This window comes from Carya illinoinensis, chromosome 3, assembly GCF_018687715.1.
Source record: "Carya illinoinensis cultivar Pawnee chromosome 3, C.illinoinensisPawnee_v1, whole genome shotgun sequence".
Lineage (NCBI taxonomy): Eukaryota > Viridiplantae > Streptophyta > Magnoliopsida > Fagales > Juglandaceae > Carya > Carya illinoinensis.
In genome coordinates, this window is record NC_056754.1 from 506408 (window position 1) to 643603 (window position 137196).

Here is a 137196-nt window from a genome sequence, read left to right on the forward strand (position 1 = left end):
TTTTTTTTTTCTTTTTTTTATCATATGATAGCTTGCTTTTTTGCAAAGCAAATTCCTTAGAGTGGAGTAGACTAATAGATATCTTGGACATATATGAAAGAGCTTCTAGACAAAGACTCAACAAAGAAAAGACTTTCATTCATCTCAGCACCAACACCAGCAGTGAATCAAAGGAAATCATTATAAGCATAGAAAGAGTTAGATCTTCCTCATCTTATGAAAAGTACCTTGATTTACTAGCCCTCGTTGGAAACTCTCAAACTCAAGCATTCAAAAGTATATTTGATAGGGTGAGAAGCAAAATTAACATTTGGAAAACAAAGTTCTTTTCTCAAGTAAGCAATGAGATTTTATTCAAATCAGTGATTAAGCTTTGCTTGCATACTGTATGGATGTTTTTAAGCTCCCAAGATTCATTCTCAAAGAAATCAATAGTCATGAATAACTATTGGTGGGGACAACACTAGAATGAGAGGAAAATCCACTGGGTATCTTAGAATTACATAGGATAGGCAAAGGCAACTGGAGGTTTAAGCTTTCGAGATTTGAAGAGTTTTAACTTGGCTATACTTGCCAAGCAAGGATGGAGACTAATTCAGAGACATGACTCCCTAACAGCACAAGTTTTTAGATTGAAATATTTCCCCCAGACTTCTTTCTTTCAAGCAAAACTAGGCCTCATACCATCTTTCATATGGAGGAACCACATTGCACCTAGACATCTGATGGAGGAAGGATCTATATGAAGGATTCGTAATGAACAAAAAGTTGGATTACGGAAGGACAAATGGCTACTCCAACCAACCACATATAAAGTACAAAGTCCTGCTCAAATCCTCGATGTGAATTAATCAATTGCTGTTCTTATTAATTCATATACTAAGCAATGGAATGCTCCACTGATAAGAGGTTTTTTTCCAATAATGAAGCTACTATCATCAAGAGAATCCTTACTAGTCTCTCAAATAGCCCAACCAAGTTGACATGGAAATGCATTGTAAATGGTTAGTTTTATATTAAAAGTGCCTATCACTTGCAAGAAGAACTCTTTGATTGAGCTAAAGGCAAGCTTCAAGGTCTAGCTATAAGAAAGAAGAATGGTCAAGAATTTAGCAGCTTAAAATTCTAAATGCTGCTAAAGTGTTTCTGTGGAGAGCTTGTCTTGAAACTATTCCCACAAATCTAAATCTCTTCAAAAAGAAAATAGTTGAGTCACCTCATTGTCCAATTTGGAAAGAGAAATCAACTATACATGCTCTTTGGGATTGTACAGTAGCAAAAGATGTTAAGTGATGAAATATTTCACAATGCAATGAAATATTTCAAAAGACTCCATAAACACAACCTCATCTATTTTCAAAGACTCCATAAATATAAGTTCATCTAATTCCACCAAATATACATATGTATCTCTTTACAAGTCATCAAAATAATAATCTAACAAATAAATCGACAACTCCGTAACACATAATAAAAGTGTCAAAATCCCAATAAACCAAATCAATAGAACAAATCAACCTACTAAATAATAGTCTCCATTAACTTTAGTACTTATTTCTTGCACTCAACATTCTTGTCTCCACTTCCTATTCTTGATCCTCAGCTGAAATGTTCATTTCATCTAAAAATATTGTGGAGATAAATGGATCAGTTATCAACAACTCAATAAATAGAGAACATATACTAGTATGTAAACATGAGCATTTACAGAATTCAGAATGCAGAACAAAACATTTCAATTTTAGAATGCATATCCTAAAAACATGTTATCAGAACATCAGAGCAACAGTTCAAAATGTTCATATTTAAAAACGCAACTAAACATCATCATCTTATCATATCATATTAAATCATATCAGAATAGAAATCATGTTTAACTCTAGTGGTAGGGTTGTGTATTTTGTAGAAAGCTAAGTAGAATATAAATCACCATTACATCAAAGCGATTGCACTCAAAACAAAGACCACTATTATATCTTATGGTGGGGCCAAAGGCCAATATTATGTCTCATGGCATGTCTGGAGGTCACTACTATATCTCGTGACAGAACCAGAGGTCACTATTATGTCTTGTGATGGGGTTAGAGGTCACTATTATGTCATGTGATAGGCCAGAGATCAAAGCAGAATAGAAATGTTGGTACCAACCATATAATAGAATCGATAACAAAATCAGAATGTCATGCCAAAAGTTTTTTTTCATATGCCATATCATATCAATCAGAGTACTGATCAGATTCATATCATTTTCACATATCAAAACAGATTCAGAGCATCTTCATATAATAAGTACAAAGTTTCAAATTTTATATTTGCTCTTTTTGCACAATTCAGAAACAGAATGTTAAACTTTTTGCTCATGTCTATACCAATCATGTTAGAAGATGCTTTACCTTTTATACAAATTTCATGAGTAATGTAGAACACTTAACTGAGGTTGTTTTCATATTTCTTTTCAAAACATATCATGCATATTTTTCACAAATCAAGTTTAGTTCATTTTATTTTTATGCAAAGTTTACTTGACCCTTCAACTTTTCTGAAAAATTCTTTGAATCGTGTTAAGTAAGATGTGTTCGTTACCTAGACATAATTAAATATATTATAAATTAACACAAACCGACACTTCTAAAATACACAACACAATTAAACAACTCCACGATAATAAACCTCATGGTTCCAAATTTTCAATTCTTCTAACCCAGTTACTATGCATCTCAAACTCACAAAATAAATTCCTGAACCTCACCGATTAGAATCATTCACACTTTTCTCATTAGCGTACCCAACATCCAATCACTATATAAACTACAAATTTTATCCTAACGCTTCAAACAACACACCAACCACATCTCCAATTACCTATTTTATCTCAATATTTCACATGGGCCCTCAGCCACTATGCATATTCACAAATAGTGCTACAAAGAAATCCTAACACTTCACATAAGTATTTCGATCATAACCACAATGCCTAATTCTTAGTTTCTCACTTCCCATCATTTCACATAGCACACAAATCAACATCACAATGACACAGTTTCCCCAATCCCCGATTACAACTATTCACATAAGCAACAATTCAACATGGCAATTCATAGTTATTACAACACATAAATTTCTAGAAATCAAGTGTCAGTTATACCTCTATGATTTTGACCAACAAGAGTAACTGTCAGATGCAAAGATGTTGTCAAATTACTGTGAAAACATGGGATGTTGTGTTCAATGGAGGTTAGCAGTGGGTGCAAGGTTTTGTAAGTGATGACATGGGTTTTTCCTGTGGACTAAGGTGGAGCCGAGTGGTTTGGCCGTGAAGGCTGGAGGCAAGGAGCTGGACTATGATGATGCAAAGAGGGGCAACAAGCCTCGACCTTAACAGAGATCGAGAGGGAGATCGACTGAAAATGAGCAAGAAAAAGAGAGACGTAGAAATGAAGAAGTGAGTCTTATCCACTAACAAAGCAAGTGCTGACTGCGTGGAGAGGGTAGCCGTTGCCATGCGACGACACAACAAAAACGGATGGCAACTAGCTATTGGAATCGAAGGAGTGGGATGCAAGGGTGGCACTAGACACAGGGACTCGTGTGAACTGAGAGGGAGTGAATTACCTTCATTCAATACCATTCTGGTGAGGAGACTTGACGGCAATGAGGCTCCGAGAAGGGCCAGTGAAACACAACCCCAAACCACAACGAAGAAAATCGCTTGGGCATAGTGAGATAGAGAGGAGGAGAACGTATAGAGAGTGGTGGCGTGGGGAAAGGGGTGACTAAGTTGTGGATGCGTGAAAACAGGGGAAGATGGCGTATTGGGGGGGTTGGGGAAAGAAAAGGAAGAGGGAGAAGTTGAGGGTTTGAGTGAAACAGTGCGATTTACCTGTTTTTTCTGGGCTGGGTTAGGGTGTTACATTGGTAGCCTATGCTCCATGAATATTCAAAAAAGTAGATTTTTAGCAAAATGTTTTAAGGATCTGTTTTCATCTATGTTTGACTCTTTTGAGCAAGAACAATTGGAAGAAATTGCAGCGATTGTAATGAGGCTTTGGCAGAGAAATGATCTTATGTTTAAAGTCAATTTCACCCATCCAAATTCTATGGTGCAGTACTCAAAACAACTTTTGCTAGACCTCAAGGAAGTGCAAAAAGGAGTTGCTATAATAGGTGGGGACAAGCTAAGATGCAGATGGGAGCCTTCTACTGAAGGTGCTTACAAGGTAAATTGTGATGCAGCTATCAACAAATCATTTGGCAAAGTTGGCATTGGTATGGTAGCTAGAGATTGTGAAGGCAAAGTGTTGGCCACAAAAAGATGCAAAAAGAGTTATTTCCTTACCCTTATTAGCTAAATCTTTTGGGGTTCAAGTAACAATCTTTGTTACTGAAATTGGTTTAACAAAAAATATTTTAGAATATGATGCTCTCCAAGTTGTCAATAGGATTACGTAGTATGAAAATTCTTGGAATAGTGAATGAATGCTAATGAGTGATGTTAAACAACAACTTTCACAATTTGATAGTTGAACTGTCCAACATATTAGAAGGGAAGCTAATTGTAGCTCATTTTTTAATAAAGAATGCTCTCGAGCTATTGAATGATGCCATTGATTTAGAGGATTGTCCCTCTTGTATGCTTTCCCTTCTATGATTAAAGTTATTAATAAAATATATTATTTCTCAACAAAAAAAAAATCATTTTTACAATTTTTTTGACAATTATATTTTAAAATGATGATATTTATATAAATTAATGACACTTTTGTAAGTTAATTTTATTAAAATGTCTATCATTTAAAATACAATTGTATAAAGAATGGTAAAAAATAATTTTGTATCTATCATTCTCCATTGCTATACAAGTGGAAAAAACAACAATTAAAAATATCAATTCCAAGAGCACCATTTGTAATACTCTTTAAATTAAAAAGTTTTCACGTGCATGCATAAATATTGATAAGGTAGCATTACGGTTATCGCTGGAGCTACCGTTAGTCTTATTATATATTTTTATTTTTAATTTTTTTATGTATATAATTTTAATATTTTTAAATATATTTTTTTAAATTCACAATATTATTAAAGATACTTACTTAATCATTAAAAAAAAAGAAAAAAAAGAAGCTAGCAGTTGCCCCAATTGTGACCTAAGCATATCCCATATAGATATAAGTTTTAATCTTTACACATATTTATGCAAATATTTTTTAAAAAAAATGCTAATTGAAATTGTGAGTGAATAAATATTACATAATTATTTTAAAAAATAAATATAAAATTTATATTAAAAAATTAATTTTTAATAATAAATACTTCTATTTTTTTAAATGATTTCACAAGTTTTATACACTTTACTGCCATATATATCATTACTTATTATTTTTAAATATTTTTAAAGAGATGAAATTTGCATTAGAATGCGCAATACCAAACCCTAACCCAGCCCTCCGAGTCCAGAGCTCCCAAAATAAAATCTCATGCCGAGTTCTCCGACAACCTAATTTTGGATGGCGGAGACCAATCACCAACTCGAACCTACAATATTCCCCGCGAAGCGCAAACCCGATCTCGGCTCCGAAGATAACCCACAAAAAACTCCGAAGCTTCAACCACCTCTCGATAACAGCACTATCGTTTCCCAAGAGAAAAGCCCAATCCTAGAAGCTCCTGAACGCGATTCTTCAGTACCCGACGACAAAGACATCAAATTCGAGGCCGATTCACTCGCGGAAGCCGAAGACGACGGCGACGATAATTATGAAGATGACGATGAAGATGCCGAGAATGATCGGGGGGAAACTGAGGTGGACAGAAAAGGGAAGGCAATAGTGAGGGATGACAAGGGCAAAGGCAAATTAATGGTGGAAGAAGAAGATGCTGATGATGACGAAGACGACCAAGACGATGATAGCGATAGCGGGACTGATATATCCAATAGTGAAAGCGATTTATCGGACGATCCGCTAGCGGAGGTCGATTTGGATAACATTCTTCCGTCCAGGACTCGGAGGCGGACCGTTCAGCCTGGTGTTTACGTCGCCAACGATATTGGTAACAACGACGATGACAGCGACGACAGCGATGCGTGAGTTTAAGGAATGGAAGGTTAGTGAAATTTTTTAATTGAAGTCTTGGTTTTAGATTCGGTGGTATTTTTTGGTGCTTCAGTGAGATTTATGTTAAAACTAAAACTTTAAAAGGGAACAGTGGCGGTTTTGTAAGTTGAACTCAATGCTAAATGTGATGATGGTTTTCGTTTTCGTTTCACTTTGATGATATTTTTATTTACCCGATCTCTGAGGAAGCGGACTCGCTTGTCTATGTGCTTATTTCTTCTGCGAGTAACTGAATTATTAGCCACGTGAGTAGCTGAAGAGATGATAGGATTGAGTCACTGACTCCAGTTAAGATCTTGACTAACATCAACATTGTTTGAATTGGTTTTGCCTTTGCGAAAAAACGCTGAGACTGAAGTTACTTTGCTTGTGATATGGCCCATATGGGTGCATCATGGATTAGTACTATCCAAGGCTGTGGCAAAAAGAATAAACTGATAGAGAGGGGAAGACCGTCGAAGCCCTATTTGTGCCAAGCGACCAAATTTTCCAATGTTAAAACACAGAATTCACAACTCAAAAGTTTCCAGCATTAGGTCAGACTAAAGCTTCTTGGGCTAACTGAAACTTATCTACATTAACCCCAATGCTATAGCCAGTTGAGGTAGTCGCTGAGGACAAAACATCCTAACTTCTCAACCAGAGGACCTTGTTCAAGGGAGGAATCCCTGCTTAGTTGACCATGTGCATAAACAAAAGTACTACTTGGTGATGAATTCCTCAATGTAAGTAGAAAGCCCATCCCAAAAGAGGAATATATATGTTGCTTGGGTTCATAGTCACTTAATTGCTCACCTTCATCACATGAAAGGTCATCACTTTATATTTCCTGACCCACAGTTGTTATCTCAGCACGATACTTAGAAGCCACAGCTACACCTTGATGTGCTTTCTGTTACTAGATTGTGTCAACAAGTTATTCTTGATTCTTGCTCTCCAACGTTTCATGAAAGCCTGAGCGTCCAATGCTTATTGGCCATGCAATTAGTGGTTTGTTACTGGCTGCCAGGACAGTAGGGATGTATGGTTGTTTCTCAGAAGCTGACTTGATACAGATAAAGTAGGTGGTTGTTAAGGATTTGGCCTAGGTTGTGTTAGAGTTGCAGGGTATATTGTATACACCTTGCACGATTGAACTCGTACTAGTAGTTTGTTATTGCAAATACTATAGTGAGCTTCCCTTGGTTTTTGTTTTGTAAAATTGAGAAACTAATTTTTTCTCAAAAAAAAAATTGAGAAACTAATTTCTTCGGTATTCACTTTTTAGAATTATGCACCTGGTTTGGAATTTTATGGTACAAGGTCTAAGTTCTACTGATGTAGATTATTGTAAACGGTGTTTTTGAGAGGCCGTTTCTTTATTTTTTATTTTTGGTGATTGTATTTGTAGGGATTATTGCAAAAACAGAGAAGGGGAGGCTATACCTTTGGAATATATGTGCTTACTGGCCAAAAGAAAGGAATTATATATGCTTGGAGAAGCACAACCGACATCAAAGCTGGTGGGTTGTGATAGATATGAATTGCATGGATGCCCATGTCTGAATTATCAGTAACGAGATTTGTATGGCGACCTCGTCAAGAAATAGAAATACTTAGGCTATGTGGGCTCTTTGCTCTAAAGGTGACTCTACTTCAATATTTGCACAATCTGACCATTGATTTTCAACCTTTTCAAAGTTAAAACCCCCGTTTATGACACCCGGTGCTCTCTATGATGAAGTTCAATTAGCATGGCAGTAATTCTTTGTAAATGTTATTAATTGAAGATTGTTGGTGCGTTTGGTCATACCGCGATCTTCATATATAAATATATGTATGTATTTATATATATATATATATATATATATAAAGAACTTCAAGTAATTAACGTTCGAGGATGAAGCACCTAGTAAACCTCTATTGGGCCTAGCCCTCCTCAGGTGCAAACCCTTTGAAATTAACCACTCCTTTGACATCCAATAGGACCAATGTTCGTTGTCTTCCGCAGTCCAAGAATCAGTGCAATCCCGACTATTTCTGTCATTGACGTGGGCAAACATCCGAAACACGAGGAGAGGGATAAACGTTAACCGCAAATAAAAATTAAAAAGGGCCCTTAAATATATACCCCCCACTTGATCTTGATCTTTCTATCTTTCCCCTCCTAATTTCTCATCCCAACTGTGGCCTCACAGTCCCAGAATTAAAACCTTGGAAAAGTACATTTGTCCTAACCGGTTCAGTACCAGAGCAGTATGATGGTTGAAGAGAAATGGTTTGGAACACCAAAAATTCATTAATAAAATAACAGACAGAGGTGGGGAACATGTGGATGTGTTGATTTGTAATCATGGGCAATCCCGAATCTCAACCAGGACCAGCTGACACGAGCACCATGAGATTTTTGGTATTGTGGGATTGCCTGTTTCTTCATCTTCTTTAACAAAGAGAAACGGAAGCTGACATCAATTAACCGACCGACCACTTATGTGGTCCTTTGACCCTTCCTTCTTCAGCGACCACGACCGATTGTCCTTGGTGGTGGTGATGGTGGGACACGATCAATTTTTGGTGGCAGTAAAAGGGAGACTTACGTTTCGTCTGCCTCTAAGCAAAGTTGGGTAACATTGATCAACAATCATCCTCATAATAACACAGGACCACGGTACAGCGTCATGCGTTATCATGTCGCATGCTGCTCATCAAAATTTGGGTTTCATTTCCATTTTGGTTTGGTTCCAAAATTTTCCTTGGATTTCGTCGCATCAAATTGTATCCCCCTTGTCTTTGGACTTTTGCATTATACACGCATTAGTTTTCCATTCAAGCCCATTTCATAATTGGAATAAAAATCCTTGGTTGTTGATAATTGGAGTCGTTTTGGACTTTTGAACCAAAAAGTTACGCATGGTGGGTAGGATAACCTTTCCTATTTTCAAACCTTCGGCTACTTCTTCACATGGTCGCAATTCTAATTAATCATTGAAGGGGCATATGGAGATGGAACGATCATGACTGGCCTCTGTAAAAGTTTTTTTTTTTTTTTTTTTTTTTCCTTCTTCTTTATCGGCCTTTCACTTTCAATTATGTTATCCTCCTTGTAACTATATGCAAGTGGTGCCATGATTATATTTGATTTCCACTCTATTGGCCTAACTAGTAACTACTCCCTTTCAAATATTGTAGATTAGGATCCTCTGATTGGATTGTTTTTAATTAACGTCATCGCATATTACGTATTTATTGTTGTTGATGAGTTGTGCAGATAAGCAGGTCGGTAGCCTAATACCAACAAAAATTGCCAGGCTTGATCAAACGCTTTCGACTCCCTTTAGTTTAATCCAAAAAGCATTCTTGTTGCACATGTAAATCATATTTAAAAAAGTCCACATACAACTCTGTTCTTGCTAATTAAATTAATGCTATGATTTGTTGAACCAGCTAGCTAGCTAGCTTATTGGTATGGTATATATGTAATTAAGAAGTCCAAAATTCACGTCTTGCAGGCTTTCTGTAAGCCTATCGAGCCATGTCTATCTGACATCAAAATTTAAACCATGTTTATTTCGATGAATCGGAGTATTACTCAGCTTGCAGTTTCGTAACTGATAAGCTAGCTAGCCACAGCAACATTAATATATATATATATATATATATATATATATATATATATATAATTGACGTGTATGTGCTAGCTAGCTAAATCTTCTCTAAATCTTCTGGTCATGATTCAGGTCTTGTTCTCAAATTCAGATTCAATGCTCTACTGGGGGTGGCATATATATATATATATATATATATAATAGGATTAAACCCAGCCAGCCAAAGCTCATTCTGTTTGTGAGAGATCGAGAAGCATGCTAAAATTTCTTGGCATGACTTATCTACAGCTAGCTCCCACGAGTCTTGTGATCAACCACTTCATGGCCTTGAATATATAGCATAAGTGTTATATATATATATATATACTAGTACCACTAACAAAGAAAAAACAAATTAACAAGCCATAAGGGTATACCCCACCATCACATGGAGACCGATGCTCGGCCTGATCCTGGATTAATAGTCCACGTTATATATAGATCATCATCGATCAATTTAACAAATCAAAAGATCGAATTACTATATATATATATGAGAGAGAGAGAGAGAGAGAGAGAGAGAGAGAGAGAGAGAGAGAGAGAGAGAGAGAGAGAGAGAGAGAGAGAGAGAGAGAGAGAGATGCAAATAAGAAAATATTCGTTAAATATTTCGCACCAAGCGTTGAAATTAGCTGAAGGAAAATCTTGCGTGTGTGGGCACGCAATTAGGTGAGGCATGCTTTATTAATCTTCATAGATTCAGGATTTTATGGTCCTTATTAGCATGTCATGGCATGCATGCCATATAAAAGCAGCATATATATATATATATGCATACACATATATATATATAAGCTACCACTAGAACAGAATTCAGCAACAAATTGCATGGAGCATATACATATATATATATAGATATATGCGTGCGTGTGCATGCAGTCCTAGATAGCTAGCTAGGGCAGGCATTCCTTCCATATATATACGGCACAGCTTTCATAATTTGTAGAATCATGTATCGTGACAAACATTCTTCAGAGGTGGCAAATCGCGTACCCTGCATGCAATTAAGTAATTTTAATCTGTGGACACAAACCAGCTTTCTCGACGAATATGGGTTTCTGATTCGGCCACAAATTTGTCTACACTACTAACATGAGTACTACGTGTCTAAAACTTGTACAACATTCATTCTATTTCAAATGTACGTACAATGGAATTAGTTACCATAAACCTCATAATTAAATGGAAAAACCTTATATATGTAGCAGCAGTTCATGCGGACGTGCATATATGGTTCTGTAACATTGAAACGGAAATTAAAGCAATAAGCATTAATGTGTATATAATATATATAAGCATTAATGTGTATATGTCGTGTTGCGGGGGTTGGGCAACATTTATGTATAATTCGGTTCCAAACATGAGTACTCATGATATTATATATATATATATATATATATATATTTCGGTCCATTAAAAAGGAAATCCATTACGTCATTTCATTCAACATCATCATCGATCCGCTGTTTAATTAATTAGCAACTTTGGAATACGATCGATGATATATATTGCTAGCATGTATGTGGCCGGTACGTACGTAGCTAATGAAGCAAGCTTTGACATTATAAAGTTTGGCACAATTAGACTCTTTATCCATTCGGAAGTCACACTTCATCATGCATATGTGAATGGGATGTTTTAAGACCAATCAAGAAAAAAAATGCCTCGATCAGGATATTAGTTGTTGAGCGGGTCGACTAATTCCTAACTTTGAAATTGCGACGTTTCAGCCAATTAAACGACTTTTACCATACGCGGTAAACGTACTCCTAGCTATATATATATATATATATATATATTGTCTTAATGTTCCACCCTATATATCTAGCTAGCTAGCTAGCTAGTTCCAAATTTAAATATTAGAACTCCTAATAATTTTCAGAAAACCTTTTCACATAAAAAAAAAGATCCATTAATAATATTAATTAGCGATCATGATCTGTTATTAATGAATGTACAAGTTGATGACACTCTTGCCAAACAATTCGAATGCAATTTAAGCGCCAAGGAACATGAAATCGATCTAATTATGGCCAAAAGATACTATACCCTAGCCCAGCTTTGATCTTCTTATATATTTTTCTTCGCAACCCATTCTTGTTTCCCGGCCATCTTGAAAAAGAAAAACTATAGTCCGCGCGTAAGACTGACAAATTTTACCAGCCAGTACTGCATTAGAATAATTGATTCATATATAACAGCGTAGAAAATGACAAAGTCTTTCATTTAAGTCTAATGCATACGTTGTCAGTGATCAAGGGAATCCCAGAGAACACGCTTAGGTGCGAAAACACCCCCCCTTTTCTTATCTTATCCTCACCAGTGAAAAATGTCCATATTTAACATCTAGCTATTGGTCAATTGTCATTGCTGATCCAATAGGCCACATTAACCTACACCATAATAATAATAATAATAATAATAATAATAATACATTTGCAGTATGCATGCTTAGCTTCTTGTTGTTTCTTTTGACTGATGATCATCATCGATCGTCATAGTTACGTACTATCTTTCATATATATGGGCTAGAAGAGAAAGAATTAATGCTACTTTATCTGTCGCACAGTGAAATATATGTTGAGACTCGATCGTAACCATTGCTGACCATTAATTGTGATATATATATATATATATATATATATATATATATATATTCATCCCACGCACAGCATCGTAGCTTGCAGAGATATTAGATCATCAGAATTAAGGATGGCTAGCTTATTGTAGTTCAATTCAATGCTGCTTCTGCCTACAGCTGGCTCGTATCATAGTTGATCTATATTATAATTTCGATTTAGAAATGGGTCTATCTACTTGAAATTAAATAGACAAAGTGAAATGAAATTAAGAAAGAAAAAGTTGGGTTAAATAGATGATATATTTGACCTGAGACAAGGATGGAGACAGGCATTAATCATAATTACTCATGGGTGTTGAGGCCTGCAGGTGGGGGCACAGGTTAGTACATCCATTCTATAATGGCTAGCTAGTTAAATGAAGAGGCCGGCCGGGGGCACTTACTAATTAAGTGCATGTATAGTTAGCTAGAGATCAAGTAATTAAAGTTAATTAATAGAGCGTAATGCAGTGGGTGTCAGCAGTTGCATGATGGGCAAGTTCAGAAAGCATGAGAACAAATGGCATTATGCAGCAATGATCATCATCAAGGGACGTTCATCCATCCACATGCTGCAAAAGGACATGAACCAAATGCATATATATATATATATATATGTGTGTGTGTCGAGAGAGAGAGAGAGAGAGAGCTAGCTATATACTTATGAATTTCAACACGAAAAGCGATCCCAAACTTATTGTTCATGTTTTGCCATTAATTGTTGACTTTGAAATTAAGAAGCCATATATAGATAGATGTATGTACAATATTGAAACTCAAATGGACTGATGCCGCGGGCCAATGGTTTCAGATATTATTGGAGGAAAAAAGGTGGGTAAATGAACGTATGGCATTTGGTCAAAGTGATGCATGATTAGGAATTACGCAACCGACGGGTAATTTAACACTAAAATCATCAGTACTACTGAGCCGATCTTAGCTACAGTTATCTTGTTGCAAAGTGAACATTTGTTTTCCTTTTTTTTTTTTTTTTTTTTTTTTTCTTTTTTTTCCCTTCTAATTAATGATATTAGGTTTTCGCTGAAAATGGAAGGGCCAACCCTACTTCTATCATTTGCTATATATCTGTGCATGGAGGAAAAGAAAAGAAAAACAAATCAATACTAGAATCGTGTACACGTATAACATCGATCGGGTCAATTAAATACCATGCATCTGAAAAAGAAGGTAATATATATTATTATTAAATTGATAATGATCTACTTCATGCTGTACTTCTTGCTTTAGTTTCATGACGTATTATCTATATATATCACTTATAAAAAAAATAATGTATTATTTACATAAAATCATAATAGAAAGCATTTTAATTTTCTTTTCTTATATATATATTAACTAGAAATTTGAAGCAAATTAAAAGCACTAATTGAAAAATCTAGAAAGTGGAATCTCAAAAGTGCCTTTGATCTTTAGGCATGTGAATTCTTTTTAGTTCGTGGGGCCGACAAGGTAGTCTTCATAAGAATTATACTAGCTAGCTAGGTCAAGTACGTAGGAGCTAACTCCTAAGTTTTATATATTAGTAAATTTTTTTAAGAATGTAATTAAGTAACAATCGTATTAAATTAAAGCGATAAGATCTATATAAGAGGTTTTTCTCTTTCTTTTTTTAATTTTTTTGTTTTTGTCAATATTCAATAATTACAAAAGACAAATACATTATGTTTTGTCAATTAAGTTTGTATATATATATATATGGTGCGTGCATGCATGCATGCGCATAATTAAGATCATGTGTGGATCGTTATAATTAATGAAACTTGGATTAATTATGACATTAATTTACATAATACTGATACTAATACGAAACAAATGGAATTAATGGAAGCATGATTGGTGCATGATTCGATAAGCTTAATCGATCAGACTCTGGCCAATGAGGGAGTCATTCCATCCCATCGTACGGTCATTATTGATTTGAGATGAGGCCATTGGAGGGAAGGAGGACGTGATGCTACCAATTACGTGGGGTTGGGGTACGGCTCAACCCTTAACACTGAATTATTATATCACATCTTGATCTGGACAACAACATCTTTTTCTCTTTTTCTTTTTTAATATTACTAACCTCATTTTATTAACAAATCTGCAGTATTAATAGACTTTATATATAAATTAATAATAGGCATTTTCTTTCCCTAATCACTTCGAAAAAACAGAAAAAAAAAAGACCCATCATCCGCTTATCTATTCGCTCTATTTGCCGGCGTACCGTGAGATATAATTTTTTTCTTTTTTCTTTTTTTAATTTTATTTTAATTTTAAAAAAATATATAATTTTATTAATAATCATTTTCTTAACTAATAAAAAATAAAAATTAATTAAAAAAGTCAAAATACATAAACATAAAATTAAACCATAAATTTGAACACATCCACTAACATTTTCCATTTCTTAAATCAGAAAAACAAAAGAAAACAAAACAGTCTCTGACACACTGTTTATTACAAACAGAAGGTTTAAGCCGAGAGTAGTAAATAGATGCACTCGCTTTTGTCGTCGGACAGATGTCAGAAGAGATAAGATGCTCGCCTCGCGTAAACGCGGAGATGTCGGAGTCAAGTGCCGCGAGTTTTCCGTACTCGCCGGTTGCTTTTTGGGTTGGTATTTTGGGTAATTTCAGTTCAAAAGCAGTGTGATTTATCTGACAGACCATGACTCATCCCTTTAGTAAAAGACTCATACTTTGGCAGAGGACTGGGTGGGGTGGGGTGGGCTGCTCTCTTCCAAACCAACCCAGGTGGTGATAGCGACACATGCATGTTCACCCCCCTCGACGCTCAGATTCCCCTTCATTTCCCCCTCCATCCCCATAAATGACCGTTCGATTGTTACTCCCCCCCTCCCCACCCCACCCCCAAACAGAACCACGGTTGGCTACTCCCGCAGAAACTCTTAACCATGGTTCACTAGCTCAAGCCCTCTCTCGGTGCTTCTTTCCTCCTCCGACCTAGTGTTAAGCCTTTTAACGTCAGGCTCTCCTCCGTGTGTCTGAGGATGATGGTGTTGGGTGTGTGCGTTTCACGGTGCGAGAGATAGATTGAGATTGGGTCTGGGATTGAGATTTTGGATGAGACAGATGGTTTCGACTCTCTCTCTCTTTTCCTAGAATCATGTTGTTGAGAATTTCTATTGAATGATGGGTATATCAGATCCTGATTTCTACGAATTCTGATCTGTTTTACAACTTCTTTTCTTAGATTTTTATTTTCCTTTCCTTTTTTGGTGGTCGTTGCAATCATCACTTGCTTGATTTCAAAGATGATCACTCAGAAAGCATTTTCTTTTCTTTTGTTCTCTCTCCCGCTTTTTTGATCGAGAAAATTTGAGTTCTTGTCTTCTCTTTCCCTCTGTCTCTATATTTTCAGATCTAAGCTATGTGAGAGAGTTTCGGTTTATACACCCCTCTAATCGGCCCTCTTTCACGTAGATCACATCTCATTTGCGATAGGATCTAAGTCCCTCCATTTTTTGTCCCGCAAGTCGTGTTTTATAAAACCCGGGAAGTTTGTATTTTTCCGGGTAGATTGTGGGCCTTGGATTGGATGTTAAATAGGGATGAATTATTTTCCGGACGAGGTTTTAGAGCACGTTTTCGATTTCTTAACGTCACACAGGGACCGGAACGCGGTATCTCTAGTGTGCAGTTTATGGTACAGAGTAGAAAGGTTTAGCAGGCAGAGAGTCTTCATAGGAAACTGTTATGCAATCAGTCCCGAGAAACTGATCAAGAGGTTTCCGGGTCTCAAGTCGCTAACTTTGAAGGGGAAGCATCATTTCGCGGACTTCAACTTGGTGCCGTACGATTGGGGCGGCTATGTGCAGCCTTGGATCGAAGCCTTGGCAAAGAGTAGGATTGGTTTGGAAGAGCTTAGGCTTAAGAGGATGGTGGTCTCGGATGAGAGCCTAGAGCTTCTTTCGAGGTCTTTCGCCAATTTTAAAGCTTTGGTGCTTGTTAGCTGTGAAGGTTTCACCACCGATGGCCTTGCAGCTATAGCTGCTAACTGTAGGTAATACAATTTATTGTTTTTTTATAAATATTTTTGAAGCTGTCTTCGGCGTATTCGGTAGGTATCTGGCTTTGTTTTAGTCATTATCGTTAATTTTTCGACGATGGTTTGTGGATTTTGATTCTTCATATTGGGGTTTCTTAGACCGTCCCTGGTTTATGTACTAAAGAAGTGTACTTTGGTTAGTTTTTGAAGTGCCTTCATTGGACTGAACAAGATTGGCTTATTTTGTGATTTAGGAGGCTGTTTCTTGTTTTAGGTTACTTGGACTTATGTTTTCGCATCATGAAGTTGGCGTATGCTTCTCGAGTTAATGGATAATGTTTTTTGGCTGGGAGCTAAACTAAAGAAGCTAAAGTACTTATCCATTAAATGTTATGGCTGCTGCATGTGATTTTTGTAAGTTTATGTGATCCAGATATGTTTCCTTTTACTGCTAGTACAAATACTCCTCGTGAGTTGGACTCGACTTTGGGTGTACGTGTGTTCGAGTATGCCTCATGCTTCTCAATTCTTGTCTATCAATACGTGTATTTTCTGCAATGATAGGCTGCTCCTTCTAACATCAATAGTTGCTTCTTTGTTTTGGATTATAATTGAGTTTCTGAGACGTGGCTTTTAACTGGGGTATATTTTTTGGTATTGAAAATTTTCCTGCAAGATGTTCTCGTCTGAATGATCATACCCTGCGATCCAGTCGCCTTTTACTTCCTTTTTCTTTTTCTTCTCTGTGGAAGGGATGGACGGATAGGAGGGGAACCGGGTTTTGTGGAAGGGGGCTGGGAATGCCACTGCAAGTAACCTATACTGGTGGTTTAATGGTTAACAATGAATAGACTTGATGCTGATATGATAGAGATTGTAATAAATGGTTATACTGAGTTTATGTTTAGAAATTAATCCCTTTTTGTGCTTTCCATTTCCTTTTGTTTCTCCCATTCAGGTTTCTTAGGGAGTTGGACCTGCAAGAAAATGAAATTGATGACCATAGTGGCCACTGGCTTAGTTGCTTTCCTGACAGCTGCACATCACTCACCTCCCTGAATTTTGCTTGCCTCAAAGGAGAAATTAATTCAGCATCCCTTGAGAGGCTTGTGGCAAGATCTCCTAATCTCAGGAGTTTGAGGTTAAACCGTTCTGTTCCTCTTGAGACGCTCCAAAAGATACTGGTGCAAGCACCTTTACTAGTGGATTTAGGGACGGGTTCATATGTCCATGATCCTGATTCTGAGACCTACAATAAACTAAAGACTACCATTCTGACGTGTAAATCAATCAGAAATTTATCAGGGTTTTTGGAGGTTGATCCTCGCTGCCTGCCAGCCATTTTCCCTATTTGCTTGAACCTGACCTACTTGAACCTGAGCTATGCTGCAGGGATTCACGGTTCTGAGCTTATAAAACTAATTCGCCGTTGTGCAAAACTTCAGCGCCTATGGGTATGATCTTTAAACCTCTGGAAAAAACTCAAAAAGCTTTTTTATTCTTGTTTTAAACTGACTGACACAACTTTTCATAATGGCTGCAGATACTGGATTGTATTGGAGACAAGGGACTAGAAGTTGTGGCTTCCACTTGTAATGAACTGCAGGAATTGAGGGTTTTCCCATCTGATCCCTTAGGGATTGGGCATGATGCCGTAACAGAATATGGCCTGGTTGCTATATCCATTGGTTGCCCAAAGCTTCATTCATTGCTATACTTCTGTCAGCAGATGACAAATGCTGCTCTCATAACCGTAGCAAGGAACTGTCCAAATTTTATTCGCTTTAGGCTGTGCATACTCGATCCTACCAAACCTGACGCTGTGACCATGCAGCCTTTAGATGATGGTTTTGGAGCAATTGTCCAGTCATGCAAGTTTCTTCGGCGGTTATCACTAACTGGCCTTCTAACTGACCAGGTTTTCCGTTACATTGGGATGTATGCTGAGCAGCTTGAAATGCTGTCTGTTGCATTTGCTGGCAATAGCGACAAGGGAATGCTCTACGTGTTGAACGGGTGCAAGAAGCTTCGCAAGCTTGAGATCATGGACTGCCCCTTTGGTAACGGGGCACTTCTATCGGACGCGGGAAAGTATGAAACAATGCGATCCCTTTGGATGTCGTCCTGTGAAATAACTCTTTCGGGCTGCAAGACACTTGCAAAGATGATGCCAAGGCTTAATGTGGAGATAATAAACGAACATGATCAGATGGAAATTTGTCCCGAGGATGATGGGCAAAGGGTAGGAAAGTTGTACCTGTACCGTACACTGGTTGGGCCAAGGAAAGATGCACCGGAATTTGTGTGGAATTTATAGGTGCATCGGGCTCTATATTTTTAGGCAGTGACAATTTTTCCCCTTGTTAGTAAGTTGTTGTACTTCTTATATCAATGAAGTATCTTGCCTTGAGTAGTTGTACTTCTTATAGACCATCTAATTAATGGATTTTAGCCCGATGGCAAGTGTTTAGTTTACTGGAGGTATGCTATTTGTAATCTTAGTTATTATAAATAGAATTGTGCTTAGTATTGCAACTTTTACAATTGCTCTATGTGGTTAGATGAATCATTCAATTGGCTTTGCCGGCAAGGTTTTTGAAAAGAAAATAAGAAGAAATCCTTAATGCAATAAATAGGTCCTATAAATGTACATAGAACACGAAATATTGATAGTGTAGAACGGTGATGGTTAGTGTTAGGCATCGTTCAAAACTCGGGACTGAATTGAAAATTTTAATTGAGTTTAACATTTAAATACTTAATTCTTAAATTTATAAATTTATCTTAATTTAAAATTTCTTTATACATAAGATATACAATATTTTTTAACTCAACATTTCTTTACATGGAGAACTTATAAATTTTTTTAAGTTTCTATAAATATATCTAAAATTATCTTAATATCAAAACATATTTAAATCCATCTTAAGTGAGCTCTATAAAATTCATTTCATCATCTCAATTTACTATTATTTACAAGAAACTCAACTCATTTTAACTTAACTCAACATCCAACTTGGACTTAAATTAGCAAATATAAATGAATGAAAGTGGGCATCACCAACTCGAATGCTCCTCAATTATCTTGAGAGGTCGGAAGTAAGTGGGCTTTTGTTGCCAGCCTCAAATTTGAATGTTGTTGTTTCCCAATATAGAGCAAGTTGAAGTGGGTAATATGGAGGGTAGCTGTCAAGGCCTTAGAGCCCATTTTGTGGAGGGCCCATGGGACTAGAATAAAAAACATTTTCTCTCTTTGGACTTCAAAAAACTTAAAAAGTTACAATATCTTATCAAATTCCTACCCTACATAATGGATATCTAGGTATCGAAATAATTGGCAATGGGAGGTCAATATCTATATAGAATGATAGATGGCTTTCCTAAACCTTGGACTTTTAAGTTTAGACCCTTCCTATAAATTTGTCCATCTCAACAAAAGTTCATAACTTAATTGATGCTAATAATAGGAGGTGACATTCTGATATGATGAGAAAGAACTTTACTGCTAGTGATGTTGAGATTATACTACAAATCCCTCTTGGTATGATGATTAGTGAAGACAAACAGATTGGCAATGTTCTAAATCTGGGAGTTTCTCTATGAAAAGTGTTTATCACTTGCAAAAGATACTGATTGGAAAGAGTTCAGGTGAACCTTCTAACAAATAAACTCGAGACGTGTTTTGGAAATAACCGTGGACTCTATCTATTTCAAAGGTAGTTAAGGTCTTCATTTGGAAGGTATGTCACAATGGCTTACCAACCAGAACAAATTTAGTGAGAAAAATGATGATTGAATATGATATGTGTCCTATTTGTGGATTGTTTCTTGAAAATGTGGTTCATGCTCTTTGGAACTGTGTAGCAACAATAGATGTGTAGAGTTTTGGTTGTCATAAACTATAGAAAATTAGTGGGTGGGGTTTGGACTTTCTATCTCTTATGGAACACGTCTACTGTTTTGGAACCAAATGAATTTGCTAAAATGGCAATTATTTTAAGAAGAATTTGGCTTAGAATGAATACTATGATATATGAGCAATCTTTCCTCCATCCTAAAGTCTTTGTTTGTCAATTTAGGGAGCAGTTATAGTAGTTTCAAAGTGCTCAGATTGAAAGGATATCCCTATATAGTGTCAGACAAGCATATCAGCAAGGGTGGAGACCACCTAAGAGGCCATAGATTAAGGTTAATTGGAATCTTGCAGTTAATAATGTTCATTCACAGATAGGTGTTGGGGTTGTAGTCAAGGATGTACAGCGTTGAGAGAACCAATGATGTTCAGTGCTGATTCCACTTCAGCTAAAGCTAGAGCAACATTGAGAGCTTGTATTTTCTGTTGTGAACTTGGCTTTGATTGAGTGCTATTGGAAAGAGATGCTAAAATTGTGGTTGATGCAGTGAATAACTCACAGAAGAATTTTACACGGTATGGACATATTGTGGAGGAAATTAAGCATCTTTTAAATGGTTTTGATGCTTGGTAGATCTGCTATGTTAAGACGACTGCTATTCAAGTTGCACATGTTCTAGTAAAAAATGCTTTATTATGTTACACGTAGTTTGGAGTGTGTATATCTAGAATTTGTACCGGATTGTATTAATAGGATTGTATTGTTTGATTTAGTTATTCAGTAACGAAAGTGAATGTGTATTTTACTGTAAAAAATAATAAAAAAATAAAAATATCGAAACAATTGAATTAATAAAATTGGTTTGGAAAAAGAAAAACAAACTAACACGGTTAAGCAATCTGTTTTTAAAAATAAGTCAAAAGTTTCCCTTCCTATATTCATTTTCATATCCATAGTCATCTACAACTACTTCTAGAAAGGCTTCTTCAAGCACTTACAAGAAACGCGTGGCAATAGTAGCTGACCCTGGAAGCCCTTGATCTACTCCATCCACTATATAAATTCAACGACGGTCTGATCCAAATGCAATATCAAAACTCCTGCCTTCCTTCTTAAGGATCAATCTGTGTTCCTCTTCTTCAAGTTCAAGGCTTTTTAGCTTTTACCAAGATGAACAATCCCACGCAAGAATCACAGCCTCTGTACCCCTCCTTATCCTCCCCCACGGCTAAGGGATCAACAGAGTCTTCTCATGATCATCAAGCATCATTATCCTCGTCTCCAGCCAAACAAGAAACACAACCTCATGAACCGGCTCCATCATCCTCGTCTCCACCTCTGTGCGAGGACAGCTCTGAGAAATGGCCAGGGACTCGCATCATGGGCCAACCTGCTGTTCCCACATGCCATCCAGACAACAAGAAGGCGGCTTTATGGGGTGCCGGCGATCAAGCTCAGTACCACCATCACCCTTATCTCCAGTTCAATCCTATTGAGAAGTCAAGCAACAGTCCCATGGAATCCATTCTCCACAAGTTCAACTCTTGGAGCAGCAAGGCCGAATCTATGGCCAACAACATCTGGCACAACCGTATGTTCAATTTTCCTATAAGCTTGAGAAATGTTTTTGTTCCGCTTGATAATTAGTTAAACATTCCTGATGTTTACAGTCAAAACCAACTCCTCTGTTTCTGGGGCGGCCTGGGGGAAGATGAATTTGACAGCGAAAGCAATCACAGGAGGTGGCTTTGAGTCGTTATACAAGCAAACATTCACAACTTATCCAAATGAGAAATTGAAGAAGACGTTCGCATCTTATCTATCAACCTCAACCGGACCGGTTGCCGGAACTTTATATCTTTCCGATGTTCATGTAGCTTTCTGCAGTGACCGCCCCTTATCATTCACTGCACCGTCTGGACAAGAGACCTGGAGCTACTACAAGGTAATTAAACTTATTGTTGCAATTAAACAAGCAAAATGTAGGCATGTATTGTATTTATGCATGTATGCGACCTCCTTACAATTGTATTGACGACAGTAAACTCTTGAAACAGGTTATGATACCTTTGGGCAAGATCGGCGCCATCAATCCTGTACTCATGAGAGAAAATCCATCAGAAAAATACATTCAGGTCATTACAATTGATGGGCATGATTTTTGGTTCATGGGTTTTGTCAATTTTGACAAAGCAACCAAGCATCTCTCAGAAAGCATCTCGACTTTTTTAGCATCTGGGATGGCAGTAAAACCAGTGGTTGCATAACAGGAGAAGAGTGGGTGACTATTATTGCTGGGTTCTTCAGTTTCGCTGCATGTGTCTTTGGCTAGAGAGAAGATTTTCCTTCGCTACTAGTAGTACTATTTTTCTGTTTTTCGTTTTTTGTTTTTGTTTTTTTTTTTTTTGGTTTTTTGGCTTGTTTTAATATAATGGCATCGTTTCATTAGGTTGAGTTAATATAAAAAATAAGGATGGGGCTCTATTTCTATGGTTAAAATTCGTATGCCAGACTCTGGTTTATCTGCATTACTAAAGGGAGCACCATGAAGTTGTGCTGCATGGCGAAATTGAGAATGAATTATGAAACCCCAAAGATTAAAAAGACTGAAGGGGTCAATAAGGATCAATAAGCAACTCAATCCATGACCCATTTTCTGAATGCAACAACCATTAGTTTGCATGATTGGAGCTGTCCCTCGCGTATATTTTAGCATAAAATTACAGACAAATGAACTTTTAGTTTTATATGCGATCAAGTCAATGAGAGATCGTGTGCGTATTTTTTTTTTCACAAAAAAGGAACATAAAGAAAAATACCTAGCAGCAAGGCCGGGGGAGAAGAACAAATATGGTCAGGGATACCCGGCACGATTCAAAGCACTAACGGGAAAAAATCACTCGATTCAAAGCACTTGAGATTTGCAATCAATTTTATTGCACCTCTCGCATTTAGTAGTGCACTAAATCATAGTTGCAGAACTATTCCCAACCCACTTTCCTGACCAATTCTTCCGCACAATCGATGCTTGAATTAGTTAGGCTTTCGGGAAAGATTATACCTTGCATCTAAATTATAAGAAAATATTTACAATTATAAAATGTGCAAATACTGCACAATCACAAGGCTCAGTACCAAGAATATTCCGACTTCATTTTGTATATGAATTGAACAAACTAATTTACTTTTATTGTCAATCATTGATGTAGTGGTTGCTTTAACCATGAAAAATTACATGGCCCTGCTTGTGACGTGGCAATCCCTTAGACCCAACCATACTTGCCCAACGGTCCCAAGTTCCCAACATAACTTCTAGCACTGTCAACCCAGCTTACATCATGTCAATACGATTAATCTAAAACAACGCCCAAAAGAACCATGATGGCTATTCGTTTACAGTGTCCAAGATAACTTAACCGCTATTTGTCTGCATAGCTGCTATATGCCTCAAATTCTAGTTCGTTTAGAGAAGAGATTCCCAACAAATGTCCTAACTCCGCGGCAATGCGAATAAGACGGAGAAAAACCAAAACTAAAACGCACAATGGCAAAAGAGGCGCATGCCCTGGCCTCAAAAGCTATCAACCACAATCCAATCAATCATATTTAGCGCTTCTTTTTGCTTCCTTTCGCAGCACTGGATTTAGATGGAGTACTGATCAGGTAAACAAACAGGACCATAATGGAGATCACAGAAACTAGAGACCCGTATTTTGCCAGCAACCTCTGCAAGTAGACAATTACTGAAATTTGTGAGAGTAAAACGAACACTGGTTGTGGCAAATTCTGCAAGACTCAAGAAGAGTATTGAAAATCACGGAAACAGGGATTCAACTTGAAACCTGTAATCATGTGCATGTCCTTTTCCATGGACTCAGCTTGTGTTGATCTCCAGCATTTTCACAGAAATGACACAAGCTGAATCCATAGAAAAAGACATGGCATAGTGCTTTACCACTTAAAATGCACATGAAGAATGATTGTCTATGAAACAATGCATCAATCACCCACAGTTGGATAATAACACACTGATTTATTAACTTCTACAGAGTTTCTTGAAGGTTTGCAAGTGTTGCGTCATCTTCAACATTTAAGGATTTTTTTTTTTTTTTTTTTTAAATTGCTCCAAACTATGTCAGCATGATATCCACCACATGCAAACACATTTTATAAGGAAAAACGCTTTTCAATTTAGAACATCCAGATGCATGTCAAAACAACTTTCAAAATCTAGAGTGTTGAGAGGGTAAAAGACTGATTTGTACCTTAGCCTGTGAAAATGTAGCCCAAATTGAAGAACATTGCATGTCAAAACAAAAGAATGCTCAAGTTAATATACGCAAAAGTTTCCAGAATCAGAAGGATGAATATAAGTGCAACTAGAAAACTTACCCACTCAAACTTCTTCTCGGGAGGTCTATCTGCAAGAACATCTAAAGGCAAGATTGGAGTCGAATATGCCTCCTAAAACAAATAATAGTTAGAAGACAAAAAATCAATCACCAAAAACAGAAATTGAACATGCACATGCAGACCTGCAGGGCAGCCTTGTTGGGGATGCGAAATGTAATGACAGCCGGAGCACCGTAGAACAATCCTTTTGCTTTGGCCTCCAACTCAAAAGAGTGAGTTAGAATACCACCACTGCAAACCACATAATTGAAAGTTAGTAAAGGGAACAACATATGGAACAGGCAGTCATTACCAAACGAGTTACTTACGCATCAAGCCTTTCCCATGACATTGAAGTGTTACCACTGACAACATCAAATACATTTTCAGGCCAGCTACCATCAGTAAGGCTTACATCATATGTAGTCCTGGAAAATAAAAAGTACAAAAACACAAGTTATTGCTGAAGAAGAATAGAAGACAATATGAAAAATATATATAAATAACAAGACAATTAAGAAGTAGACAAATTGTTACTGACTTGATATTAGGTTAACATATGATCTAGCATAAATTACAAAGATTCAACTGGAGTGGTAAAAATTAAGAAATAATTCGGTAATATAAATCAGATCAGTATTCAAACCAAACCCACTGCTCATGTATTTAGGAGCATTCCACCCGGGCCTTCCGATCCAACCACAAGGAGCATGTATTGAACTTTCTATAGGCCCACAGAAACAGAATGGGCACGAATAAATCAACTTTCAAATAATAACGTCAAAAGGAAATAAAAAGTGGCCTCGCATACATCATCAAGGCATCCTTTACCCCCGACTCCCCAGTCCCTCACCAGAAACATTCAACCAGCATATTGAATTTTTTTTCTCAGTTCCCTGCTGCAACATCACCAGTTCAGGTTTCCATTGAAGTAATGTCCCATCCACATTTTTGGTGTTCTTTAGTACTATGACTATTAAACTTTAGTTTCTCCAGTCCACATGCTCATTAGAGTGTGTTATGTTCATTCAAAGGGGGGGATTGTAAACTGCTAGAGTTTTCTCTCCGTACATCCATGGGTGATCTTTTCTAGTGTTTTACACTGGAATCATTATCCCTTTAGCTTGGGCTTGTTACTGTCTTTAGTTTAAGATGGGTTACATTAAACACTTATTCATAGAAACTAAAGTTTTTATTTTAGCATTAGAGGGGGGGAACTTCTTTCGTATTACTGAAAGAGGTAGAAAGGTGATGAAGGAGTTGGATTTCAGTCTTTCTTGTGCTCGTTGGCTGGCCAACATGGTGGAAGAATGCTACCTTTCAGAGGGAAGAACCGATTTTTTCAAGACTTTTCGGGTTGGTTCCTTGGCTTTAGTTTCTCACCGGCAATCTAATGCTTTTGGACACTACTTGGAAGTAACGGAATATGGTGGTAATGGCCGTCAAGGCATGCTGTGTTTCCAGCAGGGAGGGAAGGACATGTGGAAAACTTTAGAAGCAATCCCTGTCAAGCTTCTCCAAGGCTCCAGTGGTAGTTTAGGGTGATGGGAAGGGGAAAGAGGTGGGAGGGCAAGCCAGGACATATGTTAAGGCTACTGGTGGTGGTAGAGTAGGTAGTAGGGTGGCAGTGCAGGGTGGCAAGGGGCAGGTTTTGACTTCACATAATGGAGAAAAAGACAAAAAAAAGTGGGTTGCAGGACAGTGTCATTTGGCAGGGAGGGTTGGTCGAGAAGGAGTTCCTGATTTAGTTGAAGGTGGTCTGTCCAAGACCTGTGTAGGGGAAAGGGAGGGGCATAAGTTACTCTTTGGGATGAAGGAGGAATTGGGTGGCGTGAAGAAGGCAATTGAATCACTTATAGGAAAGGTGGACTGGGATTTAATTCCTAGAATGGGCTTGGGACTGGGCATTAAAGGGGCTAGGGCAAAGCTGAAACCCAGGCTGGACAAAGGCAAAACTAAGATGAGTGTGGGACTGGGCCAATCACGCCAAGCCCAACCCAAGTGGAAATGGAAGCTTAAGGGCCTTCTTTGGAGAAGGGATCCACATCTGCTGAGGTGGCCCCTGGGTTGTTGGCCCGAAAACAGCCCATCTTCAGTGATGGTCTGCGTTCCTCCTCGCCGGTGACGGCACATCAACAGCGGCAGCAGCTCATCATTGATGACTCGTCGTCGGCAACGTCAGAGGTTGTGTCCAGTGGCTGTGTCACTGGCAACCTCGAGTGCATCTGTGATCTGAGGAGGCCTTGCAGCTGGATCCAACATCCTATGGAGGATCTCTGTCCAGCAAGGTGGCACAAAAGGGGGAGATGGACGTGTCTGGGCCGACTCCTTCCATCATGGTGGCGATAGCGACGCCACCAGAGCCAGCACTTTCAGAACCTTTGCTGGTTCGCACAGAGGAGAGGACGGGGGTGCAGCGGGGTGGGCTGGTAATCTGTGAGGAGCCACAGAATAGGCCGGCGGCGCTATCTGGGTTGTCGGAACCCTTCTCTGACGCTCAGAAGTCGGTAAGCTCTCCAGAATCTGTTTTAGTAGCCAAAAAACCCTTCCCGGTTGCTTTCAACTGTGTGGAAATCATGGACAACTCAGAGGAAGCTGTAAAGAAAGGGGCTATGGTAGTATGCAAGCTTCCAAGTGGAGTGGAGATGATGGATGAAATGGGGGAGGATGCAGTGAAGGGCAGCTGCTGTGTTGAGGGGACAGAACCTACTCCATTGAACTCATTCCATCCGAGGGGGTCAGATTGGGTTATTCAAACAGCTATGGAGCTCAAACATGTCGTTGGGATTAAATGCGTGGGTTTTGAAGATGAATTTCTGGCACTTCTCACAGCTATGGAAGCTAGTCATTCACAAGCCACAGATAATCCCTCATTTGGTTTGGGTAAAAAAAAAAAAGAAAGAGAACTCAAGAGGCTTATGTGGGCAATGAACGATGAGGGAGGGGAGCGGAGCTCTAGCCGAGGACGTTATAGGGGAAGGGCAGCAACGGTTCTGATATGAAGCCAAAAATCATTTCTTGGAAGGTAAGGGGGTTGAATGAGCAGGCCAAACGGCTCCAAGTCAGGAACTTACTTCGACAATGGCAAGGCAATATCATTTGCTTACAAGAGACCAAACTAGAATTAATTACACGGCAAATAGTTCGAAATTTGTGGAGAGGGCATCATGTTGGGTGGTCATGTCTACCTTCCAAAGGAGCATCGAGGGGCATTCTCATCATGTTTGACAAAAGGGTGGTGGAAAGATTAGAAGATTGTGTGGGTGATTTCTCTGTGGCCTGCTCCTTTGTGAATATAGAATATGGGTTCCGATGGGCATTTGTAAGGGTTTATGGTCCTAATCTTGATGTGGAAAGAAGATCAATGTGGGAGGAATTGGCGGGAATTCTTAGTTGGTGGGAGCTACCAAGTTGTTTTTAGAGAAGGGGGGAGGGGGGAGGGGGGGGGGAGATTTCAATGTATCATGCTTCCCAAGTGAAAGGTCAGGTACATCCTACATCACACCCGCTATGAGTGATTTTTTTTTACTTCATTTCAGAACAGGCGCTTATGGATATCCCACTAACGGGAGGATCCTTTACCTGGTCCAACACTTGAGAACTCCCATCTTGGTCGAGAATTGATAGATTTTTGCTTACTTCTGACTGGGAGTTACATTTTCCTAATGTAACCCAAAGACGACTACCTAGAGTGTGCTCTGATCATTTCCCTATCCTCTTGGATTGTGAAGGCATCCAAGGAGGCAGAAGGTATTAAAATTTGAAAATATGTGGCTAAAATCTAACGGTTTTGTAGACAGGGTCAGACAATGGTGGTCCTCCTATGAGTTCCAAGGCTCTCCAAGTTTCATATTGGCAAGAAAATTGAAAGCGCTGAAACAAGATTTGAAGCTTTGGAATGAACAAGTGTTTGACAATGTGCTTTCACAGCGACGATCCCTTCTGGAGGAATTACAAGGTTTGGAAGGCGAGAAGGAGGCAAGAACTCTCACTGAATCCAAAAAAACTCGCAAGAGTCAGGTAGTCATAGATCTTGAACGAGCTTTATTGATAGAGGAGATATCTTGGAGACAAAAATCCAGAGCACTATGGCTTAAAGAGGGAGACAGGTGCACGGAGTTCTTTCATAGGGTGGCTAATTCGCATCGGAGGAACACCGCTATCGATACATTGATGGTTGATGGAGTAGTCTCCTCGGATCAAGCAATTATCAAGGACCACATTGCACAGTATTATGAACACTTAGTAGCCGAACAACAACCATGGAGACCTACAGTAGATGGGTTGTCTTTCTCAGCAATAGATCAACAATCTATAGGGCGGCTTGAGAGGTCATTTGATGAAGAAGAAGTACATGAAGTTGTTCGAGGTATGGCTAGTGATAAGGCCCCAAGCCTGATGGCTTTACCATGGGCTTTTTCCAAACCTATTGGGAGGTGATCAAGGGTGACCTTATGTGGGTGTTTCAAGAATTCTATAATTATCCTAGTTTTGAAAAAAGTCTCAATGCCACTTTTATAGCACTAATCCCAAAAAAGGTGGGGTCAACGGATGTTCGTGACTATCGTTCTATTAGCTTGATAACTAGGGTCTACAAGATTATTTCCAAAGTGCTAGCGAACCAATTGAGTACGGTAATGGAGAGTTTAATCTCGAAGCCACAAAATGCATTTGTCAAAGGCAGACAAATTCTAGATCCGATGCAAACAAAGTGCTAGATGGAAGACTCAAATCCCGTGAGCCTAGGCTGATCTGCAAATTAGATATTGAAAAAGCCTATCATCATGTTAACTAGAAATTCTTCCTTTACCTACTTGCAAGATGTGGCTTTGGAGAGAAATGACTGAAATGGGTGGAGTTTTGCATTTCAACAGTCTGCTTCTCTATCTTGGTGAATGGTTCACCGGTGGGTTTCTTTGACTCCTCTCGTGGTTTGAGACAGGGAGATCCGCTCTCTCCGTTACTCTTCCTTTTTGTCATGGAAGCTCTAAGTAATATGATTGAAGGTCTTGTGGAAGCGGGTTTTCTCTATCGTTTCTCAGTGGGGCATGGTTCTCTTAATATTTCTCATTTGTTGTTTGCTAACGACACTCTCATATTCTGTGGAGCACACCTTGGGCACATCCAATCTTTGAGGGCTTTACTTCTTTGTTTTGAAGCGGTTTCGGGTTTGAAAGTAAATCTCTCCAAGTCTAAATTGGTACCGGTGGGGAATGTTCCCGAAGTGGCAATTCTTGCTACTCTTTTGCGATGTAAGGTATCCTCTTTACCTTTGCAGTATCTTGGCTTACCCTTGAAAGCTTCTTTCAAATCAGAGCAGATTTGGAATGTTGTGATTGAAAAGATAGAGCGCAAGTTGGCATCGTGAAAGAGGTTGTATTTATCCAAAGGTGGTAAACTCACATTGATTAAAAGTACTCTCGCTAACCTCCCCACCTATTTTATATCTTTGTTCCCGCTTCTAGCGAAGATTGCCAATCGTCTTGAGAAGTTACAATGTGATTTCTTGTGGAGTGGTCAGGGGGATGAGTTCAAATTCCATCTGATTTTTTTTATAAGTCAAATTCCATCTGGTTAATTGGTCTATGGTGTGTACTCCTTTCTCTGGGGGTGGATTGGGAATTCGAAACTTAACAAAGTTCAACCAATCCCTATTGGGTAAATGGTTGTGGCAGTACCAACATGAAAGTGAGGCCTTGTGGAAGTTTGTCATAGTTGAGTGTGTTGGGGGAGTATGGGGTGGTTGGTGCTCATATGAGGTTCGTGGCTCACATGGGGTGGGTTTGTGGAAAAACATTAGGAACGGTTGACAGACCTTTAGGAGACATACTCATATCGTAGTGGGGGATGACTCACGAGTCAGATTTTGGCATGATAAATGGTGCAGTGAACGGTGTCTCAAAGTTAAGGTTAGATTCCTTTCACGATTTTTGATGAATTATGACATTATGCTTGTATGAATGACTTTGATGTTTGATTGAGTGAATGATTCTAAAATCATATGGAAGCCATGAAATGTTCATGTAGTAAATTAAGTCAAGTATGCCAGGTAATAAAATAGCCAAATTATGTATGTCATGTCCATGTAGTACTTAGATCGAGTATGCCATGTTCATGTAGTGATTAAATCATATATACTATGTAATGTAATGAAGTATTTAGATCAAGTATATTATGTAAAGTCCATATAGAACTCAGATCATGTATGCCATGAAATGTTTATGTTTTTTTCTTTTTGATATCCTTGGGTGTCCGGGCCAGCTTGCGCGCATCTCGACTAATCCCATGGCACCCTGAAGTTAACGGCCAGGTAAACCTCCAGTGGCCTTGAGGGGACTCGAACTGGTAACCACTGGGGAACAAACCCAAAGCCTGACCAACTGAGCTACCCCTTAGGGTTATGTTTATGTTTAGATCATATTATGCCATGTACAAGAATATGCCACGTTATAGCATGCGACCTACAACGGATAGGCCCAACGAGGACGTCGGGAATTTAAGGGGGGTAGATTATGATACTCCCATATGATAAGATTGAGGGTAAGTGATGTATGGGGATCCCACATTGCTTAGGAATGATAAGTTCTTACTCTTTGTAAGGTTCCAATGGGGTTCCAATTGTATCATTGACTAGTCCTTTTAAAGCATAGGCCATGTGGTTTGGGCCTTCCATTGGGGCGTTACAATATTTGAGCTAGCACGAGTCAAAGATGCAGCGATAGCGGACTTGTTAGCTTATTCCGATGGCCTCCCTCAATGGAATGTGGAATTCACCAGGGCAGCCCAAGACTGGGAGTTGGAGGTTACCATAGAATTCTATGCAACATTGTATTCCGTACGTATGACCGAGTGTACTATGGATAGGACATTGTGTAGTCCCTCAAAGAAAGGTAAATTCACAGCTAGATCATTTTACAAAGTTTTATCGAGCTCAGGCATGCCCACTTTCCCATGGAAAAGCATCTGGCAGACGAAAGCTTCTTTAAACACAGCGTTCTTTGTGTGGACAGCAGCATTGAAAAAAATTCTCAACACAGATAACCTAAGAAGACATCGGTTAATGGTAGTGGATTGGTGTTGTATGTGTAAGAAAGATGGGGGATCAGTTGACCATCTGTTTCTACATTGTGAGGTGGCTAGGACCATGTGGGCTGATTCTTTTTATAGGTCTTGGAGTATCATGGGTCGTGTCCCGTAGATTGGTAGATTTTCTAGCATGTTGGAGAGGCCTTCGAGGAGATTCACAAGTTGTAGCAATATGGAAAATGGTTCTCATATGTATGTGTTGGTGTATCTAGTGAGAGCGAAATGATAGAAGTTTTGAAGACCATGAGAGAACAATAGGGGAGCTGAAAGTTTTTTTCCTTAAAACATTGTTTTCTTGGGTGGGGGCTATTGTTTGTAATGGACTAAATGTCCATGACTTTCTTCTTTCAGTTGTAAACTCTAGTTAGGTATTTCTCAAGTATACTCCTTGTGTACTTAGGATTTGTCTATTATTATGAATAAAACTACTTGATTACCGATCAAAATCCCATCCACTAAATTGTACAATGCACATAAAACGAAAATTTGGGGAAGTTTGATTCTACAACCTAAACGTCCTGCATTCAACCCTTTAATATTTCATTGCCTCATCATAACAACCAATTAACACAGACTCTTACCTATTCTTAATTTTACATTAAAGTACTGCATCTCACTAAGGTGCATGCTGAGGACGAAAATTGTGAACCATTTAATTAAAAATAATTGTCTTAAACTCCGTGTGCCCCTCGTTCTAAAAAAATCTAAAAGAACTCAGTCCAAGAACAAGACATAAGGATTCATTCTCTTACTAAATTGTGTACGCTAAATCCTATGCAGAAATCAACATAAATATAAGACCATGAGAAACCTATGGTTCAAGCTTTATTTCCAACGGTCTACTTTGATTTTCTCAGCAAACAAACAAACCAATAATTAAAAAGAAAAAATCAGATCTCCAGTTTTAAAAGACCATTTGTATCATAAAACCAATCAAACAACGCATGCAACCATTTACTTGGATCTACTACATAGGCCCCAAAACATATGAAAAATAAAAAAATAAAGAAACTAGGAGATAGTGAAGTTTAGGGGAAACGTACGAGGATCCTTGGTTGTAGATGTCAATAGAGACGGAGACGCGTTCGGCGCCGGATTTGAGCCTGGTGAGGGAGGCCTTCTTGTGGGCCAAGATGAAGGGCACGTCTACAGAGCTGCCGAGCGCGGAAGAGACCAGCAAGAGAGCCAACAGAGCGAAGATCAGGGCTGGGGGAGCCATCGGTGGGGTTGGTAGGGATGAGAATGAGACGATCGAAATTCTAGGCGTAGAAAAAGATGACTGTAGTTGGGGTGTCTACTATCTAGTGTCATCAGCTGCAAATACCAGTTTAGCAGGCCCAGGCCCAGGCCCGGACCCTCTCAAACTTGGGTTAACAAAATGCTTCCTAACTATGTAGGTTTGTGTACATCTTGCATGCTTAAAGTTCTGTGTCATTTTTTACAACAGCGCTAGTTAGTATAATTTTGTATATAAGATTACATATAATGAGCGTCAGTCTTATTTTATTCATTTTGATAAATTTAAATTTTAAAATTTTCACTATTTTAATGAGTAATATATCATTAAAATTATCAATATAGATAATATTTTTTATTTTTTTGTGAATTCATTTTAAAATGATAAATACGATCTTCCATATCGTAGTGCACTCTATAAATACGTATATACATATAGTATATCTGCATAAATAGATGGTATATATATAGTGCAGTTCTAATTAAAATATGGCCGGTGGAACTAGAAATTAATAAAGATTTTGGAAGGAAATTTTTTTTTATTAATTAAAAAAAAAAAGAAAAATAAAATTTTAGAAAATTTTTCAGCTAGATCGAGCCGCCTAGCTAGCTAGGCTTTTATATGGAATATTGGAAATAAATTAAAGAGAGGCAGTAATAGTCAATTTATAAGCCAAGTCGACCTGCATATATATATGCGTGCTAATTAATTTGGATCATCAGCTAGCTAGCTAGATATGAATTAATGCCAAACTAACAGTACTACTGTGAAACCTCATGCAGCTGCAGGCAATTAGCCATGATCATCAATCATCCTTGGCTAGCTATACCAAATTAAACAAGCTGTATCTATGTATATAATATGAATGTACGTACTATGTGTGTGTATATAAATGTATATTGTATGTTCCTCATGATCGATATATCTTAATTAAGCTTATATATTGTGCATGCATGCTATATATATATATGGATTATTTAACAATCGAAAGCAATGGATCGGAGGAGCTCTTCGACTGGTCCCTATCGAACCCACAGCTGCATGCCACACACACAAATTAAAACTGATATTTAATCTGATCTAATACACGGTGCGAAAAAAGATCGATCAGTACTCTCGAATATAAATGTGATCATGTACGTAAAGATCGAAGAGAAAGCCTAGCTAACACAAGAGAGATCAGAGCTAGCCTGTCTGTTAAGCCAAGTAGCTAGCTAGCTAGTAGGCAAGTCATCCTTGGCTACGTACCTGTTCGTGTTAGACTCTCCCTACCTCTTGAGCTTTTGCTGGGCGCGATCGAGATTAATGATCTCTAGTAGTACTACTATACACACACACACACACACACATCGATCCAATGATATTGCAGTAGTACCGTGCATACGTACGGTGCAATGAATTTTGCAATGCGTGAAAGGCAAGCTCGTTGCTGATGATGAAGAAGACAAGGCCTAGCATGAAAGATAAGAGCCTGTGAGTTTAGCCAAGGAGACCTGCTTGGAAAACCAAACAAGGTTTTAGGACATCCATATCATGTATGCATGTCCAAATGCTTTGATTAACCTGGTGAAAGTAGAATGCAGGCAAGTCATCCTTGGCTATCGAACAAGACTCTTATCTTCGTGTTAGACCTCGCTTCCTCTCAAATAATGTTACTTCGCCTACTTGGCTAGGAGTCGCTTGGAGTTCTTCTATTTATAGCTAGGCATCCAAAATATATAATACAGACCACTAGATGATTCCGATGGTCACACCTCATAAATTCATTGATCGAGTTTTTCTTTTTTCTTGAATAATAATTCCTCTAGCTACTCAAGTGCATGATTTGGTTGCCCATAATTGAATATATTCCTTTCAGTTGAGAGGACCCAAAACAATGTTTATATATCTCTTCATGTCCTTAATTAATTCCAATGAAGCTCAACCGTACGTGAAGAAAGAATTTCAACGCGTGTCCAGACGAAAATAATGACCAGATGATCATGATCATGAAGATCTCAATCTGGCACTAATCACATGGCAGCTCCTTGGTCAACCGGATCATGCCACTTGTAGTAGGGAATAGATATTAATTGTAACTGACTCAGCTGATGGAGCTAGCTAGGTGCAAGCTCTAGCTTGTATTCGGGTCATTCATGCGTTTTCACTCTTCATTCAGTACTCGTGTTGCTCATTCGTGGGCGTCTGATCATCACCTGGCCTCATTAATTTCGTTTATTGGTATTTTATTTCTTCATCTTCTAGTAACTTGATCGACCCTTCTAGATGCCTGGATAAAAACAGGTGCTTAATTTTGACCACAGGAACGAATTTGAATTTTGACTGAAGTTAGAGGTAAAGCTGAATTTGCTGATTGATAGCTCATAATTATAAATTACAACTTTATTTTCTTACCCCGAGCGAAAAGCTTAATTAAGTAAATACAAGCCACGAGATCCAAGCTGTTCTTTCCCGTCTTTAATGTGATCAGGAGAACATGATTCTAATTCTTCTAATGGCAACATGACATTCATACATCCAATTGGAGGCCTCCACCTACGAGATAAAGTCAATGCGTTTGCCTCCAACCATACATAAGGCTTTTGTTCTGATTGCGTTCAGCTTTAATTGTGCTGTTGGCTAGCTAGCTTTCACATCATGTAGTCAATGATCGATGCTTTACGTTTTGAAATTGCCAATTTCGTGTAGTTGGTACGTACTATATATAGATTCCTGATCTTAATTGGAGTACTGTGGTTCAGCTTCTTTTCTTTTTACATAGTATGTATATAGTACTGTAATATATACCACAAATTAAAAGGCCTTCAAATAGTGGTTATAGTAGTGCAAGGTGGGTATAGAGGTTCAAAGACCCGTGTATAGTGTGGCTGAAATCCTCAAAAGAATATTGAGGCTATCGGTTTCATTATATAGAATGTATTTACAATTGGAAAGTCCTATATAATAGGAAACAGATTAACAGAATATATGCAGTTGAGATTATCCTATAAACTAGGAAAGGAAAGATATGTACAAGATAAAATCATCTAAGATCAAAGAAAGAATCCGAAAAGGATTCTTCTTATCAGTGGGCGAACGGGAACAGCCTGATCACGATGCTGTGCCCCGACAGGAGTAGTGTGAATTGGGCTTGCACAGTCATTGCTCTTTCTCCTGAGCAATATAATTAATCCAGGAGGGAGCTAGCTGATCTCTCTCTGATATCTGGCCCAAGGTTTATCGGCTTGTCCCTTGGTAATTGAGCTTGCCTCCTGCCCACCTCTCACCCCTGTGTTTGGGTTGCATGAGCTGTTGGTGGATATAATTGGGCAAAATGGATTTGAATTTGGTGAGAATGGATAAGTAGGCCGTGACGAACTGATGGTCGAAGCAGCCCAAGAAACTGCCGATCGATCAAGTTAATTGGTTTGCTTAATTTGGGATTTTGGATCAAGTTAATATATATATATATATATATATATGTATGTGCCTGATGGAGATCTCTTATGGCATTTTAATCCAACAACATGCCTCCAGCAGCTTGCTGCTCAAAAATAAAAAGTAGAGAGCTGATTTTTCCTTGTTAAAAAGTAGAGTTTCGAAAAAACTTTACAACTTTCATGGCAGATCGAACAGCTAGCATGCAAAGCCACCAATATTATTTTCTAGGATACTGTCATCGGAGTAAAGTTAAAAAACAATCTCTATATACGTACGTGATTGCTTTGCCAAAAGTACTCACCAATATTAATGCTCGCAAACAATTATTTCTTAAAATATTGTCTTGAGTAATCCTGTACGTATTTTAATGCATTATATATAAACGATTTAAATCATCCTATAACTTACATATATATATATAGTTAGTTCCATTAATATCATTCGTGGTTCAATACATATATATATGGTCCAAGATGGATGGGTGTAGTGTTTCCTGAGCCAGAAATGGCATAGAGAAATTAAAGGTGATCAAAACAAAGGATATATAAAGACAGTCTGCAGCTTGATGATTCCCATTTGATCAATACGCGCGGCATGCATCCTCATTTTAACAAAATGATATATATTCCACTTTGAAACTAGAAATAAAAGCAAATAAATATTGGTCCATTTTGAAACTCCAACCAAACGATCGAGCTAGCATGCAAAAAACTATCAAATCATGTTTTTAACAAAATATAAAAGCCAATGACCAATCGCATCGCATCGCAAATATATATACAACTGTTTTGCCACAAATACAACATCACATGAATAGCTCTTTGCAATGTTACTTGACAAAATAAATCATGCAACGTATAATATATGGGTTTAATCATTAAACATATTACACCTAGTAATTTTTTTTATACATTTTAACCTATCATATGTATAAGGCCGGCCGTCTACGTACAGTCCGAATTGAGGACTCCGTGCGCACTCCTAAACAATATTGTCATTTGTCATTTGTGTGAATGACACGAATATACTCTCGTCCCTGATTCAATCTAGTTAAGATTTTTTGAAATCGCACATCTGAAATCTCGTTCAGAATTTCCCTCCCTCCTCTCTTCAATATTTGTCTGGCATCGACTTGATCTTCTCCCCCACCCTATCAGCCGCCGACCATGTGAGGATTCAAAAGATTTTTAGTTTTTAAAGCAAATGTCTGAAAAAAAAAAAAATCAACTCTAGTTTCACATGAGATCATTACAAAATAAACGGACTTTTGTGACCATAATTTAGTGATTAAAATGACTATTTCTTACTATTTTCATAAAAAATAGTCATTTTGATTACTAAATTTTAATCATAAAAATCCGATTCTCTTATAGTGGATATTCTTACTTGCAACTTTGCAATTGGATGTCAAATCTGAAACAACATGAAATTGATTAAACTTGCCTGGATCGAAACCATTACAGAAGAAAGCGCAATAATTTCATTTGTCTGAAAGATTGGTACACAGAGAAAGCAAAACAAAACTACTTGTCATTTCCTTTGTAAGTCAATCTTGTTATACTTTGTGTTGCTTGTACAAAAAATTTAATGGAGAAACTATTGCGATAGCCCACACTTGTGCGTTTATTTTATTTTATAAAGTAAAACAAAATAAAAATTTGTACACAAAGATGGGGAAGAAGGACCTCTGTAAGCATGGGAAGGAGGGGAAGAAGGAGGTGGTGAAGGCTCGGGAAGATGAGGATGGGGCTTAAACGATGCGGTTCATTTGGCTTTTCCGGTTTCCTTTCACTTACGTAAACTGTACGTACGTTTCAATAGAACATTGTCTTTTTCGAGTCTCCACTTAAATGAAACTGTGCGTTTTATAATTGCTACGGATGGCGTGCACGGGACTACGGGAGTCCCCATGCGCAGACTGTAATAAGAATCTCCTACGTATGAAACGTTTTATACGTAGGTCGGCCCACCAAGCAAAAACGCATGCATACGTAGTGTGGGTTCTGCAAAAGAAATCTCGTAGGTGCGCCCACTAAGCAAAGACACCAGTTGTCAAAAGGTCGATTACCCCGGGCCCCACGAAGTGGTCCCCATGCAGCTCCGTAGTCTGAGAGCCACGTGCACACTTTCCCAAAAAACTAAGTTTGAGGACCAAGGTACTCTCGACTTCAACGTCCCCATGTTCCTCCGGTACTTGGAAAGAATAAATATATACAAACTCGTATTTGTTTAGGGTCCTAAAATTTCAACGGGCTCCTTAAACAACGCAGAGATTTCTTCGACTCCGCCATGTGAGAGACATGTCTCGGTCTCTGAGCTTCCTATTCTCAGATTCTCTCTTTCTTTCTCTTATCTCTCTGAGATGCCCATATTAACTTAACATCAACATGTCCATTGGACCCCTGGAAACTTCGTAGCGATCTCGATCGTCACTTCTATCTCCTTTCTGAGACTAGTAAGTCATTTCAGTTTTATCGAATATATATACAATATTTTTTCTCACTTGCTCGGATCTCTCTCTCTCACACTTACTGCTTCTCATTTGCCAACTTGCACTTAGTTGTCCATTAATGGGTTTTTGTTATTGAATATGAATCTACGTGCTTTAATTACCCTGGCCTTCGGTTTCCACCGCTATTAATGAATGATTCTATTGAGTCCTTTACCTTCTTCTTGTTCTTACTAGTTCCTAGCTTCCTTGCCAAAAGAAACCTCTAATATTGTTCATTACGATCCCAACTACTAAATTTTCTTTCTTTATTCAATTCTCTCCATCCCACTAAGCTAGGGTCGATTTTTAGCATAGCTTTGGTTCAAATGCCTGGATGTTGTGCCAATTTGCTATCATCTTTTCCTTCAGCTATCATTGTTTCACGGTTATGTCCCTTTAAATTTTAATGGAGCTAAAATATAGAGTTGGATGGGTATTGGTGTCTGTGTAGGGCGTTATGTTTGAAACCAACCCCTACCAAGAAAAATGGGGTGCACTTCCTCTATGTACGCAGTTGGAAGGAAGAAGAAGAAGTTGATTGTCCCCGAAGTCGTGGTATTCGTCCCTTCAATGCCAATACCTGTACAATCTGATCTTCAAAGGCCGCTAAGAGGGTTAATTCCAAAAGATCTTGCCGATAGATTGTCTTGCATTCGGAATCAGATTGTTTTGGTGGCAGAAGATACTGGTCTGTCCTCACATGCCTAGTATTGCCAACTTATTGTTTATTGAGTACTTTAAGTGCGGTGGACGCAGGTTTTAAGGCCGAACCACCGTCTCCTTTTTCTCTTCTCACTCCATTTTTTTCCTTTTTTCTTATCCGTTTCGTATCTAATTTTATTTTAATTTTTGGAATCCCAAAAGATAGTTGGAAATCTTCAAACGCATATACACTGGTTTTATCGGCAACGAAATGGAGCATCATCAAAAGTACTTTTACTAAGCAGAAATTATGGTTCTTGCAGGTGGATCTGCAATAACTGAACTACGGCGAGCACTTGAGGAATACTTGTCTATTTTGATTGGACTCGTTAAGAAAGGTATCGTGATTCGTGAGTCATCTCTCTCTCTCTCTCTCTCTCTCTCTCTAGCTCTCTCTCTTATATGTGGAATAATTTGCAAATGTAACAGAATATGGTCTCGAGGGACTCATCGAATTCAAATGGAAGAATTTAGTAGATGGGCGACATGTAAGACTGTTGGAAACTCTGTATTGCATTTAATGGTTAAATATTTTGATTGATTGATTTCATTGTTGTAATCCAATTTGAAACTTGATGAGCAGGAAATGTGTGCATCAAACTCCTGGTATGAATTGCTATCTGTCATTCGCCTAATGGCTATGCTGACTTTGTCAGAGGCCGACTCCATATTGATTCCCAAGGACCTTTCTGGTTCTGGTATAAGGGTCGTATCTTCAGGTTTGTGCTCATCCATATGGAAATTAACCCCGCCAGATGGTCTATAATCTATATGTTGAATAATCAATAGTCATCTAATTGTACATGTGACATGTCTACCACCAGATTGCAAGAGGGATGCTGTTGATTTGTTACTCAAGGCGGCAGGATACTTGGAATTTTGTGTCCGGGATGTCCTGGTTCGCATACCCCCAGATATCAGGTATGTAAACAGACTAGAGAACTTTGGAATGCTTTAGCTTTCTTGTATCAACACTTAAGAGGTCTAATTAAGAAATCACGTGCATATATCCAGGAAAAGGTTCCCGAAAGACTTGCACGATGGTGTACTGGAGGCTATTTCCATTCAAGCACTAGGCCAGGTTTTCATGACTCAAAGTCACCAAATTTTTTTCTTATTTGAATGGGAGGAAATTCTTATAAATGATGTTTTTCTATGGTCATCGTTTTGATACCAGATCTTATCCGTTATCATAACCTAATTGCATCAAAAGCACAAATCTAGACTGTAGAAAATGTTTTTTCATATTTCATCCAAGCATATAAAATTTTTCTATGGATTAAAACACCTATTGAAAATGATGCTAGAAATAGTAGAAATTTCCAAGCACAGAATACTGATTGACATGCATTCAGAACACCAATGATGCAACTTAGCCCCCAAAAAGTCATTCTTTTTACCCCAAAAGGCCAAAACAATTGACATGCACACAGAAGTTTCATATATTTGATCCCATTTGCTCCGTTATCTTATTCTGTTCACAGATTCATCAATCAATGATTATTTAACGTACAAACTAATTGCTAAACTCTAACCTGAGTCTAGAGCTGTTAAAGAGATGTTGATCTTAGCAATGCATTCAGGGAACCGAAATTCAGCTCGGTTTAGCTGTTGAATGCCAAAAGGCCACTTTATCAGTCAAGAGGAGGTTGGCATGTGAACAGCTGAGCTATTTTAGCCAGGTGTGTATTTATATTTTGAACCTCTCATAAGCTAAAAGTTGAACTCATCATCAAGTTCTCGCACAATGCTTTATTATATTCTATGAACTGTCTTTCCTGAATTCTGTTTAATACTGTGTTTATTCAAGGTAATGCAACTAATAGAATCTAACATCTTTTCAAGTTATGTTAATTTAGAAGCGTATGCTCCTTATAGTGAAAGACTTGCCTGTTTCCTGAGAGAATTAAAAAAAAAAAAAAAAAAAGACAGAAAAAAAAAGAAAGACTTTTTCTCTAGGTATTAAACTTCAGAACTGCCATGATCTCATGCTTCTTTTGTTTTCCTATGTTTGATCAGGCTTACCAATGCTTGTCAGGATGTGATATGGATGCCGATAATGGATATGGAAAGAAGCATCTCTGGTTCATCAAATGGAAATTCCTCGGGGCAAAGGTTTCTAATGCAATCAATATCAAACTCATTAAACTTCATTCTCCTGGACTTGATCAGTAAATGTTGTGTATCTGAGTCTAGCTACTATATTTATATTTATATCTATCTAAGCAGGCTGCAGCTTACTACTACCATGGTCTGATCCTTGACAAGGGTAATGAACCATCAGGCCATGTTACTGCTGTATGTTGTTTTCTTGCTGCAGAACAGCTTCTGTCAGAGAGCAAGAAAGCTTGCTTGAACTTTTGCCTTGCAGCTCCGGTGACCAGGTTGGTTTTGATCGGTAGACTAAAATTAGTGCATGTCATTATTTATCCTCAAAGGAAATTTTTAGCTTTTCACTGACTCCATACCTTTCTCGCTGCTTCTGTTTTCTGTTCTTCTTCGTCCCCCCCCCCCCCCCCCCCCCCCCCCTTTTTTTTTCCCTTTTTTTTTTCAATGAAAGGGCTCCTCCACTCTGGGGGGCTATGAAGCATTTACATCAAAAAATTCCTGAAGTTGCATCAAGGAAGTCCCAGATGTATGGCTACCTCTTAGAACAAGAGAAGTAAGGGTCTTCCCATGCAGTCCTCTAGTATTATCCAAGTTCATTTAATTCTTTCTATGGGATAAATTGTTACCTAAAAGATAATTAAGTTTATATACCAAATTATTATTGGTGATTATGCAGCGCTCTCCAAGTATTGCCTGACCTACCAGATTTCCAGTTGTCGTTAAGACCAGATGACTATCAATTACCTCAAATCGATCCAGCTTGGGATGGTGAAAAATGGGAAGTTCAAGGACAGCCTCTAAAGGACCACTTAAAGGATAGTGAAGATGAGATTGAAACTGAATGAACACTTTGTATGACCTCGCCTTTTTTTGTCTGTCATCGGATACCAGCTTTGTGGACTAAACTTCACCACACTGTTATTAAAGCTAGCATATTTCTTTTGACTAAACTTCCATATCTTGATCCAGTTAAATGTATCATTCTCGTACCACCATCAATACGACACCTACTGGTGATCTAAAACTTGATGGAACCTTTAATGCAATTATTTCATATAGTTCAGATTATTATACAGCTATTATTTGTGAGGCCCTTGACTAGAACACTCTAGATTGATGACTGAGAGGCAGGACACCCACACTTGATGCTCCTCGATCTGGAAGGGTCTAAAAATCCATGGTCAGAAAAAGGTTTGATGCTAAATACAGGCCATTGAATATGTATAGGAAAGAAAAAAAAAAAAAAAACAAAGCACGAAGCCAACTTCCTTAATTAATTTGCGTCAACAAAGACAATAGAGGCAAAAACTCATTATTTATTGTACGTACGGTCCGTTATAATTATAGAAAAGGTTAAAATATTTACACTTTTTTCGTCAATATATATGGATATATATTGAATACGTACTGGACATGTTAAGATAAACTTCTAAATAGATTTTTTTTTTCCTTTTAATTAGTTCACCATGATCTGTAATTAAAGGCAGGTAAGATCCATTGATCGCATGATCTAAGCATGCATATATGTGGTGTTGACGATGTGTTTCGCAAGCTCTTGGGCTGGCTATCGGACACTTAGGTCTTTGTTTCGGGTTTTACAAACACAAAGCAACTCTTGCGTCCATCAACCAGTGTGGCGATTGGGAAGAATCTCCGATATCCAAGTCAGTAATAATCGAAGAAGGAAATCTTGAGATAGTTATTGTAGGTAAAGTTTAGAGAATCCCGCCCCTATTTTCGATGTTTAGAGGTTGTTTTTATACCTGTGTTTAAGATTAAAGACCCACAATTGAGCAGGGATATTTCTTGCCAAATCTCATTAAATGTGGTGTGGTCTTTTGATGAAATAATTAATACTGTGTGGTTTATTAGTGATGTCGAAATGTGGAGACCCATGAAGATAGCGTGCCTTTCTGTCTTTCTCCGGATGACTTTTGATACTCTTTAAGCCTTGGGCTGTTCAGACTTAGCACCTGTATCCATCCATTAGGATTGAGGGTCCTCGGGTGGGCTACCGAGGCACTCCGCAGGCGCAGGCCTAGAGTATTGGGCTTGGCTCCTCGGGCTTTTATTAGTTTATGGGAAGCATTTCCAGTCACGTGAACAGGGCCTATATTCTAGGACGTGAGGTTTCGGAAAAAATCCCCCTAACATGTGGTTCAACTAATACATCATCATAATTTATTTTCTTTCAACTCATCATGTGTATCAAACTTCATTTCATTTACAGTAATTAGCAGAAACTAGAAAGATCATCGAACTAATCTCGATCATCATATAATTTAGGCGCTTCCTTCGTGGACTAGAAAATAAAATTACCTTTAATTTAGTCGTCGTCGTCGTCATCATCATATATAGACAATACCTTGAATTAACATATAAATATTAATGGAATTAATATACATTCATTTTGTCAAAAAATGTCCTTATCATGCTGATGATGCATCTATATTTTGCTTCTTATTGTTGTTATTATTATACACAAATAAAACTACATTATTGTTGGAGTGGGAACTGTCTGCCGCGATTGTTTACCAGAAACATGCATTTCCATTTTCGCAAAAGACAACAAAGAGTACTAGAAACGACTACATGAATTCAACAACAAATTAAACTTAATTAAATTAAAATTGCAGGAAAACATTAAAAATAAAAAATAAAAATAAAAAAGTATGGACTCTGGAGTAAAGACAACTCACCTCCCTCACTCTCCGCCAAAGTAACGCCGCTAGCTGCTCTCTCTCAGTGCTCACTTCCGGCATTTCCGCTCTCGTTCCATCTGGCCTTCTTTCTTTATTTAGTTATTTAAATTTTATGTTTTTTTTCTTACTGTCTCTGTCTCTCTGTCTCACTTACAGGGCCTATAAAGCACCGGCTGAGAAAAAAATCAATATGCATATATATAAATAACTGACGACTTGGACAGCCAGATGAGCGCCGAGTGCTCTGTTCTGTGCAGAATCAACTGACCATCCATGGCCGCTTCTGGAGCTTCCCTTTATCTCTCCAATTTATCCCCGGCTTTCCGCCGGGATTCGACGTCTTCATCCCTTGGAAACTTGAAATCCACTCGGATTTCGACTTCTTCTTGGAGACTCGCTGTTTCCACCGAACAAAAGCCATCCACTTCAACGAGGAGTGATTTCTCAGAGAGGGGAAGGCTGGATATGGGTAAAGATGAACTTGAGGCCGTAGCTTCTGCAGCAGCGACTTCCGAGGATCCGGCGGTGGAGCGTAGGAGCTTGAAGGAGTACTTTGAGCGGTCGAAGGAATTGATAATCAGATCGGACGGTGGACCGCCTCGGTGGTTCACGCCCTTGGAGTGCGGCTCTCCGTTGGCTAATTCTCCCCTGCTGCTCTTTTTGCCCGGTCAGTCTTTAACGTTGGTTTTGGACCTTCGGTTTAATTAGTTAGCGTGGAAGAGAACAGTAATTTCTTTTCTTTTCTAATTTTCATTCTGGCGGCTCTAGATTTCCAGTTTGAATGGGGTCCTAGTGAACTGTATCACATGTGGAATGTTTTAATTGGTCACAAAATTTTAGTGATAAGTACGGAATCAATCAAATCACTTGTAAAATAATAATTAAGTCATCCCATAAAGATAAAATATAAATGCCATCATTGTATTTAATGAACTAATTTATTTGTAATTACTAATTAAGCCTTAATTTTATTATGGTCATTAAATTTATAACATTTTATTTTTGACGTGGAAACATAACAGGTCTTATCGGTGGTGGACTTGGACTTATTAACCAACATCGTAGACTGGGAAAGTAAGCACTCACTGAAATCTCAATTCTACGACCAATAAGCATACCTCCACCCCTTAATTTCGAAAATCATGGAGGATTTTAAAGTAACTAAATATTTTCATCCGGAGAATTTTCCACTATTTTCTACTGGCAAATGAATGCTGCCTAATTTTTCTATCTCACCATGAATATTGAAGGATTTTTGAGATGTGGTGCTTGCACATTCCAGTTATGGATCGAACTCCATTTACAGGTCCTCTCTCTTACTCGCTTTTATTTATTACACCTCAATTTCATGCATGCCAACGACATATATACTAGATGGTTCGTGTAGCATTAGTTGTTGCTCTATTCGAGGTATATGTTCTTCTTTTGCGGTGAAATTGTAAAAAATTGATAAGTTGCTAGACCTTACTGAAACCTTGTTCTAGCACCACTCTCAAACAAGGACTTGGCAACAGTAATTAGGATTAAAGTGGTAGAAGCAAGTGAATCGATTAAAGTAGCTGAAAACTAAGGAAACCCAACGAATTTACAACAACGTAGGGTACTAAGTTTTTCGTTAAATAGACGAACAAAATAACATTTTCACAACTTAGTTATATTGACAGGTAACTCCACTTATACATCATATTTAATGACTTGGCATTATATTTATACATCATATTTGTACTTCTATTTGAACGAGAAGCTGATCATTAGTCTAGATCTTCATTTTTCAGACTTGGCGAAGCTGGTTGAAAGAACAATTAGGACAGAGAATCACCGTTCACCTAAAAGACCCATATATCTTGTTGGAGAATCCTTTGGAGGATGCCTTGCTCTGGCTGTGGCAGCTCGTACTCCTGATATTGATCTTGTCCTAATTTTGGCAAACCCAGGTAAGGAGTTTGTCTTTTAAAATATTTTCTTTCAAATTTCCTTTTTTCCCCTTGCAAAATCAACAGCGCAAATGCTGATGAAGACCTGTCTAGCTAGTAGCTAGCGATGCTTCTGAGACATAACTCAAATGCCTAGAGTCACTTCAATACCCAACTGAAATTTAAAGATGTTTTTTTTTTTTTTTTCGCTTGCTCTTCTTGATGCCTGCCTATACGTTGTTTTGTTTGCAGCTTCATCCTTTAGTCGGTCTCAACTACAACCTCTGATACCATTATTGGACATTATGCCTGACCAACACAATGTTAGCCTCCCCAACATGTTGAGATTGATGACAGGTTTGCTTTCCTCATTCTTCGAGTTTCCATCTTTTGGAGTACTTTCCAGTTGCTCAAGATACATAATCATTTCCACCTAGAGGCTAGAGCTAACAAAGCTTGCAAACCTGTTCCTTTAACATGTCTTATGCGGGTTTTAAGTTAGGAAAATGAATTTAGTATGAGAATGGTAAAATCTTACGTAAAAGGAATAAAAACCTTAAATACAACACATTTTTTAAAGAAAAATGACAGTAGACTCTGGTTGCTGGTTTGGGACGACATAAAACTGCATGCCATAAGATGGGTTGCTTGGGGTAGGTTTCCTCGTATAGATCAGAATATCTATAGAGTACATTTCAGAAGTCCTAATTATTATGCATGGAGAAATTGAGTATTATTGGAAAAAAAATTCTACTCATCATCATCACACCACACACCACACACCACACATAATTTTTTAGTACCTTTTTCTTACCAAATGTGTAGTGTATGGATGATAAATAGATCAAGAATTTAATTAGTTTAGGAAGAACAAAACAAACAAAAAAAAATTTTAAAATATATAAAAATAATTGTGATGTGTGGGAATAATGAGTAACAAAGCTATGAATAGAATATTCTTAGCTCTTGAATATTTAGACAAAGAAAATAAAGTCAGTCAGTTAAATAAAACATTGCAACGGTCATGAATTACATTGAGTTTCCATGAGCTAATAGGCAAAAGTTCTGTTATTTCAACTGATCTTTCAAATCGGTCAAGAGTCCAAACTTATATTATTGGACTGAGATTGCGGATAACTTGATTATTGTGGAGTCTTTCGGATCAAAGTTGGGATTACAGCTTAATTTAACCAATGGTGACTCTGTGACCCTTAGGCAATCCTCATACAATTTAGTGACCCTAGGGACATGGATTTGGTTTGTTCAATTTGCTGATTCACCTCATGTGGTTTTTGTGATACCAAGATAAAAGAGGCTCACTTCGAAGCAGGATCATTACGTAGTTTGCCCATTTCAAGCATGTAATCTATAAAGGATGGATAATGTAGTTTTCTTTGACTTATCCCTATACTGGGGCACACAGATCTTGAGTTCTTGTTTATTGGGTCTTCTGTTCTGCAGAATATTCTTTACTTTCATTTCTTTTCCTTTTTTGTTTTTCAACTGTTCTCTTTTCTTTGGCGTACAAAAATGGATTTTGAGTTGTAATTGTCAATATTGCCTTAACAAACTGATGGATGGAAAGGGGCTTCTTGGCCTAAGGTGTAGAATTGTTGGACTAAACTTTTTACCTCTTTAAATTGATACCATGTATTAAAAGATTTCAAGCTGTTGTTATTTTTATTTAAAAAACTATTTATTTTAATGAAACTGCTATAAAAAACTGATTATGTATTTCTTATCATTATCCCTTCCATGTTGAAAATGATGAGCACCAAGAAATATGAACTATTTTCAAATGAAGTATCCATGTGCGTGTGTATATATATATTACACATTTATATATGTATGCGAAAATTAAGTATACAATATTTCTGTATATATGCATTAATGGATGTATGTATACTTGCATGTATATCCTCCATTGACACTAGCAAATGTAAAATTCCCATTTAGGTGATCCTTTGAGGATGGCGATGGACAGTGTACTGGAGGGATTTCCTTTACAACAAACAGTTGGGGAGCTATCACAAGATCTTGTTTCAATTTCATCTTATCTCTCGGTAAGCTTCGACTTTAAAACATGAATAGGCCGGATATATGTGCATATAATATATATATATATATATAAGCACATATAATATACTAGAGAGGTGCCATACCATCAATATTGATGGGGCCTCACCCATTTTTGTATATGCAGATGTAATTACTTAGACATCACAACTGCCCAAATTAATTCCTAGACGGCAAAAATAGTTACTTCCAAACTTGGATCCAACTTATAAAGCCAAATGACTTGTTTTTTTAAACTTCAGTCTGTGTGTTGGATGACACTGTATACATGGAAATAAATAGAGTACCTGTGTGCTTATAGAAAGAAGATTTGAACTGTTATTTTTCACTCTGCGGTCAGTTTTTCTTTCTTTTCTTTCTTCTTTTTAACAAGCTAAATTGCCTTGCTATAAATGTAGTATCACATGCCACTTTGTGAAATTTAAAATATCAAGATAGAAGCAGTTCACTATTCCTACACCGATTAAAGAGAGATTGCAATTACATTGATAGCTCTGGACTGCTGTTTGACTTCAAACTGAGATAGTTGGCTTTTCCTTACTCTTTTTATGTTTGTCCTCATGCTAATATTTTCTCCTTATACACCTCTGAATGAGAATGACTGAATTTTTTGAAAAACATCAATGACAAATTTCACAGGTTCTATCCGATGTCTTACCCAGAGAAACACTTCGCTGGAAGCTGCAGATGCTTAAATCAGGTTCAGCTGTTTCCAATTCACGCCTCCATGCTGTAAAAGCTCAAACACTGATACTCTCAAGGTTCCTATTCTTTTCTGTAGCCCCAACCCATTTCAATAATCAACAATTAAATCTCGTTGTAATATTTGGGAAAACTATTCTTTTAAAAAAAAAAAAAAAATAGAGCTACTACAAAAGTGAACGTATTTAAAATTTAGTTTCTTTAGTATTATTTGCTAATTTTAGAAAATTCACACCTGTAAAATCATATATTAACAATAGTTGGTCTTCCTGTTGGCTTCTCCTTCGCCTTTGAGGGCTCATTGTTTATTATCATCAGGTTCATAAATGACAACAATTGTAATCATTCCTTGTGGACTTTTTGATTCAATTTATGTACCCCTTGATCATGATAAAACCTCTGCTTCATCAGGAAAGGGGAAGCTAAAACGATGAAAAGGAATCAAAGCATTAGAGTATTCTAAGTTTTATAAGAAACGTAAGAGAAAAATGTACTTGCTATATTTGGGTTTATTAAATTAAGGATATATTATTGAATGAATGATAGTCTAATTTCTGAGTGGACCAAATGGCGGCCTCTTCTCCTCAATATCTATTCCATTGTTTCATTTTTGGAGCCTATGTAGGTCAAATATTGACCCAATCAAGAATGGCATCTGCACCAATGAAATTACAGGCTTTAAGCTCTGACAAACTTTATATTCCCAGCAAGAGTACGATTATATATACTTCCACTATGAGGACATCATTACAATATTTGTTCTGTATACCTGTAGGGCTTTCCTTGTTTTTTGTGTGGTTCTTTAAAGAATGTTTGGTTTAGTTCACTCTTTGTCTCTTTTAGTGGAAGAGATCTGTTGCTACCTAGTCAAGAGGAAGGTGAAAGGCTGTGTCGTGCTCTGCCAAAATGTGAGATTCGTAAGTTCAGCGACAGCGGTCATTTTCTCTTCTTAGTAAGAATCTATCTTCTGTCTCTGTCTCTCTCTCTGTGTACATGATCCTGTGCTTGGTTTTTCCTGCCTGCAGAGGCTTTAGGATAAACAAAAAGCATGAAGAAAGGTTTTTAACAAACTTTTTAATGAATTTCTTGGAAGATAGATGCTGCTCTAACCATATGAAACCAAAATGGATACATGGGGCTCATATTCTGTTAATACAAGACAAAAAATTATTTCCATGATCTTTCGAAAATATACGTACTATGCATGGATTTTTTTTGTTTATTTGTTACATTCCGAACTGTCACGCATCAGCATTTGTGTGAAACTACTATTTTGAATGGGATTCTTCAGCTTTAGATATATTGCATTTCTATTGAATTTTGCCCCTTTTTCCTTCCCATGTATATCACAAGTTCTGCCCATGTATGGCAGGAAGATGGTATTGATTTGGTAACTATCATTAAGGGTGCTGGTTTCTACCGCCGTAGAAAATACAACGACTATGTTTCAGATTACATGCCACCAACCCCTACTGAGTTTGGAAAAATATATGATGAAAACAGGTGGGTCACACTTTGTTAGAAACATACAGATACTTTCTTTAATATGACATGTCCAAAATCTGAGGTAGCTGACCGATCCATCACTTGCTTACATGTGGAATGGGGCGAAGCTGTTGTCAACCAAGTAAAAGCATCGATTAATAACAGTAGAGCTTATAATAAGATTATATTCACACAACACTAGATAAAAGGTAGCTAATGGGCCACATGCATTTGGTTGTTTCAACTATTTTGTTTCATCTGAGGTGTCAGGTTGGAGAATGTCTTTGTAGATCGACTCTATATCCTGTTGCATACCACATTGATCAGTACATATTCTATAAAGAATGCTTGCAGCTGATCTGGCAGTTACTCGAGACAATTTTTTATGCACTTTTATGATTGACTCTATATGCTATTCCATGCCACATTGATTTAAGTTTAGGATGCTTCCAGATGGATTAATGATGTCACTAGTCCTGTGATGCTGTCAACTTTAGAGGATGGGAAGATTGTGAGGGGCCTTGCCGGAATACCTTCAGCAGGTCCTGTCTTGCTAGTAGGATATCATATGTTACTTGGACTTGAATTGGTTCCCTTGATAACCAATATTTATCGAGAAAGAAATATTCTTGTGCGGGGGATTGCACATCCACTGACGTTTATGAAGATTAAACAAGGAAAGTTACCTGATTTATCACTCTATGATACATACAGAATAATGGGTGCAGTTCCTGTCTCAGGGACTAACTTCTACAAGCTTTTGTCTTCAAAGTCTCATGTCCTGCTGTATCCAGGGGGCATGCGTGAGGCTCTCCATCGGAAGGTAACTTTTTACCTTCCCTTATATAAACATTTGCACTATAGTTAAATCAGATTTTTTTTTTTTTCTTCCTTTTTGGTTGAATAAAAATTCAGTATTTTGGTTTCAAAAGTATCTGAATCTTTCCTTGTGTTGCAACTCAGGCATACTGCACTGGGGTAGAGGTTAAACCTTGCTCAACTATTGGAATATCACCTGTTAGCCCATAATATAGCCTAGCCCCACCATGACCCTGGTCAATGCTGCCTGGGCCTGCTTGCATTAGAACCAGTTGAGGTCGTACCGGGTTGACTACAGACAATATAAATATTCTAAAACAATAATTCAAATGTGATTTTTTCACTTTAAGATGGAAAGTAAAAGCTTTCATAATGACAAGAATAAGGAGTATCCTTAAAACTCCACATATCAATTCCCTACATCTGTGATTACTTGTACTCGGTTGATCAGCACCATAACTACATAAAACATTATGTGTTAAAACTTGACATATATCCCGAGCTCAGCCCCCTACGACTTCTTGGCTAGTGTTCCCAATCAAGGCTCAATCCAAGCCAAGGAAAAGCCTAACTTTCCAATTTATTGTTTGGATCCACTTGGTTTGCTTTTATCTGCTTGAGCTGCAGTGGTATTAATGTGCAATTTTGTCCTCTATACCTTCAGCATGCTTTACGTGCTTATTCGCTTTGGTGTTACAGACGTGACCACAAAAATGAGATATAATTATTAGAACATACAAATTTTAATACTTTTGAAATCCTTGGCTCTTTCTACTTTATAGGGTGAAGAATACAAGCTAATCTGGCCAGAACAAGCTGAGTTTGTCAGGATGGCAATAAGATTTGGAGCCAAAATCATACCTTTTGGTACTGTTGGAGAAGATGATATTGGCAAAGTAAGCTAAAAAAATTCTCTGTTTTTATCAATTATTAGCTCCAACATATAGTTATATTGATATTTGCATTAAGCACAAAAGCGTGATTTCTAGTCTGCCAGTTGAATACATACATGTATAGCACGGGTCATCACTTTGGACATTGAAACCTAGATCTATATGCATATGCATTTTAATTTATCATAATTTCCGTATCTATCATTGCTTGAAAATATTAGTTTGTCATGTGGACACAACCATACGCTGAAGTGTCGTAACAAAACAGTTCCTTGCCATAACTTATTCAATGTAAATTAAGGTGAGCTTTGTTAGAAAATTTCCAACTGGTGCTGAACAGATGCTGATGTGAATATTGTTTTGAGAAGAGTATGACATTCTAGTTTCTTTGAAGGAAGGTTTGTACTTGGAAAAAATCTATATATTTGCAAGCCTCATTTTTTACACACCCAACATACTGCTAACGTGGAAGTGTTCCATATCATCTATTTTAAAAAATTTGGTATTTTTTTTCAAAGTTGAATGGGTACCACAACAAGTAGTATGTTAACACACCAGCTTGTGTGGAGCAAAGCTTTTGTACTTGACATATATATGTCCCTTACGGATACTTGTTTTTTGAGGCTAGCTTATGTTTGGATTCATATTTTTGTCACTGGACTTGACTGGTCTCTGCTCTCTAATGGATGATCAATTTCATATTAATTGATAGGTGGTTTTCGATTATGATGACCTAATGAAGATTCCTTACTTTAAGGGTGAGATAGAAGAATTAACGAATGAAGCGGTAAAGTTAAGGTATGTTAAGCTCCTCTTGTCATTTTGACTTGCATTATATATTTTCTTCCCAATTATACATGGTCTCAAATTGATTTTTCCCTTACCTTTCTTTGCCTGTTCTTTCTTTAATATTACCATCATCTTGTATTGTAGAACTGATGCTAATGGGGACGTGGCAAACCAAGATGTTCACCTCCCTGGAATTTTACCCAAACTTCCTGGTCGGTTTTATTTCTACTTCGGGAAACCAATTGAAACGGAAGGTATGGCCCTTCAAAATTGAGGGGTATTGGTTAAAAAATATTAAAATACAAGTGGCTACTTTGAAAAAAATGGTTTTTTTTTAAATAAATAAATAAAATTGGCACATCTATTTGTCACAGGTAGCCATCACTGCATTTCATTCATCTTAGAGATATATTTCCTAGATTGGAGACTTTAAAGTCAGTGGATGTTTATCCAAAGTACTTAATTCACTGAGTTGGCTAGAAGAAGCTTAAGAAGAACTATTGCAACTAACAATCATATGATCTGTCCATGCCATTGATCTGATATTCTCTACACTTACGGAGCGTTTGTCAACCCTCCAGGTTGCACCATTATGACATTCCTGTGCCATTTATGTCATTATAGTCTATTATCCCAATTCCAAAACATTAAATATTATATTGTTTTAGAAACTACTAGATCATCATGATACACTTATCTTAAAAGTGTAAATTAGTAAGATTTATGGAATAGTAGTGGAGGGTGTTTGGTTTGCAGATTCAATGGGCTTAGGGTATTTTTAAGTACTGTAGTCAACCCACTTCAAGTCCACCATATCTTAGCTAGCTAATCTAAAAACAGTTATAAACTGTGCCTCTACTTGAGCAACATTCAGTTGACTTCTGGATTCAAGTTTTCTTTTCTTTTCTGTGTGAGGTGCAAGTTGATTAATATATATGATTTTGCTAATTTTCTGAAGGGAGGAAGCTGGAACTAAAAGACAGGGAAAAATCTCATGAATTATATTTACAAGTCAAGTCTGAGGTCCAGAAATGCATTGCCTATTTGAAGGAAAGAAGAGAAAATGATCCTTATAGAAATCTGATTCCTCGCTTAATTTACCAGACCATACATGGCTTTACAGCTGAAGTCCCTACATTTGAACTCTAATTGTTTCGTGTATTGAAGATCATCATGAATCCCACCATTTTATTCCATTCTCAAAGATGCCTGTCTGACTTATCCTGCTGGAGTGTAGGATATAATCGCCAGGCATGGGAAGAGTTTTAAGGGTGTCTTTAATTTTTAATTGGCCTGCAGATTAAGCAAGCTAGATCATATATATATATATATATATATATATAGAGAGAGAGAGAGAGAGAGAGAGAGAGAGAGAGAGAGAGAGAGAGAGAGAGAGAGAGAGATCAAACTAGTGGTCCATCTCATGGTCGTTCCATCTATATACAAAGATCAGGCATGCATGCATCTGATCATAATTAATCTAAACTGATTATTTGGGACTATATATGATGAAATATAATAATGGAAAAACATGGCATTAATTGTGAAGATTCTCTAATTGGTTTTTCATTTATTTTTCTATTACTTGAACTCTATTAAATCTGCTAATTGCTAGCTTTAACAAGTAGTTCCAGTTAAAGGCTTGGAGTTATATGAGTGAGGAATATTTGTCTGTCGTCAATGTGATCTCCCTGATCGGTCAATGATCAGGTTGTCATTCCAGTGAGAAAAATGACATATTGGCTCAAAAGGAATTTAGAAAAAAATAAAAATGATGTCTTGCGCAGTTCTTATATGAGTTTTACTACACTTATTTTTATTTATTTTTTATTTTTTGGTTTTATTCTTCTTAAACTAATTGAATTTTTCGACTCATCATCCATACACAGGACATTTGGTAAAAGAAAAAAATAAAAAAAAAATGTGGTGTGTGGTGTGTGGGGATGATGAGTAGAATTTTTCTTCTTATATATATATATATATATATATATATATATATACTCCTTCCTGCTTAAATCATTGAAATCAAAAGTTACTTTAGCACAACTAAAGTTGATCATCATCTGTTAGACTTCAATAATATATTGAATGCAATTGAGGTGGGATACATTTTTCTTTTATTCCCTCTATTAATGTAAATTTCCATTTCTTCTAATTTGGTTGTGAACGGAATGTTAATTTTGCATGACCTTTTATTGATTAAATCATGTGTCAGCCTCCAAATTTATTCCTAAACTCCATATTTAGTTTCTGAACCTCATATGATCGATCTGGTGTTCATACTATTGGATGGCGAACAGAAGCTATGGCGAATTGGAAAAATAAAATCTCATTGCTTTTATACAATTACAGTAATTCTCTTCAATCTTCATCTCAATCCCTATCATCCTCAGTCTCACTTGATGATGTGGCATGTCACCGTGTGTAACTGAAGACGACAAGATTTAGGATGAAAAGTAACATTGTTCATATTATTAAAACTAGGTATTTTTTTCTCTTACAAGAATTCTTTAAGCCTGCTTTTAGGGGCATCACAGTCACACAGAAGGCTGGTATGTAAAATTTATTATGACCTTGCTGATCTGGCCTCTGTGCAAAGCAGTCCATTGTGATTATGGTCCATAAAAACTGTCTATTTTCCCATAAAGAAAAGATCACCTGCACACCAATTTTTGATTTGAGAAATGTCATTTGTAGGGAGAATATCCTTTCCAGAATTATATGGTATGGTCCAAGCTGTATAGAAATCGGTTTCTTTCTAAACAATCACTTGGAAATGGCAGTGTTGCCAGAAGAGTAAAAGCATCTAGTGAAGGAGCTTCTGAGTTTGAGGGAAGTGATGGAGAAGAAGATTGATTTCCCGAGAGATGGAGCGATTGCATTAGATGTTGAGAGGATGAGCAAAAACTCTTTAGAATCTATCATTTACCATTAACCTCTTAAAACCGACACTTGCAATAAGCATGAAAATGGTACTTTCAACGGGCACTTGCACGTAACATCCTTACTAGTATATATATTAAAAGTCCGTGGCCGGGGCTCAAACATGATCCATCTCTCACATAGATAAGATGATGGTTTATGTACGAAACGGGTGTTGCATCATCAGCCGAGCGCAGAAAGACAAATTCTCCCGCGCGCCTTTGAGTATGTCGACTCCACAGATTATATATATATATATATATACTATTCAATCACCTATCTATCTATCTAATATATCTATGTTGGGCATGCATGCATGCATGAAGGGCCAGGCGACCATTTCGACTCACTACTCTTTACTGATTATCAAATCAACATCACACCCGTACGTACGTCCATCCATTTTATCATTGTCATGAATCACTTGGATATCATGTTAGCCGTCCACTCCTGCTTTAATGATCACTCGTAATCCATGATGATCATGAACATGCACATACACATGCATATTATATATATATATATATATATATATATAATGTACACAAATATTTTGAAGATTCTTTCCACTTTATTCTTTTTTCCACGGCCTGGTTTGGTTACCATCTTATATAATTATTATAATTTTTTTAAACTCCCTTACAAAATATTATAAATAATTTAATTTATTTAAATATTAAAATAAAAATTATATTTTAACAATATTTTATTCACTTTTTAATTTTTATCTATCTCATCTCATCTATGTAATGTCTAAATAAAATACTGTTAAAATATTCAATTTTTAAGTCTTTTTCAATTGAAACCTTAAGCCTCAATATGTAATTAGCCTAAAAACATAAAAACTCAAAGAAAAAGGAGAAAAAAAAATCTAGCTAGCTTCTAATTTTTAATCAAACTAATTCGAACTTGCATTAATTGCACTCAAACTACAATCACAGAGGGATTATATATATATAGTAAAAAACACTAGATACAATTATAGAGCATACAAGGTTTACGTTTTTTTTTTTTTTGAAAAAGAATATAATCTATTATTAAAAAATTAATTTCTTTACGTAGATCTTATTCTTGCCTGCATTTTTAAAAAAGAGTAAAGATGACTTGCAAATTCTCAAGACTACAAATATATTTCTCATATATTGCTATATATGCCGCATAGATGACTAGCTAATTTTTGTGGGGGGACAATACATATAATTACATGAATCTAGATGTAACGAAACGAACATTTGTAAAAAAGAAAAATAATAACAATAAATTAATGAAATGATAGGGATGAAATGCTTTTTTTTTTTTTTTTTTTTTGGAATTGAAACGATCGATTGTCGACGAGCAACAAGAACTTTGGCCAGAGTTAGTTTTATCATGTTGGCCGTGGTCACGAAGTTTGATGGGTACGGCCACGCCCACAGCTAGCGCACTGTACGTGTGTGTCTCCGTGTCCCTCTCTCTCTCTCTCTCTCTGTGTATATATATATATATATATATATAGAGAGAGAGAGAGAGAGAGAGAGAGAGAGAGAGAGAGAGAGAGAGAGAGAGAGAGAGAGAGAGAGAGAGAGAGAGAGAGCATGGCCTCTAATACTCATGAGCTTATTAATTACGATCCCGTAGGCATAATTAAGCCCAGGTATGGTGAATATATATATATGTATATTAAAAGGGAACATTGGAATAATAGGTAAAAAAAAAAAAAAGAGAGTATATATATATATGGTATGAAAACTAATTATTTGATATGCATGCATGGCCATCACAATCAACAGATCATCAGAATCTGCATCTTTGAAAACCAGCTCGAACAAAGAGAAAGAAGAGATCAGAGCATAAGATGCATCAACTTCAAAACTTAAAGCCAAATAAACATGTCAATATTCCAGAGTTCCAAAACCCAAACAAACACATCATAAATAGATATGTAAAACTACCAATTCTGAATCAACTTTAAAACTAATCCCCGAAAAAAACCCCTTAAACTGATCATCAATCCCTCCATCACCTTCTTATACGCAAAGCAAAAGCCTCCCCTCCAACTCTTTCTCCCATTAGCTAAAAGCCTCTCTATTTCAACGTACTCTCACTTCTTAATTACTCACTTCAAGGGTTCAAAACCCACCAAACCAGAACTACTCCCAAAAGGTTAGCAACAGGGGGAAAAATAACGAAGAAAACACTTCATTAAGTTTGTTTTGGTTTGTCTTAAAAGCTAGAGACATTTATAAGCGAAGGGTGAGGTCAAGGTTTACGTGGTCATGAGTAGCATCAGAGGAGACTGGAGAGAGAGCTTCTGGAGTTGCATTTCCATGAAGGCCACCAAGAGGAACTGAGGTTGAGGCGCGGTTAAAGTGGTGGGTGGACTGAATGGGGTCGAGCCAAAACTGTTCCACAAAAGGTGGGACCGGGTTTGCAGGCGGTTCGGTCTGGAGGAGAGAGCTAGCCAAGCGGTCAGTGGGGTAGCTTCTGCGAAGGGCAGCTCGCTCGCGCTTGTGGGCATTTTGGTGACCACCGAGAGCTTGGGAGGTGTAGAACTTGCGAGGGCAGTAGAGGCAAGGGAATAAGCGAGACGAGGAAGCTGTCATGGGCTGTCTCTGTGTTGGCTTTCTGGTGGGTTTTGAGGAAGCATTGGTGGGATGGTTTAGGAAGTCGTAGATAGCTGGGTCTGCCATTGAAAGTTTAGAGAATCGCAGAGCAGAAAGAGAGTGAGAGTGAGAGAGAGAGAGAGAGAAACAGAAACAGAAAGAGAGAGAGGGCTTGGATGTGGGGAGGGGGAGCGAGGTTTATAAGAGGTTTTGGGTTTTGTTTTTATCGGTGCAGAAGGTTAGAGGAATATGATTGGTTGCGAGTGAAATGACGGGACTACCCCTAATGATTTGCATGGTTTTGGTTTGTTTCTCCCCCATCTCCCCATGCATCTAACATCCCTTACAATTAATGACAATTAAGCATGCGATAAATCAGTACTACTACTGCTAATTAATTAGTACTGCAATATGCAAGGCTGAAGTCATGTGTGCAATGTTATTTCAGATGGATGTGATCTCATCTAACTCATATAACTACTTAACGATAAGTGTAGCCCATCATCTTCATTTTAACTCATATATATGCTCGATGAAACACATTCCATTCCATTCCATTCCTAGCTTCCTTATATATATATATATATATATAAAATAGCATACAATATTGCATGTCAAATCATGCCAATAATTGAAACATTTGGGCCCTAGCTAGTACACGAGACAGGCAGGTACGTATTAATACAAGTGCAGAAAATTGGACAAGAAGTCCTGATGGCTAATCATATATGTAGTGGTGATGGTGGTTCCCGTGCTCATGATCTTTTGGTAGACGGCTCATATATGTTACATTGTGAACGGAAGAGGGAAAGGTGGCTCCTTTGGGAAGGTAAGGCTAAAAAATCTACAGGTATATGAGCAAAAGTAGCGTACCCACACGATTCTTTTGCTTTGTTGGTGAGACTTGTGGGCATGGGGGCCTCTCCCTGGGCATGAGAGTGAGAGAGAGAGAGAGAGAGAGAGAGAGAGGCCATGAGCTCATCTTGATGGAAGTGGATGAGACGCATGTACGGCCTAGAATTTGATACACAAAGGAAAGGTCCTCATTGTCCCATCACCTACAACAACTGATGGATGATGCAGGGACCAATATATCGTACTATTTTTAAAAAAATCCACCCAAAACATTAGAGAGAGAAGAGGGGGCAAAAGCGTAAAAGAAGAAGAAAAGGGATCAAAGAATGGGGAGAGAGGGGTTGACACGTAAAGGACAGGAAGTGGAAACACCATCCCTCCTTTTTCTAAGCGCAGATACTAGCTAGCGAGTGTTGGTTCTGTGCTCAGAATCATCAATCGGCTGCTCTTCTCTCTCCCTCTCTCTCATCGACAGCACATGAGCACAGCCTAAGGTGACTAAAAGGGCTCGTCCACTTGGATGGGGCCAGCAAATGCAGAGGAGACACGTGTGGTAAAAGGATAGGTGGGGAACCCACAGGAAGGAGGTAATCGTGGGCAAGGCAGGGGGAGCCAGGGATGGTGGGAGAGCAGTGGCCGACTAGGAATTTTTACGAGGGGGCCAAATTTTCGATACGTTTAAATTTAAAAATGATAAAAATATAAATATATATTAAATTAGATTTCGATAATTTATAATTTACACTTAAAAATAAAATTTTAAAAATTAAACATCTTAATATATATTTCAGGTTTTTTATGATAATATTTCGTGAAATAATATTTATTTATTTTTATTTTTAAAATAAAATATTTAGAATGTATTTATTTCATATAAACTATCAAGTATTTTTTAGAATGTCATCTTTCATTCTAGTTTATATATATGCTAATTTATTAAGTTTTATGTAAACTTTGTATATTTTCATGTCACATTAAGTATATATTATTATAATAGAGGCCTTAAATAAGATTTTTCTTGCTCAATGAAATCTAGAAGATAGAACCTCTCAACTATTTTCTATATACATCACTAATCTTAAATGATTTTTCTTGTATTTTTATTTTGAATTCTAAATTAAGAAGCCTAATATTGTATAATAAAAAACTTTGGAATCCATATTAATAAATTTATTATTTCTCTTAAACTTAATTTTGATTTAATTTTAGTGAGACCACTCTTAAAAATAAATAATATATAGAAATTATACAAAATTTTGAGACTATAGGGAAAAAAAATTGAAAACATATTTATAAGCATATTAAAATTTTATAGAATAAATATAGATTATAAATTTTTTTGGAGGGGCCATTTTCCATATTTATAAAATTATGAATAAAAATTATGATATATTTTTATTTTTCAAAAAATTTTGGGGGGCCATGATGCATGTGGTTCCGCCACTGTGGGAGAGAGAGAGAGAGAGAGGTGATTGGTAGGAAGGAATTTGATTGAAAAAAGAAAGTAATAATCCTTAATTCTAAGGAAGAGAATGGAAGCTAAATGTGAGAGATTCATATATATAGAGGATGCATGGGGCATAAGATGCGAGACGTTGGCCGGTTGGATTGGGGTTGGTGAGAGAATATTATGAAGGGGCAAGTCAGAGTAGACCTCTTGAGAGAGAGAGAGAGAGAGAGAGAGAGAGAGAGAGAGAGGTGATGGAAGTGAATGACAGAGTGATGTTTGTTTTTCAGAAGAAGAAAGAGTGTTGGGGAGTTGCAGTCAGTCAGGACCTATAGTTAATACTAAATAGCGAGAGGAGAGGAGAGGAGTCGACTCAGAGCCCCCACTCCACCTAATTATAGTAACAGATCCCAAGTGGGTGTGTCTGAGACTTTGGAGTAATGTTATTGTAGACTCTTATCTATCGGTTAGGCTACTCCCTCGACTCTTATATACATTACAATTTACATACATATATATATCTTCCATCAGGGGCAGGGCATGATAAAGATGGTATTTAAACATCAAATTATATGGAATCTAATTCTTTACAAGCAAATAAATTTGGGTTAGTGTGTTTTTCAGATGAGATAACTATGGACACAGCAAATAGGATTTTCTTGCTTTTGGCGAGGTTTATTTAATATAGAGACATTCAGTTGATGTCGAAGTATCTCGGATCTTCGGGGAAATGATACTCCACGTTCAGCTGCCATAAAAAATAAAAAATAAAAAAATGTCAAAGACTTACAGAAGAGCTAAATTAATGACCAAGATATCAAAAGCTTCCTTGTAATACGTCATGTGAAAATAATAGTCTCCACAAAGAAATGCAAAATCTTTCTTCTTAAAAAAGCCTCTTGGTGAGGCTCACCCCCATCTAGATAACCGAGGGAGAGCATTCTACTACCATTGCTATTTGCTGTTCTTTCAGCCAACATGACCTACTAGACTGCTGGGCTCACATTGTTCCAGCAAACTACTCAAGCTAGACAAAGTCCCGTTGATCTTAAAAATCATATGCGAAGTGACTGATTCTCTATACAGGTTAAATTTAGGATAGAAGTTGGACACATTAGGCTTTGCCACGGAATTCTTACGTTGAGCAACAATTATTTAATGTCATAAGAAAAGAACATTTCATACCACTGTTTTACATTCTTAGATATAAATAAAATGGGAATTAATAAAGATTACCACTTCACAATCTTTCAGGACACATCTGTTCCTCCTATATTAGAAAATATTAGAAAGATGAGAACATTTAATATTACACTTTTACTTGATTAAAAAAGAATAAGAAAGCAGGTCAGCAACTCGACAATGTCTGAACTATTGAAGCAGGAAACAGCTTATAACCCATTATGGTTTTGAAGCAATAAAAATCAAATGATCATTGAGATCTACCAAACATGGTAAACTTATTACATATAACAAAAAGACAAACATGGTGATGGTAAAACAACCAATTAAATAGAGTTTAAGCCCTCCCCATAGTATGCAAGAAAGATGAGTTTAAGCAATCAACCAATGCACTCCTAGCTAGCATTCACACCATGTATCAAAAGAGGATTCTTAGAATGCCTTAGGGTAAAAAGGCACTCTAAAGCCATACTATATGTGAATTCATAAGCACATACCTTGCCCTCATCAGTATCTGAATGGCGTTGAGGAAACACAGCCTTTAAGTCATTGTATAAGTAGAATCTACGCACCCCTTTCACATCCTTATTTTCTTGTACGGATAGAAGATCAGATTTGCATCTATGAACTGACCTTGAACAATCTTTTAGGAAAGGGCAAATAAAACGGAGGTGAAGAGCATAGCGAAGAGCACCGGCACCAGCAGCATTCTCGTTGGCCTTTGAACAACCATGTGATTTCCTGAGAGTCTCATGGCATTTACCTCCACAGCCGCTGTCCTTCCCCTCAATCTTTTGGCATTGATCAGGGTCGCAACGAGGCTCAAACAAGAAGGATGGGTCACTTAGCCCTCCTAAATTAAGGGATTGCTCACACAGCTCCCCTTTATCCATTGAATCAACCAATTTCGAGTCTTCACTTCCACTAATTTCATTTTTTTTATCTATGGATCTCACTGCATGTACAGTGTCAACTCCTGTATTCCTTACTTCATTGCTAAACCATATGGGATGGCTTTTCTGCAAGGCCGGAGCCCCCTTGTCTATAACTTTACTGTCTATATCTACATTCCCTCGCTTCAACTGTGCAGAATTTGAGCTTGATGAAGCTAGGGTGAGCTTCTGGCGCAAGAATGTCTACTTACATTTAAAGAAAAGGAACTCAGAAGATTCACAGTATATTACCAGGTACATACAAAAGATAGATGCACCATTAAATATTCCCCACCCTCAGCTCATTAAAAAGGGGGTGGTTTTGGTGTTTTTTTTTTTGGGGGGGGGGGGGGGGGGGGGGGGGGGGGGGGGGTGTGAGAGAGAGAGAGATGCACATATAATAAAAAATGATATTTGCATGTACAGTCATAAAATGTAAGTGAAATCTTAAAGGACATACTATCCACCAATTGCAAATTAGAAGACAAAACTTCAAATTTAGAATCTCAAAACCATGAAAATATTATTAATTTAATAAAATTAGGTCAACATGAAAATCTGCAAGCCAAAATTATTTGCTACAGGAAAGGAAGTATAGCCACACTGGAATTTATTTCTTGTATAGAATCTATAGATGCCCAACAATTCTGAAAGTGCATCTGAGACTGCGACTATAACAGCAATTTTATAACCAATGGTCTAGAGTAATAGTTTTTTATATGACCCCGCTGATCCTACAAGCTAACTCAACAGTTTCATTAACACAACCCCGGCCCCATAGTATGTCCATATTGACAACTCAACAATATGGATGTAGCATGTCCAAATCTATGTAATAAAACTGGTGATGTCTTGATATTCAAAAGAAAAGCCACATCTTTCGGAACGTTTGGGAGCCAAAAAGATAAATAAGAGAACAAATCTGCTCTTAAGTTGATGAAACTGGCAATCATCAATACAAGGATAAATTATTTCAAACTTAATATGGTCTTAAGCAACAAAGCACCTGCAATACACAAGCACTAAAGACAGTTTCATGATAACCATGCTTTTTAGTGGGGTTACACAAGCACTAGCAATATCTATTGCACCAGAGTAAGACACAGAGAAAACTAGAAGACACAATAACAAAAGAGCAAAAAAAAAAAAAAAAGAAAAAAAAAAAGAAAAGAAAAAGAAAATATATGTTCAAAGGTAAGAAGAAGGACAGTCTGCGAAGCCATCAGGTCGCTAACCTCAGATGTCAAATTAGAAAAGACTGCATGAAACATTCTAATAATGTTATATTTAAGTAAATTATTGTCATGCAAATGGTGGAAGTTTTCGGGCCACTGCTAAAATTTGATATCATATCTTTGAAATGAGAAATAATAAATCCAAAATCTCAAATGAGTCACAGCACTCATTCAATCCATACTTGGGGATCAGAGCTCATCTTACTTTGGTACCAGCTGGCATGTCACTCAAATCATAGTTGCAAAGGAAAGTGTGAAGAGGTGTCTTCTCTGGATTGCTGAGAACCTGTGGAGAGCAATTCAATTTAGTAGTAAACATCTTCAAACATCATCATATGTTGCAACCATTATAAATAATACTTCTAGAACTCTTCTACAAAACTGAGAAAAAAAAGGACACAATCATTTCATGCAATATCAATCATGAAGAAATATTCCAATAAGAAAAAAAAGGAAGAAAAAGCAAACAATTACTCATCAACTTATTATACAGTACTACATGATTGTTTTACCCATAAAAATAGATCTTGTTAACAAAAAAGATAGACCAATGCAAACATACCACTTAAAAATTCACGCAAAACCCCTAGGGGATGGCTCAAGTGGTAAAAACCTTGAGCTTGGGGGTATGCTCCCCCCCCCCCCCCCAAAAAAAAAAAAAGCAAAGAAAGGTCTAAGGTTCAAATCCCCTTGAGTGCAAACAACCTCTAGGGGCCATTGGCTGAGGGATTTTTCCCTTGAATTACCTTAGGTGCACTTGCGGGAAACTCCTTGCTGAGGGCCTATGCACCCTCGGGATTAGTCGGGATGCTATTCCCGAACACTGGTGCCAATAAAAAAAAAAAATCGCACAAATTTGATTGCTCTATGATAAAAACAGACATGTTCTTGGAAGCATGAAAGCAACAAAAAAATAACACAATATTCCCACATACTTCCACGAATTGCCAACAACTCCATATTTGGGGTACTTTTTTACCTAAAAGTTTATGGCAATGCAACCACTTGTAACTAAAAGATCAATATTTGTTTAAATATGCAATATGTAGGTATTTCCTCTTGTATACTTCCTGTGTACTTGGGCTATGCCTATTTATGGTAATAAAACTCCTATTAACTATCAAAAGAAAAATACGCAGTACTACATTCTATCAATTGATTCACTGAAGTATTCCTAACAAATATGCAGAAATGTTAGATTACTTTGTAACTACCAGTTAAATAAATAAGAATTATATGTCATAAGCCATGAGAATAGCCAAATCTTCAATGGATGCAAATTATGCAATGAAATTAAGAAAGATAATCTCATCAACTTGGCTATTCAAGGCTCTATGACTTAAATTTGGCTAGGTGAAAGAAGGTTGTACTGCAATACCTTGTCTATAAACCAGACAATCATTAGAAGGTGCAGCAATAATTCGGACAGAAACTACAATTGTTGTCATGTTTAATACAAAAGTCATATTGGTGATACAAGAGTTCATAAATCATTTTCAAGACATAAGTGAAGTACCAGTTGTATGCGCCCTTTCATAGGAATGCGCAGGCGTCTCTTCACAGTTTGTGAATCATCATTGTTAAGTCTTTGTTTCAGTTTTTGGCCTCTGCACTTGTTCAATGATGAATTACCCGTGAGATCTATGGATGCATAATACAGCAGGTAGCAGTCTCCATCTACACTGGTTACCGAAAATGGAAGCTTCCTTGATTGCGGTGAAAAATTCCCTCCAGTGATGCTTAGCACAGCTAGAAAACCATCAATTCTCTACATAAATAAGATGCCAACAATAAGCAGCGGACTCTGATGTCTGCGAAGAATAAATTCCAAAAACTCAATATAGGATACAAACAAAATCACTTGCGCAATATTTAATCATTGCTAACCTGACAGAGTTTTCCAGATAAGAACCGACCAGACAATAGAGATTCCTCAAATGAACCAACCAGGGACCTCCTAACAGGAAGTCCACTTAGACTTCTAACGAGTCTCACGCATTGGGAGGTTGGAGCTGACTCTTGGGGAAAAGGCCAACTTACATCGGTATTACTTTCCAAGGAAGATGGACGTAACTCTTTTTGCAAAATGCAAATCTCTTCAAATGATTTACTGCCAAGCCTATAATCCTCTTCTTCACGGGCAAGGATAATACCTTTGTCAGATCTCCCAAATGATTGTTCTATATTTTTTAATGTTAAATGACTGTTCTCCCTCTTGTTCTCGGTAGTCCTGCATCCTCCTGCAGTTTTCATTCTTTCAGAAAACTTAGGACCAAGAGGTGACAAAGAAAGTGAAGGGGAGACGACCATTTTGGGAGATATCGATATTGCCCCACTTTGAGACCTTATCTTACTTGATTCTTTGAAGTGATCAAGACTAGGTGAAGGAAAAAAACTACTACAATCAGGTGGTTCTTTGTTTTCCAGCAAGGGGCCATCAGTGAATAACGTGGACTCCTTTCTGCCATTATTGTTCAGCGTGTTCTTCTGTTCCAAGAAACTTGTCAAGGTGAGATGGTTTTGGCTACCCACATTTGCTTTCTTATTATCTTTTGCAAAAGAAATGCTAAAACTATCATTCAAGGCAGGTGAGTTTGCCTGAATGTTTCTGCACCCAATGTCTAAATGATCGCCATTAAATTGATCTGGAGAAAGCATGCTACTCAATGGAGACAACAATCGCTTCCTGACTAGCGATCCACTACACTCGGTTTCATTAAGTGTGACATTATTCTTCACGGAAGAATGAACATGGCCATTAGTCAGAGAACTTGTTCCACCTGATCTAAAACCCACGACCCTAGAAACAGGGTTCTGAATATTCCGTCCGCTTTTAGTAGTGAACCAACCACCTTTATCCACTGAACCAATTCTCATACCATGAATATTGGAAGTAACTTCCATTGCCCCTCTAAACTTAGACGAGTCTTCATTAACTTTTGCAAGCTCCAAGCAGGTATTACTGCAGAAATCTATCTTAGAAGAGAAAGGTGGATTCCCAGTAGATGGGCTCATGCTTTCACTGTGCATTCCATCCATATCAGAGGTGCTCACATCAGTAAATCGAGGTGGATTCTTCAAAAATGTACCTGACGAGGCTGCTTCAACTTCCTCACCAGTTTCACTTGAGGGAACTTGAGGCAAGCCCATGAGTAGTATTTGCAAAAACTAATGCGTATCCTATCTAAAAGAAGAGCTTAATGACTTGCCTTTCTCTTTTTCCCTTCTAAGGTGCAGTTTTAGTTTTCATTCACCCCCCACCACTTGTATGAATTCACCATTCTCCAGTGAGTTTTCTAATCAACAAAAATGCGTTAATATAATCTAATGAACACATGCATGGCACAGTTACTTGATAAAAAGATAAGCTCCACCAATTCTGCTACATTCACGCCAACAGCATTGATCCTCAAATCTAGAGAGAAGCAAAATACTATGTATCTACCACTGGCATCCACATTCCCAACATTTCTACTCCCATTCCCTTAAAAGGATGCAAAGAGAGACCCAAGCACATAATAACTATCCAAAAATCGCGAGCGGCACAGATCTTCCGACCACCACACCAGTATACAGAGCTCATGGCTGCTGAAAGAATCAATGCATAAGCCTGAAACACATCGGCATCAAGATTTTGGCTTATTGCCACATGCGTATCTGAATTGCCATCTTTCTGTATTGACACAGCCAGAGCAAAAAATTGATCCGTTTCAGCTCCTTTTTCATTGATCAAATGCAAATAAATCATAGAATTCTAAAAGTGATCGACATAGGAAATCATAAAAAACTTGCTAGACATGTTTTTGATTCACACCAGAATTTTAAAGATAATAAAATCGAAGTAAGGAAATTAAAAGACAAAAGCAGACTCTCAATGGACGACGAAAACAACCCATAAAAGGGAGGGGGGATCACATATGAGATGCTTCCAATGTAGCCTATTCATGCCTCTAGAACTGATTTGAAATTTGTGGCATTCTCTTGCAATTAGATGCAAGGAAAAGAAAAGGACAGCAACACATCAGAAACCAAAACAAGCTGCATGTTAATTAAATCGATCAAAGCAGAATTCTCAAGCGAACCGCGGAATATTGAATAACCCAGAAACGTTCCCTCTAAACAATCAGCCAATGACTACGTCAAGAACTCACGAGGGGTTACTCATACTATTCACCATGAAACTACCAACCTTAAGCTCCTAATTCATAATCTACTAAAACTAGAAGCATTTGTTTCTTCCTTTTCTTTTGTTTATTTTGAATTTTATTAAAAGTAATAATATATTCCAGTTTTCACAGACCTATATAATCACAATTCCTCCAAAAACGATCAAATCAAGGCAGAATCAAACTAACCACAGCATTACCCCATCTTGATCACCAAAATCACCAACTAAGACAAACAAACAAAAAAATAAGGGTTGGTTTCACATATTTAATTCAATTAAGAGACCCACCAATGAAGGCCTATGATCAAAGACAAACCCAGTAACCAAATCATTTCAGTGATCTCCCATGTCAAATTAAATCCAATCCTCAGATCAGATAACCATTTAAAATAATATAAAATCAGATCAAAGTTAGGTAAGAGAAATGGGAAAGAGCAAAAATGAAAGGGGTGTTGAATGATTCGATGAAATTTTCTTCTTACTGGGTCTAGACGAATGAGGCGAAAGATAAAGAGGTAGCAAGGGAAGAAAAGGTGAAGGTGAAGGCGAGGGTTTGGTATGGCTTTGTAAGACTGATAGGCAGACCCATCTCTCTTCCCCATGTTTATAATCCCAAAACAAAACACCATCGTCATCATGTTCATAATTCCCACAAACTATTTATTTTCTGAAACTTTTTACAAATACACGCTTATTCTACTTTTACCCGATTATAACTCATCAATGCTGAATCAATGGATTTTTTTTAATATAAAAAGAAATATTGTTCAAATTTTAATTTAGACATAAATTGAACCTGAAAATATTTTTTATAATTTAGGTAGAGATCTATTGAACTTTACAAGATTACATACTACTGTAAATAGTGAAGATCTCAATATTAATACATTAAATTCTACGTGTTGTTTTTAAATGTATTCAATTTATAAAATAAAAAAAAAAAATCGTAAAAATTCTAAGGATATCAAGTTGCATTTCCACAAAATATTGTTAGTAAACCACACTAATATAAATAGACTTATAATACACATAAATAAATCTGTCGTATGAAAGAATTTTATGTAGAAGGTTGTCACTTATTTTTGGTATTTTTTATCAATTATATTGTCAGAAAATAACATGAAATATTTACTTTGTTTTTCCATTGTGATCTATTGTATCTATCTATTTCTTTATAAGACGCATTCAATTCAATAAAATATATATATATATATATATATTGTGTGCCTCTGTATTCATACAAGTTAGTAAAAAATGAAATATATTGTTTTTTGAGTAAAGTGAATCTGTTGGAAAAGAGGGCGGAAAAAGAACTTTTCAAACTTAAAAAAAAAAAAAAAATACACTAAGAATCATTATTATTTTGGTGCGAGCCACATGAACATTTAGGCTACATTTCAACGTTGAGATGATTTTAAATTATCCAAATTAATATATAAATAATAATATTTTGTAAATCCGATTAAGATATATCTAAATGTATTAAATAGGTTAAAATATATTTAACATTTTATAAAAACTTAAAAATGTAGTTGGTCTCACTTTGAGATAAATTTGACACCCAAACATAGCCCTCATATTAATAGTAGTATTATTTTGATTTAAATATTTTGCCAATAATACGACCTTTCCCAAACCCCAGTTGCTTAATGATTTGAAGAGTGGCATTGGTGATACGAAATTGTTTGAGAAAGGAGGGTTTGAATGTTGAATATCATTAATAGGTTCAGATTGGAAGATGTTGAGTCTAATTAGCGTCCTTCACGGCCTTACAAACCGAGCAATAAATGTCTCATATGGACTGCTGCAGTCGGTATTGACGGATTTGAATAAGGGCTTGTTTTCTGTACACATAAATATTACACGTTACTCAAACACAGAAAAAAACTTAGGTGCTGACTGACCAAGACAAGCAGAAAAAACTCTCTACTCTCTAGCATGGTTATCCCATAACATCCGGTTGAAATGTTGATTGTCACCCCAATTGATTTACATACAGGAGCAGAGCCGTGGCTGTCTAAAAGGGTCTCGCTGCTGATTCCATCATCTTCTTAACTCTTGTCAGTTTTTCAATCTCCTTGAGAACCTGAAATTTTTGCAAATACGGTGCAAGAAAGGACACGGCTTAGTCCTATAATCTAGTTCGCAAACCGAAGCAAGTTCTCATTGTAACGATATCTCCTCACCTCTAAAGTCATGTTTTCCGTGGTTACAGCATCAAGATCATCATAACCTAATTGGCAAGCAACCTCTGCAAAGAATCAGAAGCTCTTAGTACCAACAAGAACATATAGTTGAATGCGTGATGGCATGAGTGTGAGAAATTATGCATGGGGATATACTTTGTAGTGAAACAGTTGCATCTGCAGTAGCATATCCACCTCTCGTTTCCTCATATAAAGTTGTTAACTGAGTCAAGACCTGGCTATCAAGTGTCAAATTTGTGAATGATTGAGAGGGCCAAGAGCATCAAAACTACTGCCTTCATTTTTAAAGATTAACAACTGTGATAAACAATAGGCCAGATATATGACTAATCAATATATAGGAAGTCGAGACCTCTGAATAAGCTTCAGAAGCAAATAATTCCAAATCAGAAAGTTGAGACTGGTTTTCAAACACCCCTCTGGCCACCATGTCTAAGGGTACATCAATCCATATTGAGATTCCATGTCTCAAAAACGCCCTATATATGTATATATGTCAAAAGGAAGTCAGAATAAGTAGGAAACTAACATTAATGGTGATAGTTTCCCGTGCAAAAGACTAATTGTGGGGAATTCAGAACTGGTGGTAGCATAATTCTTACAGATTAGCAGAACTCTGAACTGCGCCATCTCCAGCACAAACCACCAATCGTCCCATGGATGACAGCTGTTTCAATACTTCAGTCTGCAGAAGCATGGCAGTTCAATTACAAGCCAACTTATTACTGTGCAATTTGTATGTTAGATATTTTGAAAAATCTAGTAAATGTACTTTTAGAGCCTCGGCCAGCCTTAATAAGTAGATTGATCATATGTGTTCTTTCTATTGTTGAACTCCACTTCTATTTGGAATTGTCTTAGAACACAACTAACTTTACAGGCCTTAGAGGTTCATTACAAAGACAACAGAAAGCAACTACAAGTACACTTGAAAGTTCAAACAAATACCTCAGACTCACGAAATCCCTTTTCATCGCTCTCCTTAAAAGATTTAACAGCAGATGCACCTCCAGCAGCTTCCTCAACCAAACTGTCACTGGGTATATTACAACCCAAAACACAAGTTTAGCTGGTAGGAGTTACTTGATTTCCTGCCTTTTCAATTTAAAATGAATGATACCTGTCGAAATAATAATATCGTAATGCATCCGCTAGAAGCTTCCCCAAACTTGTTTTTATGGAGCTTTTCATTCCTTGACACCATTGCAATCACCACACCAAAAGTACATATGCCAGAATGAGCATGAGATTTAAGAATCAAAAGGTATTGCTATGTCTCCAGTAATTCTTACCCACAAGAAATATTGAAGTTCCTTTCAGTTCTGTGGACATATCCATTGCTTTGTTCTGAATTAAAACTGAACAGTTAAAATGAGAACTTCAAACCACAAGACGTTAACAGGAGTAAATTCTTCTCACCCCGCGGTTGTCACAGAAACAATTAAAAAATAAATTTCCCAGCTTTCCCCCTTACTTGCAAAGCATTTTCTTTTCTTAGATTGGGTCATTTTTGTTTTCCTTTTTCCAAAAGAACAAAAAACATTGTAAGATTGGGCAGCAGGGAATGACATCTCACCTTCACTGCAAAAGAGGGATCAATCACAGCATCCTTTGTCGTTGAAACTTTAATTTGGGCAAAAGTGAAGAGAAGAGAAAGGGTAAAACAAAAGGAAGGGAGTTAGAACTTGATAATATGTTACTTCACAACCCTTGAATGGTGAAAACACAAAATCAAGTTGACTAAAATTTCCCCATCCAATCCAATTATATGCAAACGGTTACTCATGTCGCTAGTTCTTTTTTCCTGTAAATTGCCATAATGGAGACAACGTGATTATGGTAACTTACTTTGGCACACATAAGGCGGACAAACGCTATGGCTCACCAACGAGAAAACCAAAATCAAACAAGTGAGATAAATTTCAGAGAAGATACAAATATTGATAACGTGTACTTAGGTAAATTACTGAGAAACAAAACTCATTCCACCAAAATCCAAACAACACTTCAATCAGGAAAACGAGCCTATATGTATAGAATAAAGAATTATAATCGTCTTGAACAATTCAAGTAGTTCTGTAACTAAAAAACAACGGTTGATAAAGCAAAAACAACTCAAAATAATAATAATAATAATAATAATTTTTTGTTTCTATCTATCACTCTCCCCGCCTACAAAAAAAAACGCAATAATGACAATATTATTCAAAGGAATCGGGAAAAAAAGAGGGGAGAGAGAGAGAGAGAAAGCCCCCGCCCGGGGGGGGGGGGGGGGGGGGGAGAGAGAGAGAGAGAGAGAGAGAGAGAGAGAGAGAGAGAGAGAAAAAAGAACTTATTGGGTGTAGAAAGCGACTCACGGAGAGTGCCATCGTTGGCCACAGAGCAACTCGAGGAGAGAGAATTTGGGAAGGGAGCGCGAGACGGAAGGGATGCAGAAAGAGGTAGGTGGAAGCGGAAGAAGCTGGGATTGTGACGAGTGGATATGGAGTGTGGGAAGCTGGGGAGGCGGAAACTCCGAGGTACTGCTTGAAAATGGAGCGACGGAGTACGAAATTGGGGGCCACCGCAGGAGGAGTGCAAGGTTAGAAGCTCCATCTAGGGTTGCGAATGTTATCGGTTTCCCACTTTGGCTCGCTCAGCTTTTGCAACTACCACTGGACTGATGATTGACACCACCTCATAACCGTATAAACTGTATCAACTCTAGTTTTTTTTTTTTTTTTTTTTTTTTCGCTCTTCGTACAAAAACAAATGTAAATATATATTTACAAATAAAATTGGCTGACATTTTGACATTCTTAATTAAAGATTTCTTTTACTCAATTCAAATAAAAGTTTCAAAAACTCAAATAAAAACTTTTGGTTTTGTTGGACTTTAATTTCCAGGCCCTAGGTTGCAAGCCTGGGCCTGTATGTGAACTCAAAATGATAGCCATAGGCCGATTGATTCAATTATAAACGACTGTGCGTATGATCCAAAGTAGAATACGAGTAGAAGGATGACGGCGAACACAATCGATTTTAGATTCTCTCTTTTTTAAATCATTAATTATCTCAAAATTTAAATTGATTAAAAAATATAAATTTAATCAATTAAATTATATTATCTAATACTCTCCTCGTATGTACGCCAACCCCCACCTATTTTAAGAAAGAACTGAACATCTAAATTGACAACTATAGTATATTCAGGTTTAAATTAAGAACAATTAAATTTTTTTTACTGATACCAAGTGTTCGAAAATAAAATTTCAACTAATCCAGAAAGTGCACATATCCTTGATAAGAAATTTTTCACAAATATACCTCAAATAATTCAAGAGAAAATTCTAGTTTCAATGGCTCGTAGAAATTGTTTGCACTTAAGAACAGATTTGACCCTTAGATTTTGACAGAACATACCACCAAAATCAAAGCCTTTTACCATTTGAGCCTGCCAACCCATAGGGGTTTACGAATGCAAGTGTAGCTCATATAAGAATGACTATTCTGATACCGCGTTGAATCATCAATTATTTAAAAAAATGTAATTTGATTGGAGAAGACTCATTAAATTAACAATGTTGAGACACATGTTTATGAATGCAGAAAGTGAGAAACCTCAAATAGTCGTTGCTCTGCTCCCTCTATTTGGAACTCCTTGGTATAAATGAACAAAAATTCTTCATTTGAAGATAATCGTGAGATGTTAAAATGTCACAACTGACTTTAGAGTTTAGTTCTCATCCTTATCAATAAAACAAGCAATGGACAAAAGACTCGGACGAGAAACTAAACCATACATAAAACGTCATATTTACAGACCTGTTCCCAACAATAAGACAATGACCCAAAAACAATCTTCCGCCAGGCCAACCCACGGGGAAAAATATTAGCTCTCACCTGCATGTGCTGCAGATATTAAGAAAAAATAACGATGTGCCCAATGACTAATGCAAGAAAATAAATTCTTATTATTGTGCAAGAATTTGAAATATAACATCAATATAAAAGATCAAAATGTTACCACACCAAGCTTGGGTTTGACCAGAGTGAGAGGCTGCTTCATAAACAGTTTGATGCAGGCTTAACGTTTTGACAGGGAAATGGGTGTTAATGGAGGTGAAGCAACTTCTTCAGCCTTGCCTGAAACTTGGGGAGAATCCAAAAGCTTTGTGACTTGTATTGCCATCGCTCTCTGACCACTTGAGGGTATAGAGAAACTCCGAGGGACAATTAATGGTGGGACTGGAAGTGGAGAAGCCGCAATTGACGCCTCCAAAGGAATTTTATTTATTCCAAATGGCTCCTGATTTCTGAAGGACAATGGAGCAGAGTGCCCCAGTAAACCATGAGATTTTGCCGGCTTGGAGGCTAGATTACCTGGGGGTCTAGGAAGCTCGTGAAGTTCACTTATCTTGGGCGAAGACACAAGGGGTGGTGAAGCACTTGGGGATACTTTTGGAGATAAAGGCTGAGGAATTGGCAACCGAGAAAGCATTCCAGAAACTACTTGGGGCAATTCAGCAGATGCAATGGGACCACTAGAAGATAAAACAGGCTTTGTTGACCCCGGCTTACCAATTAATGGGCCAGAAAAAGCTTGTCGCTTGATTTTGCTACTGTCAGAAGCATTAACTGTCTCGAGCTGAGAAAGTGAAATTCCCTGCGCCAAAGGAGGGGGTAGCACAATGGGGGTATTATTAATGTTGCTCTCTTTGAGGACAGACACACCATCACCAGAATCCTTCTCATGCTTCTTATCTTCCAATGGGGAAGAATGCCACAAATTGTGGGTGCGTCCACTTGGCATCAACTGGGGAACTGAAGTACTTGTTCTTGATGAACTTGAAGCCTTTGCATCAACTGGTGTGGGCAACACATATGTGTTAGGCCTCCGAGTAGATGAAGGTTGCATATTTATTACTTTTTCAACTGGATCAAACTTTTCTGTAGATATTGGGGCCGAATGGCTACCCACTCTAGGTTCTCTACTTGAGATTCTGAGATCATCTTGGCTTTTGTCAAGATTCATCTACACAAGGAAAGTGTAAGACGTAAATTTAAAATTTGTGGTTTTGGTTATGTGATTTATATTTGTTACTTTAGTCTTTTGCAAGCTCAAAGTTAAATGACGGTACTTTTACACCAGAAATATATACCAAGTAAAGGCATGTAGCGTACCTCTGCATTTTCCTTAGTCAAAGCTTGGGGAAACGTAAGGCCGGCTTCATCTACCTGTGTAATCAGCTATCAAATCATAGGCACACGAAAAAGGCATAATGGAAGTGAAAACAAGTCCAGACTGACATATGATTATCACAATGCCAAAAATGTTTACATTTTTATCATTTATGGCATCACACCAATGGTGAATCTACAGGGAGGAAGGTGCCATACAGCCATGGTGTCCATGACTTTTAAACTTCCTGCATCCCTTGAGATATTTTCTACATATACAGCCCAATTTTTACTACCAAACATTCAATTATAATAAAAAATAAAAAAACTAATATAGCCCCCATTTTGTTGGCATATCAAGGGGCCACATATAATCTCCCACCCTCGCTCTCAAAATACGAAAAGAAAAGAAAGAAACAAGTCCTGAGTCAGTTTTGGGCTCTAAATAGTATCATCAACAAAAACAGATTATCCAATTGATACTCACCTCAATTGAACTCCTGGAAACACCATCAAGCCCCTGCCTATTTCGTCTATAGTCAAAACTCAATTCCCCAGCACTATAGCTATTCTCGCCATCATCCTCACCATCTTCACCATCTTCCACATCATCATCTTCAAGTCCACTGAACTGGTAATCAATATGTTGCTGTTCTGTAACCCATCTAACATGTGGCTCAACAGCCTCAAGTGATTTGAGTCCCCTCCGAAAGAAATTCAACTAAACTCAAAGTAGAACAAAAAAAGGGAAAAGAGACACATCATCCTCAAACTCATAAAAACAACTGTAAGTTATTGAAATTTGAGAATTTTAGAGATATAAAGACAACCTGAGCCGCATGGTGACGAGCTGCTTGTGTTAGAAGACTTCGAGATTGCCCTTGCTTAAGAGATTTCAACCGGAAAACACATAGATTGGCCTCCTCGGTATATTCCTCATGAGCTGCGTGCAGTTGCTGTACAGTAAAGTTTTCACCTTTCCCACTCTTCGATCTTCCTTTTTCTCTCTGCTGTGCCATCATGTATTCATATACATCTCTGCACACAATGTATTACATTTAGAAGAAATTTTGCTTTCAAATCCAACACAATTGATCATTTTAGAATCATCATGACCTCTTTTCATCGCATTGTATCTTCATCTCCTGCACCGGAAAACAAAACGACAGTCAATCTAGATAATACAAGGTGAAGGGGAACTTCCTGGGCTAGTGATGCAGAAGCATTTAATTGGTTTGACAGATAGTATCCTATTTGTAAACAAAAGATTACTGGGTTTTCAGACCAACTAAGTTGAAGGTAAAAGGCTCTGAGAAAGCCTATGGCTGTTGCCCAACCCTCCCATAGATGTGCAGTGTTACAATTATCATCACCATAACCCCTAGGGATTGGCTCAAGTAGTAAAGGTCTTGGCCTTGGGGGTATGCTCCCCCCAGGTCTAAGGTTTAAATCCTCTTGGGTGCAAACAATCTCTAGGGGCCATTGGACTGGAGGATTTTCTCCTTGAATTACCCAAGGTGCATTTGCAAGAAACTCCTTGCCAAGGGCCTGTGCACCCCCAGGATTAATCGGGACGTTGTTCCTAACACCCGGTGCCTAAAAAAAAAACAATTATCATCACCATAATCATCATTTCAACTATAAATGCTTCATTTTGGACCTTTTTTTACAGCCAAGTAAGAAAAGTATAGGTATCTCAAACAATAATTGAGAGAGAGAGAGAGATGCACACGAACAAACCTCAACAGTTCGAAGTTCATTAAGAAGAGACTCCGAAGGGTTTGTGATTGTTGAGATTATATGAGAGCGCTGAAGCAAGGAAAGAAAGGTCAATATGAGTCTGAAGGTGCTAGCTAAAAGATAGGTCAATAAGTACTTACATAGCTATCAACAAGTTTTTGAAGTTCAAACTGCACTTTCCCCAACATTAGCAAAACTTCACCTGTTGGTAAATGTGCAGCAATTACAACACCAGCCATAAATGATTTAAAACACCTCAAATTCAATCTGATGAATAAAACACTAAAAGAATTCTCCATCCACCCCCACCCCTCACAAAAGAGAAGGAAAACAAAGTAACAAATTTTGGTTCTCTTACCACTTTCTTTGTTATCATGTAATACAGTCTTCTCCAGCAGACAAGCACCCATTTCTCGCAGTGATTCTGAGAATTCTGAAAGTATAGATGGAGTCAAATGAAAGAGTCGATGATGTTTAGTTAAACAATTAATATATGACAATATGGTCTGCAGCTGTCAAGCATATCCAAAAATACTCGATAGCTTATAGATGTTCTTATCATGCTGCTACATTATAGCTCATACAGAACATCTAAATTGGTTTATACCTCACATCCCGCTAGTTTGTCAGAAAAGCAACCGGAAAAATTGTTGGCAGAATAAGGTTATCAAGGAAGATACTGGATTTTACAAGATATAATAAGTAAGTTTTCATGGAAGATAGTAAAATAGTTACCATATGCACTATTTGTTGTAGCAGCTGCTGCAGAGAGTATGCTATCATAGCAATTTCTCATCTCTTGCATGTCCTGCAAAGTAAAAAATAAGAATAACATAAAACTGATGAGAATAATAATTTCACAAAGGACCTAGATAGCACATCAAAATCCATCCATAGGAATTGGTGGGCATAATAGATGGAGTACATAGAAATAAACGCTGTCAATAAAGTTCCTTTCCTGACGAGAACCATGACATTATCTGCAGTGTGGGTGACTGTCAATAGCTGGGCATTATGTTTAACCCTGCAAGCTAAATAAATCGAAGAGGGAATCACAGTCACCCACACTGCAGATAATACTAAGTTGAAAATGTGGAAGATATTACTCCGCAACAACAATTCACAATTTAGAGATGATAATGGAAAGCAAATATTATCCACATTGAATGAAATATTCACACGTGAAGGGCACAAGGCAAGTAATTATTAACTTATTTTGTCTGCTAAATATTATCTCCTCAATTTACCATAACGAATGCATAGCCACTCTGAAACAAAATCTGACCATTCTATTATGAGAAACTACTTAGTTTCAGCGTTGGCTCCACCTAGATTTCTATTAATATAATTTTTACTTAATAAAAAACCTTAATTTCGCTGAATGAATGTTTTTTAAAAGAATAATGCTATACACCATACTCCCATCCTACCTTCATCCTACAAAGTAAGATGTGGTACATTCATCACCATTGAATAATGAAGCAATATCATTCAATGGTGATACTTGTGCCACATCTTACTAAGTGAGATAGTAGTACGATGTATAGAATCTTTTCAAAATAATATAAATTAAACTGAATCTTCATGTATAATTGTCCCAAAATTTTCACACAGCTAACAGAATCAATATTTTACCGAGATTTAGGCAAAGATGTTTAATTATTTACTGCCGAATCTATTTCCCCAGGTAAACCCGGAGCTATCTTCAAGAAGCCTTCGATTAGAGTAAAGCATTGAATTGAAGAAATATGAAAATCATAATCAATTACAGTTAACTGAGTTTTATCAGAGAGGGAGAGATTAAGAGGGCAGTTTGGGGGAGTACCTTTGCAGCCTGAGCGAGCTCATCCAAGTGTGCAGACGGTAGAAATCCCGTCTTCTCCTTGGCATCGTTCTTGTGCAGTGCCAATCTGCGAAGCTTCCCCAACGAGGACTTCATTTCCCCCGAACCCTAAGAACAATGACCGCAAACAACAGGTACAGAGAGAGCCACCGCAGACGCCCTTAGAAATTAAATATTAATAATAATAAATACGCTTTCCCCTGTCCCTGGGAATTAAAATCGAGAGAAACAAACATACAGATTTCACCTCCAAAAGCCACGGGTGGAGTGGTATGGGCCTTTTAAATTCGATAACTTCTACCACATTGAAGAAGAATATGGAGGAAAGAAAGAAGAAGAAGAAAAAAGCTCGCTCTTTGTGGGTCAAAACGACTCGTAACAGATCACAGAGAGAGAGAGAGAGAGAGAGGAAAATCATAACGTCATTCACCGAAGTGAAAATAAAAAATAAAAAATACTCACTTCTAGGACGACACGTGTTCGGAAAGGCCAATTTTGGTAATCCGTAAAATGAGAGAGAATATTCTCTCTGTATCCGAGAGTGTAGGGATTGACAAGTGGACGTTGAAGAAAGTGAGTTGTGTGTTTTAAGTAGATCAGAGAGTATGCGATTTTTAGAGGAAGAAACTGGTTCTAGTACGCATCATCTCATCCAGTTGCTGTTCCTCCGGGCCGCCCTTTTACTTTGAACAACCGTGCTCGCCAGGCGCGCGTGGATCAATTCGTGTACACTCGCGGTGAATTAATTCAAATGGAAAATGCTTCTCCCACATAAAAAGCTGCCACCGAATTTTTTTTTTAATAATTAAGAAAATATTTATAAATAATGTTATAAATTTAAAAAAAATGTATTAAAAAAAAGTTCAAAACAAAAAATATATATAGATACCATTTAGTCAACAGTACCTTTGATGGAGTTTATCTATGAATGTAGCAATTCCAATTCAAATATGACTCGGATCTAATATCATTTTTTTTCCATGATTTACGGTAAGACAGGCATTTTATTTTGCACCATACGCACCATCACTAACGTATACTCAAAAAGTCCTTTTCAAGAGTATTGAATATAAGATCCCATATTCACGGAGAAAGATCTTCAAAACCCTAATTGTAAAGGAGGAGTGACACTCGTAACCTTCAAAAGTTGGAATATCTTTCACAAAAGAAGATTACAGGGAAGCAAGGGTCGGTAGTACGTTTCACTGAGCCATTGAAGAATTACAAAGAGAGCAAAAAGAGGAGTTGAAATGAGAAAGTAGCAGAGAGAGTAAGGGGCCGCGATAGTGAAGTTCAATAAGGTAAAGATAGGGGGAAGAAAAAGAAAGTAAAAAAGGACAGGAAAATGAAGAGGGAAGAGATAATAGCAAATCTCATCATTACCTGATTGGGTAATGCAATTGAAACGGAACGTGGCGACGGTTACTTAGTAACATATGCACGTCTCTCGAAGTTTAAAATTCATACTTCTTGGTTCTTGATAAGTGAAAACGGCAAAGCAAGCCAATGAATGGGCTATTGGTAGCCCATAGGTCCAAGACCCCAACAAGGTAATAGGCCTGCAACCCGGCTGGAATAGCTGGGTTTTTATCCAATCCGACCCAAATCATGCTCAGTTAAGTTGACGATTCGATCCGATCAAAATGAAACAAGGTCGAACCCGTATAACCCAACATAAAAACCAGATGAAGAAAGAAACAGGCACCGTCTTCCTTCTTCCCACCGAGCACCCCCGTGGAGATTGGCTCCCACTCTTCATTAGACAACAACCTTTCTTGCACAAAATCTAAAACCAAACTTGGTGTCAAATCTTGGTCTTCCACCTAGGACCCTCTCACCGACGCATCCTTCACATTTTTTCCCAGAAAATTCCATCAACTTTCCTCTCAATTTCTTTGCATCTAACTCTGTCTCTCTCCCTCCCTTCAGTTAATTATTCACTTCGCTGTCGCATTGTAAGAAATTGAGTTTGGTTTAGGAGTGATGGAGAGAGCGAACAAAATAAGTCCTGATCGTTGACCTCTGATTTGTGTATTCCTCTCACTTTACTGACTCTGATCGTTCACCTTGATTATTCACTTCACTGACTTCTATATCCCTCAAGTTTGAGAAATCCACAGCCCTTCCCACACCTTCACCAAGACCAAGATTTGTGATCGTTTGATTCCACACAGAGAGTGAGAGAGGGAGATGTTGGAGCTATTATCGCCTTGCACATCAGAAAAAAGAAAAAAATAAATAAAGAACAAAAAATAAAGCCAACCATCTTAGCGAAACTTGCTCTTTTTTTCTTTTATAACTATTTCTTATCTATCAAACAAAAACTGAAACAGAAAGTGATCGACTATGCATATAACCGAGCATATTTGGACTTTCTTACATTTGTGTGTGCTTTCATCGATGGTGAGAAATCAGAAGAATGGTCTTCAGTAGTTGAAGAAGAAGTTCTGTGAAGAAGGGTAGAGATCTCGAGAGAAGGGTTGGAGTCTAGGGTTTGAGAGAACTAAAGGGAACCTGGGTAAAGAGTAATTTATATGTCAGTCGGTATAAGATGAGAAATCCAAACCCGTCGTTTATCGGGTTGGTAAACCGATTGTCTAGTAACCAGGCATTTGTCGGTTTGGGTCAGATCGAATCTCACGGGTCACTCGGTTTGACGGGTTATTTGCGCAGGCCTACAAGGTAACTCATAATTTGAAATACCTTTAGGAAAACAAACCAATACATGTGCATGCCCTATATTATTAAATTCTCCATGCTTACATGCAAGAAGAATTAGTGAGGTAACTAGAGGGATCAATATTTGTGACGCCCCCAAATTCCGTTTGGGATCGGACGGACATTTGAAGCGTCGAGACATGCAACACAAGGTTACCTGCCCCCGTTCATGACATATAAGATGCAATAATCCTAACATGCATCTAACATTATGCAATATTCGCAGCGGATAATTTTTTTCTTTAGCAATACTATGCACCAAACTGAAAATATCCCAATACTTAAAACATACTTCATACATAAAGATCCATTGAATAACTAAGATCACAACACTATTCCAAAATAGTTATGATCCAAAAGTACTGGAGATGCAACTCCATCGTACAAGTAGTAATTTAACTACTATATTAACATTAACGACGCACCGTCGTTCAGTCGACTGTGTCTAGTTGGTCAGCTCCTGGTCCTCCTTCAGGTCCTGTAACAAGATCTACCATTCGGGAGGAATGGTAGTTGGGACTACCACAGTGAGATTTGATTACAAATCTCAGCAAGTTAACAAAAAAACTTCCACACAGACTAATGATGCATGGATGACAGTAAAAGCATAAATGCATAATCAAATTCATAAGTAATTAAAGAATAACTTAGCGTACAACATAGCATAATTGACATAACTTAAATTGAAACATGAACTTGATCTGAAACTTGACTTGACATGAACTTGCTCTGAAACTTGAATTAACATGAAAAATACATACTCCACAGTTGTTGTGGCCCCATGTATTCTACGTGTAAATACATACTCCACAGTTGTTGTGGCCCCATGTATTCTATACAAACTTGACTTAACATTAAAAATACATACTCCACAGTTGTTGTGGCCCCATGTATTCTACACAAACTTGACTTAACATGAAAAATACATACTCCACAGTTGTTGTGGCCCCATGTATTTTACGCATCATAATTGTAGTTAAATACATACTCCACAGTTGTTGTGGCCCCATGTATTCTACACAAACTTGACTTAACATGAAAAATACATACTCCACAGTTGTTGTGGCCCCATGTATTTTACGCATCACAATTGTAGTTAAATACATACTCCACAGTTGTTGTGGCCCCATGTACTCTACACAAACTTGACTTAACATTAAAAATACATACTCCACAGTTGTTGTGGCCCCATGTATTCTACACATCATAATGTACTCAAGATGAAATGTGACTGGAATACGAAAGGACTGAAGCCCTGACGTAACATAACGTGACTTGAACATAATTTGAAATACATAACCAACTTGAGATAGTAATATTTCGTAACATGGCATAACATATAACAGACAACATATTTAACATGACATATTTGTAATGTATAGTAATACATGACAGAATATATTGTGTAACAGATAAAAATTGATGACAGAATAAATTCTGTATAATAGACAATTACATGATAACTTGGCATGGCATGACATATGTGATAACATACATACATACACTGTAATTCTTTTACTTAGCACACATACACAGTAGACTGCTAGTAAGTTAAAAGCTAACTTACCTCGATCTCCGCGTTTCTTATAAAACTTTAAGTGCGATCACGAGAACTGTAATTAGTGATTCTAAAAGTTAGAACTAAATCACTAATAATTTGAAATATGGAAAATACTAACTTAAAGAGTAAAATTTTCATTTTACTCTCTACATGTGGGAAAATGACCGTTTTACCCATAACTTAAGGATTTTGCATACTAACTCCAAAAGTTTCCAAAATTTACATTCCTCATGTAAATTTTGTCCTAAACTTAAATATCAATTCAGAAAAATTTAAAACAAAACACAACTATGAAGAACACATTATGGCCGAAACATCCATAGGCCATTTCCCTTGATTTTTGTTGCAATTCCTTCCAATTTCAAAACTCATGCTTAAACCAAAATTTTGCAACAAACATCTTCCAATCCTAAGTTCAAAATCATACTTAAAACATCCATTTAGAAAAAGCTAATAATTAACACCAAACTTTTTTGTAAAAAGATCCAAGTACTTGAATCACAAGTTTTGACCTTAAATCAAAACATCTCCAAGAATTTCAAAAATCAAATCTTACTTCTAACATATTAATAATATCATCCTAACATCAACCATGATTTAAATCATCGAACTAAAGTCACCAAAATCACAAAATAACATTTGGAGTTTTTGGTTTTACACTTAGTCCAAAAACATAAACTTTTTCCTCAACTAGTTTTGATAAATCTCTTGATCTATGACTTATATTTATATGATCTTCAAACCAAACCATCACATGGTTTAAAAAGATGTCCTAAAACATATATAAGCTTCTAATTCAAGATCACATGGTTAGAAATTAATCAAAACATAAATTTAGCCAAAAATATCCACACTTTGGCTTATCTGAATATCTCTTTGCATAAAATTTCATATCTTTGAAACTAACATCAAATATCTTCAAAATAATAATATAACATGTATATAAGATTTTTAGGATCCTCCAATAAAATTATTAAAGTCATTAGAATAGGTTTAGACCACCAAAGAGTTAAACTTTCTCAAAACAGAAACTGTTTTTCCTCTTCCAGTTTCTAAGTTTCTAAATCTAAGAAAATCTTTCATCAAAACCTTTAATCATGCAAAAATCCTCAACCAATAGTCATATATACATGTTAAAAATACTCCATAAAAATTTCGGACCAATATCTATCCATTAGCTTGGTCAAAAACTCCAAACTATAACATACTCTCCAGATTCACGCCCAGAAGGACCTTTCTATGGTTAAAAATACTTTTGACCGACCAAATGACCATGGAATGATACGAAAAATATATATACGGAAACTAGACTCAAAGAGGAACAACTTATATGAAGGAGACTTTATGATAAAACACTTACAAAAGCTTCGAAATGGGTGTGCAAAAGAACTCCTAAAAGCTGTCCGAGAGAGAGTGTTTGGTATTCTTTCAATGGAAAGCATAAATGAAGATAATTTCGTGGGGAGGGATGGCTGGAGATATTTGTGGATAAGATATGGAAGAGATGAGGCTAGAGTGAGAGTTAAGTGTAGGACTCTCTTACCCGAAGTGAGAGTTAAGTGTAGGACTCTCTTACCGGAGTGAGAGTGGAGTGTAGGACTCTCTTACCTAATAATATCTACAAAAATCAACTCAAGATATTTTTACCCAATAATATCCACGAAAATTACCTCAAGATATTTCTTTTTATCCAATAATATCTACAGTTTTAAAAAGACGTTTTGACCGAAAATATGAAAAAATGTTATTGCGCCATAAGACTTTAAATAACCCTCCGAGTCTAATGGCACAAACCATAATACATTTTGACACTTCTAACTATCTCCAATAATCAAAAACACACTTCTGATACCATAGTAAATAATAACACTAACTATGTAATTAGACAAAAACCTATATGATTAATGGATTCGTGAAAACTTATGGGATTTTCACTAGATTCTTAAAGTTAATAGAAATTTCACAATTGAATTTCTAGCGGGCTGTTACAATATTGGTCTGGCCCAAACTAGAGCTCAAGGCCTATTACCACTTAAGGATAATTATCTAAGGAAGTCATGTGATTTAAGATAGACTTAGCCACCTTGATTATTAGTATGGATGAATCTTTAGCCTATAAATATTCAAATATCTTTGATACCTTAGGGATAAGCCTCCTTATAATTAAGTATTAGGCAAACTTAATCAACTTATGTCATTTGTCCATTTGATCTTTGTGCCTATATATAAGAGTAACATGTAACTCTTAAACGATCTGATTACATATATTTAAATTATTATTTATTACTTATAATTGACTTAAACATCGAAATTATTACAATAGTGATACTTACATAGGAACTAGCAAATTTACAATCGCGTTCGGCGGCAGGAGACATCTTTTACAGTTCTCCTCATCCGGTTATGAATCATGATTAATCGTTGATACATTTTCTTTTATTTAAAAAACTTCTCCCCACATCTCTTTTTTATTATTTTTATCTCCTTTATGGTGTACTAAAAAGTGGTTGATTCCAGTAAAAAAAAAAAAAAAGTGGTTGATTAAAATAAAAGACTTTTGTTAGTTATTTTTACATATAATATAGATTAAATCAATTATAAAATTATAATTTATAACATTTAGAATTTGATTCGAAGAGGTGAAGAGAATAAAATCTACAGGAAAAATTGATTTATGAAGAATTTAATTTATTTAAATTAAATATTGTCCGTATTAAATAATAGTACAAGGAAATCAAGGTTGGATGTAGAATAGAGTGTTGGTGGCAGATGAGAAAAAGCCTGAGTAGAGGTCACGAGAGTCTGACGTGGGAGGACAGAATGGGTGGAGAGCAGGGACACGTGGGACGAGATGGTCTCTCTCTCCGAGACTGCCGAGTTGAACTGTATAATTAGGCACGAAAATGCTGAGGATCCGCTGCAGCTTTTCACTCCATTTTTTTTGTTTCTAATTTGTTTTTATTTTTGTTTTTGTCTTAGTAATTAAGAAAATATTATTTAATATTATTATAATTTTTTATTTTAAAAATTGTTGTTAAAAAAATAAAAATAAAAAACGCCTAGTGTGAAGCTGGAATCGCGTAGCACGTCCCAGTTAGGAAACGGTCAAAAAGTCAGACAGAGGAAAGAGTCGAGCGGCTCTATCTATCATTTCGAAAACTACCATCTTTCCTACTGAATTTGACAGCCGGTAGGCAGTAGGCCATTTTCAAGTTTCAACAGCCGCCTTTTGAAGTATAGGCCAAGCTTACCAAATCATGTCGACATCGATCGATTAAATCTTTTAAAATATATTAAGATGAGTTAAAATTAAATAAAATATATATTTATTTTAAAAATAAAATAAAATTAGTTTAATTTTGTTATAATTAATAATATGATGGACTCATAAATACTTGTAATATTTTTTATAATATTTTATTTACTTATTTATTTACCAATGCTACAATTATGTTTATTTCTCTGCTTTTTTTTTTTACTTCATTTGTTTATGTATTTATCAATAGTGCATTTTTTTCACTGTTTTTTTAATTAAGAGAAATTATTTGGTCGAATTTTTTTTTTTGACTTTTGTTTTGGCTATTTTCTTTATTTATTTATTTATTAATTGTGCAATTTTTTTTTTCGTGCTTCTTTTTTTTTTTAACCATTTGGTCAATTTTTTATTTTTTTATTTTTCGCTGCTTCCTTTCTTTTTTTTTTAACTATATGATCTCTTTTTTTCCTGCTTCATTTGTTTATTTATTTACCAATGGTATTTTTTTTTTGCTGCTTTTTTATTTTTTGTTTAACCATTTGGTTCTTTTTTTTTTTAACCATTTGGGTTTTTTTTTTTGGCTACTTCTTTTGTTTATTTCTTTACCAATAGTGCAATTTTTTTTACTGCTTCTTTTGTTTATTTATTTACAAATGGTATTTTTTTTTGCTACTTCCTTTTTTTTAACCCTTTGGTCCTTTTTTTTTGTTACTTCCTTTGTTTATTTATTTACTAATGGTATTTTTTTTTTTGCTGCTTCCTTTCTTTTTAATCATTTGGTTTTTTTTTTTTCTACTTCCTTCGTTTATTGAAAAAAAACTTGAGATTTTTTGATATGAAAACTAGTAGATCAAAATGTGTATTTGTTTTTATAAAACTTCTGACAGTACGAAAAATTTGAGAAGTTTTCAAAATTTTGCTTTTCAATTGCGAAAACAAAAGAGATAAAAATCAAATAATTTTATCCCATTTTATTTGATATAATTATTATAATTATTTTAAATTTTTATATAAAATATAATAAAAATTTTAATGTTTTCAAATATTAATATAAAAATTATATTATAATAATATTTTATTTATTATTATTCAAAATATTTTATTTCATCTCATCTGAATTACGTAATCAAACGGGATGATATATACATGGACCTACTAGATAGCAACTGAAGATAGCTACCAAAGTTTAAACTTAAAAAAAAAAAAATACACATGTTTTTTTAATATTTTTAAAAAATATAATATTATTTAAAAATACTTTTCTAATTAATAAATAATAAAAAAATCAGTAGCTTCCCTCGATAAGTTTATATATATATAAGCAAGTTTTGTTTCTTTAATGCTGCTTTTATCACTCGGTTAATGCATGTAGTAATGACGTCGTGAAGAAGAAGAAGAAGAGGATTATTTTTTTAATGAAGAAGAAGAAGAAGAAGAAGATTGTTTCTTTAATGCTGCTTTTATCCCTCGGTTAATGCATGTAGTACTAACGTCGTGATGAAGAAGAAGAAGAAGAAAATTCATATTTGTATAGTGGCTTTTTTGCTACCAAATTCATGTTGTTAGAAAAAAGTTCGTCGAAACTATTTATATTAGACCATTTTATTTGTCATTGCTACCAAATTCATGTTGTTAGAAAAAGTTTGCCGAAACTATTTATATTTGACCATTTTATTTGTCACGAGTTATAACTTATAAGAACTAATTAAGGACTTTTTTCTGCAAAACTCATATCACCAAAAAAAAGTTTGAAAATAATCTTTTTATGGTGATATGAATTCATTTGCGATAGAAATTGGTTGGTGACAACAAACTTACATCACCGGCCCACAACTGAAATTTGTGAAGGAAATGCAATTTTCAATTTTCATCCCAATGCAAATCACATTTACAAAAGCCTATGCTCATTCAGAAAGTTTTCTTCCCCAAATGCTCATTGATGGTGATCTGCTAGCCCTAAAGAATGATGCCGAGTGCTTGAAAAGCAAATTTGAGGCTTCCAATAAGACGTGGATGCTATAAATGCCCAATTTTTAAGTATTAAGAAGCAGCTTTTTTCTTGCGTGACGGAATTAGAATCCCATGTAGGCATCACTATATATGTGTGTACTAGATTTTTAACTTTTGAAACTTTTTTTTATTGGCAAGTAAAATCCTTCCAACAAGTAGATATTTTTTTGTTGAGCATATTGGTTGATCTGGTGATGTGAATTAGTGGAGAATAGATGTTTTTGAAAACTACCCACATGGCAGAGGAACATCACCAATAGCTATTTAATGGTGATAATACTTTGAAAAATATCAAGTTTGGAATTTCCTGGTTAGGTTGATAGGGATTGCCAATAGAACAGTTTTATAAAAAGACAATTGGTGAAGAAAGAGTGCCACTACACAACTACAGTAATGAACCAAGCCTCCATGCATATGCAGCACTAAGAAGAATACTTCATCCAGGATAGAGAAAGCTAACTACTAAGAGCATCTATATTGATTTATGCATATGTATATGCAGAGTTATATTTGCATAATATGAGTTTAAATTCATCTATATTGGATTATGCATTTTTAAATATTTGCATAGTTATGAACAATATATTTACATGTTTTAAAATTTACTATTCGCTCTCAAAAATATATTTTACTCATTATTTCTCTCTCCATCCACTCTCTTTCTACATATTTTACCTTTACATATTTTACTACATATTTTACTCATTCACTTTCAAAAAATATTTTATTCAAATATTTTACATATTTGAATATCAAACCCATGCACCTCTCTCTCGCAGGTTTTGAGTACATGTATTAGGTGCTAATGAAATTTCTTTAGGTGCTGATTACATGTATTAACCTAATATATAGAAATTGCAAACTCTTAAAAAAAAGCAAAAAAAATAATAAAATGATAATATTTTATTATTATTTTGTCTCAAATTTGTACGAGTCAATGTGAGAGTTTTGCTTGTACAGTAAATTAGATCTTTAAAAAATGTGATTTTGTATATGCATATACATAAACCAATGTAGATGCTCTAAACTAGATATATAAACTTACAAGTTGTTTTAATTAATCGGGATTCAGGGGAACTCTTGTTGTCCATGTAATTGCTTTACAGTCTGGAATATGAACTTTATGTAAGTATATACATGTTGGTGACTATAATGACTACCATTAATATCAATATATGTATGTTGGTTGTAGTAGACTTATCCAAGAGCATGTGGCTCAGATGACATGAGACTCAGCCTCCATACGAGAGGTCTTGGGTTCGATCCCCCTCCCCAATCCCCAATATAAAAAAAAAACTTTGGGGATATGAAGTGATCGTAGCTGTAAAGCGTTGAAGTTATATAATCAGGCATTGAATGACACAAGGCATAATTAGGAAGAAATTAAAGAAGATGCAAGATTGAAATTATCCATATATTCATCGAGAAATGATATTTACAGTCGTTGAATGCGCAAATGCTGTATAATTTTTTTTTTTAAAAAATGAGTGAATATGAAATTTAGATAAAAATATTAATTAATTTTTTAATAATAAATATTATTTTTTTAAAAATAATTACACAATACTTATAAACTTAATATACTAGAATTACTCATATTTACCATTGCATTCCATTGATGTTGCTGCCACCCACAAGCCGAAGCTAGAGTACTAATTGCTGTCGCTAGCCGGCTGGCTGGACCAATCCATAAATTCAGCAGAAAGAGTTGTCTCGTATTTAGTGGTACTAAAGAAAGGTTTAAAATTTTCTGAGAAACAAATAAACAAATAATGAGTTGGGCCAGGATGGGTATAACACATGATGAGCTAGAGGTAATGGATTTCCATTTAAGTCGAGAGACGTCCAAGGACCAGGATCCATAATATTATCTTAACCATCCGTTTCTAACATTTTCTTAAACATTAATTATTATCAATAATTAATAAACACGATAAAAAACCTATATTTCTTAAATTAAAATAAAAAAAAAATGTCATAAATCTACACGTATGTATATATATATATATAATACAGAAGCCCATATCTATTAAGTTCAAAATTACTACAACCAATAACGTCGTTTTGTAAGTTAATAATAAAAGCATTATCAGAATAGGAATAAATAATTTTTAGGAAGAAAGAATTATCAATTCAATGGATGCATGTCTGATCTCCCCATTCATTGATGGACAAAAAGAATCTTATTCTCAACATATATACCCCATGTTATATCCCATCCCATATGATAAAGATAAAGATAGGTAGTGAATGAGATCTTACACTGCTTAAAAATAAGAGATTCTTACTCTTTATAAAATTTTAATAAGGCTCTAATTGTATCATTAATTAGTCATTATAGAGTGTAAGTAGTGTGATTCGAGCCTTCCATTGGAGCTAGCATTACACCCAATGAGAGTTGAGTTATCCAAGCTAGCTGCTCCTTTGATTCATTGTTATCTAATTCCCCATTAACATGACAACCTACACGTACGTACCATTGTTTTTATTTTTTATGCTAGCTAGCTGCTTATATATAAAACTGATTCATTAAGTGAAAATGTCGTGGAGATTCGTTAAATGGAACTAAGAAATATTTATTATTATTAACAATTGTATATGATCAGATCGATTCTCGATCTATTTTTTAAAAACAATGTATTATAATATATAATAGATCATCGATCGAATAAAAGATAGATATTGTGAATCGATCAATATCGATCGGCCCCGCATGTGCATGAGAGGATGCTCAATTAATGGCAACGTACGGCATCTTAGTAAGTTACATTTGTGTTGTTGACCCATAAGTAATTAAAGCTGGTAATATTGCTTCTTTTGCACAACCTCATGATTAAAGCATACAGAACGTCTTTGGATGCCTATCTATCTATCTATCTTTTGAATTAATGTATTCCCACCTTATTTCTTTTCATTACTTTGTATCATCTTTTGTCTCAAAAATTATATGCCTTTTCAAAGAAAAAGACCTTTAATTCTGAGCAATAATGATCAGTACTGCCACCTCTATCGCTTAAATTTTAGATATAAGTAATTAAATTATATATATAGATAATTAAGGATTTTCTTTCTTGCAGCCAGAGCTAGCTTAAACAGTTAAAGGCATTCTTTGCTTAATTAATTTGTTGCATAACACGATCAAGTACTACTTGAATACCTGACATGACAAGTCTCTCACCACGTTTTAAGGCTCTCTCACAATATGTGAAAATGAAGAAATCCTACTGCGGGAACTTGTTTCTTCCTGATCATCTAACGCATAATTAGAGGAGACCTCATGAGTGATTTCACTCGAACATGACGAGGAATTAGGTACTTCATGAGGACGGCCTAAGTGATGACCAGATCTAGAATTGTCTAATTCCAACATGTAATTCACCTCCAATCTGTCGCTGTTCTCGTTGTTAGATGGCCGAGAAATGATCCCAGCTTGTTTTTCAGGTCTTTTCTTTTTTTGAAATACACGATAGACAACCCAATCTTCCATCTCCAGTTTACACATGACCTAGATATGGATTCAAAAACAAAACCATGGATCATCAGGCTGGCATCAAATTCACATAAAATCTTTAGCACGAAATATTATTATTTGAATTTCACAGAAAATCTTAGCTAGCTCCGAATTTCACTCAAAATTAGTCAAATAATATTCCTTCAAATTATATATTCGTCATGTGATATATATTATAGCCCTAATTCTAATATATATATAAGAACTACTGCTAGCTGGTCGATCCTATATATACCTGGGTGGAGCCGAGGTTTGTTTCAGAGTCAAGAAGACGAAATTCGTGCATGACCCATCTTGTCTTAGTTCCATAAGAACGCTTCCCTTCACAGAAAATCAAAGTTCTCCTTATCCCGAGTGCTTGGTTGCTCTTGGAAGCTAATATCTGTTTATATTTGCCAATAGGTTTCCAGTAACCAGAACGGCCAGCAGCTCTCTTACACTTGCTTTCATGAACAGTACCACTCCTCTTTGTAGTGCCAAAGAAGTACCTCTTTTCCTTCAAATCACCTAAAGCATGAAAGAAAGAGAACACGCGGATAAGCCCTTTTCGTTTTTCGACCATCATTTTTAAGACAACGGTCATGAAATCATACTAATCTACGAGTAAAAATATACAAACATCGATCTAATGATCAAATATATAAGGGTCGTAGAATAAAATGCAGCTAAGCTATGTAAAACATATGCAGGAAGATATTGGAATTTATTTTCGTACGCTTCGGTATTAATTGCTCATGATCAGCTGCGAATACGAAATTGCAACAACAAAAAACAAGACTAAAAGAAAGTCAAATCAATTGAGGAATGAAAAATTCAAACTTAATATATATACAAACACACACACACACACAACTATATATAGAGAGAGAGAGAGAGAGAGAGAGAGAGAGAGAGAGAGAGAGAGAGAGAGAGAGAGAGAGATTTCCATACTAACCTGGCAATCCCCAAGGATCAGTCTGGAAAACATCAAACTCGGGAATGACTGAAGCCGGCAATGGGATAGAGAAGATCTTGCGTTTCAAGTAGTGAACGACGAGCTCTTCGTCGGTGGGACGGAACCGGTACCCGATAGGCAGTCTGATCCCTCCATTGATATGAGAGATTGGTTTTTCCATGATGTCCAATAGCCCTATAAACTAAACTAAATCTAATTATCTCAAACAAGATGCGCGCGCGATACAAAGAGATCAAATGCAACGCCTCATGTTGGAATATATCATGTTATACAACAAATTAATGACAGAGAAACAAGAAGAGAGGGAAGGTGGACTTGTGTCTGGCGTTGAAGGTGGGCTATGCGTCTCTAGGGTGTGGAAGTACTAGACACGGTTCTTTGATATATATATATATATATACCCAGAGAGAGAGAGAGAGAGAGTTAGGGGAAGAAGAAACTCCAACTACTCATGTATGAACTCCTTTCTTGACTTAGGAAATGGAATTGCTTTGGTTTGACGAGGGTTCTTTTTACAAACGTGTATTCCCGAACAATTTGTAGTACCCCCTCCTGCTTTCGGTCAATCTAGCGCGCTAGATGCCGTGTAGTATGAGCTCCCATGTGTGACACGTTGTTTACCGACTTCAAACTTTCTTTTTTATCCCCCCGGCCAATTCAATATGCAATCGAATACGATGTTTCCATTACCTACCTCTGCGTTGTACTGTTGTAGTCCATAGTCAGTATAAGGACAAAAAGAAAGTCATAACGCACCTCTTCTTCCCCCCACCCACATCATACGAGATGTATGAAAGTCATACAAAGAAAAAAAAATAGGGAAAAGAAAAAAAAAAACAGTTGAGAGAGAGTACTTTGTCGCGAAATCCCATTAATTTCTATGGCTATTTGGAGTTTACACCCCCCCGCGAGAAAACGATCGACCAGCTAATGAAGATCAATCTGTTGGTCATATGCAGTGCACACATGAATTCTTCCAGCCTCTAGATATCTTGATTGATTAAGTAATTTAACGGTCAACCGGCCTGATAAATTGATAATGATGGACATGAAAAGTATCATTAATTCATGTATCCCAACATGCATGCATAACGAAGTTGTCATTGGAAAAAGAGGTCTGTAAGAACAATACACGGCCTCTAGATCGATGCGTGTTTGAACACATAAACATATATATATATATATATAGAATTAGAATTTGATTAATCTCATCGATCAAGAAACGTCGACACATTGAATAGTGATATCATTATGCCCCATGTCGCGCTGTCCTTGATTAAAATTGACAACTCATGATCAATACTAGTACTACTGCCAGATTCGTTTTTATCATGGATGCCCATTTTCTATCGCTTCATGAGTTTATTTATATTATCATCTCACTCCTCTTTCATTAGAATATCAGAGAACTTGTTTTTTTCACGGGCTGCCTTTTCAACTCAAATTAAATAGGAGGCAATTAGCAGGTCCTTGGAATTTGGAACCTAGACATGTTATTGATCTCGATGATCTATCTACGTACATGCAAATTCGATCTTCCTAGTCTACAATTAATAATGCCATACTGCTACGAACAATGCCCATAATAAGTTTTAAATTAAGGTATCATATATATAAGTATGATTTTTGGAATTAATTGGTTGAATTACTTGTTTCTAGCTACATAAATCATTATTAATATATATTTCTAACTGATCAAGCTCTTTCTTCGAATTGTTAACAATTTTTTTATTTTTGGTAGTGTGGCCCCTGAAAGGGAATCATGAGTTTGTAAAAATCAAAGTCAATGGACCTATAAATCGGAACCCAACCCATGTACCACATATATATGCCTATGGGCGTACAGTACTTATATATTATATTAATTATAGTGCCAATACCACTGCCCTATGAATTAATCAATACATTGTTTGAAACTCTCGAGATTGTTTTTCCCTATTCCTCCGTCTCTGACGTGATTAAAATGAAAGTTCAGTTGTTTGAATTTCGTATCCTCTAATATTATAATCATGGCTTTCTTGAAAATTTAAATAGTAATGGCAATACCCAGGAATTAATCTTTGTTTTTTCGGTTGAAGTTCAAAACTTTAAACAAAGCTAAACTTGGTCTGGATGGGTTCTTAAAGATGTCAAATCCAAGCCCCGGTCCGTGATCATGTCTTGTAGGACCAAACCCAAGAGATCACGTGCATGTTTATGAAGAAGCTATATATATGGGCCAGCCAGGGCAATTTAACTTGGCCAGAGCATATGCTGTAAACATGATCATCACGATTCACGATTGGGGTTTGAAAAGAAAAAGATATTTTTTTAAAAAATAAAATAAAATAAAATAAAGGAAAGGAAAACATGGTTAAAGTGATTGCATGTGCACATTAAATCTTTGTCCATTTGCGTTTTACCAAAGCTATACAAAATGATATATGATCTTGTCCCTCGCCAGCTAGCTACTGCGTAGATTTCACATTTAAAATATAAATAGGGATAAGAACGCACCCAAATATGCAGTTGCATGCTTTTAGAATATTTAGCTTTCAAACGTTAAAGCAGTGGCCAAAATGAAGGCATATGTATCCAAATAATAATATGCCTTAGGAAGCCACGCAATCAATGCACTTTGCTTTGAAGAATCAAATGCTAATTCTGTTCCATTATCATACTTGTTTTAATCATATTCCTAAACCAGCAGATTCTATATATATATATATCATTATTGTCAGGTACGTATCATTTATACGATATCATCCATCCTCCATGCGTTCCTGTCTTGCTTTCGAAGGATGCTTCTAATTTGCTTCATTTCCTTTCCATCATAAATGACCTTTTGCTTCGCTATTTGGGCCACACTCATAATAGAGTAAGGAATTATACTACATACAGTCATTTTTATGTATTTTTTGTGCACTCCATTGATATGATTGGTTAGATTAATTTTTTTTAATACACAACCAATCATATCACTGGAGTGTACAAAAAAATCTACAAAAATAACTACACATAAAATTTTCCATAGAGTAAGAGCAGTGGCTTTAAGCCGAATGCCCGTATAGCCTACTAATTTAGCTAACATCATCACTATTTGGACCATATTGGATTAGTCAACTTAAAGTCATCCATTATACGAGTTACAGTAAATTTATCCGACAAGTCATATATGGCTTGCACTGTAGCAAAGTTATTTGTTTATTTTAGTACGAGTAATGTTACATATATTTTTATTTATAATATTCATTTTGTTAATTTTTTTTAAATTTAAAATTTAAAATTTAAATTTAAAATTTTAAATTAATTTTAAATTTAAAATTTCATGATTTTCAATATATCAATATCTAACACGTGGAAAATTAAATTTTTTGTAAATTTTTCTTAAATACATTTTGTATTTTCCTTTTATTATTTCCTAGAATCTCTATTTCATCTATTTCTTTCCAACAGCACGTTTGGGTTATCTCCCTCCTTCTGTGTTTTTTCTCTCCAGCACACTACTCAACTCGTCCCCATCGCCAGCTCCTCTCTGGCACTTACTCATACTAAAGCTCCTTCTTATAAGTTTTATTTTCTCCTCCTCTCTTTCTCTAGTGTTTCATGTTCTTGGGTGAAATTCTTGTGTGAGATTTGTGAATCTAGAAATTTGGATGAAATTTGTGCAAACATACTCTGTTTTGCGATTTATCTCTCTGTCTCTCTATCTCTTCAACATGTACAAACGCCATGTGTTTTGTGATTTGTGTCATCAAAAATAGGTTATGCTTCTTACATAATGAGTAATTTTTCTCGTTTTAGATTTTTGTTTGTCCCTCGTTCCTTAATTTGCGTCGTATTCTTTTTTTGTTCTGATGTTGGTTATATTGGGTTACTTTCATTTTTTTTTTTGAGTTTAATGCTCGGCTATATTGATTTGTATTTCGTGAAACTTTTCTCTCTTTCTTATAAGAGGACTGTACCTCAAATTTTATTGAATACACTCATTTATGATGGAGGAAAACTGTAATTATAGTTGGATATTTAGGATTACAGTTAGTCCTAAAATCCAAAATCAGGTACTAAAATGAAATACATTAACACAATTGAAAGAAATCACTAACCATAATGCACAAAACACACGTGCGGTCAAAAAACAAAAAAAACAAAAGTGCATATTTAACAAAAAAAAATAACTGCAGTCAAAGCAAGACAAAGTAATAACCTGCTGTGAAGTTTAGCTTCGCTTTATCATCTTTTGTTATTCTTTTCATGGAATGATTTGAAGACTTAAAATTACTTATTTGGGTTTCGTTTCATTGGCATTATATATAGGAAAATGCTTTTTGCAAGCGTGGGGGAGTCGCCGTGCAGTCGATGCCAACGTGGCAGGAATGAAACGATTTCGTTTCACTTCAAATTTGCATTGCGTTTTACACTTCAATTTCTTTCTTTCTTCCTTTGCATTTTACACTGAGATTTATTTCATTCTTCCCTCTCCCGTCTTCGCTCTCGTGACTCACTCCATGAACGGAATGCTCTAAAGAGAGCGCCCCTTTTGATTCCCATCTTTAACCATTGCTACATTCCTTGCCACCCGTGTTTAGTCGGAAACCTGAATTTCTTCGTCGACGAGAACCGGATCTTCTGCTGTGGTTTGGATCTCTCAGATTTCTTTGATCGGGAATCTCTCTTTCGGAGCTCCGAGGCCAATCCTCAGGTTCTCAAAAGACAAAAATCCGTGAGCGAGAGATCGGCCGGGTCGTCCTCGAATTTCTCACGAAGGAGCCTGGACACGGGCCTTGCATCAGTCGGAGTGAGAACGCCACGATGGGTAGAGTTCTGGAGTGACGCAGCTGTCGATCGTCACCGTCGGAACTCATCTTCATCGTCATCCTCATCTCCGGAACGCTTTTTTTAGATGCCCAGGTCCGAAATCCCGAAATGGGTGGAGGAATACATCAAACAAATAAGATCCGATCGCTGCCACTTTTGCAATATACAAGAAGAGAAAATATAATAACTTTTATAGTGTTATGTTAAGAAGAGAAAATAAGAGAGCATAAAGAAGATGAGTTCTCTATTTTTTTTATATTTAAATATATAAAAATTTGACTGATGTGACATATTTTACTGGACAACTACCCCTAGCAGGACTGTTATATATATTTGCTTCATTTGGTTGTTCGAGTAGTTTGCTGATTTTATGCCATTAATCAATATTCTGATGTTGGATGTGATGGAATTGTACGAAGAGGACCAATTCACAAGTAAAAAAAGAAGCTTTCCTTTGGAAAGATTATATTTTGGATTTTTACTACTATTTATGTCCCTATGAACGCACTTGTGTGGCAATTGTATGGTCAGTAGCTCACCGACAACAAAGAATTTGGCAATTTTTGTCGTTTCCTATTGACAAATTTCGTGATGTGCAATGCCTTTGATGATAACTTGGTGTGACCAATTTATGAAATTCTCAATAAAACCCTATATTTATATATATAATATATATCTGAGTTGAGTTAAATGTGGCCAATTTACGAGATTCAAATATATCTATAAGATTTTTTTAAAGTAGATTTGACTTCTATTGGAAACTGGTTTCTGTCTTTTGGTGCTTTTGAGAGGATTTTATGTACAAATTCGAACCATGACAAAAAATCCATCAGGTTACTAGTTGTTTGTTTTTTACATTTGTAGCCTCTATCACAGTGAATGTTCTAAACGTTAGCATTTATTTAAGTTTTAGACGCTCTGATGATAGGTTATATTTTTTTAATTTGGGGCAAATTAAGTGGAGCAATTGATTTTCTTTTAAAGGGCCTTTTGCCAACTTTCGAACAGATTTTACTCAAGTCTTTTAAAAAATTAACAATTTCTGCACGTTTGACCACTAAACCCAGATCCATATAGAACAAAAACAGAGACTAAAAAAAGGAGGAGGAGGAGAAAAACAGAGACGACAAACACCAAAGTTGTATGGTATAAAATTTGCTGAAACTAATATCATTTAACATCGTTAAGAGCTACAAATGGAGGACCACGAATCGAAATTTTTTGGAGATGGAAGTGAGCTATTTATGTACAATGCAAAGGTAAATGCGGTAACCTCCACGCCTAAGAATTTTAGCTAATACAAAAACAGACAAATTTTGCAAAAACAATTCGGTGTGTAGTAGGGCAAGAGGCAGGGACTAGTGCTGAATCAACTCTGGAATAAGCTTCAGAAGAAATGCAAGCTCCCGCTCCGAGAACTGAGGCTTCGCTGCTGCCTGCAACTTCCCATCCTCTTCTCCAGCCTCGGATGGCTTTATCATCTCGGAAACTGCTTCAGTGATCTCTCTGACTAAATCGACTATCACACCGTCAATTCCCATTAGATGTTGCACGTAAACTGCTTCAGGCACGTTACTGCCACACACAAATTTCGTAATATAAGCAATCTTAAAAACCAATTCCATCTCAAATAAATATTATAGCATAAACCAATTCCATCTTAAAAAGTATTTAAACATGCTTACGCGTGACACACATGACATGGCTATGACATATATTCATACCGAGGCTAATTAGCAAATTCTCCATCCTAAAATTCGTGTTGAAAAGTAAAATGTAATTTTATATATATATATATATATATATATATATATTTAACAAATTGGGTATGAAAAAGGTAATATTCTTTTGTAGAAAAAGAAACCAAAATCCAACAAGGCTGCTTCATTGAAATACCAAGCAATGACCAAATCAAAGTACTCGGAGTAAAATGGACATTGGCAGGTTGAATATGACTTTGCATCACAATAGCTGAATTTTCAAGTAAGAATATGGCCAAGTTCTATCAAATTTCCTAAGCAAGAGCTTCCATGAAGTAATTGAGATATACTTGGAACGCGAAAGCTTACTTCAATTTGCCGTATGTAAGGAATGAAAGATTGGCCTCCTTGGACTGGGTCACTGCCCCTGGATTTCGAAAAACTCCCTTAACCTCTGAGACAATTCCTTGCAAACCACCCTCCAAACACAGCTTTATGGCCTCCTCCAAGGAGTTCCTCCTCACATCGTAGTAAATCTCGGTACCCCCATTTGTCAAAAAGAAGACCTGGTACCATTTATAACGACAATCACCACTTATTTAGTATAAACAAGCTAACTTGGGGAGCCCAGCAAGTCCCCTATAATAAAGAAGAAAATTATAAATAACAAAGAATGCTTACAGGGAAGGTGGTCTGTAATTTTCGAACGAGAAGTGCCGCATCTGGCTGGAAGGTCGAGAACAGAATGGCTCTGTCTTTAGCGTGCTCAAACACCACCTGTTGTTCCACAGAATCCACATAATGTTTTTAGAACCGAAACATTATTAACATTCAGCAAAAAGGTTTGTTTTTGGGGGTGGGGGATATTTATTTGTTCTAAGTAATAGAACCTGCAAAATGGCTTGGATGACATGGATGAGATAATCTGGCTGGTAGACAATGTGATCATCGAATTTCAACTCAATATTGAAGCCCAAAGAGGGTTCCACTTGCTGAAATGCCTGTTGAAGGGTACACAGAGGGTCATCCGTGTCAACATCCCACTTCAGAATTTTTCCATCTTTGGTTTTTCTCAGCAGAGTGTTTCCCTGCTTGCTGGGCTCACTTTGGGGACCATAACAAAGGAATTCTGCGAGAGAGAGTTCTGTAATCCTTCTCTCAAACACAGTACCCTGAAATGAGATTTTTCCAGAACCATATACAAAATATTAAAAAACAGAAAGAGAGAACAAAGTAGCTCCAAAATTAACCATGGAATATTTGTAGTAAAAAAGAGAGACGTTGCAGGAAAGATTAAAGAAAAATTCTAAACATAAGTCCATACACAGCACACTATTTATTTTTTTTAATTTTTTAATTTTTTTATTTTATCAAATTTTTAGTATATAAATAATGAATAGAAAAATTAAATTAATTTTAAAAAAATAAATCTAAAAAAATTTAAAAAAATAAAAAATATATAGTGTGTTGTATACGAAACTTATGATTAACCATGCTCAAGATTAAAATATGCCATAGAGAGGCGAGAGGAGCTTACGTTATTTTCAGAGAGAATTACGTCGTCGTGGAAAATGACTGGGCAGCCATCTTTTGTCACCTACAAAAATCACATTTTGATTTTTTTTTTTTTAAACAAATTCGCCGTCTCAAGCTCTATGCCTCATTCATCTGCAAACTTTTATTTCTCTTTTTTAAATAATTTCTTTTTTTTTAAAAAAAGGGAGAAAAAAAAGCAAACAAACAAGTACACACATCAGCACCACATAAAATAAACCGATTTGTGAATAGTATATATCGGAGTTTTCCAAAAAGAAATAATCTAGATTAACGTAAAAGTAGGAAGAAAATCTCAATATTGCTTTCCTAAATTAAAATTTTCAAGATTAAAATTTCCAAAGCCAAGATCGCATCTTTTATTTAAAAATAAATAAAAAAATTAATCATAAAAGAATTATATAAAAGTAAGTTCACTTAAATTTATAAAATAAATATAAATATTAAAAAATTATTTTTATTATAAATTAAATAATTAAATAAAATAACATCATTTTGTATTTTGTATTTTTTTTTTTTTTGGTAATTTGTGGACAAGACTTTTCTCGCAAAGAAAGAATATAATCCGTACGTAAAAAACTTAAGATTAGAGAAAAAAGTACGTAGAAAATTTCACGTTTAGTGGCATCCTAATTATAGACAGTGACGCGTTTACGCGGCGAGAGTAAAGTACAAAGACCGACGTAACAACGTGCCCTTGAAGTTTCGTATAAATTCCAGAATTAAACAAATAGGCTCGCAGACCTCAATAAGAAAAAGAAAACAAGACTGACCTGGACGTCGAATTCGATGAAATCAATAGGGAAACTGGAGGCAGCGTTGAAGGACGCGATCGAGTTCTCTTTTATGGCTCTCATTCTTTTATCGGAAGACTGCAGGACGTTCATGCCGTGGCCCCTGTGTCCTATCACCAAAAACTTGGGTATCCTGTACGCACCACCCCTCCCCATTTCCACACCTTTTTCATTATTAAAACCACACGGATCAGATAAATACGAAAAGTCTGGCAAAGAAGTACATAGATATTTAAAAAAGAAAAAGAAAAAAGAAAAGCACAAGCGATCAGATAACAAGAATGATGGCGTTGATTACGTACCTCTGGGGAAGCGGGTGGAATAGAGAGACAGAGAGGCATTGTCGGGGACCTGGTCGAGATTTGGGACGTCGGAGACATGAACGGCTTTGAGAGCCATCTGTTTATGCAAAAGAAGCGTAGACGGGGAGAGAGAAACAGGCAGAGATTAGAAAGAGGGTTTTAAGGGAGGAGGGGAGAGGGGATGATTGTATTTATAAGAAGATTGATTCTTGGTGGAATAAGGGGAGGTTCGAGGATGGGTATTTATTTGTGAGTGGTGGCGACGAAACGGGATCTACTCTCAGTATATTCCCACAGCTCCTCATAATATGCCTCGGATATTCTCCAGTCTTTCTGTTTGTCCAACCACAGTTGATTCCAGAAGTTGATCAACGTCCCGTTATGCGGGGGTGATGCTACAGTTACCGCTCATGCATACCGTTTTCTCTTCCCGCTTGATGTGGCATGTGTTTTATTAATTAAAAAAGAAAAACAAAAGCAAAACGTCTCCCGCCCAACGTCTCCCCTCCCCCCCAAACCCCCAATTTCCTCTTTAGAAGTCGAACCCCCAATAAGCTGCTTTCATTTCCTCCGACTCCTCCGTCAGACCTCCACCGGCATCCAGTCCGTGCGGCAAGAGATCCATTTCAATTAGTGAAACGACGATAGTTAAGAAGATAAAATTTCAATTCGTGAAATTCATAGCATCCGCGTTCCTCAAGGTCGCGTTCCTCTGTCAGACCTCCACCGCACGCTGCAGTCGAAGCTATTTCGTTAGCAGGTTGGTATATTTTGTCTTTGTGCAATTGAAAGGATTGCTTTGCTGAGATTTAAGTTGTTTTTCTAGGGCTTTTTATGCTCTGTTTCAGGTTAGCTTTCCACTTCCACGTGTTTCAGGTTAGCAACTTTTTTTTTTTTTAAACTTATGTGTGGAAGATCCGGAGAAGGATTAAAGTGGCAGAGGCCAGCTTCTTGTTCCTCCCTCCCTCTATCATCAGCTGACCAACTCTTTTGTGGCCTTTCCTTTGTAGAATAGGACAAATTGAACTCATACAGCCAGTTCAATGCGTGCAGATGCTTAACTTTTCGATAAAACATCGGATATTTTAAAGCTTGATGTATTGAAAATCATGCGTGCTTTTGCAGTATTTTACGGTATTTATATTAGTGTGTAAGATCGTTAAAAAAATCATTCTAATCATTGTAGTTTTTCTTATTGTTTCCCCAGGGTTGATTATTGTATTTGGTTACTCTCAATGATTTTTCTAGAAAATTCTATATCGTTTATATGCCACTAGTGCCATTTTTTACAGTGAGATGAGGAAAAGAAGTGCATCATGGAAGTTAATTTCTGCATATGTATCTTTATTTTCCTGGGCTGATGCTCGCTTATATCTTGATGGAAGTAAATACCAGAAGAAATACATAGCTTGTGGCCACAGGCTCTAAGCAATCCTTTTTAGGTTTGGTCTGAGAGTCAGAAAAATCATCTTACCATAAAAAGATTTAAGAAGACCTTCAGTCTTATCTGTGAAATAAATTTCTTTCTTATCTGTGAGATTTTCACGGGAATGGGTTTGAAGGTTGAGGCAACGGAGATCCAAGCTTACGGGATAAAATTTTTATGACTTGTAGTTTGAGGCGATGGAGATCAAAGCTTACGGGCTAGGATTTTCTAGGAAGGTTGAGGAAGGTTGAGGGCACGGAAGGACCAACGAGTGGTAGGCGTAGCATCGCTCCGGAATGGGTCTCTCTCTCTCTCTTAAGAGATGCCACGTCAAGCGGTATAGTCAAGCGGGATAAACGAGTGGTGGGCGTAGCATTTTCCGTCCCGTTATACTTGACGGGCCCTCATTTTTTATTTTTTATTTTTTTTAAGGTTTCCTTATTGGCCTAGAGGATTGCTAGAATGCGGACATGGTTCCCGATTGAATTCGTAGGATTCGAACACGTGGCTACATAAGGAAATTTTTAATTTTTTTTTTTTTTTGGGGCGGCGGTTCTGGCCTTCTTGGCGCATATGGTTTGCGGAGCTGGAGATGATGCGAAGCCACGCACGGTAGGCTTATCTTAGGAGGTGGGTTTTCTGACCAAAATTAAAGTCAAAACAAAGGCACAAATCCCAGTCGGTCCTACACCGTGTCACGTGTGATTGGTCTAGAATTTCTGATATAATAATAATAATAATTGTAAAATATACAGGGAACAGTTGGTTCCAGCCACAAAATGTTATGATCTGGTTTGGTTATATATTATTATATAAAGGATGATGAATCGATGATGCTGGTTGGGGTTCCCATCCATGAGAAAGAGACTGAGAGAGGCTAGGAATTGAACCGGCCAGCTCACCTTCAGGTTCAGCCACATCGTAGAGACGAACAAACAAAGATAATATATTTAAAAAAAAAAAAGAATCAAATAATTATGAATAAATAATAAAGAAATGTTGAATTATTAGATAAGATGTCAGTGAATAATGAAATGTAAGAAACAATGATGATATAATATATAGTTGGTATTAATTAATACCAAAGTATTGTGTATATGACGTACGGAAGTAATAATATTATGTAGATAGGAGGGGAGGATAAGTAGAACTGAATTAGAATATAGTTTTGGAAGGGGAGTAGTTAACATATTATATATGGACTTATGAATAAATGGATTGATTATATATAGTGTAGTTGAGACAGATTTGATGAAAATGAAAATTCTGGTGTATTAATTGGAGAAAGATGGAGCATGATCCTAATGGGTATGGACTCAAAGGTGCAGCAAGCAAGCAAGCATGAATTAAGGAAGGCCATGAACAAATTAGTATGAGATCAGCTGACCATGCAGGCCATTGTCCAGACTTACTTAATTTGTCGGTCCTAATTGTCTGCTTAAATGTTAATATAATCACCCGTACTTACTCTTAAAATGATATAAAAAGGATTATATATATTTTTTAATATATATTTATAAGCTGATTTTAAATATCATTTAACAAACTTAATTTTTTTTTTAAAAAAGGTTATCCGATAGAAAGCAAAAGGGAGTGGGTCACACGTACGCATCCAATTATATATTATCTTTCTTTCACGTAAAGGTCACTTTTTTTTTTCTTTTAACACAATTTTTATTGTTAGTAGATCAATTATATCCTTTCTTATCTAAAAGAATAATGCTAAAGTCATCGCTACCAGCTCTTGCTGAGTGTTACTGTCTTTTTTTTTTTTTTTTTTAATTACGTGATTTAAGAAATGTGTTTTTAATGATATTGGAAATTTTTTTAAAAATATATATTTAAAAATGTTAAAAAATACATATAAAAAAAAAACTAAAATGACTAACGGTAACTCTCAGGGAAAGCTGGGAGCGATGGCTATAGTGCCACCCTATCCAAAAATTAATTTACTTTACTTTTCATAAAATTACCATGTAAAGATTTTTTTTAAGATTAGATAAGGTAGAAACATAGGTATGTCAAATCGTGTTAACGAGTCGTGCTCGTATCGTAGCAAAACATGCATATTATATTATATTACTTAATCCTAACTCGACCTATTAACTTTATCGTGTCAAAATCTCAAACTCTAACACAATCCATTAACATAATGGTTCGTGTCAATCCGTTTTGACCCATTAAAGAATATTACGAAATAGGTTAACACGACATAATACGACCCGTTTCAAATTGTTTATGTAAATAGGTTGAATAGGTCCGAAATTAACCAATTTGACCTGATTAAATTTAGTATAATTTTATATAAATTTTAAAATCACAATATTTATAAAAATTATAATACTAACTACAAGTCCAAAATTACAATTTAAACAATAAAAATATTAATTTTACTTTTAGGTATAAGAGTATAATTGTAACTTTAACTTTCTTAACGTATTATAACGGGTTGACCTGTTATCAACTCATTAAGCAATCGTGTCTTAACGAGTCAATTCGTTTTAATCCGAATCCGTTAAAACTAAATCCTAAACCACTATTATTGTGTCGTATTCGTATTAAATTAACGAGTCATATAACATATTATCACCCCTAAGGAACATAATTGAAGTTGAAGTTGGGCTCCCCTCCCAAACTGTATAATTCTACCCAACCAACACTTAAAGGTCCGTCACATACTTAGAGCATTCACATTGGTCTATGTATATGCATATGCAAAGTCATATTTGCATAATATGAGCATAAATCCATCTATATTATATTATACATATTCAAATATTTGCATGGCTATGAACAGTATATTTACATATTTGAAGATCTACTATTCACTCTCCAAAACATATTTTACTCATTTTTTCTCTCTCCTCCCACTCTCTTTCTACATATTTTACATTTACATATTTTACTACATATTTTACTAATTCATTCTCCAAAAAATATTTTACTCAAATGTTTTATATATTTGAAAATCAAATCCGTGCACTTCTCTCTCATATGTTTTGAGTACATATATTGGGTGCTAATGAAATTTATTTGAATGCTAATTACATGTATTAACTTAATATATGGAAATTTTAAATTCTATTAAAAATAAAAGCGAAAAAAAAAAAAATGATAATATTTTATTATTATTTTGTCTCAAATTTATATAAGTTAATGTGAAAATTTTGTTTATATAACAAATTAAATCTTTAAAAAATTTAATTTTACATATGCATATGTATAAACTAATATGAATTCTCTTAACCCTACAAGACGACTTGAGAGCCCAGACCATAACATACAAATGTGAACTTGCATGTTTGTGACTGGGCCCAGTGGCCCAATTAATATATTTTATTTTCCTTTTTTGACATCAGTTTCTTGCTCCTTCGTCAGTCCTATCAAATTAAAAGCCCTTTCCCTCCCCCATATAATTGTATTTGTGGGCCGTCCTCCTCGTTGCATAATTAAAATACCAATGGTTAAAAGAAATAGGCACGTGCCATTAATGAAATGGAGGAGACCCATTGTGAGCTGTCAACATTGGTTAGGTTAGGTAGAGGCAAAAGGTCCACCTACCTAGCTAACTTGATGTTCTAATTACAAAACCGCACAGTACAAAGGGTTAGAGCATTGACAATGGCTCCAAATGTAAATTAAAGAGAAATATGATAAAAATCTGTATTGGCTTAGCAAAAATTGAAAATTTTTACATATCAACTACAGTAAGTTTTAGGTGCTCTCCATCTATGATCAGGAATTGTACCATGATCAAATATTATTTTATCTTAAAAATAGAAATCTTCCTTCAAATAATTTCTTTCTTTATAATGTAAATCTAAAACCACAATTCTAAATATAAATCTTGGGTAGAAGAAATGTTAGTATGATTGTATATGTGATTGTTAGATAAATGATTGGTAAAATATATTTATTGAATAATTAAGTTGAGCGAAAATATAATTGAAAAATAATATTATTATTTTTTAATGAAATTATTAATTAATATATGAAATGTATTTGTAAAATATTAAAAAAATTATTAAAATAATTAATATTATATCATTATTTAAATTTAAGATAACTAGTTTAATGTGAATTAATCTAACTTAAAAATCTATATTATAATAAAAGAGCACGTTAAAGTTTTATTTTAGACTTACAATTCCAATGCCGTCTACACTTTTTCTCTTTCATAAGATGGGCCAGGCCCAACATATAACATTGGACAGCTACGATTGCAGATCCGCCTCATTTGTTCGTCATTAACCATTTCACTTAACGGCTACTTTTCATTCAAATATATAGTTGAAAAACCCCGAGTCCGTAGAGGGAGGGGGGTGGGAGTCGGTTTAATAATGAACCATTAGAGAGGAGAAACTAACCCAACCACCCCAATTTAAAAAAAAAACAAAAAAAAAAAAACAAAAGAGGAGAGGCTAATAAATGAAAGGAAGAAGATGAGAGGGAGGAAAGAGAGGCTCTCTATGTGCGTGTATTTGCAAGAGGAGAGCATTAATGGTGAAGACAGGACCATTAAATATTTCTGAGGGCACCTTAATTTCTTGCCTTTATCGCTGAAATTGTCCGTTCGCCCTCTTCAGACTGCCTTCATTGCTACCCCCATCTGCCCCCCAACTCTACCCTCACTTTTTCTCTCCCTCTCTTATCTCCTGCAACCCATTCCTCCAGATCTCATTTATTGCTCTCTCTCTCTCTCTCTCTCTGGATTTCTTTGTGCAGTAAATACACGTCAAGGTGAAAATTATATTATATCATCATCCTTTACAAAATCTCACCCTAGACCCATGAGACAAAACTATGGTTTCGAAGGGCCAATACCTAAAGTTTAGATAACAACCAATAACGTAAAACAAGTGACAGAAAATGCTTAGGCAGACTGTATAATACGATTATCACTTTGTGTACCTCATAACTGTAGTTTGTTGAACTCAGAACCGAGCTGAGTTTCGCCCAACTGTGGCTTGTTCAACTTCGAGCTAGCTGATGAGAGCCCTTCTCCTGTTGGTGTGGGCAATATTGAAGTAGAAGGACGTAGAGCTGAAGGTGAAGTTTCTTTTACTGTTGGGGGATTTGAAGGTCGGATAATTGGTGGCGGTGCTGCACAAACTGGGATCACTGATCTGATATTAACTGCTGGGGCAATCCTGTGAGGACTGAACCGTCCAGTGTACATAGTCCCGGCCATGTGGGCGCCATTACTGGGTGCCTTGATTGGAGCTGTTGCCAATCTAGATGGATCTTGCGAACCGAAAGGCCTTGTTGTGATGAGGCTTTGTTCATGTTGAGCGGTGTCTCCAAGCATTATAGCCGCCATCGTCCCTGTACTGGACAGAGGAAATTGCCTGTATATTGAACTTGCCCCGTGGGCAGAACTTGAATTTGAATTGCTTGGACCTTCAATTTCTGTAGGTTTCTTAATTACATTTGATTTCCCTCCGAGCCACTCTTCTTCGTCCCTTTGATGCTCTTCAATTGGAGGAGTAATAATTTGTGATCTACCCCTGACTTTTACTGGAATGGGCCTATTTGATGGATAAGGATATGGACTGTCTCTAGGTGAATTTGGTGGTAATATCTTTGAAGCTGTTCTAGGTGGGGGAGGAGGCAGAAGAGATACAAAACTGTTCTGCTTTTTAAGTGGACCTTCTGGGACAGAGTCCATAAACAGATCCATAAGCCTCCATGGCTGTTTCTGCATATGGTTACTAGACGAGGATGAAGAACCCCAACTTATGTCTCTATGAGCCCTGACCATTCTCCTCTTTGTTTGGTTCTGATCCCTCCTCCTTGTATGTTTGCATTCATCTTTGGGACTGAAATTTGACAGAACCCTTGCCACAACTGCCGGATCCTGTTCTTCACTAATATCTGCTTCTCTATTAGCGAAAGAAACCAAGTTTGGCACTGCAGGAAGATGTGCAATGACATGTACTTGATATGGGAAATCTCAATAATTAATAATAATTAAAAAAGCTACAAATGAAATAAGAACTTACTTTTTTTAAGGGCAGACCAAGCTGCAATTGCAGCATTCTTCTCTGCTTGCTTCTTCGTTTTGGCTGGCTCACCAGTAAAATTCATACCAGCAAGCTCAACGGTACAAGTGAATACTGGGACATGACCAGGACCCGATCTTACAGTGGTATATACAGGAAGGTTTAGTCCAGCTCTATGAGCAGTTTCTTGAAGGAGGTTCTTGTAAATCCCAGTTTCATCCTTCATGGGATTTTACAATGGAGGAAATAAAATGAGGAAAACTAAAGAAGAGACGAATGGGTATGCTTGTATCTCAAGCCAACCAACCAAACAGTCAACAAAAGAGCAAAAATAAAAATCAAAGTACATTAGAGAGCTCGTTACCAGAGAAACTTACAAGAACTCTTGCAGTTAGAGACCTTGCAGGGCCTCTCGTGGACAGGACATTGAGAGCTACTTCAGCAGCTGCATGCTCTGCCTGTCTTAATGTGGTGCAATAACTCGGGCTTTCAAAGATCTCGCCGTTGAAATTCACAGAAGCTTTGAATCTTGGTGCATGATCAGGCCCTTGTCTGATGCAGGCATAAGAAGGAAGGTTGAAACAGCTTCTCTGTGCCAGTTCCTGTAGCTGATTTTTATACATATCTGCCATGAAAAACCAATCCACAACAAACCAATCAAACCCGCATGAATCCGTTCCATTCCCATTATCCTAAAAGGGCGAGGAAAGAAAAAAGGAACAGTATAAAGACCTGTTTAAAGAAACAACTAATCATCCCAAAGGGACAAAAGAAAACTAAAATAGCTTAGCAACTGACAACAAAAAAAGAAAAAAAAAAAACAGAAGATACAAACACAAAGAAAGAGTTAAGGAAATGAACTAAACCCCAGGAATCTGAGACAAAATCAAGGAACCCACCTACTTCGCCTGATTTCTCACTCCTACATTGGCATAGGACTCTTGTCTTTCAGGACAGAGCATCTCATGGAGTAATACTTAATGTCATCTGTGAGACTGTGAGGAAGAAATAAAAGTTAAGTAAAAAATGTCAAAATGGAGGTCCAAGCGATTAAAAAAAAAAGGAAGCTTTTAACAGGCTCCTTTTCTTTTTTTATTTTTTTTTATTTTTTAATTTTTAATTTAAGCGACTCTTAACAGTTTTTAATTGTACTAAATATTTTTCTCAATATAGCAGAGTTTTCTAGCAGTGAGAGCCAAATCCAGTTCGGCTCAGGGGAGGGGGTGGTCATGACATTTTGCACCGTTCTAGATTTGATCGGATTACATAAATGGTAACACTCCCTGAGATATAAAAACAAGTTATAAATAAGACAGCATTTTTAACATCATTGAAAAAGGAAAAGAAAAAAAAAGAAAAAAAAAAAGAGAAAAAACGAAGACAGACAAGACAGACAAATGGCAAGGTAACATCCACTTTGACTTTATCGGTGCAGGCGTTGTATTGACATTTGACTGGGCTGTAAGCTCCTCAGTCCGACACACACAGATATTATTACAAAATTTACTGATGACTTGGGATCCACGAGGTCAAACTCATTCCGCACACTCGAAACGCAACAGCTGTTGTGATTTCAATATGTATGAAATGTCGATTTTAACGTTTCGGGGATAGAAGAAATGTCGGGTTTGAAAAAGAATAAAACATGGCAGCATTGTATTGTTTTTATGAACGGTAAATAATTTTCATGGACATTGGACACTGACTGTACTTTGAAACAACCAAAAACTGAAATACTGAGATTCTTACTTGGACCAACCTGCAACCACATACGGCCTGCTAAAGAATTCTTAAAATCTTCAACGAAAAATTATTTTAAATTTTATTTTTAACACGCTCAACACATGATAATATGAAAATCTTTCACATAAATATGCTAAAAATGAATTATTTTTTGATTTTTTTAAAAATTATAATGGATCCGAGAAATTTAAACTACTTGAATGATCAGTTTTTGATTGTCTTGTTTACAAAACTTTAATGAGACAACGGATTTTTCTTTTTCAATAATTGAAATTTTACATTAATTACTTTGTAGGATAAAGATTTTAATAAAAAGTTTTGGAAAAATGAGACCCACCTGTAATTAGATGAAAAATTATTTTGGGATTTAAAACATATTTCTTTTAAAAGTTGAAGAAAACAGAGTTTTTTTTTTTTTTTTCCCTGGTCAGACACATCAAAGTCCATAACAATATACAACCTAGTTTCCACAAATGCAATACGATTAGCTGCTAACTAACTCCACAAATGTATTACAAAATCACGACTGACGGAGAGCTCACTCACACCAACAACACACCATTACTTCCTAAAATCACAAAGGCCAAACCAGAGTTGACCAACCCCCCTCCCCAATCTAGCGAAGTTCCAACCCCCCCCCCCCCCCACAAATATTGCACATAATCTTAACGCGCGAGTTCAGTGACCAATCGCTAAAACCTCAATGAGCGCACTCCATACCAACCAAATCAAATTCAATTTCATTTTTTTAAGTCCAGTTGATCTGTCCCTATTAACTATGAATGTCGGTTCTCAGTTGTCAAGCCACCGCTGCTACTCCCACCATTACGATTTGGTTCCCCAACCCTAGCTGCCAAAGCAAGAACTTCAGGTGACATTTCCCAGCTTCCACTTTTCCTTCCCCAACTGGATCGCCGGGGATGTATAGCGGATCGCTCCCCAGGGTCCTCTACCATCATCCTTACATCTGAAGAGATTTCACCTAATTCGCCATCCTTTATGTTCACGCGTTCATTGTTGCCAAGCTGCCCTTCACAATGATCTACCCCAGCACCCATCTCTCCCCACACAGTTTTCCTGCCCATTTCAATGTCCTCCACAGCTTTCCCCATGTTTGGACTCATAAAACCCCCACCCACTGACCTAGCAGGTAACCCAGGTTCTCTCGGCACCTTTGCTCTGAAATTGTTCTTGGACGGGGCAATGCTGGTATAAAATATTTCCTTGATGTTCTCCACCACACCTTTGTTATAAGGATTACTTCGTAGATCATATCGATATCTGAAATTTTCGTAAGTAGTCTGCAAAAATGACAGATAAATAGAAACATGTCTTTACTAACAAGGCATGCATAAGCTCAACACTAAGGGACTGTGACATGAAGAATTATCGGGTATCTCACCTGATTCGTGCTGATGAGATATAAATGGAAGGCAGTAAGGCCACCAACAAACCACATGCATATGAAAGTGTAAACTATTAGCACAATGGAGGCCGGTGTTTTGACCATTGCTTTCCAGATAGTGGTATGCTCTCCTCCCATGATCCTTCTTATGTAGACCCAGCAGAATGCAAAGACATATACACAAAGAAGGGTTGTTGAGAAGACGAACATGAAGAAGAATCGATAATTTCGCTGCAAGCAGAATCAACAGTCGTCAGATGCAGACAAGTAACCAGATGAGCTTCAGCTCTTGTCAGCCCTACATCATTGAGGTGGTGTTTGGATTCAAATCTGGCTACCTCATAGGATGCATATTGAGCTCATTTAATTTGTGTCCACATAATTATATCCCTTTACTAAGAAGAGAAATTTTGAAAATAAACAAAATACAACCACCTATCTCCCAAACCCTTTTTATGATAAGTAAACCATCTCTATCCCAAACTATTACAAAAAACTACCCATCCATGAACAAATGATGCTATGATTTATTAGAGCAACTCCTATGAAAACAAATGATGCCTGTGCTCTATCAGTGCTACTCCACTGCCCAAAAAAAAATTACTTAATAAAGATAAAATAGATTTTCAGAAAAGGGAAATATAAAAATGACATGACATCAGGGAACAGATTGCTTACCAGCCCAATACACTGCCCAACCCATGGGCAGTGGTGGTCAAATCGCTCCACACAGTTATTGCAAATTGAGCAGTGCGAGCAGCGAGGAGGTCTATAAAGCATGCAGGTGTCACAGTATTTTATCTTTACAACCATCCCATTAACCTCTACTTCCTTAATGCGAGACAAACGCAACTGTGGAGTTTGGCCAGCCCCAACTTCAACACTCCCATCAAAGCCTTCAGGCTCTGGAGGGTGCGCATTGCGTGGAATTATACCAGGATCTCTTCCAGAGGTCAGCAGAAGAAGAACTAATACCTGAAAAATAAAGAATTAAATCAGCTAAGTATTCTGTATGCCAAAAGTCTGTTAGTCCTCGGTATTTAGAGGTTAGTAGTGCCCTGGGAAGCATCTTAAGTTGTTGTGTGCCCTTTGGAGGCCCGGCATACAAAGGAGTGCTAACTATATCCATTATTTATTATTTGTAAGATAGAGGGAGGAGTGTGATTTGCTTGAAAAGTTGAATGTGCGTATAAAAAATATTGTTAAAAGTGTAGCAAATATAAAACTTGCCTGTGCAAGACCAAACCAAAAGATGAAAGAAAATAATTAGTCACTTTCTCTTGTGACAAGGTACCCGCCGGTCCATGGTCAAGCGAACAGACAAAATACTTGCTGCTAAAATGGGAAAATAAATCATATATTGAAAAGTTAACAAAGCTATTCAGTTAGGAGAATTTAAATCTATCTCACGAGTATGAAGAAATCCAAAAGCAGACTGGTCCTTATGATATGTAATAGAACATAAAAAATTTTGGAAGACAACAAAACTGTAAAAGAAGGCAAAAACTGTGTGTGTGTTTGTGAGAGAGAGAGAGAGAGAGATAGCTCACATATGCTGTGTACACAACAGCAACAACCATTATAGATATTCCCAAGTGATGTGAAAAATCATTCATCAGTTTTCTGGCAACAAAGACACAGAAAACTGCGACTGGAGCAACAATAAGGAATATGGTAAATCCCAGCGATCTTACATCAGGTCCAAATATGAACCTTCCCTGAAGGAAAAATATCTGCAAAAGAGAAATGAAACAACAGATACTTCAGTAGAAGCATAGAATTATTTTTATATCACATCTGAAAACAGTTTCAAGAGTCAAAACTAAAATATCGACAGCACTTCGATTAACCCTCACCCACTCCCCCCAAAACAAAAGACCAAAATAGAGAATGGCCCTGGCTGAAAATTTGAATCATTTAATAATGCCAAGAACATGTTTGTTTCACAAATTACGCCCCTAAAATGGAATAGGTATTCCTATTCCATAGTTTGTTTAGGCTTTTTGAAAAATAGCTATTGCAAAGGGAATAGCCATTTCTCAAAATGAGGAATACCTATTCCTCTGAAAAGTGAGAGTGATACCATTCCTTCAGGGCAACAAATGCAATTTTTTTAAAATAAACTCTAGAAGTTTAAAAAAATCTCCAATATTTGGGAGGAGGCCACCCCTACAAAGTGGTGGGTGTGGTCAAACACAATTCAGAATTCAGATCCAAACCAACCTAGAGTGGAAATTGGGGCTAGTGTTTTCCAACCCCAAGGCCCTGGGGTGGTTGCACCAATCTCGGCAAAAAACAGTGATTTGTTTTTTTATCTTATTATTTCCTTTAATTCCCATATAAAACTTATCTATCATCACCAAACAAAAGAATATGAATGCCTATAGAAATGGACATTCCAATTAAAGGAATTGGAATAACCATTTCGTGTACCAAACCTACCTTTTTCTTTTGATAAATGGAAACCCAAGCCTACCCATGCCACTAAACTCTTAAAAAATGCCATGAGATGAACAAAATGGCTTTGTAAAGCTAAATGGAGGTGGAAAACATGATTAGAGACTCTCGAGAACATAATTGAAGTTTCCGGATTCAAGAATTTACAAGGCTCGAAAATTCATATTATTTGAAAGGAACCATTTGAAATGGTTTCAATGAACCAAATAATGGCGAGGATCATGAGTAATGGATATCTTCCTTATCTCCTAAAAGTGTTCTGCGTAGTCTCAACTCAGCATTGCGAGTAAATGGAAAATCAATCAAACCCAAATACCATGTATAGATCAATGTTAGGTACTTACTAATAGATTATCTAAAACATTAATAGGTTCATCAATCTCATACAATATCGTCACAAAAAGACCTTCCTTGCTCTAAGGAACAACTTAAAAGAAATTATGGACGCCCAATAACCTCAAAGGCACAACTGGAGCCACACCTCACCAGCGTGGTCCAACAGCCATATGCTAAAATAGAATCAATCAAGCGCGCATGCACGCTAGCTTTTTCTCTGTTCTCTTTAGTTATCTTTCTGAAAATAAGGCTTTGCTTTCTCGCTATTCATGTACTTGTTGATGTGAAATATATAATTATACACATTGAGGCAAAAAAATTGGTAGTTCAATAACCGCTGACTGAGAGAATAATATGAGATGATCTGTTCAGCATTTGGTAACATCTAAGATAAAGTTCCGTGGTTTTTTATTTGGAAGTGTGGCAGAAATACTTACTAAAAAAAAAAAAAAAAAAGTGCGACTGAAATCAGTCTAAAAGTGCTAAACACACACCCTTAGTTTTCCAAAACAGAAGCACTAAAGCAAAGGGCCTTATGCTCTCAACTCTCAAGGGTAATATTTATTTTTCATTTTAAGAAATAGTGAGGAAATAATTCACTCGGGTTCTAAATTATAAAAAGGAAAGAAAAACGCGCTTTTTGACTAATAACAACGATCAGAAATTTAATCCAAAGATCCTTACAAAAGAAAAAAAAATGATAATATACGAAAACTAAAAATAGTAATAACAATAACAAAAACGATGAACAAAGTAATATACACATTCAAAGTAATAAAAAAAAACTGAAATAAAATCGTAGGGCAATTGAACTGGAAAACTTACATTGCTGCCTTTCCAAGCTTGGTAAATGCGTAAATCAGTGGATCCGGATTCCGGATCGGATCTCTGAGGTGGAGGAACCACGTACATAGTGTGTGTATATATAGGTATATGTATATATCTCTTTCGGCCTCTCAGCTAAGGTTTCTTTTAAAATGCATAAAACTAAGGAGGGGAAGCAACGAACTCCAATTGCTCGCTTCTATGGTTGGGAAGTCGGGGCCATAGACACGTCATAGTCCGGCGAGCAAAACGGCTAGTTTTTGGAGATTCGCCGACAGAACATGAGGGGTAGGCTGGTGGCAGCGAGAGAGGGTTTGGGTAGAGAGAGGGGAGATGCTTCGATGGCGATGATTTGGGTGTAGGGAGCTTTACTTGGGTACTTGCAGCAGGGAAGGTGTGACGTGGGGGAATGCAATTGGGCCGTGAGATAGAAGGACTAGACAGCCTTGTCCTTTTACTTTTTTTCTTTGAAAATATTGCAAATAATTTGGAGATATATAATTATAGTATATAAATTTTAATATATTTAATGTTTTGATTTATGATTAAAAAGAAAAAACCATTTAATAGTGTAAAATTCATAAATTATGTTATTCAAATTTGTAAATGTTAAATAATCCATATGAAATTACAGCCTTTGCTCTCAATATTTGAATTTTTAAATTTTTATTTGACCCCACAGGTTTATCTCACTCCGTTTCCGTCTAGATTGAGATAGTTAACAGAAGATCAGGGTGTTGACAAACATAGTATATATCAAAAGCAACGTCCCAATAATTTGTTGGTTAGTGGATAACAAATTCCCGTGAATTCGAAAAGTGTTTTATTTTATTTTATCTTTTTATTATAATTTTTTAAAATATAATAAATAATTTAATTTTTTTAAATTTTAAAATAATAATAATATTAAAAGATACTTTTTAATAATATTTTATTCAATTTCCATCTTTCATCTAAAACCATCTCATGCTATCTCGACAACTAATTTGATTGCAGTCTTAAATATGTGATTTGTAATATTTTTAAATGTAATTTGTAGGGGTAGCCGACTTCAACATAAACTTTGCCTATTTCATTTGTAATCTTTTAGTTAATACTTTTCTATTACGTCAACATAAACTTGGAAGTTCAATATTAGGTTGCTGTCTATACATGACCACGTACTACTTTTGTTTATATATATATATATATAGAGAGAGAGAGAGAGAGAGAGAGAGAGAGAGAGAGAGAGAGAGAGAGAGAGAGAGGCGGCTAGCTGCATTGAATGGATTGGTGAGTTTTATAAATAAATAAATAAAAGCAGAATATTAATATAGATTAGGTCGTACTCAGGTAGGTGGTAATTGCTACGTCAACCCGACTAGTTTCATGCATGCTGCAGCAGCAGCAGCAGTTTGTAGAATTTTCTGATGTGATTCATATTTTAATTTAGAGGCCATGCATGATACAATATCATGAGTGCCGACATGTCATGCATGTGTTTACGCAATACAAGCGATTATTATCATATAACATCGCAAGTACTGGCTGGCTCTAAACAAGCTGGAAAACTTGTAACGTCATAAAATGGCAGATCAGAACATTCCTAATCTCCACTACTTTGAAACTTTCCCACAAAGAGTGTCGATTAAAAGACATGATGTGCTAAAGGAAGAATCTGATTCCTTTATATATGTTTAAAAGCAATGCATCATTTTGACAGCTTGCAGTTGAAGTACTTAGTTGATTGGGAATTACACAAACATGGCGAAGGGTTAAGAACATCGCCTACATCTACTAGAGATCAGATCGGCAATCATTGTATGAGCTTACTGATAAATCTGACGAAAGATCTATATGTATGTATGTAGAGAGAGAGAGAGAGAGAGAGAGAGAGAGAGAGATCTTTTAAAAAAAGCAATAGTTTCAGCCTTTCAGCAATGCTTTATCATGTTCCTCTACCACTCTAGACCATCAATCTCTCTCCCCCTCTCTGTTTTTTTTTTTTTTTCTTGTTTTTTTCCTCACTAAAATTACATATGGAGGCTCAGGATCAACTGCATTTATAAGCCATCAGGACAAGTCTGTGCATTTTGACGTCGTTTTTCTCTGCAAGTCTCTCCCCAACTCCTGGCCTCTGCAACAGCTTGCTCCCTTTTTATGTCCTTGTCCAACATATGTATTTCATTTGGAGAGTTATCTTCAGTGCCCTTAATATCATCCTTGATAACCTTATTTGTGCTATACTTTTGGGACACCAGGTAATTCAAGGCAGCCACCACATCCTGCATGGAAGGCCGATTATTGGCCTTTTCTTGGAGACACAAGATTGCCACATCTACTGCCTTCTTCAACACAGATTCCGAGAACTGACCTCTCAGCAATGGATCTGCTAATTGCACATATTTATTGCGTTCATTGAATATAGGACGTGCCTAAATACACAAGGAATGCAAATAATTGAGACACCTTATGAGTTTAAAAATAAATATTTTGTGTGTCGTTAGAGAACTGCCCAAAACTAATATGGACATATATATAGAAACTAAATGGATAATACCACAGTAAGCTTTAGGGACGGGAAACTCCAAGATGAATACGGTTAAAGCAGCAGGTTTGCAACTAATGATGCTATACAAATTTTTTTATTATTTATCATGGCCTCTAATTGACAGAATATATAAACTCAGTGGCACAAACCAATTAGACTTCACTCAACAGATGAACATAGGCATCAAGCAGACAAGAAAAGATCAATAGATCATGTAGTCCTCTGGAGAAAGATCAAATATGCGACTGAATGCAATGATACCATCCATATTCACTCATCGTAATCAGTTGGAAATTTTCCATTGCCATGCAATTTTTTTTATAATGGTGATTACTTCCTCAGGCATGCGCATGTAGCTATGCTGATTTTACTGACAGACTGCTCTAAATAGAAAGTGCAATTAACATTTTCCTCTGAGAATCTAAAACAAAATTTAATTCTCTTAGCAAACTGATAGAAATCGAGATGGCCATCAAGGGAATTACCCACTCAACAAGTTGTCGATCACGGCCACGGCTGACATCAAGTGCTTTACGTCCGGTAATCAACTCCAACAAAACTACCCCAAAACTGTAGATGTCAGATTTCATTGTCAATTTTCCACTTGTAGCATATTCAGGGGCACAGTAACCTTGGGTGCCCATCACCCTGGTGGAGACATGCGACTTATCACCACTTGGACCAAACTTTGCAAGCCCAAAATCAGAAAGTTTTGGGTGGAAGCCCTCACCCAATAATATATTAGATGATTTCAAGTCCCTGAATATAACGGGAGGTTGTGCTTGATGGTGCAGAAATTCCAATCCTTTGGCTGCACCAGCAGCAATCATCATCCTCGTGTTCCAGTCTAAAGGCTCCTTATCTGGTGGAAGATCTGCAGAGAATCATAGGATCATCAGTCGAAAAATAGGTAATCAAGAAATGATGAGTGACACAGTTCAGCAGAATACAAGAAATGTTAATTACAATCTTCCCCCACTTATATGCATGTAAGAATTGGACTACATTGGTTTGTAGAAGTGTCACAATGTCTTTACAGCTGCTCTACTGTAAATGTAGCTTAAACTCTCTCGTGTTATCCCAGTGTAAATGTAGCCTAGGTTTTTTTATTCGGTGGACACATAAAAAATTAAAAAAAAAACAATATTTTGATTGATAAAACCAAAACCACAGGCATCTAAAATATTACCATGGAGGTGTTCTTCCAAGGATCCTAAGGGCATGTATTCATATACAAGAAGACGCTGGTTCCCTTCAGCACAGTAACCATACAAAGTAACGAGGTTAGGGTGACGCATAAGAGTGAGCATGAGAACTTCCACCAGAAACTCTGAGTCCCCTTGGAGACCTGAATGGTCAAGCTTCTTAATAGCTACAACCTGCTAATTAACACCACCTTCCTCATGTAAAAGTAATTATAATAATTAAAAAGAATAGATCAACCATGGAACAAGATTGGATATGGAGAAAATAAAAAATTTGCTCACTCTTTAAAGAGAATGTGGTCCAGAACAAGAAGCATATCATCCAAGAAATTTTACCTGACCAATGCTATCTAACTTCCCCTTGTACACAACCCCAAATCCACCTTCTCCAATGAAACTTTCAGCCCTAAAGTTTTTTGTTGCAGTTGCAAGCTCTCGATAGGTGAATGTTGGTGGCTTGGCAGGATTATTTGACTCAACTTTTGTATCGTACAATTGCAGTCTTGATTCATTGTTGGATTTTGAGCCAAGCACATTGACTTCTACAATTTCCATAAACAAGCAGAAGCACATCTTTAAGTACAGGGAAGACTTTATCATGTCAATTTGACTCAACATATTTCCAAAATCTTTTTGGCTCTTTAAAAAATAAATCATGGTCCTACAAGCTAAAATCACAATCAAATCATGTTCTGTGTTCCCCCCCCCCCCCCCCCCCCCCCCCAAAATTTATATCTATAATCAGTATTGTTGATATTTTAGTCACTGATTTTGGAATATAATTCAATAATGCTTTTGTAATTCGCCTGAAAACGAGTGATTGGCTTTTATCCAAACTCATGATCTATGAATGGATTCAAAAGAGAACAGGCCCCAGGCCAGGAAGAGGTATTACTAGAAACAAAGAGGAACAACTTGGGGTTGCAACACGTTGGCACTAGAGGGAAATGGCAAAAGAAAGTGATTGTATCCTCTAAAGAAAGTGTTTCATGTGTAAATATGATTAATGGATGCCTGAGTTTTTAAGTCTGGGTTTTGTCACCTTATAGTTAGTGTGCTTGGAGAAGAGCTTTGTTCGAGATCCAGAATTAAAGCTTCAAGAACCAATCATCTCCACTCTACTGATAAAAAATATGCATATCCAATCAGTGTTTTATTCAGAATTTCCAAAACAACTGAGATGAATAACTACTATCCCTAGGATAAAGTTGCTTTTGATGTCTTTGTTTCGATACTCTTTAATCCCTTGACAACGTAAGAAAAAGCTTCATGATCCTGGAAAGCCTAACTCCAAAGGTGTAATCTTCGAATTAGTGTCAATTATAATGAGTTATACAGATTTCCCATTCTTTTTATCTTGTGGTTTCTTTGAAGTAATCATGCATCCTTATTCATATACAAGCCCAGTAAATCCAAATAAGATCAAGAAAGAAAAGAATGATTAAGGGACCTGACGCTAAACCATTAGAAAGAAACGTGATGGGAAGAAACGAAAAGATTTGCATATTAATCAAAGAGATCACTAACTAGAAGACGATGGAGGAACATTTTCTGCAGGCGGCTTGCGATTATCCTTAACCTCTCTGACCTTCTCGACCTTCAGCTTTGACCCCTCCCCTTTCTTGCACAACCAAAAGCAAGGGCAACCCATTCTTTATTTCCTGAAGATAACAAAACAAAACAGAACGTGAACGTTTTGATAAAAAACAAGATCCACGAATATATATTAGGTAACATTGAAAAAAAAGAGTCACAACAATCACACTTGCTACGTTGAGATAACGGAGAAGAATGACACAGTTTTGCAGGGCTCCAGTTGGATAACGCGAGTGCAAACCTCTCTTGTGTAAACGAATGAATACGGCAATGGTGGTGCTTCCCTCTTCTGAACGCACGTTTTCCTAGATTATTATATATGCACGACGAAGCCACGATGTTTCGATAGAACGTCAATGACTTTAAAAGGTTTTTGACATATAAACCTGACGTTATCACCTGTCCAAGAAAAAATAAAACAAGTCCAACTTTTGTCATTGTCACTGATAATTACGTGCCATTATTTGTATGTTTTTAGTGCTACAAATTGAAAACGCAATCTGCTAAATTTAGTATTGTTGAGTTGTGACATTAATTTGTAGCTATCTTGCGATATTGGGATGATTTATTTCCTTATGAAATGTTTGTGTACTTCGTAACTATATTTAATGTTACTCGCAGCAATAAGATGACCCTACATAATAGGCAATTACATGCATGCGAGTTGTGAGAGGTGAAGATTTCGTAAAGCAAATGATGTCCATTAATATGCAAAGAACGCATTCAGAAAATGTGCCGCCCAGCGTGCCGTCTCAAGCCAAATTCAATTATTTATTTATTTATTATTTATATTTTTTAAATATTTTTAAAAAATAAAAAAATATACCAATACATTAAAAATTACTTGCTTAATCATTAAGTAAAAAAAAAAATTATATATACTGAGTGGTACATTTGAACGGTACCAAGCGGGCGGCATAGTAGTGTTTTGCTATACTCATTACTCAATTCCCATACATGTTTTCTAGTGCTCGTGTGATAAGTTTGAGAAACAAACAAATTTAGGTCCTCAATAGTGAAGTGGAAATTCTATTTCTCATCGTCAAAGTTGCAATGGCTAAACAAAAATAATAATAATTAATAATAATAATAATAAAAGTTACAACTCAACAATTACAGTACGAATGGGATGGTTCTCACGACAGGTTTTCTTGACTTACAGAAAGACAGGAGATAATCTTCATCAATTGTTCCAAAACCCGATAATTGGACACCATATGCAGCCAACCTTCGAATATCCCGTGGAATGGGGGACTGCCATAGTCCATCCCACCAAGCTGGAGGCAGAAGCGGTGTGAAAGCACATTGACTGGGCTGGTGACGACAACTCAACAAACCAGCAAATCTGCTCCAGACATGTCCCCACCCAACCTGAAGCCTCAAACCTTCCGTTAACAAATTACCTTGGAAGCTGCTTAAGAATGAAAAACTTGAACTAGTAGAATTATCGCCTGAAAGATAATGATTAACTGTTTTAATACTTGACAGAAAATAAGATCCGATTGCATGCATATATATATCGATATAAAGATCAACGAATGACGGGCTGAGAAATACCAAGACCGTATGCTGCAGCCAGCGCTGCTGCTAACTGAGCATAGGTAGTCCCAACGCGCCTGTGAGCCCCAGAGATAACAGCATACTTAGCACGTGATGCAAGAAAGAAGTCAACAAATGCAACCCATCTAGGTGCGGGGCCCCAATCCTTCACTCTAAAATCTAAATTATGCAACCCTTTATCATCACTGGATATATTTCCTTTGAAAAGCTCAAAATCAAAATGAAGTACCTGTGAAAAGAACAGATGAAATACAATTATATGAGAATCTTCGAAATTTGCAAGGTGTAACCATGGGTTTAAAGGCAAGTCAAACTAGCTACAAGTGTAAAGAAGTAGGCCTCAACTTGGAGGTGGTGTTGAACAATGTGATGAAAGTTCCAATGCATATTTAAGTTGTGACGGTTACACAAGTAACAAGACATGTATACACTTTACTGGACTTAGTTTTCTTTTTTCTTTTTGGAATGGGGGAAGGGGTCAAGATTGATGTCAAGAGCGATGTGTAGGCTTTATGATTGGTACACAGATCAAATTACCTCCGCAAATACACTCAAATGTGGTGTGATAACTTTTATAAGAGACGGGCTATCTGACACTAAAACCACTTTTGGTCTTGACGTGAGGTGTTGCATGCGCATGGCTTTTCTCACACAATTCAATGCTGCCCATACCGCTCTCACAGACCTGAAATAAAGAATGCAAGAACCTGAATCAATAATCAACTGAAATCTTACATTTGAACAGATTGGACGATACATAGCATTTTAATCATGTCCATTCAAAGAGTGAAAGCATGCCTATGTATGGGCACACACTTTTTCTGGAGCATTTTATATATTATGGGTTTTAAAATGTATGAAGAGAGAAACTTAAGATTTTCATTAATTAGACATTCTTTGATGACTCCAAACTTTTCTTAAACAAGTCTTTTATGACTCCTACCAAGAGAATGCATCTTTTCTTTTCTTTTTTCTTAATGTTTTTCCCCTTCAAGGGAAAGGATTAAAAAAGTTCAAATCCAAGGGAGTTCCACATGCACTCTCACGGAAGCAACACAGGAAAACTAGATGTTGGTGTTTGATAATAGTTAAACTCAATGAAATATCCATTGTCTATTTGAAGCAAATATGTGGACCGCTGTTTAAGGAACTATTCCTTCTAGTAAGGGTTCAATCTCTTACTCAGCTCTAGGTTGTATCCAGTGATGTGAAGTGAATTACACCGGATAACTATGATGTGGAGCTCAGTCGTAAATCATTAAGCATATATGCAAACAGGCACATGCAAATACACTGTAACTGAACCTCAGATTTAAGCCAACCCACCCAACAGGGGCGAAATCTTTAAGCTGTAAGTGGCCCTGGTCAAGGAATTGATTGTAAGTTGCAATACCTATTTGTAAGCATCCGCATGTGCAATGAGATATCAGGATCCACCCCCCTGCCAATTACCCAATTGACTGCTTCCTCAACATCTTTTGTAGGAGATATCAGAGCTCTCATCAGCTCCCCAAACACATTAGCCCGAGATTGGAGAAGTTCTGGCTGTCCAAATAAATTAGAAGCAGCATTCCTCATCTCAGGGTGTATGTTCTTCAAGAAAAATTGAGCTGCCATAGCATCTGTGGTATCTTGGAACCTGCAGCATTGACGTTCATGATCAAGTGATGATAGCAAACCATGAGTGGTAGATTAGTACCAAAAATATTTACCAGATTATTGGTTGTTTCCATTTCCTCCAATTGCTACAGAGGACATTCGTTTCAGATGGCTTCAAAAAATCATCAGTCCTCATTATCAGATGCCTTCTATACATCCTCTCACAACCGTTGCGTCTCCATAAATGCTTGACTTCTTTCAAGGTAAAGGTGAGGTTGGAGTAAGAAATGTAATCCCCAAAAGGATATTTACCCCTGAAAAACGAAGCAAAGAGATGATCAGATCAATGAAATGCATTGATATGACTGCATTTACATATTCTATATATCCAACTTTGTCCTGGGATGTATATGCTATTCCAAATGAAGGCTCAAGAAGAAGAAGAAGAAAAAACCCCAGAAAGTGAACAGAACACAGTAAAACACATCTAAGGCAAATTAAGAGCTTTACCCTCTGTTTGAATACACCATCCCAGTTAACTGGTTAAACTGTACAAAGTTAAAAGCATACATGGTGCCTAAAATGAACACCTTGAGGTACAACACTTGAAGCCATAACACTATATGAAAGTGACAATAAGGGCACAACCCATAGCATTAGCTTTCGAGAATTCATGTGGTAACCAGGGAGGATAATAAAGACAACTCTATAACACAAAACAGAAAGGCTTGAGAAAAGACCAATATGCCTGGTTTGCCCGATGATCAAGGACCGGTTCAACATTATGCTCAATGTTGCAGCAGTTAGGACCTTGTACATTTCATTCCCAAAACCTGCTTCAGATGATTTCCCCAACACAAAACCATGTCTGCAGAACTGCTCTGGAGGAAGAACTCGGACTCTTGAGGCCCCTGAGATAAAAGTAATCATGTGACCGTCTGACTCCCACAAGTGAATCTCAAGAAAGCACCATTTTAGAACATAGAAATGCCATGCCTCTGAACCATTGCACTCAATGAGAAGTAATGAAATTACAAAAAATTGCTGGATTGGTATTTAGGGATTATAATAAATGCAAGAGAATTTTGTATTCAAGTTAAGAAAACGCAAAAAGGGAACCTGATACTATCTGAAGCATAAACATATCGAATTGGATGAAAACAGTTTCTTTTCTGGCAGAAGATGTACAATATGTTATTGAAGAAAATCAAATAAATTTTCTCTTAGAAGAAGCATAGAAATCAATGTGCTCTTGAGGCTTTGTCTGATTTTCACCCACAATTCTTCCGTGCATACTTTTAATGAGATCATTATGCTGAATAAAGTACCCATGGCAGGAGACTATTAATCCGAAGATGATGGCAAAAATGGAATCTAACAAGGTATTACCATTTTGAAGGGAACCATTATTAGATCTTATCCTTAAAAATTCCACATACATGATGATAGCCACAGCTAAAGCAGGATAATTCTATATCGTGATTAGAGATTAATTTAAATGAGATGATTAACTCAGATGTCATGATCTTACTCATTAACTCAGATGTCGTGATCTTACTCTGATTCCTTGTGAAAAAGTAGGAAGCACTCAGATTTATCCACCCATCCATACCTCTTTTGAGTTCCTCTAACCCCTTTATCATAGCATCATACGGGGTCCTTGTAACAGGGCTAGGATTTCTGTAGATTCTTGATGGTAACTAATTCTTAAATTTACAATGTGAATCGTTCAGAAAATCTGTTCTTTATTTATTTATAAGTAAACGATTGTATTAATATAATAGGCACAGCCCCAGTACACAAGATGGTATACAAGAGGAAACACCTATATAGGATGAACTTAAATTTTTAAGTACAAGATCCTTATTTTTATCGTGTCAAACTAATATATATTTTAAGTGGTAAATCTGATTATTTAATTAAAACTTCAAGAACTCCAATGCGGTATCCTCTTCATTTCACGATCTTATTCACAAAATCTGACGTCTCGTCATTCACTTGTAACAATAGAGTGAGTAAAACTTGGACTAGGTAGGCAAATACAAGCTTTTCGAAATATGCTTTTACCAACGTTATACAAATCCGGCAATAAAAGGACAAACTATAATGTTACTGTCAATCAAGTTCAAATGTATGCAAGTATGCAATACGACTCGATATCCGCATATGAACCGCTCAAGATGTCGTTAATATCATTGGTACGGTAATTATAAGTTTCTTGGAAACCAAAAAAAGCGAGAGTCTAGCCATCACATAGAAATGAAAAATAGCAAGGGGTAAAAAGAGGAGGAAGAACAAAGTAAGTACCATTTAAATCGAAGTGTTCCCGGATAATCGTTCTGACTCGGAGACTTTCCTTCCAGAACCCTCCGTGAAAGAGCTCTCCCATCTCTTCAACCGTGGCGCACTTTTTCGGCGACTCCCCAGCTCTGTTTCCTGCACTCCGATCCGGTTTCGGAATATCCGCCTCACCGCCAACGACACGAAGAGAAAGAGAGGGGAAATCAACATCCAGGGGAGGATCACCAACAGGTCTCAGAGCGAGCATCAATAGCAAAAAAGCAATACAAAGGGCACACAGAATCAGACATGAACGTAAGGACACTCGTCTCCTTCTATATCCACCGGAAGAATAGTTAGACCTCATGCTTTGTTATCTGTTCAAGTAATTTGCAAATTGAGCATGAGTATCAGTATGAGTTTGAGCATGAGCTGAGCTCGAGTCCTGGCTGAGTTGATAGATGGGGATCTGGAACTTTGAAGAGAAGAGAGACGCTTAAGTTTTCTGTGAACATCACCCACACAATTCCGATTTGAACGAACGCCGACAAGACAAGACGAGCTCCTCGTGAATGGGCCGGATTTTGAGTCCGTAAACGAAATACACTATTCATAACGGGCCCATTTCAGCAAACAAAGGAAAACAAAAAAAAATATGCGAAAGCGAGTCAGCGACTCTTCCGCTCTCCCTCGTATCCATCATCTCCTACGTGATTTCACGTCCGTACATTCCCACCTCCCTCTCGCCCATCTCTCTGCAACGACGACCATTTCAATCCCCCCGAAAAACTAAAACAAAACCGAAATAGAAACTTAAACATAAAAATGAAAATAAATATTATTCGAATAATTCTCCTCCGTCCCCGCATCTATCTTTCTCCGGCCCAATCCTTTGCCTAACGACTCACATCGTAGTACGTACGTAATCCACAACGATGGAGACCAACCTTCCAGAAAATTCCCCCAGCTGTGGCCGCGAGGACACGGAGGCTGTTTTTGATGCAAATCCATCCTCTGATCAGACCGATCGACTTCCAAAGGAGAACGTCGGAGAGGACGACCGCAATGTAGATGATGAGGAGATTGTCCAAGGAGAAGTGACCGCATCTTCAGGTCCCGTGTCCGATCCCCATCTCGAGTACCTGAAGATTTCCGAGAATATCGATGAGTTTCTCTCGTCTCTCCCCTCTAATACAGATGACGACAATGAAAACGAAAACGTCGTCCCCGTACAAATCCCTCACGAGTTGATCGAGACGTTCTTGGATCATCTCGTGGAAGCCAAGCTTTCAAAGCTTGAGGGAGCAGCCCAGTGGGGTGATCCGGACGAGGACTTGTCGTTTCTTGAAGCTGTGCATCGTATATCCAACCTGACCAAATCCCTCCGTCAATTGAAATTGGACTCTCACGGCTCTCAGATATTCAATCGCATCGGAGGCATTCACCAGCGAGCCATGTCGTTTCTGGAGGAGGAATTCCGGTTTCTCCTAGAAGAATCTCGGACCACCGAGTCCGATACGAAAGGGAGGCAAGATCAGCACCTACAGATGGAATCTGAATCAACCGGAGACATGATCAACTTCCCGGGGTACCCCGACGATGTCGTGTCAAGTATGAACAAAATGGCGAAGGAGATGATATCGGGTGGCTACGAATCTGAGTGTTTCCAGGTTTACATGGCGGCGAGGAGCAACGAGTTGGAAGAGAGCTTGCACAAGCAGCTAGGGTTCGAGAAGCACAGCATCGACGAGGTCCAGAGAATGCAATGGGAGTCGCTAGAGCGAGAGATCGCCACGTGGATCAAAGCCTTCAAGCAATGCGCCACCCTGTACTTCTCCGGAGAGAAGACCCTAGCCGAGGCGGTCTTCTCGGACCATCCCTCCATCTCCGCCAGCCTCTTTGGCAATCTCACTCGCGGCGTGCTCATACAGCTTCTTGACTTCGCCGAAGGCGTGGCAATGACGAAGCAGCGATCGGCGGAGAAGCTGTTCAAGTTCCTCGACATGTACGAGAACTTGCGAGATCTGATGCCGTCTATGGAATCCCTGTTTGAAGGTGAGTGCGGGGATGACCTCAAGACGGAGATAAACTTAGCACGTTGCCGTCTGGGAGAGACGGCGATACTTATGTTCTGCGATCTCGAGAACTCGATCAAGTTCGACACGGGGAAAACTCCGGTACCAGGAGGAGCGGTCCACCCCCTGACTCGCTACTCGATGAATTACCTAAAATACGCATGCGAGTACAAGGACACCTTGGAGCAAGTCTTCAGAGAGCATTCTAAGATCGAACGTGCTGACTCGATTGACAGACCACAGTACTTGGAGGATGAAACGCAGAGTCTAAATAATCAGAACGAAACCCAGTCTCGGTCCCCATTTTCGGCGCAGTTGATGAGAGTGATGGAATTGTTGGACTCCAATCTGGAAGGAAAGGCTAAGCTGTATAAGGACGTGGCTTTGAGCAACATCTTCATGATGAACAACGGGCGGTACATCCTACAGAAGATAAAAGGGTCCGCGGAGATCCACGGGTTAATGGGCGACACCTGGTGCCGCAAGCGGTCGTCGGATATGAGGCAGTACCACAAGAACTACCAAAGAGAGACGTGGAATAAGCTATTGGGCTGTCTGAACCACGAGGGGTTGAACGTAAACGGGAAGGTGGTGAAGCCGGTTCTGAAGGAGAGATTCAAGAGCTTCAACCAGATGTTCGACGAGATACACAAGACGCAGAGTACCTGGGTGGTCAGCGACGAGCAACTTCAGTCGGAGCTTCGGGTGTCGATATCGGCGGTGGTGATTCCGGCGTACCGATCGTTCTTAGGAAGATTCTCGCAATACTTGCAAGCTGGGAGACAAACGGAGAAGTACGTGAAGTTCCAACCTGAAGATATCGAAGACTGCATTGACAAGCTATTCGAAGGGAATCCCGCGTCGACTGCCAGGAAGAGACCATAGAGGTCCACAACCGCAAGCATTGACTGATGTATGAGTTAATATTAATGGGTTGATTAAATTCTTATTTGTTTATTTTTTTTAATATTTTGTTGATGCATTCTTTTAATTATATATATATATATATATATATGAGTTTTGTTAAGTGGAAACAAAATAAGGTATTAATATGTAGATTAATACTGATTTTTTTATATTTAAAATTTAAATTAATATTATTTTTAATAAAATTTATTTTTTAATCAATCACATTAGATTGATATACATATTAGTACGTAATTGTATTTGTAATTAAATTTTTTCTATATATATATGGTGTAGCGCTCTACAATTTTTTTTTTTTTTTGTTTTTGAAAGACTTTGAATGCGATTATAGAATGAAATTATTGATACAAATTTTAAATAGACAAATTCATTAATTTAGTTTCTTTGTAAAATAGTAAATTTTACATTAAAAAATAAAAATACAATCGATACATAAAAGGATTATAACAATGGATACATTTTTTTTTTTTTGAGAAACAACAATGGATACATAAAGAAACGCAAGAGTGCGCCTGATCTCTACTAACTCGACGCCCCTATCTAGCTAGCTAATAAATTTCTTTGTCCCCGGCCAATACATTAGAAGAGCTCGCATAGGTCGCGTACGAAAATGAACGAGAACGCTATAAAAAAAACCACAAATAAGAAATACCTATTACAACACGAAATTTAAATGGTTGATATGAAATCCAACACAAAATTTAAAATCTTTGGACAAAGGTCCACAACATGGCTGTTAAGGCCTGCTTTGTAATAACAGGAGGAGGAAGGGGGAGGAATCATTTCCAATCCTCGATGATGGCTTGGATATTGGTCGGTGCCATTTAAAGCCCACGGGCATCCGGAGTGACGGTATGACGCCCGTACGTATTTCTATTACAATGAATTGAAAGTAAATAAAACAAAAATAAGTAGAGAACAACAATAGCAAGTTTATCTAGTTCGATACATGACATATATCTATAGATCGTTTTGAATGCAAACCCGTCATAAATAAGAATATTTTATAATCTCTTGTGATATTTTGTAGCTTATTATATAAATGATAACGTCATGTTAATTTATAGTCTGAAGTTGAAGAATCTTTCTCTCTCTCGTTGCTCCAAAATGGGAAAAAATAAGAAGTTTCAAAATCTTTAATCCCATATCATTTTTATCTACTCTTAACTGTAGTTGATGAAAAATTCAATTTATGTCACTTTATTGTTCCCTCGTATATACCTGACCCCCTTTCTATCTGCTTTATCTGTCGACTCATCTCTTTTTCCCAGACATTTTTCCATTCCTCGGCTTTTGCCTCCCATTGTCCTTCCCTTATCCTTTCAATTTTTATCCCTTCATCTTCAAGCATGGCCAAGAATAAATGAGGCTGCAGGAAATTAATTATAAATGAGGCATATTAGTTACAGATAAATATTTTAAATAATAATAAGATTTGTAAATTAATATAAGATAAAATAATTTATAAAAAATATATATATTTAGATAATAAGATGAGATGAAATTAGATAAAATAATTTTAATTTTTTTAAATTTATTAAAAGGATAGGTCCCACCAATGATTAAAAGTCATTTAATAGTTATTGAGTTCTATTTATAAATATATTAATAAAAAGTAATATTCATGAGTAATTAAAAAATCTATCATAAATAAATTAAAATCTCAGAATATATTTTGAAATTGTCGATTGAAATTATTCCATAATCTCAAAAAATAAAAATTTTCTTTTAAAATATATTATTCTAATTATGACTTATTTATTTTTCTATATATAAGAAATTCGAAATTTTTTTATTATAATTATAAATTAGAATAATTTTGATTAATAGATAATTAAATGTATTAAAAGAGTTGTAGATTTTCCAGAGATTTCAGCAGATGTTTCAAGGGGCAGTAATGAGATAAATTTGAATTGGGATTGAAAAATAAAAAGAGGTCGACAAGTCACGACTCACGTTGTTGGACAATGATTTTCGGTATTTACTGTTGATATGTCAGATGGGGGATTGGTTATAAAAGTTAAAAACGCATAGTTTATGACCGTTTTGTTAGCTAGATGATCTCATATGTATAGTTTCAATTTATCTAACAAAACAGACCTAAATTAATACTAATAAAGCCATTGATAATGACAAGGACTGTGGATAACTAGCTGTGCACTTGGATAAATTTGGAGACGTGTGGGATTAGAGACGAGTAGTAGAATGTAGACATGATAAAAGGAGTCATTAAATAACGGCAACGCTACATACAGTCGTAAAATTATAAACATCGCGTAATCGTTTTGAAAAAGAGTAGAGTCCACGATTAAAAAGTTAGTTTTTTTTCATGTGGGTCTCATATTAATTCATTTTTTTCAAAACGACTGCACGCCGCTTGCACAACCACGATTGTAAATATCATTTCTCTTAAAATAAAACAGCATGGATAACTTTTAAAAAATAAAAAAATATGGTAAGAGGGACAATAAAATATATGATACTAGGCGGTCACGATCCTTAATTATTTTAGAAGTACGATGATGGAGTTAAAATAGTTTGTTATTAATAGAAGAGTATGATCATTATCTTCATCTACATGATATAGGATTGAAGTTTTTCTTTTCTAATTTGTTCACGTCAACGCCGATCATAAGTCATAACTCAAACATCCACATCCCCAAAAACGACGTCGACGATTGGTTTTGGACTGGACGGGCCTGAAAGATGAAAGAGTTTACGTCAGCAGTGGGCCAGCGGCAGTTTCAACTTTCACCACACGAAGTCCCTGAGACCAAGGGCATTTCTATTTTAGAAATTCTCTACCAAGCGAGGCTGAACATGGAACAAAAGTGACCTCCCTCTCCATCACACTCGAGAGAAAGAAGGCTGTTCTTCGTCGGTTCCCCCAACTCCAATTCGTACAGTAGCCATATCTTCTCCGAACGACACAACATAACACTACCCAAAAAAACAGAAAAAAAAAAAAAAAGAATAAGCAATTCGCTTTCGTCAAAACCCTACCACCAAACCCCTAATTCTTTCTGTACCTTCTCTATCTCCCTCTCTCATGGATGAAGAGCTCGGCCCTGCTATTTTCACCCGCTGTTGATTCTTCCTGTGCCTCACTGGCATTCTTCTCTACGATTATAAGCTCTATGCCCTCTGGTCAGTTAATTGCTTCTGTACAAATCATTTGTCCTTTGCTTACTTTTGGAGATTGACTCCTTTAGTGTCTCTTTGTTTTTTGGGCTTTAATTCAATTGAAGCTCTACTCTTTTCCTTTTTACATTCTTTAATTTTATAGATAATTAGTTATGCGCTGTCTTATCTTTTAGCTGCTTGACTGATCTCGAGTAGCATTCACGGTAGCTGCTTCATAGTTTGCGAACAGTTTGCTCAGAATAAAACGGCTCTAGGGTTTAGATTCGTTTAGCTTTATTTTTTAGGCATCAATAAGCCACGGCAGTTCCCTGTTATGATAATCTTTATTTAAACGTGTTCGTTTTCTTCTACCGTTGTTATTATTGTTCTTATTTCTTCTGATGTTGCAGAGGCTCACGCAGAACTAAAATGCCATGTGTCAGGCTTTTGATTGGCTGACACATGTTTTGTTGGCCACACGACATAATGTGTGGTTAAAAACTAAGTGCAAGCTCTCATCCTTTAAAAATGGAGTAATGCTACTTATGTGCAATCGTTTTAAAAAATAGTGAGATTTATTATTATTAATTTTTAACGTAAATTCTGTATTTACTCACTTTTTTTAAAAGAGTTGCATGGCTCCTGTACACTCCGTGGCTACGAATATTATTTCTCTTGAAAAAAATTGATGCCCACCATAGAAAATTGGATTTTTTTACGGGTCTCACTTTTTTCAAAAGAGCCTGCACAAGACTTATACCTTATGGGTTTGCACAAATTATTTTCTGTTAAAAAACTAATGGGAGATGAATGGATGTGTCAAGACATGAGTTTCTAAAAACCCATGTAGTATTGTGAACAAACTGGGTTTTGAATTTTGATTTTGATAGGAGGCTTGCTTGCGTATTAGTCAAATGAAACTTTGTCAGTTTTGCTAATTGAAGACTTTGCAAGGTTGTGGTTTTGATAGGAGGCTTTCTTGTTTAGGAGGCTTGCTTGTGTATTAGTCAAATGAAACTTTATCAGTTTTGTTGATTGAAAACTTTGCTAGGTTTTGGTTTTGATAGGAGGCTTGCTTGTGTATTAGTCAAATGAAACTTCGTCGGTTTTGCGAATTGAAAACTTTGCTAGCTTTTGGTTTTGATGGGAGAGTTGCTTGTATATTACTCAAACAATATTTTTATATATCTTTTATAAGCTTTGCCCTAAAGGCCTCTTGGGGTGCCAAGTCTCCTTTGATTATTTCTTTTCTTTTTTCTTTTCTCCCCCACCCCTCACTTGTATAGGTTACTTTATTCATCGGGAAAATGTGTAGGTTACTTCACTCTTAGAGGTCTGCATTGTGCTTCATTAGTTGGGCAAGCTGTTATCAGAATCAATGGGCAGTGCATTCAATCCACAGATTTTGGCAGAAAAGCTGGCCAAGCTCAACAGTTCACAGGCGAGTATAGAGAGTATCCTTTTAATGGCATTGGATGAATGATGACCTTGCATATTTGTTTCTGCTTCTAGATTATTTAAGATGAATTTTATGCTGTTTTGTTTTTAATTTATTTGTGCATGTGACCAGCCACTGTCCTTAAAGTTTTGGTTGCATTGACATTTTTTTTTTTTTATGATTTGGCACCGGGTGTCCGGGAACAAAGTCCTGATTAATCCCAAGGATGCATAGGCTCTCAACAATGAGTTTGCTGCAGGTACATCTCGAGTAATTCAAGGAAAAATTCTCTCAATCCAATGGCTCCTAGAAATGTTTGCACCTAGGGATTCGAACCTTAGACCTGGAGGGAGCATACCTCCAAGACCAAGGCTCTTACCACTTGAGCCAACCCCTTGGGGTTATGACAAACTAAGACCTTTGTGTTCCATTATTTATTGCTGTGACATTAAGGTCTATCTATATTTGATAATTCTTCTTGTAATGGGTCTCTAATTTGAATCATTGTTGAGGTCATTATTGTAGTTTCCTCTTAAGCTTGATTATTTCATAGTGTTCCTCAGCATTCACTGTTATTTTAGGGCTGTTTGTGAGCTTGCCATCCTTAATGTGCTTAAGCTTTGTCACATTGGTGTATATTCCATATGAATAAAGCAAAACAAGTTGTTGAAACATGGGATCGGCAGTTTAATTGTTCTCCACGTGAGCAGAGATTGGCCTTTCTATATCTTGCAAATGACATATTGCAGAACAGTAGGCGAAAGGGCTCAGAGTTTGTTGGTGAGTTTTGGAAGGTTCTTCCAGGTGCTCTTCGTGATGTGATTGAAAATGGGGATGATTATGGAAGGAATTCTGCACTACGACTGGTATATCTGATTTGCCCTTGTGTTCGGAGCTGTGTACTCTGTTTTGAAAATAGTTAGCTTCACAGGAATTCTGCACTACGACTGGTATATCTGATTTGCCGTTGTGTTTGGAGCTGTGTACTCTGTTTTGAAAATAGTTAGCTTCACCTTAGGAAATAGGTTTCCCATGCAGAAAATAGTCTGCTTGAAATGGTATTGATGATGTTATGACAAACATTAGCAGACCATAACGAAAAGTTGTTCTTGCTGGGTGTGAATAGTGTTGGAGACATCTTTATCTGAGGAAGCTTCATCATCCGGCTCCTTGTGGATGACATTAGGATATTCTGGCCAGTCCTGAAATTCAAAAATAAAACAGAGATATAACAGATTGCTTTAGTGACATCAAATTTTTTTTTATGTAAAAGTTTCCATTGAAAAGCTTTTTAATTGGATGTTCCTGCATCCAATTTTTTTTTTTTTTATCTTTTTTCCCCCTTTTAATCTTCCTCTTTTCCGTATTAATTGATGAATGATAGGTTATAGGCCTTTGTTCCCCTCTATGGGTGAAAGCATGCAGTATTTGGTTTAGTCGGTTAACTTGTCTTTCTTTTTTTTATTCGAGTTGTGTTGTATTTGTTGGAACTTGGAAATTCACTGTCTTTATCAAGTGTAACAACAAATTTGAAACGTCTGAGTAAAATTTATGAAAGAACGAGCTGGAATGAATAATCAAGCATGTACTTTATGGTCTTCTCAATAAATTATGTGCTTTACAGCCTTATCTATGCTTATGTTTTTTGGCTATTGGACAATTAGCAAGTTGTGAAATCTGGTCTGGTACTATTTCAGATTTCTAGGTAATGCATGTCATTGCATATAATATACACGAGATACTTATATATATATATATATATATCTTTTTAAATGTGTACCAGATACTTCGTTATTAGGAACTTAGAATGAAGTGTATATCTAATTCTTCCTCATGCAGATTGATATATGGGAAGAAAGAAAAGTTTTTGGTTCTCGGGGGCAACTTCTGAAGGAAGGGCTTGCGGGTAGACAAATTGAAAATAATAATAGAAATGGAAAGAATTTGAGCTTCAAACTGGTAATTCAAATTTCCGGAGCTGACTATATGTTTGCATAGATATTGAAGTATCATATACAACTATTGGACTAATGCTTTTTTTGTTGTCTTCTCTTAAACAGAGACCATCTGCTGGAAATATATTGGAAAAAATAGTTTCAGACTATCATATTCTTTATGGTGGCCAGTTGGATGAAGAAGTTGTACTGAGCAAGTGTACCAATGCCGTTAGCAGTCTTGAGAAAGTAGATAAGGAA

The 137196-nt window shown here is 36.7% G+C and overlaps 18 protein-coding genes and 1 long non-coding RNA gene across 54 annotated transcripts in view; 8 read left to right on the plus strand and 11 right to left on the minus strand.

The window, feature by feature from the left end:
* The first annotated feature begins 5393 nt into the window (after positions 1-5393).
* LOC122302233 (histone H2A.Z-specific chaperone CHZ1) lies at positions 5394-7902 on the plus strand. Its single transcript, XM_043113383.1, has 2 exons — positions 5394-6102; positions 7504-7902. The coding sequence occupies exon 1, from the start codon at positions 5505-5507 to the stop codon at positions 6084-6086; it is 582 nt and encodes a 193-aa protein (XP_042969317.1). The 5' UTR covers positions 5394-5504; the 3' UTR covers positions 6087-6102; positions 7504-7902.
* A 7238-nt stretch (positions 7903-15140) lies between these two features.
* On the plus strand, positions 15141-18848 carry LOC122302234 (protein AUXIN SIGNALING F-BOX 2-like). Its single transcript, XM_043113384.1, has 3 exons — positions 15141-16388; positions 17332-17827; positions 17917-18848. Exons 1-3 carry the CDS (start codon positions 15937-15939, stop codon positions 18688-18690), a joined length of 1722 nt encoding a protein of 573 aa, XP_042969318.1. The 5' UTR covers positions 15141-15936; the 3' UTR covers positions 18691-18848.
* Positions 18849-21219: 2371 nt separating this feature from the next.
* LOC122302235 (GEM-like protein 5) lies at positions 21220-22726 on the plus strand. Its single transcript, XM_043113385.1, has 3 exons — positions 21220-21818; positions 21898-22172; positions 22285-22726. The coding sequence occupies exons 1-3, from the start codon at positions 21398-21400 to the stop codon at positions 22492-22494; spliced, it is 906 nt and encodes a 301-aa protein (XP_042969319.1). The 5' UTR covers positions 21220-21397; the 3' UTR covers positions 22495-22726.
* A 633-nt stretch (positions 22727-23359) lies between these two features.
* On the minus strand, positions 23360-33011 carry LOC122302236 (translocon-associated protein subunit beta-like). Its single transcript, XM_043113386.1, has 6 exons — positions 32749-33011; positions 24949-25047; positions 24763-24871; positions 24620-24691; positions 24493-24498; positions 23360-23953 (listed from the first exon to the last, which is right to left on the minus strand). Exons 1-6 carry the CDS (start codon positions 32922-32924, stop codon positions 23834-23836), a joined length of 582 nt encoding a protein of 193 aa, XP_042969320.1. The 5' UTR covers positions 32925-33011; the 3' UTR covers positions 23360-23833.
* A 5546-nt stretch (positions 33012-38557) lies between these two features.
* Positions 38558-42732, plus strand: LOC122302238 (BRO1 domain-containing protein BROX homolog). Of its 3 annotated transcripts, none has more exons than XM_043113393.1 (12): positions 38558-38817; positions 39305-39541; positions 39819-39893; positions 39985-40043; positions 40139-40274; positions 40380-40476; positions 40570-40636; positions 41139-41237; positions 41575-41670; positions 41782-41939; positions 42116-42217; positions 42341-42732. In XM_043113393.1, exons 2-12 carry the CDS (start codon positions 39340-39342, stop codon positions 42507-42509), a joined length of 1260 nt encoding a protein of 419 aa, XP_042969327.1. In that variant the 5' UTR covers positions 38558-38817; positions 39305-39339; the 3' UTR covers positions 42510-42732. The 3 variants fall into 3 exon arrangements, with proteins under 3 accessions (XP_042969327.1, XP_042969329.1, XP_042969328.1); XM_043113395.1 differs by having other exon boundaries at positions 41824-41939; XM_043113394.1 differs by having other exon boundaries at positions 38560-38817; positions 41785-41939.
* Positions 42733-44178: 1446 nt separating this feature from the next.
* Positions 44179-54331, plus strand: LOC122302237 (acyltransferase-like protein At3g26840, chloroplastic). Of its 6 annotated transcripts, XM_043113388.1 has the most exons (15): positions 44184-44383; positions 44523-45033; positions 45389-45440; positions 45617-45672; positions 46127-46300; positions 46532-46636; positions 48236-48342; positions 48995-49116; positions 49901-50009; positions 50430-50560; positions 50996-51365; positions 52144-52257; positions 52967-53052; positions 53188-53297; positions 54002-54331. In XM_043113388.1, the coding sequence occupies exons 2-15, from the start codon at positions 44640-44642 to the stop codon at positions 54190-54192; spliced, it is 2121 nt and encodes a 706-aa protein (XP_042969322.1). In that variant the 5' UTR covers positions 44184-44383; positions 44523-44639; the 3' UTR covers positions 54193-54331. The 6 variants fall into 6 exon arrangements, with proteins under 6 accessions (XP_042969325.1, XP_042969324.1, XP_042969326.1 ...); XM_043113391.1 differs by lacking the exon at positions 54002-54331 and adding an exon at positions 53418-53825 and having other exon boundaries at positions 44179-45033; XM_043113392.1 differs by having other exon boundaries at positions 44182-45033; positions 51257-51365.
* A 3454-nt stretch (positions 54332-57785) lies between these two features.
* On the minus strand, positions 57786-58957 carry LOC122302188 (zinc finger protein KNUCKLES). Its single transcript, XM_043113332.1, has one exon. It carries the CDS (start codon positions 58632-58634, stop codon positions 58185-58187), a length of 450 nt encoding a protein of 149 aa, XP_042969266.1. The 5' UTR covers positions 58635-58957; the 3' UTR covers positions 57786-58184.
* A 2433-nt stretch (positions 58958-61390) lies between these two features.
* Positions 61391-69009, minus strand: LOC122302239. Of its 3 annotated transcripts, XM_043113398.1 has the most exons (7): positions 68655-69009; positions 66086-67871; positions 65715-65966; positions 64404-64484; positions 62529-63167; positions 62086-62119; positions 61391-61597 (listed from the first exon to the last, which is right to left on the minus strand). In XM_043113398.1, the coding sequence occupies exons 2-6, from the start codon at positions 67346-67348 to the stop codon at positions 62090-62092; spliced, it is 2265 nt and encodes a 754-aa protein (XP_042969332.1). In that variant the 5' UTR covers positions 67349-67871; positions 68655-69009; the 3' UTR covers positions 61391-61597; positions 62086-62089. The 3 variants fall into 3 exon arrangements, with proteins under 3 accessions (XP_042969332.1, XP_042969330.1, XP_042969331.1); XM_043113396.1 differs by lacking the exon at positions 62086-62119 and having other exon boundaries at positions 68655-69008; XM_043113397.1 differs by lacking the exon at positions 62086-62119 and having other exon boundaries at positions 68849-69004.
* Positions 69010-70063: 1054 nt separating this feature from the next.
* LOC122302243 (probable inactive shikimate kinase like 1, chloroplastic) lies at positions 70064-73253 on the minus strand. 3 transcript variants are annotated; one of them, XM_043113413.1, is made up of 11 exons: positions 72931-73253; positions 72150-72196; positions 71866-71920; positions 71694-71766; positions 71522-71609; positions 71176-71258; positions 70926-71052; positions 70709-70787; positions 70553-70617; positions 70364-70452; positions 70064-70210 (listed from the first exon to the last, which is right to left on the minus strand). In XM_043113413.1, exons 1-10 carry the CDS (start codon positions 73166-73168, stop codon positions 70384-70386), a joined length of 924 nt encoding a protein of 307 aa, XP_042969347.1. In that variant the 5' UTR covers positions 73169-73253; the 3' UTR covers positions 70064-70210; positions 70364-70383. The 3 variants fall into 3 exon arrangements, with proteins under 3 accessions (XP_042969347.1, XP_042969346.1, XP_042969348.1); XM_043113412.1 differs by having other exon boundaries at positions 70064-70452; XM_043113414.1 differs by lacking the exon at positions 72931-73253 and having other exon boundaries at positions 70064-70452; positions 71866-71931; positions 72150-72745.
* Positions 73254-74219: 966 nt separating this feature from the next.
* Positions 74220-79749, minus strand: LOC122302240 (uncharacterized protein At2g33490). Of its 13 annotated transcripts, XM_043113411.1 has the most exons (14): positions 79564-79706; positions 79299-79424; positions 78399-78504; positions 78209-78281; positions 77832-77906; positions 77614-77675; positions 77474-77542; positions 77246-77329; positions 76850-76878; positions 76564-76771; positions 76221-76454; positions 75737-75802; positions 74580-75587; positions 74220-74455 (listed from the first exon to the last, which is right to left on the minus strand). In XM_043113411.1, exons 4-13 carry the CDS (start codon positions 78276-78278, stop codon positions 74640-74642), a joined length of 1845 nt encoding a protein of 614 aa, XP_042969345.1. In that variant the 5' UTR covers positions 78279-78281; positions 78399-78504; positions 79299-79424; positions 79564-79706; the 3' UTR covers positions 74220-74455; positions 74580-74639. The 13 variants fall into 13 exon arrangements, with proteins under 13 accessions (XP_042969345.1, XP_042969339.1, XP_042969337.1 ...); XM_043113405.1 differs by lacking the exon at positions 78399-78504 and having other exon boundaries at positions 75737-75790; positions 79555-79749; XM_043113403.1 differs by lacking the exon at positions 78399-78504 and having other exon boundaries at positions 74585-75587; positions 79555-79749.
* Positions 79750-91945: 12196 nt separating this feature from the next.
* On the minus strand, positions 91946-94010 carry LOC122303283 (NAC domain-containing protein 83-like). The gene is made up of 3 exons (XM_043114982.1): positions 93307-94010; positions 92608-92879; positions 91946-92366 (listed from the first exon to the last, which is right to left on the minus strand). The coding sequence occupies exons 1-3, from the start codon at positions 93485-93487 to the stop codon at positions 92046-92048; spliced, it is 774 nt and encodes a 257-aa protein (XP_042970916.1). The 5' UTR covers positions 93488-94010; the 3' UTR covers positions 91946-92045.
* Positions 94011-99246: 5236 nt separating this feature from the next.
* LOC122302245 (glycerophosphodiester phosphodiesterase GDPD1, chloroplastic-like) lies at positions 99247-102695 on the minus strand. 2 transcript variants are annotated; one of them, XM_043113415.1, is made up of 7 exons: positions 102475-102695; positions 102152-102336; positions 101362-101421; positions 100715-100996; positions 100506-100601; positions 100194-100390; positions 99247-99699 (listed from the first exon to the last, which is right to left on the minus strand). In XM_043113415.1, exons 1-7 carry the CDS (start codon positions 102569-102571, stop codon positions 99483-99485), a joined length of 1134 nt encoding a protein of 377 aa, XP_042969349.1. In that variant the 5' UTR covers positions 102572-102695; the 3' UTR covers positions 99247-99482. The 2 variants fall into 2 exon arrangements, with proteins under 2 accessions (XP_042969349.1, XP_042969350.1); XM_043113416.1 differs by lacking the exon at positions 101362-101421.
* A 141-nt stretch (positions 102696-102836) lies between these two features.
* LOC122302246 lies at positions 102837-103747 on the plus strand. Of its 2 annotated transcripts, none has more exons than XR_006240421.1 (2): positions 102837-103234; positions 103323-103747. It is a non-coding gene; the product is annotated as an uncharacterized LOC122302246 (long non-coding RNA). The 2 variants fall into 2 exon arrangements; XR_006240420.1 differs by having other exon boundaries at positions 103351-103747.
* Positions 103748-108629: 4882 nt separating this feature from the next.
* LOC122302249 (double-stranded RNA-binding protein 5) lies at positions 108630-110961 on the minus strand. Of its 3 annotated transcripts, XM_043113420.1 has the most exons (4): positions 110802-110961; positions 110280-110527; positions 109903-110122; positions 108630-109810 (listed from the first exon to the last, which is right to left on the minus strand). In XM_043113420.1, exons 2-4 carry the CDS (start codon positions 110523-110525, stop codon positions 108813-108815), a joined length of 1464 nt encoding a protein of 487 aa, XP_042969354.1. In that variant the 5' UTR covers positions 110526-110527; positions 110802-110961; the 3' UTR covers positions 108630-108812. The 3 variants fall into 3 exon arrangements, with proteins under 3 accessions (XP_042969354.1, XP_042969355.1, XP_042969353.1); XM_043113421.1 differs by lacking the exon at positions 110802-110961 and having other exon boundaries at positions 108630-109774; positions 110280-110782; XM_043113419.1 differs by lacking the exon at positions 110802-110961 and having other exon boundaries at positions 110280-110780.
* Positions 110962-112109: 1148 nt separating this feature from the next.
* Positions 112110-117048, minus strand: LOC122302251 (probable protein S-acyltransferase 7). Its single transcript, XM_043113422.1, has 5 exons — positions 116669-117048; positions 114601-114783; positions 113729-114025; positions 113048-113281; positions 112110-112946 (listed from the first exon to the last, which is right to left on the minus strand). Exons 1-5 carry the CDS (start codon positions 116753-116755, stop codon positions 112422-112424), a joined length of 1326 nt encoding a protein of 441 aa, XP_042969356.1. The 5' UTR covers positions 116756-117048; the 3' UTR covers positions 112110-112421.
* Positions 117049-118548: 1500 nt separating this feature from the next.
* Positions 118549-122392, minus strand: LOC122302252 (serine/threonine-protein kinase PBS1-like). 5 transcript variants are annotated; one of them, XM_043113424.1, is made up of 6 exons: positions 122241-122392; positions 121931-122064; positions 120740-120945; positions 120388-120577; positions 119684-120072; positions 118549-119082 (listed from the first exon to the last, which is right to left on the minus strand). In XM_043113424.1, the coding sequence occupies exons 2-6, from the start codon at positions 122052-122054 to the stop codon at positions 118711-118713; spliced, it is 1281 nt and encodes a 426-aa protein (XP_042969358.1). In that variant the 5' UTR covers positions 122055-122064; positions 122241-122392; the 3' UTR covers positions 118549-118710. The 5 variants fall into 5 exon arrangements, with proteins under 5 accessions (XP_042969358.1, XP_042969359.1, XP_042969357.1 ...); XM_043113425.1 differs by having other exon boundaries at positions 122176-122392; XM_043113423.1 differs by having other exon boundaries at positions 122169-122392.
* A 607-nt stretch (positions 122393-122999) lies between these two features.
* On the minus strand, positions 123000-127805 carry LOC122302248. Its single transcript, XM_043113418.1, has 7 exons — positions 127466-127805; positions 125907-126069; positions 125272-125472; positions 124953-125198; positions 124097-124244; positions 123557-123788; positions 123000-123450 (listed from the first exon to the last, which is right to left on the minus strand). The coding sequence occupies exons 1-7, from the start codon at positions 127803-127805 to the stop codon at positions 123113-123115; spliced, it is 1668 nt and encodes a 555-aa protein (XP_042969352.1). The 3' UTR covers positions 123000-123112.
* Positions 127806-128370: 565 nt separating this feature from the next.
* Positions 128371-130480, plus strand: LOC122302247 (exocyst complex component EXO70B1). The gene has a single exon (XM_043113417.1). The coding sequence runs from the start codon at positions 128374-128376 to the stop codon at positions 130396-130398; it is 2025 nt and encodes a 674-aa protein (XP_042969351.1). The 5' UTR covers positions 128371-128373; the 3' UTR covers positions 130399-130480.
* A 2744-nt stretch (positions 130481-133224) lies between these two features.
* The window catches only part of LOC122302253 (regulation of nuclear pre-mRNA domain-containing protein 1A-like), a 7716-nt gene continuing 3744 nt past the window's right edge, over positions 133225-137196 (plus strand). Inside the window, exons 1-5 of one of the 5 annotated variants that reach the window (XM_043113429.1) lie at positions 133225-133587; positions 134850-135017; positions 135620-135867; positions 136841-136960; positions 137062-137196. The exon at positions 137062-137196 is cut by the window's right edge and continues 22 nt beyond it. In XM_043113429.1, the coding sequence (XP_042969363.1) occupies positions 134942-135017; positions 135620-135867; positions 136841-136960; positions 137062-137196 (579 nt within the window). In that variant the 5' untranslated portion in view covers positions 133225-133587; positions 134850-134941. Of the gene's footprint in view, positions 133588-134849; positions 135018-135051; positions 135261-135619; positions 135868-136840; positions 136961-137061 lie in introns of those variants that run through there. The other 4 variants (XM_043113430.1, XM_043113428.1, XM_043113432.1 and 1 more) reach the window with 4 other exon arrangements.

What these genes read in the sequence shown, in the direction of transcription:
- LOC122302233 (XM_043113383.1), top strand. Translation starts at nt 5,505, where the DNA reads ATGGCGGAGACCAATCACCAACTCGAACCTACAATATTCCCCGCGAAG.
- LOC122302234 (XM_043113384.1), top strand. Translation starts at nt 15,937, where the DNA reads ATGAATTATTTTCCGGACGAGGTTTTAGAGCACGTTTTCGATTTCTTA. An exon ending in GCTATAGCTGCTAACTGTAG is followed by an intron (nt 16,389 to 17,331) that starts GTAATACAATTT and finishes TCTCCCATTCAG; the next exon opens with GTTTCTTAGGGAGTTGGACC. An exon ending in CAAAACTTCAGCGCCTATGG is followed by an intron (nt 17,828 to 17,916) that starts GTATGATCTTTA and finishes TAATGGCTGCAG; the next exon opens with ATACTGGATTGTATTGGAGA.
- LOC122302235 (XM_043113385.1), top strand. Translation starts at nt 21,398, where the DNA reads ATGAACAATCCCACGCAAGAATCACAGCCTCTGTACCCCTCCTTATCC. An exon ending in CAACAACATCTGGCACAACC is followed by an intron (nt 21,819 to 21,897) that starts GTATGTTCAATT and finishes TGATGTTTACAG; the next exon opens with TCAAAACCAACTCCTCTGTT. An exon ending in AGACCTGGAGCTACTACAAG is followed by an intron (nt 22,173 to 22,284) that starts GTAATTAAACTT and finishes CTCTTGAAACAG; the next exon opens with GTTATGATACCTTTGGGCAA.
- LOC122302236 (XM_043113386.1), bottom strand. Translation starts at nt 32,924, where the DNA reads ATGGCTCCCCCAGCCCTGATCTTCGCTCTGTTGGCTCTCTTGCTGGTC. An exon ending in TCATGGGAAAGGCTTGATGC is followed by an intron (nt 24,872 to 24,948) that starts GTAAGTAACTCG and finishes TGTGGTTTGCAG; the next exon opens with TGGTGGTATTCTAACTCACT. An exon ending in CCAACAAGGCTGCCCTGCAG is followed by an intron (nt 24,692 to 24,762) that starts GTCTGCATGTGC and finishes TATTTGTTTTAG; the next exon opens with GAGGCATATTCGACTCCAAT.
- LOC122302238 (XM_043113393.1), top strand. Translation starts at nt 39,340, where the DNA reads ATGGGGTGCACTTCCTCTATGTACGCAGTTGGAAGGAAGAAGAAGAAG. An exon ending in TTTGGTGGCAGAAGATACTG is followed by an intron (nt 39,542 to 39,818) that starts GTCTGTCCTCAC and finishes TGGTTCTTGCAG; the next exon opens with GTGGATCTGCAATAACTGAA. An exon ending in TATAAGGGTCGTATCTTCAG is followed by an intron (nt 40,275 to 40,379) that starts GTTTGTGCTCAT and finishes GTCTACCACCAG; the next exon opens with ATTGCAAGAGGGATGCTGTT.
- LOC122302237 (XM_043113388.1), top strand. Translation starts at nt 44,640, where the DNA reads ATGGCCGCTTCTGGAGCTTCCCTTTATCTCTCCAATTTATCCCCGGCT. An exon ending in GGATCGAACTCCATTTACAG is followed by an intron (nt 45,673 to 46,126) that starts GTCCTCTCTCTT and finishes TCATTAGTCTAG; the next exon opens with ATCTTCATTTTTCAGACTTG. An exon ending in AAAATATATGATGAAAACAG is followed by an intron (nt 50,561 to 50,995) that starts GTGGGTCACACT and finishes GGATGCTTCCAG; the next exon opens with ATGGATTAATGATGTCACTA.
- LOC122302188 (XM_043113332.1), bottom strand. Translation starts at nt 58,634, where the DNA reads ATGGCAGACCCAGCTATCTACGACTTCCTAAACCATCCCACCAATGCT.
- LOC122302239 (XM_043113396.1), bottom strand. Translation starts at nt 67,348, where the DNA reads ATGGGCTTGCCTCAAGTTCCCTCAAGTGAAACTGGTGAGGAAGTTGAA. An exon ending in TATCTGGAAAACTCTGTCAG is followed by an intron (nt 65,967 to 66,085) that starts GTTAGCAATGAT and finishes TTATTTATGTAG; the next exon opens with AGAATTGATGGTTTTCTAGC. An exon ending in ACATGCCAGCTGGTACCAAA is followed by an intron (nt 63,168 to 64,403) that starts GTAAGATGAGCT and finishes AAATGTAAGTAG; the next exon opens with ACATTCTTGCGCCAGAAGCT.
- LOC122302243 (XM_043113413.1), bottom strand. Translation starts at nt 73,168, where the DNA reads ATGGAGCTTCTAACCTTGCACTCCTCCTGCGGTGGCCCCCAATTTCGT. An exon ending in GGCCAACGATGGCACTCTCC is followed by an intron (nt 72,197 to 72,930) that starts GTGAGTCGCTTT and finishes CCCAAATTAAAG; the next exon opens with TTTCAACGACAAAGGATGCT. An exon ending in AGGGATTTCGTGAGTCTGAG is followed by an intron (nt 71,259 to 71,521) that starts GTATTTGTTTGA and finishes ATGCTTCTGCAG; the next exon opens with ACTGAAGTATTGAAACAGCT.
- LOC122302240 (XM_043113403.1), bottom strand. Translation starts at nt 79,734, where the DNA reads ATGATTTTCCTCTCTCTCTCTCTCTCTCTCTGTGATCTGTTACGAGTC. An exon ending in AGCTCGCTCAGGCTGCAAAG is followed by an intron (nt 78,282 to 79,298) that starts GTACTCCCCCAA and finishes TTTACTTTGCAG; the next exon opens with GACATGCAAGAGATGAGAAA. An exon ending in TGACTAAGGAAAATGCAGAG is followed by an intron (nt 75,588 to 75,736) that starts GTACGCTACATG and finishes TTCCTTGTGTAG; the next exon opens with ATGAATCTTGACAAAAGCCA.
- LOC122303283 (XM_043114982.1), bottom strand. Translation starts at nt 93,487, where the DNA reads ATGGAAAAACCAATCTCTCATATCAATGGAGGGATCAGACTGCCTATC. An exon ending in TGATCCTTGGGGATTGCCAG is followed by an intron (nt 92,880 to 93,306) that starts GTTAGTATGGAA and finishes TTCATGCTTTAG; the next exon opens with GTGATTTGAAGGAAAAGAGG. An exon ending in CAAACCTCGGCTCCACCCAG is followed by an intron (nt 92,367 to 92,607) that starts GTATATATAGGA and finishes ATCCATATCTAG; the next exon opens with GTCATGTGTAAACTGGAGAT.
- LOC122302245 (XM_043113415.1), bottom strand. Translation starts at nt 102,571, where the DNA reads ATGGCTCTCAAAGCCGTTCATGTCTCCGACGTCCCAAATCTCGACCAG. An exon ending in TCATCGAATTCGACGTCCAG is followed by an intron (nt 101,422 to 102,151) that starts GTCAGTCTTGTT and finishes TGATTTTTGTAG; the next exon opens with GTGACAAAAGATGGCTGCCC. An exon ending in CTTACATACGGCAAATTGAA is followed by an intron (nt 99,700 to 100,193) that starts GTAAGCTTTCGC and finishes TGTGTGTGGCAG; the next exon opens with TAACGTGCCTGAAGCAGTTT.
- LOC122302249 (XM_043113419.1), bottom strand. Translation starts at nt 110,534, where the DNA reads ATGGCAGATATGTATAAAAATCAGCTACAGGAACTGGCACAGAGAAGC. An exon ending in CTCTAACTGCAAGAGTTCTT is followed by an intron (nt 110,123 to 110,279) that starts GTAAGTTTCTCT and finishes AATCCCATGAAG; the next exon opens with GATGAAACTGGGATTTACAA. An exon ending in TTGGTCTGCCCTTAAAAAAA is followed by an intron (nt 109,811 to 109,902) that starts GTAAGTTCTTAT and finishes ATCTTCCTGCAG; the next exon opens with TGCCAAACTTGGTTTCTTTC.
- LOC122302251 (XM_043113422.1), bottom strand. Translation starts at nt 116,755, where the DNA reads ATGTACGTGGTTCCTCCACCTCAGAGATCCGATCCGGAATCCGGATCC. An exon ending in CTGTTGTGTACACAGCATAT is followed by an intron (nt 114,026 to 114,600) that starts GTGAGCTATCTC and finishes TTTATTTTTCAG; the next exon opens with GTATTAGTTCTTCTTCTGCT. An exon ending in ATCTCATCAGCACGAATCAG is followed by an intron (nt 112,947 to 113,047) that starts GTGAGATACCCG and finishes TCATTTTTGCAG; the next exon opens with ACTACTTACGAAAATTTCAG.
- LOC122302252 (XM_043113424.1), bottom strand. Translation starts at nt 122,054, where the DNA reads ATGGGTTGCCCTTGCTTTTGGTTGTGCAAGAAAGGGGAGGGGTCAAAG. An exon ending in TGTTCCTCCATCGTCTTCTA is followed by an intron (nt 120,946 to 121,930) that starts GTTAGTGATCTC and finishes TGGAAATTGTAG; the next exon opens with AAGTCAATGTGCTTGGCTCA. An exon ending in CTTGGAAGAACACCTCCATG is followed by an intron (nt 120,073 to 120,387) that starts GTAATATTTTAG and finishes GATTCTCTGCAG; the next exon opens with ATCTTCCACCAGATAAGGAG.
- LOC122302248 (XM_043113418.1), bottom strand. Translation starts at nt 127,805, where the DNA reads ATGAGGTCTAACTATTCTTCCGGTGGATATAGAAGGAGACGAGTGTCC. An exon ending in ATGCGGATGCTTACAAATAG is followed by an intron (nt 124,245 to 124,952) that starts GTATTGCAACTT and finishes TCTTTATTTCAG; the next exon opens with GTCTGTGAGAGCGGTATGGG. An exon ending in ATTTGAGTGTATTTGCGGAG is followed by an intron (nt 123,789 to 124,096) that starts GTAATTTGATCT and finishes TTCTTTTCACAG; the next exon opens with GTACTTCATTTTGATTTTGA.
- LOC122302247 (XM_043113417.1), top strand. Translation starts at nt 128,374, where the DNA reads ATGGAGACCAACCTTCCAGAAAATTCCCCCAGCTGTGGCCGCGAGGAC.